This window comes from Haliotis rubra, unplaced genomic scaffold (genome assembly GCF_003918875.1).
Source record: "Haliotis rubra isolate DU_JTF1 unplaced genomic scaffold, ASM391887v1 Scf112, whole genome shotgun sequence".
NCBI classification, from domain to species: Eukaryota; Metazoa; Mollusca; class Gastropoda; order Lepetellida; family Haliotidae; genus Haliotis; species Haliotis rubra.
Window position 1 is genome coordinate 2,043,379 of NW_025765026.1, and position 144,179 is coordinate 2,187,557.

The following is a 144,179-nucleotide window of genomic DNA, read 5'->3' on the forward strand; positions in this document are numbered from 1 at the left end:
GGAGGAGAGTGAAGAGGTCGAATAAAGTCCCTGTTGTATCACCTGTCAAAGACAAGGGCTCTCGCGCTCCAGATCTATACGAGCACGAACACGACTAATTAATACTTGTAAATTATGCTTGCGAACTGGGAATTGTATTTTTCATACTTTCAGTCAATGGTGAGTCGAACCTTGACATGAAACAATCCCGTGGAAACAGTTGTATTGGAATGAATGATGTAGCACATTTGTACATTTCATACACCTGATATCGAGATTATTAAAGGTCACATGCAACGTAACAGACAACTTTGCAGATTCTGATACCTTTCGGTATGGACTTACAGATACAAGTCATCAAAAATGCAATTTCAAATTATAAAGTTGAAAAATATCGCGATGAAAAACCCCGCGAAATCGGAGTTCAAACGATTCACTAAATTCACCCCAGCGCTTGGGGTGAAAAGTGGTTTCAACAGCTGTACTGCGCTGCGCTGGACTGCGCTCATAGCACACGCGCAGTGAAATAGGTTCACGCAACTTGGAAGCGGGATGTCCGGATTATAAGGTCGTGAGCAGGAGTAGTCTAATCAAAACAAATTATAGTAAATAATCTACTCATTGCATAAAAGAACCTTGTTAGGATCTAGATCTACTCAGCTATGTGTCAACCAGTGAGGCGTTCGACATTTCAAGACGGAAAACCTTCGCTGGCGGTGAATACTCGGTGAAGGCTTTGATGTGAGCTATTTTTCTAATGTTTTGTTGATATTTCACAGGCGCGAGCTTTTTATATATTATAACTGTAGATTACCGATTTAACTGTTTATATAATTTCATTTGACTATTTCACCACACGTTCTTCTTACCGAGTCACTTTCTCAGTTCGATACTTAAAAGCAACGTCATTATTTAGCGTTGACAGAATTTCTAACTGTGATATAGATATGTCGTTGTCACAGACAAAACTCAATGTCTGTTTTATTGACACCTATGTGTTTGCCTGCCTGTCTGCTAATGACAATATTCAATACACAACTTCGATTACTGACCACGTGCAATTTGAACTTAACACATACCAGGCTATACACCATAAACAAAACGCATTGATTTATGGCCTGAGTTCGGTCTCTGTCACATTATGTAATTTACAAAGACAGGCAGGTGTGATACTTGTACACATGACATGTTATGATGTCTGTTGATTGCAAAATGTTATACACAAAAATGAGCATGTATTTACAAAACCCAACATCTCTATATATATATACACACACACACACAATGAGCCGTGGGGCATCGGTAAATGAACCACTTGAGTGAGTGTATGGAGTTTTGCGAAAGTAGTTCGTGGATTGACGTAATTTGCATATTAGTTATCAGATTTGGATACCAAGTTTATCAGATTGCTTTATTGCACCGATAACACCCGTCACTGACAAAACGGCTTATTTTGACATTTAAGAAAACGATTTGATGATACCAGAGTGTAATTGACTTCATTAAATAACAACGATGTGCGTCCATGGCGAGGCAAAGAGCGTTGTTCAGCGGAAACACAGGAACTGTGAAAATAGGGACGTGCATGGGAATACTCTGTCAATAATAGATTCTGATATATTGATAGTTTTAACTTTTAAAATCCAAACAAGGTCTGGTGTCTTTATTATGCAACATTTTAACTTAATGCGTTGGTGTTGCGGTTACCAGTTGTCCCACTGTTTGTTTTGTATGCTGCAATAAATGGGGTCCTTGAGAGACCTTGCTTGAACAGCTGATCAACCTGTGTTTGTCGTAAAAGGCCACCATCAAGGATCAGCTATGTTGACATGGTTAATAGTCATTGGGTCGTTGTTCAAAATACCAATCACTAGATTGTCTGGTACGAACTGGATTATTTACAAGACGCGGTCATACGGTTTAAGTCTTGTGGAGTGCATCTATGTCAATGTTCACATATTGTGGTTTGTGTTTATTCACCTTCTTGGCATCAAAATATTTTACTGACCAGAAACAACTTTCCTCGATATTATCGTCCGAGTTCTGCTTTGCAGAACAGAACAGAATTTTATTCTCGTAAATCATACAGAATGATATAGAGAACATACAATCGTTTAAAATACAATAACATATGAGTAGATATATTGATTTAGAAATGACTAAGAACAGTTTTAGCAAAAGGTGATAGTTTCAATCGGAGTGGGGTATAATCTGATTTCATAAGTGAGATAAATGTGTCCATATTTGGATTATTACAGCAATAAGAGGGAAGTATCTCCTTACGTTCAACACTAAGCTGTGTACATGATAAAATAACATGATACTCGTCACAAATATCATTATTTTCACAAATTGTACATTTTCTGTTTTCTAGATTAATATTAAACCATCGTCCCGTTTCAGTGGGTAATCTATGATTAGAAGTTCTTAATTTTGTTAACAAGATACAAAATTTTGATGGTAGATCTAAACGATAAGGTTCTAAAGTGAGTGAGGTTTTATATAGAAGATAATATTTTCCTTTAGATGAATTTTGGGCATAGGCATACCATGATTGTTTGAACTGGTTAATTAATGAATTGTTGACATGATGTTTCAACCAGTCGATGCTAGGGAACTTTTGAGATTGCCAAATATAGGACAGCCCGACATTTTGAAGAATATTTTTGACTGCTTTTAGTTGGTCGAAATCAGCATTCTGGAGAGATGATCTCAATTTCATAATGTTATAAAGAATGTGGGGAAATTTACTAGTTTCAGTTGTAACTTTACACCAGTAGCTGATGATTTTTACATGTATATGAACATCAATAAGATATCTGCCCAATTCACCATAAACCATAACATTTGGGGTAGATTGTTTTACTTTAAGAATATATTTACAAAACTTTAAGTGCGTTCTTCCCAAGATGATTGAATTTTCATAGCCCCACACTTCCGAACTGTAAAGTAGGATTGGTAAGAGGCATTGATCAAAAAGATTTAGTTGACAATCGATTGGTATTTGTAGTTTTCGGATAATTTTAAAGATGGAAAACATGGCCCTCGATGCTTGTTCCGAAAGTCTCTTAATTGGCTTTGAGAATTTACCATTAGCATTAAATAATATTCCCAAATATAGATATTCTCGAACAACCTCAATTTCATTAGTGAGACATCATCTGCAATATCATCTGTATTCAAGAACACTCTCTGAAGCAGAGGCCACAGAGGCGTAGGCTATTAGTGGCGCCGCCTTGACAGCCACAGCCGTCGTTGACTAAGACGGAGCCTCTGAAAGTAAACTTATTGGTTTCTCAACTAACATCGATTATTTAGAGCTGTTAACGGTGTCACACTCATGTCTCATGTCAACTGAAAATGATAAATAAAAATTAATATTTGGTGGAGTTAAATGTTAAAGACACGTCTACTCCAAACGTTACTTTGTAAGTATAATGACACCTGCAACCAGATTTAATGTTTCTAATTGGTTCTGACGTTGAATTTCGGATGAGTAATACCAGGGAATAAGATGACAGGGTTTGAAATGGAAATTATATCCAGGTAATGTTACCCAATACATATAAACGCCCGTTGACTACAGACTGCACAAATCTCAACCATACCGTAAACAGTATATATATGTAGTTCCAATGATCAGTCGTTGATATGTGGGGCACGGAAGTAATTTTGCTTTCGTGAAGTAAATTAACTCTGTTTGCAGGCAGGAAAAACAAAAGAACCAACAGAAAAACAACACATTCTGACTCCCTAGAAAATGTCATTTTGAAAGTCAGGCCTTTGATATCAGTGATTATGGGAAGTCAAACACAAGTGCCATGCCGTGTTCTTTTGATGGCTTTCGTGTGATTCAAAGATTCAAAATTGAAAGCGAACCTCTTTTTTTAGATTACTTTGCTTAGCTGTTAGAAGACGATGGGCACCTTTCATCCTAATATTACTTCAGAGGAGTCTCCAATAGGTGGCTTGTCTTCAGCTAATCAAAATTACAATCCTGCATGGCAACTGAAGAAAAGATTCAAATGTTTGCTTCAACGGATTACATGCAATTCAATTGCGTCACTCCTACACACATTAGCGATTGGCCTCGAGTGGCAATGCTGATATGCATACACTGTAACAGCAATATCTACCGCTGAACGTGTTTCATTATACATATCTATGGATATATTGGTATATAACTGGTATATTGCTGTCTGCAGGTGCAAAGACTTGAAAATTCATCCTTTTCATGATTATGTCGTTCTCTCTGTGTCGATATCTTGAAATAGCTAGTGAGGAACTAATTTGTTTCATACAAAGTTCCCAGGCTTCATCTCAAAGAATATTCAATGGCTGCTCTTTTATGAGTAAATTGTAGCCACAGATGGTAACAAATGCTCATTCGATGGTGGTATATTTGATATGAACCAAGTATCCGGTGTCTACATGGTCACTGACAAGATATTGAAATACTTACTGAAGTCTTTAGTGTTGTAACCCTAAACAAAAAGTTAGTTAGAGAGTATGCTGATTTGTACCTTACAACAATGGGGAATGTAGGCACAAAGCCTAGATATGCTACAATAATGGGATACATCTTCCCTAAAGCTCACCCCATGGCAGAATCATCGATCACAAGCAGAACATGGTAGCTGAAAGAACCCTTTCAGGTTGTACCAACATCTGTCTTGACGCACTGTGTGCCATCGTGCTCCTGACCGTCATGCTACCATCAGTTTACCTGCCCCATACACAACTGAAAAAGGATTATAACAAACAAATTCCAAGCTGGATTAGCTACTTCTTCAAACGACATTCTTAAAATTCGGTTATGTCATACCCATTGCATTCTCACTCTACCATTTGCGCCCTCGTCTTTTACACCCTAATTTTTCATGACAAAAATTAAGTTGCAGTTTTTAATCCTCTCGACCTGTTGAATGTGCTAACACAGCTGACTCTACAAATGCTATTTGATATGAATTTATACCAGGTTTGCATAGCATAGGCTGTAATGAAACTTTTATGGGACAATATCAAGAACGCAACTGGAAAGAGCTACAATATACACCAGATGAATTGATTTATGTAATGTAAAAGTATGATATTCACGAGACGTCTTAACTTAAAGATATCAGGTATGGTATATAGAAGTCGGTTTCATTTCATTCATGGATTCGAATATCCTATATCACCATACATTACATTAAACCAGGTCGACCGGACCCACCGTCGACATCGTGTGTCTGTGGATGCTGTAGTTATGGCTAGCCGTCGCTCTATGCATGACCTTTCACTCGCAAAACTCGCTTCTGTTCCACACGTCAGTAAGCGTATTCAAGATTTGGACGATAACTCTGGTTTGTATTTCCGATCGTTTTGATTAAGTGACCATCCATTTTGCCCTTTCGGTGTCTGCATCGTCCGTTGCAGCAGCATCAAGATCTGCTTAAGAGATTAGATTCTGCAATTGCAGCAGACGAAAGAAAAGACACGTTTAATATTCAGCACGACGCAACATGACAAGAACATCAAGGCATGTTCAGCTCTTCAGGTCTGGAGGAAACGATGTCTCTTCCTTTTATGAAAACTAGGTTGTGTTCCAGTCATTTTCTATTACAAGGTCAAGGACTGCGTTTCTTTTGTTATTGCAGACAAGAGAATTAACACTACGCTACAAGCTATTTGCAAAACGTATATTCGACATTAAAAGCGAACTATTAAATGGCTATTAAATACACACGTCAGACATTCTGGCAAACACACACAGACACGAGCACACCGGGCTGTACAATCGCGCTCGATGTGAGGTACAGGGGCACTATTAGAGTCATAGCCTGGAATCTACGGGGCAGTCAGTCATTTAATAAGAAAGTGGAAATACTTGGACATACAAATATTTGAATTCAAGCACACAAACACTGCACACAAGCTCACAAACACTGAGTCATGAACAAACGTATATCAATTCATCATCCATGCAATTTCAGCAAAGTACCATAATCATCTACATAACTATTTCAGATCCGTTTTCAAATCATCCTTCCTCAGGTGTGTGATGTACAAGGGCATATAAATCAATTTGATTCTACGCTATTGATTGGAACCTGCCAGGACCCAGAGCAGAACATGACATTTATTGGAAACATCCAACCAGTGACGTGAGTGAGAGGATTACATCATGCCAGGAACATATCGACATTTTCATCTAAGTGTATCCGACCTTTGCGTCTTAACAGATTTTAATGTCAAGTGACAATGAGAACATTTTCTGAAGCTCCCGTTGCCATTCTGTGTTCAACGTAACGAGTTATGTATGGTTTTCATACGAACAGATGACACTATGTTTGTTTGAGAAGCGTGTTTGGAATCTTCACAGCAAAACAATCACTAGCTTCTAGTTAGTCCTTACCAGAAAACTATCTTAACGTTTCAAAAAGTTCATGTAAGCTGTTCATCTGATCTGTATCAATGTATGTCAAGAAGATGAACGGTCGTATTTTCCTACATTATATTACAACATGTGGCCCCATAATTACATGGTATTTAATTTCAAATGGTTTACGAACTGCAACAGAGATGCATTGTCTTGAAAAAATACGAACGTGCGGCTGCCAAATTAATGCAGGGCCACAAAGGTACCATTCTTCATTCTGAAAGTGTATTACAATTTCCAGGATTTGGACCGACATTGAAGAGCGTGCCCATTATGCTGTTCGCTGTGATGAATGCCGTGACCCCAGGGTAAATCACTGATACAACCAGGACTTATCCTGAGTCATTTCAAGCAGTTAGTTATGATTTATAAGTGGTTTCAATATATTGAAAGCAAAACATATTTCAATGATCATTGGCGAACTTTGAGATCAATGTCTGTAGCTTGCTTGGTTATGTTTAAGAAGGACACTGATCACGAAGGATGATATTAAATCAACGGAATTACAACAGAAACATTTGGTTTTGATGGGACGGACGTTCCTGATGGCACAGGCGTTTCTAATGGGTCAGGCGTTTCGGTTATTCTGATGTAAATATCATTGATTTGCTGTGGTCCCTTTGCCGCTAGGTATATTACAAAAGAAAATAAAACCACCGTAACGTGGGCATCGTTACGTGTTTGCTGTGCATAAAATATCTTTTTATGTTGAAGAATTCATACCGAAACCTACTGTGTATTCTTCGTGCGACGGCCACCTTTGAGCTCTAAGCCCTTCTGTTTTTATGATTCACCAGATATGTCTGATGTTGGAACATTGTGCATTCAAATGACCATTATGGGCACCTACCAAGAGACGAAGGTGAAAGCGGATTAGGGTTGCCATGGTTACAAGATCCCAGGTAGCAATATAAATGTACTTGTAACGAAACGAGGTCACAAACAAGCTTACGAACGTGTCGTACTACCAAGGCTTTTCTTGAATAATGATTTTGTTGACAGGAGCGACCAATACCTTTCATTATGTGTCCGCTAAAGCATTGAGGCATGTTTGTAGAAGGTTTGTATAAGGTTGACTACAGAGGCTCTTGGTATTGGTAAGGACAATCCCAACATCCCTCGTATATTAGTTAGAGATGTTCAGCAGGTATACATCAGGATTTCCTTTAAAATAACACGCCCAAAGGTTCTCGCCATGCTTGAACAACCTTGAACATTCCTTTAACTTATAGCTTTTGATTCCGAAAATGAGGAAAAAGATGAGAGTCATGGGTACGATGGAGCCTTGTACGAGACACAGACATGATATTTGGACGAGACACAAAGATCAGAGACACATGTTCAACGATGTGTTGTTTTTGCATATACAAACTGGTGCTTGTACTCGCATATTCATAGTTAAATACCCAGTGGGTGGATGTTACAATTGACATTGTGCTACTTTGAAACATTCTTGTCGATATCAGGTATGAGATTTCACAAGACAATTTTCACTTGGTCTGGTTTTGTATCAATGGCTTCATTGTTCAAGACAAGTATAACTTTTCCCCATTGATTAATATGTTGGTGTTGTGGTTGCTATTTGCCCCAATGTTATGTTATTTTGTTGCATTGGGACCTTAATGAGCTCCGTGAGAGCCCTGGTTTGAAGAGCTCATCAACCTATGTTATTCGTAAAAGGTCTTTGTCATCGGGAGGTCAGTTATGTTGACTACTTTGATAGCCTGTAACTGGATCGTTGTTGAAAATATCAATCACTTGGTTATCTGGTCCGGAATCGACGGGGTCATATAATTGTAATATTGTGGAGTGCGGTAAAGTCAATTTTCATATATTGTGGTCTGGTTTTGTCCGGCTTCTTGCCATTGAAATATCCACTTATAGCTGATGTAAAATATACTCATGCCAATAATTGTTGTCAAACCACACACCCAACCACACACCCACCACACACCCACCTCACATCCCAACCCCACACACCCTCTCCAATTAAAAAAATTGAAGGGGGTGACAACCATTATTGGCATGAGTATATATCATTTCTTCTGATCAGAAAGAACTTCTGTTTGTGGATGTTGGTGTCCGAGACCTGTAGGCGAGACATCCATCTGCAGCATAAGCAGAGGTAACAGTGGGCCTACTTCAACCATTGGCGCCGCCTGTTGTCAAAGATGGAGCCTCCTGAAAGCAGCCTTATTTCTTTCTCTACTAACATCGATGATGCCAAGAATGGAAGTGTGAACCGATAAGGATTTATCTGGTGCTCTGTGTCACTGCTGGATTGATATATATTGCTTACATCATTTTCTCCTTCTAGGAAGTATTAAATCATCAAACCACAGACGGATTGATTTCTGCTGAAGGTGGCATGTGAGGAAGTTGGAAGAATATTTGCCCATGATGATATCTATTATGTCTTTAAACACCAATCTAAATTCCCGGGCATATCTGACCCATCAGAAAGTGTGAATGCTCTTCACCACAGCCATCGCAGTTCAATCTCCTTATCTCCCGTTATTTCTTTTTATTTCGCCTATAGTTAGGTGTGTGCTGGTGGAAGCGCAGAGACGTCAGCGACTTGCAATGTTTACGTTGATCATATTCTTTCCGTGTAACTGGATGTATGGGGAAGTGACTTTTTCAACATGTTTTTATTCTGTGTTTTCGATGTAACCAACAGAATATTTTTTGCATTCACAAAACATTAAGAGTCCTTCTTGATCCAGCAATTCATGTTCTCCCTACCAAATATGGGTGATTATATATCTCATCCTGGTCTGGGTATATATTTCTGAAATTCGAAAGTGAGGTGTATTATGTATTCAATTCCACTTTCCATGTACCAATAAACCTCTCATTCTATCATATCAACACTCACCTGTATTTCCGACATAATACATATGTACATATATCTAACGAAGTCATCCAGCATGCATCTGACCTAGCCGCGTGGTTTGAGCGCTTCACTCATCACATCGAAGCTCCGGGTTTGATTCCCTACACGGGTATAATATGTGAAACAGATGTCTGAGGTCGCCGTGATATTGATGGAGCATTGATAAAAGCAGTTTAATTAACTATCCATATATCTACATGTACATAATTATCCATGCCTAGCTATTATTCTTTTTACATGTCATCGATATATCTACAATCATGTTTTCTATCTATCTATTGTTTTTCTTTCCACCACTTCGTCTATCGGTTTCGAAAACACACACACGCACACACACACAGGCGCGCACACACACATTTGCAAACAGACAGATGATCCTCTGTAACATAGCCGAAACTCTTGTTAAAACTGACATAAATCTCATTTGCACATCATATTCATCTATAAGTGTGAGATTTAAACACACGTGTACTATCATAAACCATCGTCTGTTCATATATGCATTAAATTATACATTATTATCATCACATTACCAACACTTCTCAAACATACACATGTAATACTTACACACACTTGCTATAGAACTCTTCCGACACCGACAGGTTTATTCGATGAAAAGGTTCCACTTGCCTCAAATTACAATTCCCAATTCGAAAGCAGATTTTACGTGTAATAATTGGCCGTGTTTGTGCTTGTTTGGATCTGGAGCGCGGGGCTCTTGTCTTTGACAGGTGATAAAGTAGGGACTCAATTCAACCACTTCACTTTCCTCCCTCTGCAACAGTGAAGTATAGTGCGGAAAAGAAAGAATAGGAAACCGTGGTTTCAGCCGTTGAAGGCTAACATGATTTTGACATTTACAACTGACGTCATGGAAATGTAAATAACACAGCTAAATCTTTTAATTGCCCGGAAAGTCATATTAACTTCATAGATACTTATTTCAAATCATGGTCATGGTATCTTCCTACCATCGCAGCGGCTGAATATCCAGCTAGGGTCCATGCAGCCAAGTCCCTATGGTTCCTAGTATTATGATCTATCTTCAGTTGTTGGCGATCTACAGCCCGTGTTTTCTATTGTATTGTCTTCTTTAATTAAATTAATTTAAATTTAATTTAATTAGTATTACATGCTAGTTTTATATTCATGTCTGTGATACTCTAGTATATTTACTGTCCATCGTCGACAGGTTTTACTCTTCAAAATGTTTTCATTTTTTATTGTGTAAATTGTTTTCCTCGCGATATGGCTGAGATATTGCTGATGTGACGTTAAATATTAACTCACTCACTCACTCATGGTCAAGGCTTCATGTATGTGTGACCAACAGAGATAAAATGTAAAAGATTATGCAACAGACGTTAATGTAACGGTGAACATGTACGAAAGAATGCAATTGTAAACCAACCTCTTTAGGAGCAATGCTTCCGGTCTAGACGTTCAGTGAGTAGGGGTTTGCGCTGTTTCGGAGGGAGGACGTTAATGAATCAGCCGACATGATCAATACAACAGTCCATACTGTGACCAGGACAGCAAGGCCGTGTAAAGAGAGGCACCGGTCAATTCCATCCAGTTCATTAAATATGGTAAGGCGACCTAATTTGAGAACGAGTGCTTCCATGACGTGACCTGTGTCGGTTGTTCTTTATAATACCTCTATAATACAGTTGGTCCAGTCTTCTGAGGCGCCGATGCTCATGCTGCTGATCACTGGAGTGTCTGGTCCAGACTCGAATATCTACAGACCGCCGCCATATAGTTGGAATATTGCTGAGTGCGGGGTAAAACTAAACTAACTCACTCACTCAAACTTCTGAGGCACCGTTCAGCAGACCCTGGGCACGGTTCGAATCCCGGTTTGTTCCTATTATACATTACTTTGGGTTTCCCTGTCCCTTGAAGCTGACATGCCGGGTTTTTTTTAACTAGAATCACTCACTCATTGTCTTGTTCGCTCGTTCACTCTAAAAGATTATCTATCTATCTATCATACACTGTCTCATCCACCCCTCTACAAGGTATCCATGGCAGTGTTCTTATGTCGTGGCCGTGATATATTTTATGTACTACAATTCTCCATCAGCAGGAAACAGAAATGCTTAACGTTTTATCCTAACAAAAGTTTCTTTGATAAGCCTAAATGAAATGAGACAAACTGTATTAATATTGACGAACATTAAACCACAAACATGTCAACAAAGCAGTTACACTGACGTCCATCAAGACAATGTGAAATAAAATCGTTAAGGCTTCATTGAGTACATGACAAAGCTCTTATTTGTAGCAATGAAGATGAATTGCGCCACAAAACATAGGTGATTAACGTCAATACAGATGTTTCTGTTTCCTCAAAGAAGGCTGCGTGTCATGGTATGAGTTAGTGAGTGGTGTTTGGATGTGTTTGCGCTTCGAAATGATTCACAGCAGTGGTTGGGTTTTGAAAAATTTCTTTCGGTTTGAAATAGTAATTATTCTCATTTTTAGGAAGAAAAGTACCAGTCAATATTGGCCAGCATTTGTCGCTGTTCAGAGACATTTTCACTTGACAAAGTAGACACAGTTTATTCCTTCTTTACTGCACTATTTAAGCCATGTTTGAGACTAGGTTATGCCGTTATCAAACAAGACTGAAAAGTGCGGGGAAACCCATTCTTTATCTATTTGTCAATCCGTGGGAAACGAAAGAAAACATTTAACACAGATTTTACTATATTTAACCCAAAATGTATAAAGTGAATTTAGTAACGTGCAAATTGTCGAAACTTTTTTATCACTGTGCCATTACCTCTCTCATAATAAATGTTACCTAACTGAACCTATATACATGTTCAGCAAAGATGTTGTGTATACTGTATATGTTTAGTTTCTATATTTATGTGCACGGTTCTGTATCTCTCATGTCGCTGAGGGTGTAAATAAGATTTCTTGTCAGTGTTTGGTCCAGAACTACATATGGTCTGTGTAGAATTAGCGATAACAACATTTTTCATCCATGACTGAGATTAACGTAAGTTGGCTGAATAATGGCAGTGCATGGAGACGAGGATGTAAATGAAACAGTAATAAATAATGTTCAAATGGTATATCTGGTATCATTTTGTTACAGTATAATTATTAGTAACCAACTAGTAACTATCTCTATCTATGATATGTATTTTTTCTTGTTGATGTTAATCATTCACTTAGTACAAAAAATTGTGTTCAGTTATCACTTTATACGGTTTTGTTTGACAACAGTATAAGGATCTATACCGATGCATTTCTATGATAGCATATGAAAGATACTAACCACAAAATGTATCTGCTTTGTCAACGGTCAATATCTAAGAATACATACGTCAAACAATACATTCACACTTGTAGAAACAAAGTGGTCAATGACATCCGACACGCTGATCGTGCGTGGGAGGGAGACAAGCGGCGGTCATCTTTCTCCCGGAGTAATGTCTGAAGACCCTCTCTGACCTTCCCCCATCGATCTGGTAGTATACAACTGACCCACATCCACCCCTGCCCCTGCTGTGTCAGTTCCATTGTATACATCCTCAACTCATGTTGATTGTCCAGCTGGTCTAATCGTCCACTACTATCCCCTGAGAAGGTGCATATATGTGTATTGTCTGAACCTGATCTGGAGGACGACTATGCAAAAGTACGTGGTATTAGGATGTGAGTAATGGACAAAGTGTCTTATGTCTCTTTTTGGGATGGTCTGTATTGTAATTTCTTATTTTAGTTATCCCGCTAATATAGGAACACACTTTGATGTGTAGGTCTGCACAGAGAGGTAACTGACAGTGTGTTAAAGCAACAAAAGCCTTTCGCAGAAAGGTGAGCGTGTCCTGCCCCATCGGTGTCCCCTCACACATGCAGCGGCACCTCAATTCTTGCAGACAGGCATACTTTAAAGTAGAGAACAGATAAACAAGTGAGACATTAAATAAATTGGAGACAAATCGAAAGAGATATGAAGACAGGGAATCAGATACTAACAATACAAATATCAACAAACGAAAATAATAAATAGCAAAAGAAATAGTAAAAGAAACGGCGTTTCATTTCCTTCGCCGCCCCATGAAGCCTTTGTGTCAGGAGCTACAGATCGGTGAGATGCTGATTTGTCTTAACAGTCTCCACTGGTGATTGTCTGAAGCAGCTGTCTTCAAGTAGGATAACTGGTCAAAACAGACGGGGCGGTTTAAATGCCCACATTACCCAAAGTAAAACTAGCTGACATTTCTTATTTTATATTTTTCATTATCTTTATATTGTCTTTACGCCAACGCTAAAAGTGTAAATAATATCGACTGAGGTATAATTAGGATATTTCAGGAACCCATGATAGACTGTAGAGTTGCATCACAATACTTTAATGAATATGCGTGTATGTATTCAACAGCAACGTGTGTTGAGGATGAATGTAGCACTGTATTACATTAAACACTTATTATGTTTTATTATGTGGATTTCAGCATCTTTGGGCGTCTTTTCAACTGTTTCCTAAAAACTGTTTCAACTTGGGAATCGACACGTATCAACATGTTTCACTGTGGGGTTGGAACATCACCAAGAAGACACAACTCAACAAAGCCTGCTCTGGTCTGTGTTTTTTTTCGCTTTTCGGTCTATATTGAACACGTTACACTCACTCACTCACTGACCATCGTCGACAGGTTTTACTCTTCAAAAGATTTTCATCACTATTGCATAAATTGTTTTCGCCACGGTCACAGGGGCTTGTTTTTAGCGTTGGCAGTTTTTAGCGTTGCAAGCCCCTGTGGTCACGATGTAGCTGAGATTTTGCCGATGCGACGTTAAATATTAACTCACTAACTCATTGAACACGTTACATAGTATGCCTAACATAACACACCTTAATTTAGGCAAACAGAAACGTGGCGAACACTTCCGGATCACGATTGTAACCTGTTCCCGTTGTGTCATGTGATAGTCACGTGACCGGAACTAGTTCAAATATGGATTCCCATACCGCTGGTCAAGATGACCCTATTGAATTAGAAAGAATGACAAGAGTCGGTTTGTCACAAAGGTCAAGGTTCAGTTTAACAAGATTAAATTACGTTACCCCCAACAAAGCGTCTTTTGACGAAAGAGGAAGTTTGGCGTATAACATGGCGTATAATCACATTTCCTCCACCATGCGCGTGATGATATTTATTCAGTAGATCAATTCATCTCTCTTATCTGCATCTAAATAAATATCAGTGTACAAATTATATACTCAAGAAACTCACTTACATCAGGCTATTTGTGTTGAAGAATTCTTAACTTTTCAAATCGTCCTTCGGTAGTCCCTGAGGCTGTAATGTTCCGAACATTACATTTGCACAATTCTAAACGTGAGTATCTGTCTTGCTCAACCCTTCACCATTGATTGCGACGGTCTTCAAACATAATGAGTGTTTTCCATTGATCTAATGGCCGGGAGATCTAACCCCATGGACACACATTTGTACAGAGAACTTCCCATGATGATCACGGCAATAGTGAAATGGCTTACATACGAAAGTCACACTTTTATTGTCTCCAGATAATTTCATATGACAGGTATGTTTGTATAACTATTTGTAGATAGTACTGATCGACACGCTGAAGTAGTATTTTATGAGTACCTCAGATGGGGTACCGATTATCACGTACATATCTTCATTCCGTTTTGAAAAATACCCTGGAACTTTTTGCCACTCTACCGATTCGAATGGTACACTACGCATACTTAACATTACTCTCATGTGCAAACTCAGAGAAAGGAGCGATGGCGGTGGAGGCTTAACATGTGACACGAAGTTAAGAGTTATGAGGATATTTATCATTGTAGCAGGGGTGGTGGGGTAGCCTGGTGGTTAAAGCGTACGCTCGTCACGCAGAAGACCCGGGTTCGATTCCCAACAAGGGTACAATGTGTGAAACCCATTCATTCACTATCATGATAGCATGGAAACATACACTCTCGTTATTTGGGTATATCCTCCCTGTCAAATAGCGTTAAATTAGATATGTGTCTTTACCTGGGACAATGACAGATCATCTCATTAATATCGTACTTCCTGGATTCTCGTTAGCAGAGAACTAAAGCGGCCTTTGAACGATTTGACTCAAAGGACAGTCATTAGGCACTAGGCATTGAAGGACACTCGGACATATTGGTAGTCCGTGTCGGAAGTCGCGACACAGCTCCATAATTCCATAAGAGTATACATCGTTCTTAATTGTTGCATTATATGTCTTCTTTGCTGTTTGCTAGACACGGATATTCAATTCCCTAAATATGATTGATTTTTTTACATGGCACAAAGGGGTGCTTTTATTCCCGCGCCTACAAAAGAAGGCCTTATCAAAAGGGTTATCCTGTCATGAGTCCTTGGGTTCTTAAGCATCAGGCCATAACATACCACTTCAAGCAACATTTGACCTTTTCTTATACCTTGTACCATAAGCATGGTTAGCAGCAATTGTTCAGAAAGAAGAAACCCTTTGACACATTTCCAGTTTGAGTTTTAAATCGATATACACATGGGAGAGAAGTAGTTTTGAATACAGGGGTCATGCTGTGACTTGTAATTGGGCGTAGATTATTTTGAATAAATAATTACTTGATAACGGGGTTGATAACTGTTTGGATGAGGTGTTATGAAATGAAATAACAAGCAGTTCCTTTTGTTCATCGGGGTAAGAAAACTATGCATCCATCTGATTTATTTAAGATTCCGTGAACATTCACATTTCCTTGGAGATATGTTCATTATAAAAAGGAATGTCAACTTACAAATACTCTGAGCGACAGAGTTGTCACCTCGATGCCATCCTCATGCTGGACGAAAACCCAAAGTGATGCGGGTCTCCAACGTTTACCCTTTTGGTTAGCCCGGGCAAGGTGCTGACAAACCAAGAAATATAATCGGTGTGAACAGGGAATCGAAGAAACAAGCATCTGGCTTCGAAGGGATGATGTGTCCAAGGGAAGCAACTCTCCATAACCACCGGGTCTCGCACAGGAACACTGTGTTCCACATGGCTACCGGCTGCAGTAACATTAATGGAAAAGTTTGTCAGGGTCACCCTGGTGTTTCATCCACAGGCAAATTGTAGCGCAAATAGCGTTACGCAACAAAGAGAAAATTACCAGTTTTCCCATATGCGAGCGAAGCATATAAATTTAAATATGCTTTGATTTACCCCCTACGCCAGAAGTGTTTTTTATAGAATAAATGTTACGAAAATTCTAACAATAACGACGGCAGATAAGAAAAATAATCCCCAACAGTTTAACGGTAAAATTATGCAATATGATATTTGTGTTCAATTTCTGCTTATTCTTGTTCCTTCACTCCGATGAACCGGAAACTGGCAGGGGGGAAGAACGATTTGACATGCTACAAGTTGCGCTTAAAATGTTGAATTAAATATATTGTACGTGAGTAATTATTACATATGAGGTTGGGTGTCTACCTTTGATGATGGCGATATTTTACTTCGATATTAAACATATTTTTCGAACCGAAGCGAGGAAAGCACGTTGCCAACCTTAGGTCGCTTCGCTCGCATATGTGAAGACTGGTAATTTTCTCTTTGTTGCGCAACCCTATTTGCGACTACAATTTGCCTGTGTTTCATCACAGAATGTGTTGACAATGCTTCACCCATGAATCAAAAGTGCCCATTAAGCAGGACAGAGAGACTGATAGTTGAGTTGAGTTGGGTTTTACGTCACATCAGCATTATTCCAGCCATATAGTGACGAGATCAAGTTTGCATCATAAATATTTCAAGTACAAAGTCCAAATGTGGTTTTTTAAACCAAAACATGTATATTCCTTACATGATTATTTACAAACACAATGTCATGGCACCAATTAAGAAACAAGCAGTTATTTTGGAGACTGATAGAGAGACAGAGGCGGACACCCCAAAAGAAGAGTAAGAGAATGATTAAACACACGCATACACGCATACACGCACGCATTCTCAGACAAGGGATGTGTTCTCTTCACACGTACCAGGTATTCTATGCGCAAACTCACTTCGTCACTATAGGAAATGTAATTGAACACTTTGTTACAAAGCGATCGGATTGGGTGACGCGCCACAGCCTCAGCTTAAAACGCATCTATTTCCTCGGACATAGAACATATTTCATAGAAGTTCTATTTTCACAAGCGCATCATCTGGCTGTATGTGCCAGTCCAACCCACTGTCATTAAATCCCATCCGGACCAGCCTCATGTTCAGATGAAATTCAATTCCATTCAAACCTCTGCGAACGGGCTACGGTAACAAGAAAGAATCGGGTTTTTTCTTCAGACACGTCGTTCTGTAGTATGTTCCTTGCAGCAGCCTGACACGACATCAGGCATTGTGGGTTTCGGTTTCCAGTTGCAATACTTACAAGAGAGAAAAAACGTCTGTAGTATGATTCCATATTAATGTCATACTGGCCTAGCAGCATATATGTGACAAGCCGAGGAATAATCATATATGAAATATATACCCAGAGTTTTCATCAGGCATTGGTGGTATGACAATAATGTTTCCAGCCTGACACGCAATTGTGGGTTACAAATACTTAGAGAAAAAACGTTGAAACTTGTAGAGTGACATTTGTTAAAAGGTTCGATTCCATATTAATGTCATACTGGCCTAGTTGTCTGTAAACTGGGAGGGTATATATGTGACAAGCCGAGGAATAATCATATATGAAATATATACCCAGAGTTTTCATCAACAAAACAACACGTGTTATGACAATAATTATATATATTACGTGATTAATAAAGATTCATATATCGGTTAAATACTACAATAAGTCGTTCAATATGTTAATGCTTTTAGTCAGAGAACGCGAATGTTTCGCAAATGCAATAAACAATAAATGTGATCCCATATCTATGTATATACGGTACGAACATAGCTTATTTACAACAGCTGTTAAAGACTTAAAATGTTCGTAATGATATCTACTTGTTATACACCGGCAGTACTGAAACTAATGACGAATATACTGAATATAGTTGGATTAGTTATTCTCGTATCATACCAGGATTGCTCATAAATATAATAAAATGGCGAAAAATGATTTTTGAATAACTAAATCTGTGATGATTTAGTATATAACTGATCAAATAGGCCCTAAGAGGGTGAACTGTTACAGGTAATATTGTTTTCTTGGCAGGAAGAAAAGAAAATGGTCATTTAAACGTTCACTGCAAAGATGCCCCTTATTAAAGTTTGAGAGCTCAAGAGTACACTGTTTTGGGTTCATAATTTTCAAATAGGGCACTTGATAGGACACTTCGGAGGAATTATCTACACTTAAGGAAAAATATTTCTGATAATAACTATATCTCAGGAAAAAGGGAAAATAAATAGCAAAATTGGCCACCGGTTTATCATAACAAAACTCCAACAGGAAGAGCAATAAATACTCTATTTTTATTCTAAACAGGTCTGCAATTACGGGTGACTATTGGGAATGTTCCACTATTACAATAATATTGGAATGGTATAGCTACAACGGCAGTTCCGTTTCTGTTGGAATAGTAATGCAGTTCCTGAAATAAATAGTGATGAGACAATTATGAATGAATCCGTTTACCGTCCTACAATGTAGATCAACCAAGGATGATGAAGTCCAACGTGACGTCCATGTTCTCATATCCGCAGTTAAGTTAAAGGAGGTGCTTGAGGTGCTTGAGGTGCTTCTGATTGCTGCACATTGTTAATTTATTAACATTATGTCAATGATTTCCCAGGTGCTTCTTCAAACAAGTTTTTTTTTTCAATATTAAAAATAAAGGGAAAGTGCAATGAATTCGTTTCAGAACCCAGCACAACATAATTGTAGATCACAGAACGGTTAAAGAAAGCGAATTCCGGCACCTTAGACCACCCAGGATTGGATTTGAACCCAGGAAAGATGACATGTTACAGCTAAATGCCGCAACTCGTCGCCTTGATCCGCAAGGCCACCAGATTAGTGATCTGATCTTTTTGGTGTTGCTTGTTAAAAACACAATGAATTCATCTCAGACAAGCAAAGGAATAATATCTGCTAAGAGTTTATCTCTCAAATAACTTCAGTACTCAAGAAAGATGTTTATCAAGTGACCAGCTTATGCTACTAAAACCAATATCACATCTACTGTTTCAACACACTCATTCACAGAGCATGGTTACATCTAAAACATGGATCGGCTCAGGTGGAACTTGGTGTCTGTTAATCCTTATAATAGAAGAGTGAGAATACTGGACTTGAGGAGGCGTTGTCCCCACCACGGTGCTGTCGACAAGGGCTACAAAGTTTATCTCTGGAACATTGTCTGTCTGGGATTTAAACCTAGTTAATACACATCCAGATTGTGTGAGTATAGGTGAAGTCATATCGATACAAAGAGGCGATATACCGTAAATTGGGGTTATATACATACTGGTCAGATTGTGTGGGTATGGATTTTTGCTTTCATTCATACCACACACTTAATGAATCATTCTTACCTGCGGGATGCTTACTGCAGGTGTTTATACAAAGGTACATTAGTCCCAATAATGTATGTCTGGTACAGATGTTCCTTACTGAGGACAAAGCAGGACGACACCAAGCCCGCGTGTTGAATAAATAACCAGCGGGAACAAGTACCCTGACAATAAAGAAACGCAACTCAGTGAACAACCCGGGTACAGAGAGTGAGTGAGTGAGTGAGTGAGTACTGTTGTATGCCACTTTTAGCAATATTCTAGCAATATCACGGGACACCAGAAATGGGCTTCACACACTGTACCCATGTGGGGAATCGAACCTGGACCTTTGGCGAAAGAGCCGAGGTAGCCGTTGTAGTAGTAGTTTGTTGTTTTACGCCGCACTCAGCAATATTCCAGCTATATGACGGAGTAGTAGTAGTTGTAGTAGTAGTGAGTGAGTAAGTTTAGTTTTACGCCGCACTCAGCAATATTCCAGCTATATGGCGGTGGTCTGTAAATAATCGAATCTGGACCAGACAATCCAGTGATCAACAGCATGAGCAACGATCTGCGCAATTGGGAACCGATGACATGTGTCAACCAAGCCAGCGAGCCCGACCACCCGATCCCGTTAGTCGCCTCTTACGACAAGCATTGGTTACTGAAGGTTCATTTTAACCCGGACCTTCACGGGTTGTAGTAGTAGTAGTAGTAGTAGTAGTAGCAGCAGCAGCAGCAGTAGCAGTAGCAGTAGCAGTAGCAGTAGTAGTAGTAGTAGTAGTAGTAGTAGTAGTAGCAGTAGCAGTAGTAGTAGTAATAGTAATAGCAGCAACAGTTGTAGAACTCTATATAATGGCCCATTTGTCACACAGATGCATATCTCAGAACCAATAGATTATGTGAGATTTGTTCTGAGGTCTTGTGTCGTCTGTTTAACTGTCTCCTAACGACTTGATCCTTGGCCTGCATCCTGAGTGACTTGCAAGAGTGTAATATGAAGCTCATTAATGACATGAAACGAATTATAACACGCGCCTCATCTGTCAGGACGTTTCCATGTAGCTTCCAGTTTAACATCCGATAATGGCAATATGAATCGAAAAGTGGCTTCATTTGACATATAGGTGTTTATCTATACCATGTTTCCATTAGTATACAGTGTGATTTACATCAATCACAAACACTACATTCACAGGTCTCAGTAAATCATTTATGTAGCAGTGTGAGTAACTTAAGCCGGGCAGTGATGCACGGATGGCTGTTGGCAGATACCGTATTCAAGTATGTGGGTCTACAGATGATTCATTGTCACGAAACTTCCGGTTCCAAAGAGAAAGCATGTATACCTTCCTTAAAACTAAAAGTCTCAATGTAGGGACGTCACAAGAAATTAATCAATACAGATTGTTTCAGGTAACACGAACATCAATAAATTTAGGAAAGCAGCATTATCTGTAGTCAAACAAAAGTTTGTCGGAACACATGAAGAAATATCCACTGATTCCCCTGCAGGGTCAATGTTGTCAGCGTGATGATCGGACTTGTAGACCGCAAAGCTGTATGTATAGTATGACCAGACATTATTGAGACTTTTAGGAATATGTTTAATTAGATTTCTAGTATAAACAACCTTGACCAGCTATGAAGTGCTTGGTTTCATTCAAGAGAGACAACTCCGTTAATCATTTTTCATTAGTTTGTGAAGAGTTATCCCCCTTTGTTTACTTGCTAGCAGACGACATTTTCAGTGATCCTCAGTATGGATGATTTAGAGAAGAGGAAGTTGATTTTAGAGTATTATAACAAGGACATCAGATCAGCTAAAGTGATTTCAAGTAGAACAGCCATCCCTTTGTCCACTGTTTATCGTGTTTTGAAAATAATTGCAAGGACATCAAATCAGCTAAAGTGATTTCAAGTAGAACAGCCATCCCTTTGTCCACTGTTTATCGTGTTTTGAAAATAATTGCAAATGGATATGGCATTGAGCACCAGGGAGGCGCAGGTAGGCCCAGAAAATTGACTGTCGGTGACAGGAGGCGGCTTGGTATTCTTGTTTTAAAAAAAAAAACAACGAAGGAGTTTAGAAAACGTAAGGCTGGATATGATTGATAGAGGAACTGTGGCTGTCTGTAATGAAACAATTAGAACTGAGCTGCATGCAATGGGTTGGCAGAAAAGTCGAGTAATTCCATCACCGATCATGAAACCTGAACAGAAGGAGCGAAGGTTGAACTGGTGCTTACAGCATAGCAATTTTAACTGGGACAATGTGATTTTCTCAGATGAAAGTTCTGTGTCGCTGTTTCCTAATCCACTGAAATTCTGGAACAAACAAACTGAAAAACCTTTGTATCAGCGCCCAAAGTACAGTCCGAAATTTAACGTGTGGGGTGGCATATATGTGTTAGGGGCAACGACCCTCTGTGTATTTGAAGGGAATATGACCAGTGAGCGGTACACAGATATTCTCGAGGGACATTTACTTCCATCTGCTCACGTGTTCTATGGAAATTTTTGGATTTTCCAGTAGGACAACGACCCAAAACATCGTTCAAAGCATGCACAGGCCTGGTTTCGGATCCAAAATATGACATTATTAGATTGGCCAAGCTATAATCCTGACCTCAATCCAATAGGAAATGTTTGGGGACTTATGAAGGAAAGTGTCAACAAGAAAAATCAGAGGTGGTCCGATATTAGGACAGCATGGACCACGACTTTCTAACTTCTTTGATCAGTAGTATGCCCTGCCGCATTGAAGCCTGCATTGCTGCCCATGGTGACTTGACAAAATACTAACCATTCACCTGTCTTTGAATCTGGAGTTATGTTCTGCTAATATTCACATTTAATACGTGAGTAATGAGTGAAAAAAACAAAATATTACAATCTTAAATTCTCACTAATTTCTGGTTGTACTGTATGTGTAGTTTTGACACCATTACACACCAAACACTGGTCGCCACCACCAGTATAACACGGACTCTAGTGATCCCGAATCATACAATACCAGGTCCAAGCTACCATTGGGGTTCCGATGTATGTTACCTCAAAACCTAAGTTCCGATGTATGTAGTCACGCGAGCGGTGTATCAAGATTAATGTAAAACCCATGTTATACACTACTTCCCCCGCCCTCATTGTCCAGTGCAATACATTTCCCTGTCCCGAGGGAGCCAGTAACTCTCTGCAGTGGCGTCTCTGTAACCCCAACGACACAGCAATTTTCCACCTCGTTACATTCCCTAAGTGGGCAATCTGTTAGCCTTCACATTCCAACGTTTCTATTATCTGCCTGGTCCATTCATACTTGAGGCTTTACTCCATCTTAGTACCAGATATGATCATGTTAAAAGCACCGACAAAGCGAATGTCTTTCAATGGATATTATGTAGTTTTTTTCTATTCAGTGACTGTGTGTCGTGTTCCCAAGAGGTGGTAAAAACAAAGTCTTCAAAGCAAGAACGTTTTGTAGAATGCATAAAAGTTATTGGTCTCCCATTAAGTTGTGTATTACGATTTTACATGAAGATTAGAGACTTCTTCAACCGCACTCCCCTCCTGCGCCTCCTTTACAGGGAAGACGTGTTAACCACAGAAGACGTGTTAGCCACAGAAGACGTGTTAACCACAGAAGACGTGTTAACCACAGAAGACGTGTTAACCACAGAAGACGTGTTAACCACAGAAGACGTGTTAACCACAGAACCACAGAAGACGTGTTAACCACAGAAGACGTGTTAACCACAGAAGACGTGTTAACCACAGAAGACGTGTTAACCACAGAAGACGTGTGAACCACAGAAGACGTGTTAACCACAGAAGACGTGTTAACCACACGTGTTAACCACAGAAGACGTGTTAACCACAGAAGACGTGTTAACCACAGAAGACGTGTTAACCACAGAAGACGTGTTAACCACAGAAGACGTGTTAACCACAGAAGACGTGTTAACCACAGAAGACGTGTTAACCACAGAAGACGTGTTAGCCACAGAAGACGTGTTAACCACAGAAGACGTGTTAACCACAGAAGACGTGTTAACCACAGAAGACGTGTTAGCCACAGACATGTAACAGTTCAGCATCGTTCTCGCCATTGCTTCATCATAGAGAGGAAACACATTATGAGAAACTATGGACAGACAAGGAACGACTTGGTGGATTGACCACTGACTAAACAAAGCTCTTTGACAAGCAATGCCTTTTCTTGCATAATGACAAGATTTACGCCAGTGTCTTATTCCTGGCTTGTGATCAATATGTGGAAGTGATTTACTCCAGAATGTCAGTTTAGGGGAAGATGTCAATACAAGGTTTCGAATCTAAATCTGAAGGGAATTAACACACAGCCGTCGTACACAAGTTCCAGATCAACCAGCACGGGTCTTTCAGTAACGTAGACTTTACTGGGATGAGGCGTCTTCATCTTTGTCGTAAATCTGTACTGAGCCGTCGGCTTTTAGGCAAATACTGAGACTCCGGGGATCTACATCCATCAAAATCATTGTCCAACAGCTGTCAGCTCGGGGTGAAAACTGGGGCTGTTATGAGACACCTCCATTCAGTATGAACAGGGACACCAGCTGGACAATGAAGTACGTTGAATCTGATTTATGTTCGACATTACTCGTAACGTGTTTGGGACTAAACAAATCCATAACCAGTTGATCCATAATGTCATTCCCTTCATATGACATTACATGTATATCATTGTCGATATATATTTATTATCCATACACCAATCCGCCAAATCTCTTTCCCTTTGCAGTCCCCATCTATCTATCTATCCATCAATCTATCTATCCATCCACCCATCCATCCATCCATCCATGCATCCATCTATCCATCTTTCTAACTAAGCTATTCTTCCATCTTGGGAGGTGGGTTAGCCTAGTTGTGTTAGTATTCGATCTTTTCGCCAAAGGTCCGGGTTCGATTCCCCACGTGGGTACAATATCGGAAGACCAATGTATCTAACAAGATTAACCATCCACATATCCAGTGCAATGTCGATAATTTTAGGACCTGTGAATAATCACTGCTGCGACTTATTTGACTCACTGCGTTGACTTTACCCTTTGTAAACTTCAAATTAAGTGTTCAAAATAATTGGCTGATAATCGTGACCTGTTGTGACGCCACATGACGTGATAATCATGTGGTGACGCCACAATATAACTATGTATGTACCGAAGGCTTGGTTAACCTTTGCGCATCAAAATGCATCACCTCAAAATACTTTCTACTCTCAATCCCAACATTTGTTTCATGGACCGTCCACAAACAAATCCGGCTATCAAACATGATGTTACGGTAACGGAAGGTAACTCCATACCATGATAGCCAGTCCTTTGAAGTTCACTAAACCAGCGTTAAAATACCTGCTGTCGGGGCCTTTGATCTTGGAACTGAAAAATATGCATTATCAATTCAAAAGTACCTCAAAGACAGTTTGGTGTACGCAACGGAACGATACCCTTTGGTATTTGAAATTTCTTCGACGTATTTACAGTTTCATATTTCTGCTATTTCTAACTATTCAAAGTTTCAGCTAGATAGCTGAGGCTCCGCCCAGGTTTCGAAATTCGTTAGTTTAAATAGTCTGAAGTGCGTCAAAAACCCAGTCGTATGTTATCAGGTGTCCCGACCTAACAGTTTTAATTTGACCGCCTGGACGTAATCACACAACACATTTGGTGCAGGCCATAGTGTCCATTTTTTGCTAGCCAGTCTTGCTAGCTGTGCCTCAAAGTTACTAACCCACAAAATAATTCACTAGCAAGAAATTTAATCATTAAGCTGCTAATATGATGAACATGTTTATCAGGCCATAATCTTGCATGATTTAAAAGTGTATTATAACTTAACAAGTCGGAGAGAGTGATATATTTACAAATAGATGACCCCATGAAAATTCACCAGCCAGTCGTGCCAGTGACTGTGGAGATTTACTGGCCCAACTGGACTTTTAACAGCCACGGGCTAGCGGACTAGTGGCTATTTCGCACACTGGGTGCAAGCTTTACACACACACCAGTGCAACACCCTACTCCAACAAACTAATTTGGATATCACGTGAGTATACCATATCCAACCCCACCCCCATCTCTAGCGGTCCGTCCGTGCTATGCAACTATTGTAAACAAAAGCGAAATACGCGAATCAAATGTCAACCATTTCGTGACGTATGTTTATGTCTCTCCCCTTCACTCACTCACTCACTTACTCACTCTGCCGCCACATAGCTGGAATGTTGCTGAGTGCGGCGTAAAACTATACTCACTAAAACTCACACTCACTAACTCACCCACTCATTCACTCAATCACTCACACAACCACTCAACCACCCACCCACTCACTCACTCACTCACTCGAAAGGGGGGGACCCGAACTGCAACCTAAATCCGGTCACACTCATGCGGTATGTTGCGGCGCTAATACAGACCGAATTATCTCCCTTGAACACGATTCGACACAGGTAACGTCCATTATGATGGGTCTCGCACATATACTCGTTTTCCTATTTTGCAGATCTTGTACTGATTTATTGTGCATGTATCTTTAGTATTATAACCTAGTACTGGTCAAATTCGATTAAGACCACACACATATTTTATTTACAAATAGTTCTTGGCAATGGGTTCTGTTTAATACCCCTCTGCAAAAGAACTCTCTAAATCTCTTTACATAGATTCATGATAGATATCCCTGTAAGGACATGGTTTAATATTTGGCCATAAAATCAAAATCACTCATGTTTAAATGCAGTTATCTATCCATACATGTTTGCGGCATGTTATATACAAAACAAAACAAAAAATTCAATGTCATAAATATGAAGTTCACAATGACGATATTTCCGTTATCCAGTCATAAATCTGAAGTTTACTAGGGCCAAAACCCACGTCCTGTACACTTCGAGAAGACCTGGCCCAAAGTGGCATATAGTTGTAATGGACGATTACGTGAGTGAGTGAGTTTAGTTTTACGCAGCACTCAGCAGTATTCCAGCTACGTGGCGGCGGTCTGTAAACAATCGAGTCTGGACCAGACAATCCAGTGATCAACAGCATGAGCATCGATCTGCGCAATTGGGATACGATGACATGTGTCAACCAAGTCAGCGAGCCTGACCACCCGATACCGCCCGTCACAAAGGCATGTAAAGGCGGCGGTCTGTAAATAATCGAGTCTGGGCCAGACAATCCAGTGATCAACAGCATGAGTATCGATCTGCGCAATTGGGATACGATGACATGTGTCAACCAAATCAGCGAGGCTGATCACCTGATCCCGTTAGTCGCCTCTTACAAGCATGGGTTGCTGAAGATCAGTTCTAACCCGGATCTACACAGGTCGGGCGATTAGTGAGTGAGTTTAGTTTTACACCGCACTCAGCAATATTCCAGCTCTATGACGGTGGTCTGTAAATAATCGAGTCTGGACCAGACAATCCAGTGATCAACATCACGAGCATCGATTTAAGCAATTGGTCGGACGATTAAGTGGATCGGGTGGTTAGTAACGGTGACTTGGCTGGTTATGTTATTGTACCCCGATGTGTGAGACATTGCTCGTAAATAACAGCGCCATGTTCCTTTTCACGTGCTATCTACTATAAGCAGACCCATTGTACGATTGTGACAATATCGCGAGCATCTGCTTATGAAAACTCAGTAGTGATAATACCAGATAATGAGTGAATCAGTTATATCAATCACAAAAATACAACAAAATATGAAACTACGCCCTAAACCTTTATCAGAAATTATTGATTATGGATGCTTCGGCGTATTTTTCAATTTCAATTATTATTTCCTGATTTTTCCTGCACATTACTTTTTTGTATCACTGCTTTTTAGTCAACGAAGCGTCCAGCAATAGTCCGCCTCGTATATACTAGGGGTGGGTATTACAGAGAATTTTCGTATTGCGATATATTGCGATGCAAAAGCATATATTGCGATATGTATTGCAATATATATTGCAAGAAGTTTTTTTAAACAAAAAAAAGGACTTACAATCGAGTTGATGCTTGATTTATAAGCAAAAACACAACAAAATCACTATGCTTGATTTAGCTTTAATAAAAACTTTCAGTCATGACAAAATAAAAATGTAAATAATATTTTGCACAAATGAAACGGAAATACAAATGAAACAATTTATAAAACGGAAATATCCGAAGATTTCCGAGTGTTACGAAGTTTTCCGAATGCATGTCAAAATACCGGTTTTCGATCAGCGTATGGCATTTATACGTATCGTTTTCATGTCTGAACCGATAAATACCGGTAAAACGGTTATATTGCCCTAGTATATACCATCACTGTGGTGTATAATCAATCAAGCGGCTGACACCATGAGCATCTGTGACATCAACGATTCCTTTAGCGGTTGCTGAAGACCATTCCTAACCCAGACTGAGCTGGGCTCATCACTCCCTCAAGTGTAGTTGATAATACTTACATACATACATGTATATAAATAATGCAAATCTACAACTGTGAGAGGTAGGAAACTTACTGTAATTATGCCCCAGATTCATTATCTCAATAAAAGTGTCATAAATGGTAGGTAGGAGTACATATATTGCTTTTTGAGAGCGAAGTAGGATATTGTAAAGTGTCCTAGATACATTATGATACACAATGCCATTTTAGAAAGTGGTCAAATGTAACATATGTTATATTTGGGATTACACTTTCTTTGTAAAGTACAGATTCTAGTACTTTTGGGGTTGAGTCCCATCCGGGATTCGAACCCACACCCTCAGAGTCAGGCACCTAATCGCCAGCACACAAAGTCAGACGCCTAGACCGCTCTAGACTAAGGCTTAGTCTCTGAATATATATAATTTTGATAGTAACAAACAAGCCCATTTAAATTGAAAAGGAGCCCTAGGGAGACCAGAGCTTCGTTTAGGGCTTTAGCACTACAGGGAAGGCTAGGCTGTAGGGAAAATAATGTGGTTCAGGGACTGTGAGACAGACTAAGACCGCTCAGGCACCGCGACTTCCACAAAAATGGAAGTCGGACAACTGGTAGTCTAGACTGCGGACTTTGTGTACCCCTCGGATAAGTGTTAATTGGCACGGCTCCCACGGCCGAAAGCTATGAAATACACAATCCCATTTTAGAAAGTGGTCAAATGTAACATATGTTATATTTGGGATTACACTTTGTATTATCATTTGGATGTTCATTATCAATTCCGACTGCACGCCATTAAAGATAATTATTTGGTTTAATAGCGGAAATTCTATACATGGACATGATTGCCTCTAACACGACGAATGCATGTGGTAATGATGTAAAAATAAATGTTTCCATTATATACACAATGATTCTGTTGCCATACATTATACACAACCGCAGTTCGTCCTTCAGTACCAGTTTTGCTTCCTGAATTACAAATTTCTGACATGCAATTTGATACATAAACTAACACTACCATATAAGATATAATCACTATATTTATACATCCCATTCCCAAATCCACCAAACAAACTTCTATACGATTTTTGACGCACCCGACAAAAGAGGCGTTATAGAAATGTAAAGCTGTGGTTACCCTGACCTCGTTATAACGAGTTAATCTGTGACACTGGTGTACAAAGCCCAGGGCTGCAAGCTTATGCTGTGTTTATTGTGACCAGCCCCTCAACGCTGTACGCCGTGTAAATCTGAGGTAAGTGACAACTATACCTTGATGCATTAAACACGAGTACGCAAATATACAGACTTCCAAGTAAGGACTAATATCAGATAAAACCCAAACATTTATCTGCTCTATTTTAGTGTGTAACCTTTCACTTCCCTTCGCCGAAGCTAAACTTGATTCAGTGTTCCAAACTGGGTCAGTAAAACAGGCTTAACCAGGTTTTTTGTATGTTTTTTTTCACTTGCAAAAATGATTAGGATACATTCTTTGGGATATGACAACATCAATAGAACTCTATCCATGCATATCTGAAACTAGTCCTTACAGCAACTGTACACCACCAACGGAATGCGGATCCAGAGCAGAGGGGTGGGGCTGGGTGTGTACAGGGGTGCGCAAACCCCATTTTGTCCTGAAAGTTTATTAAATGACTATAAACGCTCGTGAAAACGGGTGAAAATGTACTGTGCACCCCACTTTCTGAAAAAGCTGTATCCGCCCCTGGAGTCTAGCAGGTTTATAGGTATCCGTGTCCGTTTCGCTCCTATGCACAGCCAGTCATAACCACACAATACCATATACATGCGATCAATGTCGATAAAGACTCTGTGGTCGTCTAGTCCTTACTAGTGTCACGTGAATATAAACTATTCAACCTCTCTGAGGCTTTGTAGGTCAGGTGGTGCTTATCCGCATCCCAGCCCCCAACACACACACACCCTCCCTCGCCGCCCCCCCGTCCTCTATGTGCGTACGTTGGGTCGCGTATATAGAAGTAGTGCACGAAGTAGCAGTAGCTGTAATATGTGGTAGTTGTGGTAGTAACAGTAGTAGTAGACGAAGTGGAAGAAGTAGGAAGAGCAGTTGTTGTAGTAGGGATTCTAGTAGTAGTAGTAGCTGTAGTAGTAGTAGTAGTAGTAGTAGTAGTAGTAGTAGTAGTAGTAGTAGTAGTAGTAGTAGTAGTAGTAAAAGAAGTTGAAACAGAAGTAGTGCTAGCTAAGTTGTAGTAGTGTGATACACCTGCTGATGGGGGTAGTTTTGATACACCAGTTGATGGTGATGTTGTGATACACCTGTTGATGGACCAGGTGATGTTGTGATACGCCTGTTGTTGATGGTGATGTTGTGATACACCTGTTGATGGTGATGTTGTGATACCACCTGTTGATGGTGATGTTGTGATATACCTGTTGATGGACCAGGTGATGTTGTGATACGCCTGTTGTTGATGGTGATGTTGTGATACACCTGTTGATGGTGATGTTGTGATACACCTGTTGATGGTGATGTTGTGATATACCTGTTGATGGTGATGTTGTGATATACCTGTTGATGGACCAGGTGATGTTGTGATACGCCTGTTGTTGATGGTGATGTTGTGATACACCTGTTGATGGTGATGTTGTGATACACCTGTTGATGGTGATGTTGTGATACACCTGTTGATGGTGATGTTGTGATACACCTGTTGATGGACCAGGTGATGTTGTGATACGCCTGTTGTTGATGGTGATGTTGTGATACACCAGTTGTTGATGGTGGTGGTTGTAATTAGGGAAGGGGATAATTGTGATACGGCAAAGAAAGTGCACACATGAAAACTGGATTTGAAAATTGGAAAAATTCTCTAAACGTTACTTGGCTGAAAGAAGTCGACGAAAAGATAAACTTGAGGCCCGCGACCCATGACACCTGTGTCAAACACAGTATCAGCGAATAAAGCTTTCTTGTTTGTTTTATGTCTAGCCACCATCAGACGTGGGTTTATGCTTTGTTTAGACCAAAATTTCATATGCATCAATCTCAAAATAGAATCTTATTTGTCGGATTCAGTTCGTGCACATAATGTCAATGAATCTTCATTCATCCAGGATCACCTTCAGATCTTTCAGGTGCATTAACCATTGTCTCTTGTCGTACTCAGCATATCCATGTTACTCCGGATTTGCAACACGCGAAATATCTTATCTCACTATCTCAGTCATTCACGTACCTCGACGGTCATCCAAGACGATCCACGTGTTACGTTTGTTTATCATATCCCACCTCATACAGCAAGAACGCGGGCGGGCGAAAAATAATCATTCAAGTTTTTTTAAATAAATAGATTTTCGCAAATTGGCTGACGTACGTTGTGCCATTTTTTAAGTTAAACACACTAAGTCTTGTTACGAGTATTATATTTAATGTGTGAGTGAGTGAGTAAATCTTGCTTATTTCCTAAGGTTGCATCAGCAATTTTTCGGTTTTTCGCAGCGAAATAAATTTTGACGTGGACTTGGTCGCTAAGCTTCAGAAACGAAAATTGTAAGAAATATAGCAGAATAAAAGTAACGCTGGCCTTTCTACGAAGCAATATTTGTGCTAAGGTGATCGTGACTTCCATACTTAACATAGACTTACGATAGTAGTAGCTGAGGTAGCCTTGTACAACGGCCACTGACGTACATGGTAGGAGCGTGTTTCTATCACATGGAGGTATAGATTGTCAGACTCAGGGAACAACAAGGAAAAGTTGTCTTTGTTATTTCCACGGTAGAATGGATATTCAGGGTCGACTGGAGATACGGGTGTCCTCCCATTACGCAGACAGCCAGTTCGCAGACACCTTAAAACAACAACTTTTACGGTTCAGTGAACAAATTATCTACTACCTGTTACCTACACATTATAATGGAATAGTCCAAATAAAAACACAGGAACAAACTGAAGCTATATTATTTATTTTGAAAGATGGACGAAAAGACAGTAATTTGAATTTTATTGCTGCAGTTTATTTTCATAAACATTTCGGTTTAACCTTCTAGTCTAACGGGAGTTGGCATCATCATATTGAAAACATTAGCTTAGCTATTAGAAATTGCGACACTGTTGTATCTTATAAATCAAATAAAGACAAATGTGAACCTAAATATTATTCATATGGAATAAAGAAGTTATATGTTTTGCACACAATATTAAGATATATGATCAGTACACTTAATTACGATTTATTTTGAATAAATATGTTTCCGGCCCACCCTGCTCTACTCACTAGACAGTGGACTGTTCCATTATACTCGTAGGTGCTACCCTAATAAACCTTCTTGTTCAGTGTCTGTCAATTGGGTGTCTGTCAAATGGGTGTCTGTCAAATGGGAGATAACAGCCTAATTACGATGTGTTGCGTGATCCCATCCACGATATGCTTCAATCACCAGCTTAACATTATGTAAAGAGCTTAAGAGTCTAAACCTGATACCTGTTTACAGTTCGAGCATACTGACCTGTGGAGCATTCAACGTCATTACCGTAACGTCAGTCCTCAGATAGCACGGTAAGGGTAATCGTCAGAGACGGGGTCTAAGCCAGTGAGATATGCAGTGTTTACTCGGGTCTTTCCAAATGCAGGCAGACTAATGCACCCTCACACATTTAAAATGTCGTTGTTGTTGAACGTGTAGGGTCCATTAACATAAACGTAATTTAGATGTACGACTATAACCTCGTTGGAATTCTGGGTTAGAACGTGTCCCCAGTAACGTATGCTGGTTGTAAGGCGACCGAATGGACTGGACTGAGTGGTCAGGCGATATGACTTTTTGGTGACGTGTCATCGTTCATCCAACGGCGTAGATCGTTTTTCACTCTTCCAGCCACTAGATTTTTAATCCAGGCTTGAGTATTTACAGTCCGCTCGTCATACGGAATAGCTTTAAGTTATCACAACATTCTCAAATGTCAACCCGTAAAACATCCTTTCTCTACGTTTCCCCTCAAGAGCGATATCGAATGTTTGACTGCAGGGCCCGCTTCGTAAAGTGTGAGTGTGGCGTTAAATATCACACAAACTTCACGATAAATTTTGAAACCTTCCACCGAACTGTTTTCTTTATACATACTCTGATCTGTATTTTCTTTGAGCTGACGCTTAATGGTTTTCAAGAGGTAACCTAAACACATGAAGACATCTTTAAGACATATTGGTACTGCTTTTGTCCACATTGAATATCCTTTGTTTTTCTTGATAATGTGGTGTAATTCTATATAATCCAGTCCATTGACATGAATAATTTAACAAAATTACATTTTCAAAAGTGCCGACCAGGAAGGACAAATATGTGTCTTGTTTCAGCAACTGTGTTGTCACGGAAGGACATTAATATGTTCTTCCGTGAAGACACAGTCGCTGAAACAAAGAATTTGAAACCTCTTCTTAACCAATCAGATTCGAGCTTTATACAAATTCAAAGAAAACTCAGCATTTCATTCAACGTACTTGAAGAAAGAAATGTGTCGTATTGTTAATGGATTCAAATCTGATAGCAAACATACGGGATCAGTGTACATGGTTCATGCATCATCGATGGGAAGGATCCGGAGCGGAAGAGCAGCAGGATCTGATATCTACAACGTAGCGGATCTGTGCGTCATCGTATCCCGACTGTTTACTTTGCCAGCCAGGCCAGACTCGGTTATTCACGAGCTGACATAAGATGGCAAGCTGACATGGTACCGTCCAACTGGTTCAAGGGATGGTACTCTAGGGTATGGTTATGAAATGATGTGTTTTGACATACCATCAGCATCATGGGATTCATTCTGTCCTTATAGGGAGGTAGCCTTGTATTTTAGCATTGTCCTGTTACAGCGGAGGCCCGGATTTCCCAACAGTAACAAAGTGTGGAATGTGACAACACCATTCATCTCTTTTCACTTCTTGTGCTCCAGGTTTCTAGGACTTGAAGATGATCCTGATTGTCTTGGGCACAGTCCTTGCGACAGTGGCCGCCGTAGTTGCTGTCGTGATGTTCACGTGTCCTTGGGTGAAGTATGATTTTCAATATATCAAGAAAGGACTCAAGATACTCAAAATGGTAAAGAAGAAGGTGCAGACGCGAGAGTACGCTGTGGACTCGCTGGAGAGGCAGGTGCGTGAACGGCCCAAACAGACGTTCATCATCTACCAAGACAACAACTACACCTACGAGTTCGTGGACCAGAAAGCGAATCAGATAGCTCGGGCTGCCCTCAAGCTGGGACTCAAGGCTAAAGATGTTGCTGCAATCATGATGCTCAATGAACCAGCGTTTCTGTGGACGTATTTTGGTAGGTAGTATTTACTAAAAATTGTGCATAGTTTATCATGACAGATTTCTATATTGTTGCTCACAAAAATGGAGTTAAAAAACAACGCGGTTATTAAAGTACATGGCCGAACATTCTGCTATACTATCGCAGGTATCACATATATGCACGTGCGTTTGACGAAAGAAAGGCAATGCACGTTAAACATGGCATTAAGTTAGGAGTGCGTCTTGTGAAGGGCACCTAAATCGTAAAACTGGATGAATATTATATATTCAGTTTTTTCATTGGTAGGCGTGATATGTGTTTGAAAGGCTTGACATAGCCTAGTAATTGATGTGAAGTTTCTTTGTCACTTTCGATTCTTCTTCCCTTTTAGATGTATAATAATATTTCCACTGTATAGAAACTCTGTATTTCTCACTATTTGTTTAAGGTCTGCAGAAGATCGGCGTGTCCGTGTCCCTCATCAACTATCACCTCCGCCACAAGGCTCTCGCCCACTCCATCACCAGCTGCAAGCCTAAGATACTCATCGTAGGTCAAGGTCAGTACACCACTGTCACCCCACCAAAGGTCAGTGTCGGCAGAGTTTGGTTCTTATTAAACTTTTCAAACATTTGCATGCGTCGTTTCTTCTTTTGTCTCACTTAATCGTTAGCAGGATTCTTCTTTCATGTTCTTTCAAACAAGGTGAGGAATTGTCGTCTGCTCTGAAAGAAATTCAAGACGACCTCGGTGAAATCCGCATCCTGACCCATGACGCACACGTTCCCGGCCTGAAGTTCGAGTCTCTCGGCAAACTGACTGAGGGTGAGTCGGAGGCAACAGTCGACTACAAGCACAGAGCGGAAGTGACCCTCACGGACGTGGCATCTTTCATTTTCACTTCCGGTACAACAGGTAAGGCCATTTCGCTGGTTCACTGTCTAATTTGAACCCAAGGAAGTACGGACATCCACTTTTTAGTGTGCGCATGCTTTTGTTACGTCAGAGATGCTGCCATATCCATTCTTTGGATTAAGGGGTGTAATTGAGCCACATTAAGTATCTATTGGAAGCAGACCCGGTTTTACTGCAAAGAAGGAAATATCAAATATTGATTCAATTTCGGAAAGAAAACCGCTTGCTGTTTTACGAAGCCACAGCCCGTTTTCGTTTTGGAAAACAGAATCATTTGCTCAATGGATCATACGGGGATGATATTCGATTCTAATGATGTTCATCCATCTTCCAAAATTCAGCCAAAATGCATTAGCTTCAGCCGATGCAATTTGTCATCTTAGCTTCTTAGGCCAGTGTGTAACGTATTCCATCCTGTTATGTTGAAGCTGGTTAAAAACTACGAAAGTTTTTATTTCTACCATATCACACATCCGTTTTAGTCTTATCTGACTGGTTCATCAGGCTTGGAGGTGAGAAGATCCGGGATCCGCTTTTGTCTATTTGCTTGTTCAGTTTGTTATTTAGAAGGTTTTAATTCCTCGTCGGAATTAAAAGGTTGGTAACATTTCAGTTATTGCTAAGACGGCTGTTTATTATAAAGTATCACTCACATTGTGGCTTCAGTGTTCTTTCTTTTCTGGGTCGGTGGGGTAGCCTACTGGTTAAAGCGTTCGCTCGTCACGCCGAAGAGCCGGGTTCGATTCCCCACATGTGTGAAGCCCATTTCTGGTGTCAAGTATATTACTAAAAGCGGCGTCAAACCAAAGTCACTCAATCAGTCACTCTTTCTTTTCTCAAGGTCTACCGAAACCAGCAATCGTTTCTCACAAGAAAACAGTCATGGCCTTGGCCGCGTTTGAGGTGTTTGACTTCAATGAGAATGATGTGCTGTACGAGGTGCTGCCGCTGTATCACTCCGCCGGCCTCAACCTCGGCGTCTTCTCCGTCCTGAACGCAGGTTGGTACTTGGTCCCCACCGGGACAGTCTGCATCACTGATCATTGCAGCCTGAGGTTGAGAGACGAAGGGGGCGGTGGAATAGCCTAGTGGTTAAAGCGTTCGCTCGTTACAAGGAAGACCCGGGTTCGCTCCCGATATGGGTACAAAGTGTGAAGCCCATTTCTGGTGTTCCCCAATGTGATATTGCCGGAATATAGCTAAAAAGCAGCGAAAAAACTAAACTCACTGAGATACTGAGTGGTTTGGATTTCAAGTTCCATACATACCATTTACTAACTCTTTCTACTGCCCTACATTGCAGTTACATTCACAATGTGATCCAGATCCAGATTACTGATATTCAGCATGGTATGCTTATCCTAAGGTGCGACTATATAGATCAGGTGGTCCGGCCTGTTGACTAGGTTGATGCATGTCAGTGTAGCCCTATTGCGTTGACCGATGCTCATGATGTCACTCACTGGACGCACTGGTCTAAACCGATTATTTACTGACCACCGTCATCTAGGTGAATTGTTGCTGAGTGGAGATAAACAACATACAATGTTCACAAAGAGTGAAGATAAAACATACAATGTTCACAAAGAGTGAAGATAAACAACATACACTGTTCACAAAGAGTGAAGATAAACAACATAAAGTTCATAAGATAAACAACATATTCACAAAGAGTTAAAGTCATATTCAATTCACGAGCTTTTCTCGACTGTGTAAATTAGGAATATGAGTGTAAAATCATCAGCAGAGTGTATACCTGACTATACTTAGTCATATTTCGTCTATGCATCTGAGGGCGGTGGGGTAGCCCAGTGGTTAAAGCGTTCGCTCGTCACGTTGAAGACCCGGGTTCGATTCCCCACATGGGTGCAAAGTGTCCTCGGCCGTGATATTAATGGAATATTGCTAAAAGCGCCGTAAAGCTAAATTCACTCCCCCATTATGCACCTGACTGCTAGCTGGCTCATCTGAAAATTATTCAGTGTAAAATTCAGAAACTGATGTCCACTGGCAGTAACTTGCACAAAATCTACCTGATGATCCATTAGGACCAACTATTTAAAAAGTCACGTGTCTTCTTGTGTATCACACTTACTTCTATTTCATTGAGACTATGCTTTATCCTAGTAGTTACAGTATTAGCTTCTGACTCCGGGTTTGGTTAGTAATATAATACTCACAAAATGCAATGTTTGAAGCCCATTTTTGGTGTCCCGCGCCGGTAATGAGCAAGGCGCGAAACCATTCCTCAATCATTCACTCATCCTTGCAGTAGGGGTGTGGATACTGTTACAGCGGCTTTACAACCATCTCACGTTTTCACGTACTCTGCTGCAGGTGCTGTCATGGTTTTACGGACCAAGTTTTCCGCCAGCAACTTCTGGTACGACTGTCGCAAGCACAGCGTCACTGTGGTGCACTACATCGGGGAAATGTGCCGGTACCTCGTCAACAGGCCAACGGTAATGTGAACGTCGGATTTTTCAGGTTAAAGAAATCACTGCACAAAAACTGACAGGATCAGGAATAAACAGGTGATCGATATCATGAACAACGGCCCACATAGTCGGGGTGACACACGATCAACCACTTCCCCACATCTATCCACCCGATCCATTTCGTTGCCTTGTAAGACGAGTAACATAGAGGAAAACTATATCACAAAAGTGAAGATATTTTTCACAGTACGATTTCATTCAAAACATATCGATACATTTTACTGTCAATTGACAGAACTCGTAAAGATCCGGGGGGAAAACTTGATCTTCAGCAACCCATGCTTGTCGTAAGAGGCGACATTCGGGATCAGGTGGTCAGGCTCGCTGACTTAGCTGACACATGTTATCGTATCCTTATTGCGTAGATCGATGCTCATATTGTTGATGACTGGATTGCCTGGTCCAGATTCGATTATTTACAGACCTCTGTATATAGCTGGAATATTGCTGAGGGCGGCATAAAACAATAAATAAACAAGCAAACAATCAATTGACAAAATATCAAACACACGTCATATAAGCTACGAATATGCGTGAGGAAAAGAAAGTACAAGCGATAAATGTTGTCCTTGATGAACTACATTCATTTTTCATATTCCACCATGAGTTCCATATTTTGCATAGACCCAGGAAGATGGGATCCACACTATCCGGGCTGCTGTGGGCAATGGGTTGCGCAAAGACATCTGGAAGGAGTTTGCAACAAGGTTTAGGATACCCCAGATTCTGGAGTTCTACGCTGCGACAGAGTCACCAATAGGCTTTACCAATATCTACAACAAAGTTGGAAGCGTTGGGAGAGCCTCACCTCTGACGGTAAGACATTTAGTGATACAGGCACATTCAAGTGGGCGAGGTGAGGCGTAATGGGTTTTAACGTCGAGGTCATGATTTCTGGGGTTTGACTTATTAATTTTTGTACTTGCATAGTATGTTAACTGCGTGCATGCGCATCTGTCAGTGTGCCAGCTTGTCGGTCTGCCTGTCTGTGTGTGTGGGCGTCCGTATTTGTATGGACACATGTTGATATCATAGTGCTAGATAACATCACGCTTTAAAAATAACGCTGATACTCCACTCAGACACAGTAGACTGAATGAACCGACCAGACCATGTTAATCCTCTTCAAGCCGAGCCTAAGGCAGAGTGACATCTCTGATGACCTTTCCACGCAGCAGGCGATCGAACCTCCCACCTTCCGCTCTCAACATATATGCTCTATCCATTACACCCCAGAAACGGACCCAAAACCAAATAGCAAGGAGACAAATTAAATTTCATCTCAGAATTTGCGGGCATGTAGTATGTAGAGAAACACGTAATAAAATTCAGCTGTCTACGAGACCAGATTGGCCTGGAGGTTACTGCGTTAGCTAGTCACACTGGAACCCAGTTTCGAGTCCTAACTCTGGTGTCTCTGTTGTGTGGATTAATTATATTTTTTTAATTAAATAATTTCAAAAAGTTTCAATGTAAGGAATCGTGTTTATCAGCATTGCAATGGCGACTTGAAAATTTATCCAATCCTTGGTCGTTGCGTCTCGTGCGAACTCGCACGACTTCAGCTAAAGTGTCACCTACTGTTTTGTTTACTTTGCAGAATTTACTTTTCCCGGCTGCCTTCGTTGAGTTTGATGAGGCTACACAGACCGCAAGGAGAGATGCAGAGGGGCATTGCACCAGGGTGGGGAAAGGCAAGAAAGACATATTCATACTTAAAATATACGGATATCTTTACGTTAATATTATAACAGTAGCTATATGTCAACTTAATATTAATAATCATCATAATGATTTTGATTGAGGATTGCAACTCTGAAAACTGAGAAGCAACCTGTTGTGGACCTGGTTAGCTTGAGGCATTTCTAATATTAGTTTTATGTTCAATTTTTTTAGAACTGTAATTTGTCACAATAATTTGTGCAATCGACGTCTCTAGGATGCCATGAGGTTCAGTTGCAACCCTTATTGCGACTTCTGTGCTACTAAAACTCGCAGTTACTTCAGCCTTTTGAGTATTATATGCGATATAAATCTATATGTTATGATGGCATGTGTACTTGGGAGATTGAGTCACATAAGGGTGCATCCGATAGAATATTCAAATACAGTTTTACTTTTGACATACGTGTGCAATATTTTTTACTTCGACTCATGTTTGTCTTTTTCAATTCAGATCGCGTGGGGCTCCTGATTTCGCCTCTAGATAAGATAAGGACATTTGACGGCTACCATAATCGCCCGGTGGACAACGAGAAGAAGTTGCTCCGCGACGTCTTCAAATCTGGCGACGTCTACTTCAACACGGGTGACCTCTTCTACGTGGACAACGAATACTTCATTTACTTCCAGGACCGCACCGGAGATACGTATAGGTCAGTCGTATCCTCATAGTAGGTACAAGACAGTGAGCCTGAGCGGGTTATCATGTTTTGCATAGTTTATAGATGGGCCCTTTTCCTACATTTTGGATTATTCATAAACGGATGAGCTTCGGAACCTATATGTATGGTTGTGGTTTTTATTTTGTTGTTCAGAAATGTAAATGGAATCTAACTCTGTGTACAGGTGGAAGGGGGAGAATGTGTCGACAAATGAAGTATCCAATGTGCTGTCCACAGTCGACTTCGTCCATGATGCCAACGTTTACGGCGTCACTGTCCCAGGTATGACCTGATATAGAGCAGCAATATCTCGGCTTGTTTGAGATGCTTAAGTTCACATGAACATAGCTAATGATATAATAGTAACGCTGTCCACAGCAGTAGTACAGCAGGATGAGGTGGCGGGCGTGTGTAATCGAGTCTGAAACAGAAACTAGTGACCGACATTCTGAGCATCGATCTACGTATTTCATGGCCAGAGAGCTAACCACCCGATACCATTAGTCGCCTATTTCGATATGCATGAACTATGGAAAACAAGGATCTTCACCTGGATCAGTATCTATTGTACTCAGTATATGTTTATGGTCAACACCTTTAAGTCGATATGTTGACGTAATGGTTGGTGATAATTCTTATCGATGCAGCATGAAAGTGTGCAGGTACTGGCGGCGAATGACAGACCTTTGTCCATAATTTAGCACAATGTTGAAAATCTCGCCTCAAACTACAGATAATTCGATCTGTTAAGACATTGACTTCGAGTTATCGGGTTTCACTGTTGTATCCATCTCCTTCAGGTTGTGAGGGAAGGGCTGGAATGGCGGCTATTCACCTGAAGCAAGACGTCCAACTGGACTCTAAAGGCCTGAAAGATATCAGTGAGCATTGTGCGCAGGAACTTCCGGCCTATGCTCGACCCAAATTTCTACGCGTTCAACGGCAGATGAGTCTGACAAGCACCTTCAAGCAGCAGAAAGTAGACCTGGTTAATGAAGCGTTTAACCCTTCAAGCGTTGACGAGCCTCTGTACTATTTTGACAGTAAAAGGAATGCGTTTGAAGCAATCAGTGAAGATATATACGAAGACATTGCAAATGGTCGGATAACGTTGTGATAAGACTTTCTGAGATCTTGATAAAGTCAGGAGTTTTTGGACTATGAGCATCCAGGAACTCATAGGATCTCGTAACGCCTCGCGATCTAACCAAGGTTATTTGTCATTTGCATGGAATGGATGATCAAACCATGCCAGGACTCAACATGCACCGCCTATGTGAAATCAACCATTTCCACACGTGGTATCAGATGTAGTAGAAGTTGAGCGTCCACATCTTCCGCTTTAAGTCCACGTCAGTTGGTGCGATGAAAGGATGAAAGCCTACTGAGAAATACCGCAGCATCTTTGCATATAACCGACCACAGTTACAGCAACAAAGTCTTCAAACTGTAACTGTTTGTTATTATTAAGTGAGTGTAGTTTTACGCCGTTTTTAGCAATATTCCAGCAATATCACACAAGAAATGGGCTTCACACGTTGTTCTCATGTGGGGAATCGAGCCTGGGTCGCGTGACGAGCGAACGCTTTAACTACTAGGCTACCCCGCCGCCTATATTATGAAGTACTAAAAGAACAAAATGGTTGAAAAGGATCGGGAATCACCGAATCATATTATCTACAGTGCCTGTGAACTGCGTGTCAGTGAAATATAATACTTGTCTGTCTGTATTCGTGTATCGTATTGGTGTACAAGGGTAGTGCCATATACAGAGATAGGGCTGATAAATACAACGCACAATAGCAATTACTATCTTATGTCGACACCTCATATATGGCGTTTATTGCAGCACGGTTTTGTAAGAATCTGGAAGCAATAAAAAAATATTTTCTTATTAATGTGTAGTGTTGTTCTTTGTACTGAAGGTCTTCTTGGTGCAGAGGAAGGGATGATCGGGTATAATTACAGTGGAATAAAGGATGAGTTATTTGGCAGAGTGTTTTCTGCTTTGTGTGTGTTTGCGTGCATGTGTATATGTGAGAGAGAGGAAGGGAGAGGGTATAATTACAGTGGACCCAGCTTGGTGCAGAGGAAGGGATGATCAAATCCATTGAGTCTATAAGGGCGAACATCGGCGAAGGGATGATATTTTCTGGCTTCTTGGAATCTCCATGGTGGTGAACATGGTGGTGACACTCGAGGAATAGTAAATACACATGCATTGTGAATATGTTATCATTTGAAGATGTATTTCAGATCAAACAATTCTGTTATTTCTGAACAAACGTGAATTTGTATACGGAGAGAGACCCAGCGTGGCCACCAAATTGACCAGCTTAACAAATGTTCTATTGTCTACATTGATATTTCTAAACAATTCTGGAAATACATGTGAGCAGCTTAATATAAAAACTGTATAGCCCCTGCAGTTATAAAGAATTCCAAGAGACATATTAGTTCGCCATACGCATTTAGACTAGAATATGCAGAAAGTGACTAGGACATAATATAGATCGCTACATCCATCAGTTCGTTATAAGGGTGTCCGTTATAAAAGTAGTTGCCTGTATTATAGATGCATTATTGTGTTAAAGTTGACCAGCTGGTCGATTCCTCAAGAACATACACCGACAAGGTAACACACTGTACTGGAGACGAATATACACGGAAGCCAATACACTGAGCCAACACGTGGCGTCCACAGCTTGCAATAGGTGCTCTACCCACCTTCATCAGCAGCTTCTCAAGCAACACCTTCTTTAGTGGGCATCGATTCTGGTTACAGCAAGCGCACAACGGTTACCGTGGTAATCGGGTGACATATTCCTCTCATTACAAAATACCGCACATTACAATGGCTTCTACACACGTTTGTAGACCCCGTTCGTGGTCCAGTGCATACACCGTCTGCCCAAAGAGAGAAGATTGGGCTTCGATCCCCCGCCTACGTCATATCCAATCAGACTCTTCCACCTTCTCAAGACCAAGGTTCAACAGGCGCTCACCCGACCCCTAGCTCCATCTGAGATCCAGACAGACTTTGAACTTGCTGCCATTCAAGCTGCTGAGAATGTGTTTCCACAAACTGAAGTAAAAGGGTGTCTGTTCCATTTCTGACATTGTGTTGAGGAAGACTGTGACAGATGAACTAAGAATGATTGATGAAATTTCATTTGTTACAGCTTTTAAATATTATTGATTAAATAAATATTGATGAAATAAATGATCCACTTGCTACTTTGTCAAAACTCGTTACATGGGTGATACCATATTTCTTAATCAAGGGTACAGCCTACTAATCACGGATGCAACCAACCACAACAAGTGTTGTTTTAACAGGTCTGCTTTTTGGGAGGATACCACACAGGATGATACAAGATGACGGCATTAAAATGATTAGACAAGATCTTGTTGTCTGGAAGTCAGCATGCTGCGTATGAGTGTAATACCAATGTTAAGCTGCACGGTATCGCATTAGATGACCCTGTAAAATCACCACTTGTCTGGACTCTTACAAGTAAACTGGCTTGGAAAGGCGGATAGGGTACGTACTATAGGTATACCATGCTTATTGTACCACTCGGGCAATGGATTTGCATCGTGACACGACACTGTGGATTGTCTTCACGGTAACCACTAGTTTGCTCTGGAATGATCGTATACTGTCTGTGATGGTATAGCTGGTATATTGCCGACTGGTGAGTCGGAACCTGGAACCGCTGTTCACAAGTTCAGGGAGTGTGGTCACTTTTCTATATGCAGGTGATTGATCGTTGGTACCTATACTGTATACTTGTCAGATAATGTATACGGAACTTGCATCATACATAAAAAGGATCACAACCCGAGTACATCATGCAGGTACACAAGCTAGGTTGTGCACCCTTGAGGGGGCCAGGATGTGATGAAATAATATCTACGTATATATAGCTAAATTGATATCACTTGGACAGTGAGATTTTCTTATTTCTCAATTTCTCGGAACGTTTATTGATCAGATTTTAATTACCCCGTAGAGTGACTACCCTTGGTCCGGAACAGACAAAGCAGTGGTTTATTGACAGTAACACATCAACCACCCAGTGCATGAGGGGACCAGTTCGGCCCTGGAAATCCATAAGATCTTCTTGAGAGTAAAGGATTGTAGCTGCGTGTATTCTACAAGCACTTGTACTTAGTCGGTCAACCGGTTTTGAAAAGGAATTTCCGGATACACTTCACGCTTGATTTCTACTTCCGTTGAGAAATAACTTTTGGAGGCTAGGTATTGTCCTAGCTCTCTCACGTCATCCCAATATTGAGGACTACCCAACATGCCCCCTAGACAGTGATCTTCCCATTAACGATGTCTGTATACACACTCCGTGTGAGGGCTTTGTACTGGTTTGAGACAGAGTCAAAATAATACAGGGGGTCGTCTATGCTGGATGGATCAAATCCGTCATTCACGAGCCGGACCTTCTGGTGCTTGAAGGTGCTTGTCAGGTTCACTTCACGCTGAAAGCGTAGGAATCTCGGGCGTGCATAAGCCGGAAGTTGTTCCGCGCAGTGGGCGCTAATTTGTTGAAGATTCTTGGAATCTATTGAAGTGTTGTCTTTTAGGCGAATAGCGACCATGCCGGCTTTTCCTTCGCACCCTAGTAAGAAAATATATATGGATTTGTTAGCTTTGAAATGAATTATTATCATTTTAGCGATATGATCATAAATGTCACCTCAACTATATAAACACTATTCGTAAAATATACCAACAACATTCACCAAATGTCATCAAGCACAAAAGAAAAGAGTTTATTCATACGTCACGTTCTACTTTATCTATAATCGTTTGCATTTTAAATAGCGTCAATATCCAATTATCATTATAAGACATAGCGTATATAGCGTGTAGATGCCTCAGCGAGACTCCTGGACATATCCTGCTGAATGAGAAATAAATTGTCCCGTGAAGAACCGCGTTAGAAACGAGAAATGAAACCTTAGACTAACATTAGTGTAGTGCAAACACACGAACCTGGAACAGCAACACCATACACGTTGGCGTCGTAGAGGAAGTCTATGGCAGACAGCACGTTGGATACTTCATGCGTGGAGACATTTTCTCCCTTCCATCTAGAAACGAAATGAGATAGGGATATGACACTTTGTGTGGCATTGGAGGTTGGTGTAATGGACAATGAGGATAGTTCTATGGGTATGCAACTTCTTTATCTTGCCTGATAACTGTGTTAGCATCTACACAGTAATAAACTATCCCCATCGTTGTCACAGTTTCAAACTCCCCCGTGGGGATTCATGTTAGAATGTATTACCAGCCACTTATACTCGTCGTAAGGGGTGAAATGGATCGGATGACCGGTCTGGAAGTTGAGAGCCAGTTGTCGTACCCCACGGCGTGGGTGACGATCACTATATAGATCACTGGTGTGTCTTGAGAAGGTTCGATCGCTGCACTTAGAGGCCGCTTTCATATAGCTATATCAACTAAGTGCAGCGTTTAACCGCTAACAAACAATAAAACATTTTATATATCATTCGGGAAGATCATTTGGTCTGGCCACTTTCCCTCAAGTTGAAATGTTATCGCTGCCCAGTCTGCGTATATCGAGTGATCTTAACACTGAGATACACTTGTATAAACTCCTTTGTCCTTGAGTATACCTGGTCTAATCAGCAGTTTGTGTGGGTGCATATATAAACTGACCGGCAAAAGAAAGTACATGTGTATACAAGGTTTTCAATAGGTCATTACTATTCACCTAGACTATCTAGACACACAAAACATAATGCAGTGGTGTTAACAACATCTGTACTCAACCTGAACTAAACATCACACGCATACTACAGAAACACGTGGAGACAGACATGCGCAAGTTCACTGGGGGTCCTGAAAACCAGTGTTCAATCACATGGAGGATAAGCAGGTACTGAGTTACACACAATACATGTTCACTACCATCACTTTAGTATCCTGTATGTCCACCCCTTGCATCAGTACAGGCACGCAGCCTAATTCTAGCCGAAGACGTCAGACGTCGGACAAGGTCACGTGGTATGTGACGCCATTCGTCCTGGAGGGCTTGTGCAAGTTGCTGCCCATTCTGTGGTGGGTTAGGGCGTTTCGGGCCCAACGCAATATGTGACGTCTGTGTTCAGGGGTCAACATATGTCCTTTGAAGTCTCTGATACCTGCTGTCCAAAGACGTCTAGCCACCGTGTATCGACTGACACGGTGATCAAGGGAATTCGCCGCTGATGACGTTACCGTCAGAAAACGGTTTCTCGGGTGTAACGTCCGCAAATGCCGGTCTTCAGCTGGTGTTGTTACTCGCGGTCTCCCACTTCTTGGTCTGTCCTGTGTCTGGCCTGTCTGCCTGTAACGTTACAGCAGTCTAGAGACGGCTACACGGGTGCAGCCGAAGGTTCTTGCAACGTTGGCGTGTGTTGACCCCATCTGGAGCATGCCTATAGCCCTCTCACGTTCTACTGCTGATAGTCGTGGCATATCTGTGGTGGTCGTTTTTAAACTGCATGTGTACCCTGTCAGCACACTTTATACCCTTAGTGCATGTGGAACTCTGACTGAGGCCCAAAATCATGGTTTATACAATTTACCACTTCGACGTTCTATTCACGATGTGCACGTGAATTTCACTGCTGGTATCAAGTTGCTACGTTGGGGCGATGTGTTTCAGTGTATAATTTACCTACAAAAATATTTCTTTAAAATTTGAGAAATGGTAACCTCTTGGTATAATTTCTTTTGCCGGTCAGTTTATATGTCGCCCTTACTGGAAAAATGTTACAGTAGTATAAGCATGAATTACCTGTATGTATCTCCTGTGCGGTCTTGAAAGGACACAAAGTATTCGTTGTCTAGGTAGAAGAGGTCGCCCGTGTTGAAGTAGACGTCGCCAGGCTTGAAGACGTCATATAGAAGTTTCTTTTCATTCTCAGCCGGGCGGTCAAAATAACCCTCGAATGTCCTCCGTTCGTTGACGGGAGCGATGAGAAGACCCACACTGTCTGTAAGCAATGAGAAGACCCACACTGTCTGTAAGCAATGAGAAGACCTAAGCAATGAGAAGACCCACACTGAAGACCCACACTGTCTGTAAGCAATGAGAAGACCCACACTGTCTGTAAGCAATGAGAAGACCCACACTGTCTGTAAGCAATGAGAAGACCCACACTGTCTGTAAGCAATGAGAAGACCCACACTGTCTGTAAGCAATGAGAAGACCCACACTGTCTGTAAGCAATGAGAAGACCCACACTGTCTGTAAGCAATGAGAAGACCCACACACTGTCTGTAAGCAATGAGAAGACCTACACTGTCTGTAAGCAATGAGAAGACCTACACTGTCTGTAAGCAATGAGAAGACCTACACTGTCTGTAAGCAATGAGAAGACCCACACTGTCTGTAAGCAATGAGAAGACCCACACTGTCTGTAAGCAATGAGAAGACCTACACTGTCTGTAAGCAATGAGAAGATCCACTGTCTGTAAGCAATGAGAAGACCTACACTGTCTGTAAGCAATGAGAAGACCTACACTGTCTGTAAGCAATGAGAAGACCTACACTGTCTGTAAGCAATGAGAGACCCACACTGTCTGTAAGCAATGAGAAGACCTACACTGTCTGTAAGCAATGAGAAGATCCACTGTCTGTAAGCAATGAGAAGACCTACACTGTCTGTAAGCAATGAGAAGACCCACACTGTCTGTAAGCAATGAGAAGACCCACACTGTCTGTAAGCAATGAGAAGACCCACACTGTCTGTAAGCAATGAGAAGACCTACACTGTCTGTAAGCAATGAGAAGATCCACTGTCTGTAAGCAATGAGAAGACCTACACTGTCTGTAAGCAATGAGAAGACCCACACTGTCTGTAAGCAATGAGAAGACCCACACTGTCTGTAAGCAATGAGAAGACCCACACTGTCTGTAAGCAATGAGAAGACCCACACTGTCTGTAAGCAATGAGAAGACCCACACTGTCTGTAAGCAATGAGAAGACCCACACTGTCTGTAAGCAATGAGAAGACCCACACTGTCTGTAAGCAATGAGAAGACCCACACTGTCTGTAAGCAATGAGAAGACCCACACTGTCTGTAAGCAATGAGAAGACCCACACTGTCTGTAAGCAATGAGAAGACCCACACTGTCTGTAAGCAATGAGAACACCCACACTGTCTGTAAGCAATGAGAAGACCCACACTGTCTGTAAGCAATGAGAAGACCCACACTGTCTGTAAGCAATGAGAAGACCCACACTGTCTGTAAGCAATGAGTGAATGTTGTTTAATGCCGTGTCAGTAATACCCCAGCTGCATAACGGACGCATGCTACAAGTCGGCCGCATGTTACATGTCAAACCAATGTCTGAAAGCATGAGCAACGATCTACGATGACGTAATCAGGCATGATAAAATTGGTTAACCCGGATACCAAGTAGATGCCTCAATCCCCAGACATGCATGTAAAATATACATATATTCAATCATGAAAGCATCGTGCACATGAACATTTAGCAATATATATAAACATACATACCAGTAAAAACTCATCATAAACACACTCACAATTATGTCAACATCAACACACATAATTTGTTTGTTTAACGCCGCACACACACACACACACACACACACACACACACACACACACACACACACACACACACACACACACACACACACACACACACACACACACACACACACACACACACACACACACACACACACACACACACACCGCCTTTCTCAAAAAGCTGTATCCGCCCCTGATATACAACGCCTAATTTTAACTTCAACAGTATGTAAATGTCAGTTATGTTCTTTTGTGTAATCAGGTTATGAAGCTTATGAAAACTGATTAATACAATGGCTAATGTCCATCGATGTTACCTTTCGCTATCTCTATACATCTGCCATCGGCATCTCTTTTGGCACTTTCAGTCACGTGATCAAACTGGACCAATATGGCCGGGGCAAGAATCCTCTGAATAGAAAGAACATTTGAGGAACACACGTTAAAGTTAGTACATTAAGCTCGGTTAAATCATTTTATATCTTTCACTGAAGAAAAGGAAACAAGCTCTACAAATAACGAAAGCGTGGGTCAACAGGCCAGTAATGAATATAAATCAAAACACCCGACTTAGCTTGATAATAATCAGTTAATATTGCTAGTGTACCTTTGGATACATACTACCTTTGTACGCCCTGCCATAATACAAGTTACATAGTTCTAAACAAAATCTAAGGTAACTGCTACAAAAAAGCTGCGGTCAAATAGTCTCAGCAGTGATAGTCCGACTCATTAAATCATCTTTTAATCCTATAATCCAACTCCTTGCTGCGATCTGAGGATATATTCTGGCAATGGGCTATGGTATCGGTCAAAGAGATGTACCTTTAATGATGCCGACGCGACAGTACTGTAGGTAAACGTGTTAGCGTATACGGGTAGGTCATAGATGCTCAGATACAGACATCAGGTGTTTGAAAAAGGTAATTCAAGAATAACCAGCGAGCAGCTACGTCGAATTATATGTACATGGTTGCGTGTTGGTGTGGAAAATTGGAATACCAGGAGAGGGTATAGCAATAGACATGTAGGACACAGGTGGTGACAGAATACGTCAGTTACGTTGTTAATGGTTTAACTGGGTCAGAGGCATGTTGTGGTAGTTTGGGTGGTTGTTTGTTTTGTTTCTTTCAGTACTCGTTAAGACTACGAGGGGATATGTTTTGAGCCTGACATATGTAGGTTTTCGTGCTGACATGTGACATATATTAGGATTGACCTGTTTTGTTTGTTTGTTGTTTAACGCCGCACTCAGAATATTCCACCTATATGACGACGGTTTGTAAATAATCGAGTCTACACAAAACAACCCAGTGATCAACGTCATGAACATCGATCTACGCAATTGGAATACGATGCCATGTGTTAATCAAGTGAGCAAACCTGACCACCCGATCCCGTTAGTCGCATCTTACGCCAGGCTACTGAAGACCAATTCTAACCCGGATCTTCACGGGTGCTTGTTTGGGTGTACGACGGACTCCTGGAGCTGTTTTCGGTGAGTCGTGGCGTATAACTTTTGAAATAATGATCCGATTGTGACCATTTATAGCTCATTTGTGTTATCTCGCTTTCCACGGATACGCTGATTGAGGAGGAGGGTGGTTCCGTCGTTAATCCCTTTCCTTTTATAGAAGGGTCTATAAGTCTTTCTAACGCTGTTTCTAAGCGTGACACGCCCCTGTGCTGAAGGCAAGCAAGAAATAAGAAAGCGAGTTAACTGCTGCTAACCAGGGTGGTATATAGACTTAAGAAAGTCCCTGTCGAAATTCTTTCTTCAAATTGCTGCTTCATTCTGACTCGTGTGTGCGTGCCTGCATGCGTGGCTGTTGGTCTTATGGTGTTGTGGTTTGTAGGTCACTGGGGTACGAAGTCGCATTCGTAGTATCCATACAGATTTGTGGAAGGACACTACAAGTATGGAACTCACCGTCAGCGGAGAAGACCTCCCAACCTTTCCCACTTTGTCGAATATATTTGCAAATCCTATAACTGACTCGGTCGCAGAATAGAACTCCACTACCCGCGGGATCCGAAACCTCCTTGTGAAGGATTCCCAGATGCCCTTTCGGAGGCCGTTTCCCACTGCGACCCGGATGTTGTGACGTGCTTCATCCGGGACCTGCGGAAGATTTGGCTGGATTTAGGATCACTATGGAGGGTTTATGGCGCCTTCGTGCATGCATTATCTCAAGGCCTACACGTATGTTTCCTATACACATATGGCATCTTTGATGATTCTCGCTGATGAATATACCCTTTGATTACAAAACCCGAGTGTATTTTATACACCCACGGTCATGAGTGGTACGCTTTATATACACTTACGCCCCATCAGTCCATCTTTCATGCAGATAGTCACGATATGGCTGAAATATTGCCGATGTGACTTAAAATCTTAACTCACTCACTCACTCTTTCATGCAGGGTTGTATCAAGAATGGAACTCAGGTGATAACATGCTTATTTTAGGTCCAACGACGCACTCAGCATTATTCCAGCTGTCTGGTGGCAGTCTGTGAATTATTCGAGTCTGAATCAGATAACCCAGTGATCGATGTTGTGAGCACTTAAACTCACTCACTCAGTTTACCCATCCTTCCCTAAGAACTTGAAATTGTAAATTACCAAAGTGTCTTCAGTTTTAATGTTCTCATGAACATGCTTATTTTCTGCATGTATTGTTCAATCCTTCCTGTGATATTCTAAACACCTCCAGTGTGTATATACTGTTTTAACTAAGTCTTACAAGCCACAAGCGTTACGGTTTCTCTTGATCATTCCTTACCACTGGTTTTTGGACGAGATACCTGCACATTTCCCCGATGTAGTGCACCACTGTGACGTTGTGTTTACGACAGTCGTTCCAGAAATTGCTGGCGGAAAATTTGTTCCGTAAAACTATGACAGCGCCTGTAGCAGAAACAGTGAAACGCTTTGAACATGAACATCTAGTGACATTATGGAATACACCCCTACTCGGGGAACTTAAAGACCAATAATACAGAGGCGTTCTGCGTCATCTCTCAGCTACCTACTACCAGACGTTACGAACGTGTGAAGACACATATATCGCAGCTTATATACCAACTCGCTGACCTGAGATCCGGGATAGAATTGGTCTTCAGTAGTAAGTTAAGTTTAACGCAGCACACAGCAATATTCAAGCTATATGGCGGCGGTCTGTACATAATCGAGTCTGGACCAGACAATCCAGTGATCAACAGCATCAATATCGATCTACGATGACATGTATCAACCAAATCAGCGAGCCTGGCCACCCGATCCCGTTAGTCGCCTCTTACAAGCATGGGTTACTGAAGATCAATTCTAACCCGGATCTTCACGGGTAGCAACAGTCAAGAGACAATGAAACGAAAATGAAAGCATTCTCGCCTTTGGACTATTTTTGTCATCTTTGGGGGAACTATATACATGTAGTATCACTCACCTGCATGAACAACAGAGAACACACCGATAACGAGGCCCGCGGAGTGATACAGAGGAAGGGTTTCGTACAGAATGTCATGCTCATTGAAGTCAAAGGACGAGAATATGGCAGTGGCAAGAACTGTCCGCCTGTGAGTGATGATTGCAGGTTTCGGTAAACCTGGGAAAATATAGAAACTGGCATTTAAAACTGATAATAGTTACCCATGTTTTAATAGCATATTACTGAACATGAACACAGAATATATACTGAGGGAAAAAGATAAGGGATCACATGAAAGTACAAGTGTTCCTTTATTTTTTTCCAGGTTTCTTCACAAGCTATGCCATACAAAGCTTGTGAAGTAACCTTGGAAAAAAATAAAGGAACACTTGTGCTTTCATGTGACCCCTTATTTTTTCCCCTCAGTATATATATATTGACTTAGAAATTGGAATATAGACTGAAATCCCAAATACTGGCTTCCGTTTCTTGGATTTCAAGATGTCCTGAATTAATCGCCAACTCTTAAACTTAATAATATTTCGTGAAAACATTTACAAAAATTATCTGACGTCTCATTTACATGCAATATCCCGTCGTGACAAAACACTTCTTTTCCATCCACGATGCACTTTGAACTGGTTTCTTGTAGACTCCTATATTTAATCTATGTATAAATTCCAGCTACGGTGTCTAAGCAAGAGGACACACACCTGTTGTACCGGAAGTGAAAATGAAGGAGGCTGCGTCTGTTGCTGCTATGTCCTCTCTGTAGCTTTGGTCAACAGAGTCTGTCGACTCGCGCCCTGCAATCTGTGACAGTGAATCCACGTTGAGTCTTGAGGCTGCCGGACCATGTACCACTACCTGCATGTGTTTCACATCATCCCATATTGCGTGTACGGCATCAGTAAGTTCGTCATCTAGAACGTAACATAAGCAACTCAAAGCTGACTGAAAACATCATTTTGTATCGCAGGGTAACTACGTTGTTTCCGGACTGTCCCGTTCCCCAATATCCACACAAGTACACTTCGTGATAAATATCATATCCGCTTCACTTCTTCTTGTCTTAACATCCACTTACCTCCATCTTCCCCAACCCCACCTAACTAAATCTTTCCGAAACTTCCACCTAACTCCATCTCGTAGAAACCCCCACTTAACCCCATCTGGTAGAAACCCCAAGTTAACCCCATCTTGTCCATACCCTTCTTCACCCCATCTTGTCCATATAATCATTGAACGCCGAGTCTTGTCCAAACATCCACTTAACCCCATCTTTCCTAACATTCGCTTAACCCCATCTTTCCTAACATTCGCTTAACCCCATCTTTTCCTAACATTCACTTAACTCCATCTTGTCCAGACATCCACTTAAATCCACTTAAATGATTGTTAGGACAAGATGAAGTTAAATGTCCCCGCCGTCAGGTTGAATTGTCCTAACAATCATATAATTCCATCTTGTCTTAACATCCACTATCCCCTCCCCTCACTTAAGTCCAACTTGTCCTAACATTCAGTTAACCCCGTCTTGTCCTAACATCCAGTTAACCCCTCTTGTCCTAACATCCAGTTAACCCCGTCTTGTCCTAACATCCAGTTAACCCCGTCTTGTCCTAACATCCAGTTAACCCCGTCTTGTCCTAACATCCAGTTAACCCCGTCTTGTCCTAACATCCAGTTAACCCCGTCTTGTCCTAACATCCAGTTAACCCTGTCTTGTCCTAACATCCAGTTAACCCCGTCTTGTCTAACATCCAGTTAACCCCGTCTTGTCTAACATCCAGTTAACCCGTCTTGTCTAACCCCTCTTGTCCTAACATCCAGTTAACCCCATCTTGTCCTGAGCATCTAGTTAACCCCATCTCTTGTCCTAAGCAAGTTAACCCCGTCTTTGTCCACGCACTTACTCCTGTTTTCATCCAGTTAACCTCATCTTGTCCTAACATCCAAGCAATTACTTTCCTCATCTTGTCCAAGCAATCATCGAGCAATTACTTTCCTCTTGTCTTGTCCAAGCATCCATCTTAACCACGCAATTACTCTTGTCCTGACATCAATTACTTTCCTCTTGTCTAGTACAAGTCCAAAATTACTTTCCTCCTCATCTTTCCTCATCTTGTCCAAAGCAATTACTTTCCTCATCTACCTTATCTTGTCCAAGCAATTACTTTCCTCATTTTGTCCAAGCAATTACATTCCTCATCTTGTCCAAGCAATTATCAAGGAAGATGCCTTTCAAAGACCTGAAGCAATTATTCACAACACCTTTTCTGACACCCACTTACCGAACTGACATACTTATCCGATCTTGTTCGAACACCCATTTATCTAGTCCAACAACAACCACATTTGTCCGAACACACACCAACTCCATCTTGTCCGATCACCCCTGTCACCTGTTCTTGATACTCCAATACACAAACTCATGTATTATTTATCATAACTGGTATATTACTTTCCCCATGCATAACCCAACAGAACGCTATCGCTGTTCAGAATCTTGATGGATAGATGTATTGTACAAATACGTAACGCGTGCTGTTTGATTTGTACTGACCTTGACCTACGATGAGTATCTTAGGCTTGCAGCTGGTGATGGAGTGGGCGAGAGCCTTGTGGCGGAGGTGATAGTTGATGAGGGAGACGGACACGCCGATCTTCTGCAGACCTTAAAGAAACAGCGAAAATGTAGAATAACATACTGAGCATTCAGCAAAATATTAAACTAGTAGTTATGTAACAGTGGTAGTAGTAAGTAGTAGTAGTAGTAGTAGTAGTAGTAGTAGTAATAGCAGCAGCAGCAGCAGCATAACCTTTGTTGCCTTTCTTTCGTCACACACACGTGCACATATTTTATACCTGCGAGTATATAGTAAGATGTTCAGCCATGAACTTTAAGAAGGGTTATTTATTAACTCCAATTTTGTGAGTCTGACAACACAAAAATCTGCCTAATAAGCTAACGCTACCATGCACTATTTTCATGTATTTCGTAAATCATACCTACCGAAATATGTCCAGATAAACGCTGGTTCATTGGTCATCATGATTGCAGCAACATCTTTAGGCTTCAGTCCCAGTTTGAGGGCAGCCCGAGCTATCTGATTCGCTTTCTGGTCCACGAACTCGTAGGTGTAGTTGTTGTCTTGGTAGATGATGAACGTCTGTTTGGGCCGTTCACGCACCTGCCTCTCCAGAGAGTCTACGGCGAAGTCGCGTTTGGCGGTTCTCCTCTGTATATACCGGATTAACTTCAACGCTGTTCTCAGATACTGCAGGTCGTATTTAATCCAGGGGAATGCGAATACTGCCAGCACACACATGGTAACAACAGTAGCCGCAAACGTACTTAATACCGTCAGCAACATCACGGCGTTGCCAACGCTGTTACACGAACTTACCTTTATCTCAAACCTTTTTAGATCAAAATAGTTGTCATAAGTCTTAACACCGACTTTCAACGCTCGGAAATATAAACGGAAGTATCGGTCTTCTCACAATATGCACGCAAACATTTTACAATCAGATTATAAACGTTACGTATCCTTCTTGCACATTCTGTGACGCTGTTTTCAGTGTCAAGTAGTTTATAGCATCGTGTGTGAAGGGAAATGACCTGCTCGCTTATGGCCCGTTCTGCAAAATTCGTCCTTGAATATAAGAAGCCACACGTGTTATCCCGTCCAGCAATTTGATATGATGTTTATTGGATGCCACATGGTGTGATATACATTTCATATCAAGCATAAAAAGGAAAATTATTCATTTAGGTGTATGTATAAATTAGTTTGCCTGTTTATTGATTAACCAACAGCCTTCACATCAATAGTTAAGACATCAAGAGTGAGTGAGTCACATTTTACGCCACGTTCAATAGTATTCCAGCTATGCCATGGCGTGTCAATCTAATGTGGAAGGACCCCCAAAATATTGCAGGTCTCAGATGCGTATCACTTTTATGAAACTCAGGAGCACTAGTTGAAAACCCTCAACATAATCGGGGTGAACCAAACAGCGACTCGAACTTGAGATCATAGGTTTCTGGAGTGCCTAAGGGACGCAACTCTGCACAGCGAATTACGGCTCATTAGTCGGGTCCCCAAGACGTTAATAAAGAAATCAGAACTAAAAGTGAAAACTGTTTCAATGAAACGAAGAACTTGAATTGTCCATTGTGTACCTCAGTGTAAACTGACACCTGTCAAAAACAATGGGTTTTTTATCGCGGACTTCACAAGGGGACGATTTTCTCCCGATATCTTCCGAGTGTTTGATCACGTGACTTTTGACGCCATTTTGCGAGGGCGACGACCGTATGAGAAATGACACGCTACAAAGATGGTAAGACCAAAGGTCCTCATGGGTTTTAGTGATTTCGTCTTTCAACAGGATTCCGTAATACTTCTTCCCACACCTCAACTTGTTTTGACTCCTTGAATCTATGATATCTTGATATATTCATTGCAGAGAAAGCATATTTGAACGTGGTTGTATGCATGGATCTTTAGTTGAGAAGAGTAAATGCTGGATCTATTCATTAATGATCAATCAGGGTCTCAGCGTGTGTTAATAATTTTGTCATTTGTGGGTTGAATAACTCAGATGATATACGATAGGGTTATGGTACTGCCTAATTGGGAAGACCTCTGACACTAAGGCTAATCATCGACCATTACAAACTCGAACGGTACGGGAGCTAACTCTTGAAGTGTGTGTTAGAGTTGTTTCCCTCTAATGATTAAGCACATGTTTAGTGGAATCTACTCAGTTCTTATCTATATCGAATGTATGTCAACGCACAGGAATACATACCGTTGGCCAAACATTTTTCTCGACATGTACTAAATCATTCTGATGAGTTTTTCAGGACTGTGTCTACATTTACGACTCTATCATGTTTTCACTAGGTGCAAGTGATCTCCTGTTTACATCATGAAGTACTGAAGAGAACTGTATTTCCTATCCGATTATGGTTCCAAACATGTCACCCCAAATGCCCACCATTTCTCAGCACATGTTATGTTTATTTAAAATGTCAATGTAAATAATGAACATTAACATTTTTACTTTTTTCTTAAAATTCAGACATGGGAACTGCCAGGATGACCAGCAGGCAGGTTGCCCCATTCCAAGCTTTAATGAACATGATCAAAGTTAATTACTTTGCAAAGTCGGAGGTATTCAGAGCTTTGATAGCTGTGCTGTGTGACTATGACATTACCTGCCCAGAAAGTTTCAGAAAGGTATGTTTGCAGTTGAAGGTGTTCTAACAGTAACAACAATTTAAGACTCTTTTCATGCATGACTTATTTTAAACCCTTTACTTAAAAATACTTGTGTGGGTTCATCTGGTTAATCCTATTGAAACTTAGAAGGGAGAAAACACTATCATATACTACTTTCTGTTTCAAATTTCTATCCATTTTAACTTCATAGTGACTTGACTATATATTATTATGTTTATCAAGGGTCACATAAGCCCACCAATCTGAAGCACAGTAATTTCTGTAATATGTATCTATTTCTCTCCCATACACAAAAGTACTTTTATTCCAGACCTCGCGCTACATCAGTGTACTTCTAGGAGATAGCCAAGACCTCGCTGATTGCCTCATCACCTTCTTGCCTCATCCCTCTCCTCCGCCTCCACCTCTGCTGGAAGTTCCGACACCTTCCTGGCACCCACCTATGGTCAAGACCGGGTTGGTGCCATCACATCCAGCCCAGGGTACTTTCCTTCCTCAAGCAGGAGATGCTGCTTCAAAATCAAACCTCAACATTCAGGATCTGACTGCAACATTCAGATTACAGGAAGGGACCTGTAGATGGTAATATCAGTATGGAAATAATTCATTCTTCTCAGCAAAGCCTCATTTGAATGTCCACAGTAAACTTAAGCTTGTTTTAAGAGTTGATCAAAATGGATCTGATTTTGAGATGTGATCTGTTGATTGTCCTTGTATCCCACAGCAAATGGGTCATGATAACAGATTGGATTATTAACAGCTACAGTCATATGGCTGAAACATTGCTGATTTCTGTGTTGATTACATTAACTCACCTCAGTGCCTTATATTCATAGCAGTGTGTATGATTTCCATTGACTATGGAGATCTGTGCTAAATGCACCTAGATAAACATTATATCAATGTGGATTATGACTGGATTTCTTCTGGTTACACACACAAGTGCCACATCAAACATACAGTATCAAAGCACCCTATTTCATCAGATATAACTTGTGTGATGATCTACAAAGCACATTGTTCATAAAATGATAGGAGTGTTTAATTTGCATGCCCATCTTATGTTAACCATGAAATTAAAGTGCTTGGTAAGTGGGAAAATATTGTCTACTTTAAATCTGGCATTTACAAAATGACAGTATCAACTTTCCATTTGAAGAGTCTTTCAATGACAGTATTAAAGCAGAAACACCTGAAAATGTAAATGGTAACCCCAAAACACAAGTTGTGACTGACTGACTGAGTGAGTTTGGTTTTACGCCTCTTTTAGCAATATTCCAGCAACATCACGGCGGAGGACACCAGAAATGGGCTTCACACATTGTACCCATGTGGGGATTTGAACCCGGGTCTTCGGCGTGACGAGCCAACGCTTTAACCATTAGGCTACCCCACCGCCCCACAAGTTGTTAAGGACAAAATGCACCATTCTATCACGCTCGCTGACTTGGTTGACACATGTCATCGGTTCCCAATTGCGCAGATCGATGCTCATGCTGTTGATCACTGGATTGTCTGGTCCAGACTCGATTATTTACAGACCGCTGCCATATAGCTGGAATATTGCTGAATGCAGCGTAAAACTACTCGCTCACTCACATGCTAAATAGATTTGTCTGGGAGATATTCATTTGTAGTCATTACAGATTTCACTAGTTTCAGACTAACCACAAATTTTTGTGTTGACATTGTAGGTGTGCACCAATGAAGAATGAGAATGTCGGTATTCCTGGTTTAGTCCGGCCAAACTTCTCCGCCACTATGCAGAACATGAAGACAGTTGCAACAGCAAAGTTCAGCTTCGATAGGGTTACCCCTCTTCATCCCTTTATGTTGCCTCATCAAGGAAGGGATACCAGTCAAGGACCAGGGATTCAGTCAACACTGGAGGCAGCTTCAGTCAGGCATCTTCTGGGTGGTACTAACCCATCAGCATTTCGTCGTCCTTTAGGGTTGGGCCATCTTCCGGCTGAACCCCATCAGCTGGATCAAAGACCTCTGGATCTGTCTAAAGGTGATATTAGAAGTCTCAAAGACTCAGCATCTCATCTGTTGGATCAGGTCCGTCCTCTGCCAAATCCTGTTGGTAGTGGCCTCAATATAAATCCAACAATGAAAACTGAACCAAATGGTGTTCCACCACATAAGACACTTAAAAACAATGTTTCTTCACCTAAGTCTTCGGGAATCAAGTGTATTCCACCTGGCAACACTCCACTTTCCCACCTCCTAAATATGACTGCTGCGCATGGAAAAGGGCACTCTCTGCACACTTTGACCCAAGGAAAACATTCAACTGACAGTCTAGAGCTGTCAACTTCTACGAAGAAGGTAAATCGATTGAAGTCAAAGCCTGGCCGAGAACTGGAGTCCCTGAAGGAACTGACCGGAAAGCTCAAGCTAGCGGAGAAGAAAATAAAGTTGTCACAGCAATATGCCAAACTCTTTCATCCCACAAGTCCAGGTCCAGTAGGATTCACATCAACAGGAATCCCATTCCAGGTTGTGGACTCCAAGATGCGGTATCCAATTCAAGAAACAGCAAAAAACTTGACTTCCTTCCCATACATTCAAAGGGTCATCTTGCCAGATGGAGAGATGCGAACTCTTAACTTTGACAACTCGTCTTTTAAGGATGAGGAAAGTCGTCAAGAGCAATGTGACGCTGAGATGCACACAAGTGCACCTAAATTGCCTTTTAAGCAAGAGACCAACGATAATAAACCCAGGAAGAAAAAGAGTAAGCACTTGAAGACCTAAATTGGGGTTTCGGAAATTTTGACGGAAAGCATGACCTCCAAGATTGTTCTGATTATACCAGTCGGGTACTTGAAGTTTATATGTTTATTTGTTATTGTTTCACTTAAATCATGTGCAACAAACACGATAATAACTCTTTTAAAATAAACTTTGTTCCAAAATGAACAGATTAGTTTTGCTTTAACTGATGATGTGGTTGGTTTCAAGAACATTGTCCTTTTTAACAAAGTAATTTAAGAATATTTGCCATTTAAATGAAGTTGCATGAGACCATACGTTACTAACCCATTAAGAGTCTCCTCAATTTAACCTGTGCCTTGCCATTTCTATCTACACTTACATTGCGAGGAGTCTGCAGTTAAGTAATCACGACATTTGGTTTTACATTTCTTAGAAACCTTAGAAACTAAAGTGAGATGTGTTTGTCCCCATTAGGTTGTGTAGTATAACATTACAGTTTCAAAGTTAAAACTTCATTTTTTTCTTGAAAATAAATGGGTAAATTCATAAAATATTTATAAATATTATGTTATGACATGAAACTTTGTGTGTAAAGGAATTTATGTTGCATCTACTTTGCAACATATGTTATATTTGGGATTACACTTTCTTAGTAAAGTACAGCTTCTAGTACTTTTTGGGTTGAGTCCCATCCGGGATTCGAACCCGCACCCTCAGAGTCAGGCACCTAATCGCCAGCACACAAAGTCAGACGCCTAGACCGCTCAGCCACCGCGGCATCCACAAAAATGGTAGTCGGACAACTGGTAGTCTAGACTGCGGACTATGTGTACCCCTCTGATAAGTGTTAATTGGCACAGCTCCCATGGCCGAAAGCTATGAAATACACAATGCCATTTTAGAAAGTGGTCAAATCTGTACTTTACTAAGAAAGTGTAATCCCAAATATAACAAATGTTACATTTGACCACTTTCTAAAATGGCATTGTGTATTTCATCTACTTTGCAGATAAATAACATTGCTGAAGTTAAAAACAGATGATTAATTTTGAACCAACAATGGAGAGAACCGTATAAAATACAAAGGCCAAAATACAAGAAATCCTTTATTGAGTTCAACCCTGCAGAACAGCTAATATACATTGACCCTGAAATCAGCATTTCAGTCGTCCATTCAAATTTTTTTAATTGGATGGTCCAATTAGATAAAAAACAAATCCTTACCTACCCACCCGAAAGATATTTTTTTTAATGACAACCCAACTTCCTGCTGTTATGCTCAGCTGATGACTATGTCAACTTAGGTCGACCTGTTGCTATTCTTTCATTATTGACATTGTCCCTGCTGGAAATGTGTCTCAAACTAATAGGCCACAACACCTGCTGAATAATCAGGCTACAGCTGTCAGTTGGGTCACGGTAACATTCTTGTGATGGTGCTGCAAATCAGGCTGGGTGAAGTGTTGTTCAAGAGATCACAATTGCATCAGTGGTACAGAAAACTACTGACATGTATGTATAGAAATATCAAGGGTTTTCATATTCTAAACTTGTGTTTTCCGTTTTCTCGTTGAATTTCATCACATCTGTGGTACAGCATACACAGTGGTTATTGAGCATTCACTTGCTTGGAAATTTTACCATTTTGAAACCTCTGGGTATCAGCTCCAAATGAAATTTCGTTCTGTGGAACATTCACAAATCAGAAAATACATTTATCTCCTGAATAAATACTACTTTTTGATAGCTGCCATTGTGGCCATCTCATTCACATTTGAAACTACAATCTCTCACTGACAGTAATATATTAGTCTGATTGAGTAGTTCAAAACATTTATATTGATCAAGGAACTTTGTTACTTAAAATTTTGGGATTAACAGGTATACAAGTTTTCTATTTCCACTGATTAGCTTTTCACTATATTTAGTCTTCAGTTGTTATATTTAAGAACAGCTGTGTCATATTACCACATAATCAAAGCAGAATTCATTTTAGCAAAATTTCTTTTTGTGCATATCAGTGTGTTAACAATCAGGTTTTGAGCTGGGGAGAATCTCCGTGTGAGAAATTATGTTTTGTGTGACCTTTTCAGCTGCTTCCTTACCTATCAAACATGTTACATGGCAAAAGTATATAATTCTACCTATTCATAATCATTTTCCACATGCAAACTAATTACATCAAGAAAACACAAAAGTGAGTGAGTGAGTTTAGTTTTACGCCGCACTCAGCAATATTCCATATATATGGCGGTGGTCTGTAAATAATCAAGTCTGGACCAGACAATCCAGTGATCAACTGCATGAGTATCGATCTGCGCAATTGGGAACCGATGACATGGCAAACAAGTCAGCAAACCTTACCACCCGATCCCGTTAGTCACCTCTTATGACAAGCATGGGTTACTGAAGATCAATATTCTAACCCGGACCTTCACGGGTAAAAAACACACAAGTGATAAGTCTTATCAATGTTTATTTACAAAATAGTCCATTTTTCATATATTTTTTTTACAAAGACACGTCACAATAAACTGGTCCGTCAATACACATGCTACATAATGGATGAGCACATGGTCATGTGTTTACTAGGTGAACACAAACAAAATGCCGAATGTGGATTCTATGAAAGTGATATAAAGTGTACAGCATTCCTGCCAGATGTTTTCCTTAAACTCAATCCACTTTCAAATTTTCATGCTTTTTCACGCTCACTCTAACAATCCCTAATATGGATCTACCCAAAATCTAAGAGTTTTGATCGAGTCAAGAGACTAATCTCACCTCCTATGACAGGTGACCAGTCTCTACTCACTATATTCTTGTCCTTGTCTGAATGATATACCAAGGGTATTTGTTTTATGGGAACAATTAAAGACACTATCAGTCACACAACCAGAGGCTTAAATATTGGTATCAATATCTTCACTGCTTGTTATATAATATTGAATTATAAATTGAATATATTTCATTAATAAAAGTATTTACTTTGATCATTATTTCAGTTTTATCTCAATTGCCAACTTGCAAGGTGGTGAATGTATACCACTTTCATGAAATTTCAGTTTTACCAAAGGCAGGCTGAAAGATACAGCTTTTGAGAAAGGGCAAGGGCTTACATTTTGAGAGTTTCAATGGTCATTTCTAGGACAAAAGAGGGGGTGCATTTTTGGCTTTCACCTCTGTGATCCGCCTATGAAAGGTATTGTGCAGGCAACCCCAGAAACAATCAGGGTAAACATGGATCTGACACCAAGACCATAGTTTTCTTGTATGCATAGGGCTGTACATTGTGTCGACCCCAAGGCAAGCACCACCCTACAGTTAGTGAATGCTCTCTTGTAGCGCAGTGGTCTGATTCTACCACTACGACAGTGTTAGGCATATTATCAAATTTGGACCACACAAACCAATGATAATGATGGAGGTCATATGTCTGCAGTAAATATATCAGCAGAGTGTATTTATACAACATAATTGCTATCTTTAGACAGCTTCTTCCACAGGCTTTGAGAACCACCGCCAGTCTTTGAGAACCACCGCCAGTTACCTAACTATTTTACCTTGGACTACATCAGGGTAATGCTTAATATGTACATATATTACATGTGTGGTTTCTGGGGCAAGATATCAACTTAGAGGCAATATGGCAAAAATTAAATAATTATAAAAAAAAAAAAATAGAGGAAATATGTCCTGAACAACGTGCACAGCTGGACAAACATTTGCATTAAGCACATCATATTATAGAAACTGCATGTTTTCAATATCATTTTCATTTGCATGTGTGCATGTAAGAGACAAGATAATGATTTGGTCGATATTTACTGGGAAAGGAGGAGCTGAACAAATATAAAATATTTAAAAACACAATTATGCCTGTCCATCCAGCAAATAATTAGAGGACTTTGTGTCCACCCACTTCTGGACCAAAGTATTTGGGTATTTAAAATCCCCTTCCCCACCCATCCACTCCATATCCAATATAGATGTCTGTTAGATTTGCACCAAGCAACAAGCATTTGCTGTCATACCTCACATATTGCAGCAAGCCATTTGGTTTCACACAAAATACTCATTGAATATATCTAAACTACTTTCTCCTAACCACCCTTCTAAAGATTGATACACTTCGAGATATACCAGTAAGTATGTCTGTGACTATATTGCCTGGGAGTATCCTAATCTAGGCCCTGTACCATAAAGCTTTCACAGCACTTCCAACAGTCGTAGAGATGGAATGATCTTAATTCATTCATTTTAACGCAGACTTAAACAGTTGTAGCACCAGCATGATCGTAATTCCTTCAATTGTACATAGACTTCCAACAGTCTAAGCGATGAGATGATTGTAATTCCCTTCTTTTTACATAGACGTCTGACAGTCTGGAGCTAAGATGATCATAATTCCCACACTTTTACAGAGACTTCTTAGAGTCCAAGTGCTAATATCACTATAATTTCCATACTTTTAGAAAGACTTAAGACAGTTGTAGTGCTAGGATTGCTTTGTGGAATGGAGCTCTAACACTGATACAGTTAACGAAACATATAACATGGCTGGTGTTATCACAATCTACAAAATGTCAACACCCGGAAACAATCACATCAATCTGGAAGCCATAGACAGCAATCAGTATCTCAATATTGAATACATCATGTACACACTTGCATACAAAACATCTCATTCACAATCAACTGCAGTGAGTGAAGAAATTAAATAAAAGTTAATATGTGTGACTATGTACATTGTGCGGGTAGTTAGAAATAAGACTAGAACATATAAAACAAGAAATCTAAGAATTTTTGTTAGATTGAATACATTTCAAGTGACTCTTTTCCCGAAGCAATTCCAAAATAGTCCATTCGTCCCTGTGTTATATATGTTCTGGTCACAACAACAGATGACCACACAAGGACACAAGTTCCCATAGTTACACCACCACACTTTCAAGATGGAGTTGCACGTAGAGCTTGCAAATCAAGAAAGGATTAATGGATGTCTGCTGGTCAGCATTCACTGGTAATAACGTATTGATAAACATTTTTTTAAGAGAAATATTCTTAATATCTGCATATTACAACCTGCCAAAACAAGGTTATTGATCAGTTGTGCCTGTAATATTGTGCGAGGTGTACTTTCCCTGCCGTCCTCAATACCACACGCCCAAGCCAAATAATTCATATCTCTTTTATTTTGATCACAGATGTTTGCATTCTGCACTTCACTTCATTTGATTACTGCATCAAAACAGTACTTAAACATCATCACATAATTACAACGTATACATTGGTGTGATAACTTTAGTCTTAGGCCTTAATCCTGTTTACACTGACACAGACAACCCAAAATTATTGGAACTAGACCTCAAAAATTAATTCTGAAATTTTAAATTGGCCAACTGTGTTTTACAGTTAGGAGAAAATTGATTCAAACCCAGAGATTTTATGACCACAGTTCCTGAGCATTGGTGAATAATAAGAATCTTTATTGTAACAAACAACACAATCAAATATCTCTCAATATATGGCCTAATACATCCTGCATTTATCACATCCCTAGCAGCAGTACTAATCTGGAAAATAGTTTTATCTTTAAAACCTGGTTTAAGGATCAATAATTGCCTGTGGACTGATTGTAAATAAGTAACTTAAGCATGTCAATAAATGACAGCATTGTCCGACAGACAAGTGAAAACTAGCAGATATCTCCCCCACAACTATTGCCGATGGTGGACTTTTAAACATATCTGAACACAACATTCCTTCTATAATTGAAAATGGCCCCCTGTCACCATGCACTTAGTTGGCTTCACATGCAACAGCTGATCACAGCAATATTGACTACACCCAATGTGGTCAATACATCACTACACAGACATACAGCTGGTTATGTAGCACCTTGTCAGTTGAGGTTGTAGTGCAATTTACAATCAATTCAGTGAAGGTTATTACTTGAAGACTAAGTGTTATACTACCGGTAATCAATTAGTTTGGACCAAAATACAAATGCTGGTTCACACTCTGTTTTGATCACATGAACATCCAGTCCCAATATTACCTTTCTATTAACGTGATTAATAGTTAAGGTGGCAGTGCTGAGAGATGAATGTCAAGAGGTCTTTGATGCTGTTTAGCATATAACTTAAAAAATATACTGTTGACTTGAGTCAAATTTAAATCGTAAAAGACTAACATAAAATGTCCATAAAAAATGCTTAGTGTAACATATTGACTGATTACTGTAATCTCGTAAAAGTCAGTATTTGGTATTTGCAAAATGCACGAAATGCACAAACAAAACAAAAGCAGAACCAGTAGTCACCATGTTTCCATACAGACATGGGATATAATTTCACATTTTATGAGCTTGTCTGCTATTTGCACTGTTCTAAGCAACGCACAAATTCACTGCGTCCAGAGGGACACACAATATTATTCATTGTACCCACAACACATCTCTGACTTTGCTAAATGTTTGGTTGTTTCTTTCAGAGCAGTTACGTGCATCATTTCATCCATCAGTCCACATGATCAATGATTCATTCCAGGCCCTAAAGAAATGATCAAAACACACAGTTCTTGAGACTGTTACTTCAGAAGACCCTCATATTGCCTGCAAGGACCTTTAAAAGTAATAACTGAGGGTCCCTGGGACACCCATGTCTGTGAGTAGAGGTAAAACCCTGTATTTGTGTGCTGTTTTTCAGGAAGTTTATAAAATATTGACTACTGACTGAAGATCCATTTACTGACTAATGACACCATCAGTTCTTGGGTTCTCTCCTTCATTGTTGGTCATGTTAATGATCTACAGTTATAGCAACTATTTTGCAAAAAAAAGAAAGAAATATGAATATAATATTTTTATAAGAAATTAATCTCATCAGCCATGTATACTTTGTTTCTGCCTCTAGGACCATTGGCTTCCTCCTATTGTCACTACATTATTACCACCGTGCCTTGTTGTTAATCCCCTTGATTCATACCTACATGTTGTTATTACTTAATCCCTGTTCATGTATATAAGTCTGTTCTGTGCTGTAGTACTTCACTCTTGCTTGACAACGGTATAAGAATCCATACCGAAACGTTGCATCATATATAATAAAAGAAGTTGTTATCCATAAACAATCTTACTTTCTTATTAGTCACCAACTTCTAAATGCCAATCAAACAGATCGTAATATTTTTATGTCTATATTTCATGTATTGGTCATAAACCAATCTGAACTTACTTTTCTCATTTGATAATACATTGCACACAACCGATATAATTATGTATGGTATATTGTGAGGAAGATCTGTACATATATATCACTGTATGTCATCGTATATGACACTATATTGTTCACTTCATATAGACTTCACTGTGAATGGTTCTTCAAAGGTGATGGTGTGCATGTCATTGGTGACAGCAGCCACATTGTCCAGCGATGCCCCCAACCCAGACAGGTGATGGAAGAACGATTCCTTCTCTACCTGAACAGTGAGATTGGTAATTCCCATTTCTCGGAAAAGTGACGTCACCTGCAAAGAAGATAAAGAGCATCATTGAGTGTAAAGAGCATGCTCTCTGTGTGACGTAACATAGATACACGCATTATTAAAAACAAGCAAAGTCAATGAACTGCCTAAGAAATAAGGTGAATATTATTCATATACTTGCGATATGGATCTTTTGACATCCAGTTGGACACTTGAGATACTCAACTGAAGCTAGTGATGAGGTATCCTAGCGATTAAAGCAATTGCTCATCACTTCAAAACAGGCTCAATTTGTATATCACTCAAGCTAACATATCCAGTATAAGGTAAGACGTTTTCCTACAACACATGTCTGTTACCAAACAACAGGCCCGTGAAGATCCGGGGTAGAATAGGTCTTCAGCAACCCATTCTTGGAATATAGCTGGAATATTGCTGAGTGCGGCGTAAAACTAAACTCACTCACTCACTCACCAAACAACATATCAACAACTTAGTCTTAATCTTAGCAGATAATCCTTTTCGAATGCATGTAACACTTATTCAGCATAAAGATATAATGGGTGTTGTCATGTCAGCTGCATTTTCCCTAGTTAACCTTGCTCATACCAACAAGTCCATTTTCATAATGAGGATGGGGTAGTGGACACAGGAGAGACCATTCCCAACTTCCTCTCCCAACATGTTTACAGAGGGTGAAGTGGTGTGGTCAGCTTATATGTCAAATCAGTGTAAGGCTCCACCTACCTGTGTAATTATCTTCTGTTCACTCTTGTCAGGGGCCACCTGAACATGCAGCATACCGATCACCTTTGATGATGTGTGCCACCAGAAGTATGGGCGTCGGTATGATATAACACCATCTATCGTCAAAATCTGTAAAACAAAATACAACAAACATAACATTCCATACAGAGATGTAGTGATATCTTAATGAATCCTTTATAATCATGTGTACATCCTGTATAAAGAGATGAGAGCTTTATTTATTTGCCCTGGGCAATGAAATAGGTGACCGTCTCAAATACTGGAAATCAATAATCAAATTTAAACTGAGTGTGCTGGTTTTGTAACAGTATTCAGGGTTTTACATGACAATGATTCCTGCGTATTTGATGCAACAATTTTGTGTAAACGACTCTCAAAATATAATTATACGAGTCAAGCTTGACGCTTTTATCGGTGGCCCTCACAATTTAGTTCAATAAAATCAATTTGATAAGGAAACAATGACATTGTTCGATCATAGTTTGACTTTTACAGAGCTGTCAGATTGTTCCAGAGAACTCAAGGCAGACAGTAATCCTGGCTGTTTGCATTGAACAATGCTGTAGTTTCATTTGGTGACTCCACCTGTGACATACACAGTTACATACTGAGAATCATTAACACAAAGAAATTTTAAATTTTCATGGCTCCCAAATATTGAAAATGAGTCCCAAAAATAAATATTGTGAGTCACCACCATTTTCAAAAGTCTGTGTAAAAGCCTGAGTATTCCAATGATATTACACTACTTAAATATTATCTGAAAGGAAAGCTTTGAGTCATGCAGGTCTTGGACATTTACCATTTTATTGAAACTTATGAACACTGGTATGTTGCTGACAAAATTAGAAACATAATTTAGGCGAACCAGGATTCAAGCCAACGATCATGATTCTGGCATGTCCAAGGACTGCAGCTTTGTACAGCTAATAGCAGTGAGTTAGATGGCTGCGCCACCCCTGTACCCTCTTAATCAGAGTGAGTGAGCATGGTTTTACACAGCAGAGAGTAATATTCAGCAATATCACGGAAAGGGACACCAGAAATGGACTTCACATATTGTACCCATGTGGGGAATCGAACCCGGGTCTTTGTGGTGACAAACAAATGCTTAACCATTAGGGATAAGGAACCATTATGACTTTCATGATGTTCATTTATCAATTCATACAAATACACTTGCAGTTAACTAATTGAGGAAGTATTTAGTTCTTGTGGTGATCGTGATAATGGTCTTTGTATGATTGTCTTACCTTTTGTAAAATATGTGTCAGATCTTTTTCCATATCGGTTGGAGTTCTTAGAAGTAAAACTGTTGTTGTATCTTTCAGTAAAGGCAAGACGCTCAATAATATCAGTGTAGCAATAAATAGTGAACAAATAGGGTCGGCCACATTCCAGCCAAAGTTCTCTATAATCAGCGTTGATATAATGACGCCAACACTTCCCATGGTGTCGGCCAACACATGCAGAAACACTCCTGAAACACAACATAAACAATGTCACCAAAATGATTTCATTACACAAGTACGTAACAAACATTCTCAAGTACAAGAGGCCTAAATATTGAGATGAGCGTATATCTCCAGTTTATTGTGTCAATCCTTCCTGAGATGTAGCATTGATTTCTGGTGTTTAGGGTGCAATAAACATGATAAACATGACAAATCTATAGGGCAGAGCCTGCAGGTGTCATTACTTCTACATATTCTTCTTTTTCATATTATTTTTCTCACCATATTTGGTGCCTGAATTACCAAACCTTCTGCTCACATCCATTGCAGATAACATACCCAGTTTTCAAAATCTACCTTGGTTGTGAAAGAAACTAGCTGTGTCAAGGGATTAACAAGTGATGAAATTCTGTTGTCAAAGAGGAAGCAATCCTGAATCCATCATTGGATGACATCCTTATGAAATCACACCAACATGATCTCAACACATAGCAATAATCCAGCAATATCACGGCAGGGAACACCAGAAATGGCCTTCACACATTGTACCCTTGTGGGGAATCAAACCTGGGTCTTCGGCGTGATGACCGAACGCTTTAACCACTAGGCTACCCCACCGCCCGGCCTTGGTGAGAACACAGTGTGTTAGTGAGTGGGTCATAATCAACCATCACAGCAGCAGTATTTCATATCATACATCATGTCAAATCATGACATTTGCCTTACATTTCCCTGATAATCTGAAATGTCTGCAAATCGTGTGATATATGTTACTTACCCTGCATGTTTGTATTACCCCCAAAGTGGGAGTGACCATGAGAGGTATGAGCCGGACTTCCATGGCTGTGTCCATGATCTCCCCATAAAGAATGGCTTTGTTCACATGGACTTGAACTTCCATGTGCATGGCCATGACTTCCATGATTGTGACCTTGACCCCCATGAGAATGACCATGACCTCCCCCATGTGCATGACCTCCACTGTGTGCATGACCTCCCCCTTGAGAGTGGCCATGACCTCCATGCCCATGACCATGGGAACTACTGAAGGCGAATATACCTATAAGATTTACTGCTAAACCAAGAACAGAAACTGTCTGCAAAACAAAAGAAAGGTATTTTATGGAAGGGTTATTCAAATATCAAACACCATACAATGGCTTAAATGCAGAATATTACAACTGTGTTACAGTTCTCATTAACTGGTACTTAGGATGAGCATGTGGACCAATTCTCAAATAGTGAAGCGGTTAAGGTCAAGTTTCCATTAAACATGTGTTTTTAATTACAAAAGCACAAAAGTTGGTCATCATTTCTGAAATAATTTCAGATATGGAGGTACATATTTTTATGTCCGTGTGCGCATGTGCAGTAGACAAAAACTGTTGTGCTGTTTTCAATGTTTCCTCTTACATTGTCAGCATACGCAATCATTACAAAACAATAATTTCACAATTAATTGCTTACAGGTACAGGAACAGAAGAGAAATACTTGATTTACATTAATTAAAAACATGCCCAAAATAAAATGCTCCTTCCATCAAAATTGGCAGGTAGCAGACAGCTTTTCGAATATGGAGTGCCATGACAAAAGAAGTATCTGACTGAAAATGCACATACTATTTTGCAAAAGTATTCCAGGACAATAATTCATAACTTTTTTGATATTTTTAACAATAAAATCTTTAAGTTATTAGACTCAAGGGCAAGTGTGGCAGATAATCCAGATTTGTCTTTCACAAGGGAGTAGTCATTATTTTATCTTTATTTTATTCCAGTAAACATCACTAAACCGCACTTTTATTATTTAATATTGTTTAAAAATCAATTAAATCATTCCAACTCCGTGACAAATTTGCCTAGTTCGAATTTACAAATGTCAAATAAAATATTTTCTGTACGTTTCCTTTAGAAATTACCATTTGAGCATAATTAAGTTTTGATGTTTTAGTTTTCAAGATGGTTGATGATAATACACTAAGTTTATGTTCATAAAATATTTTGTTAGAAATTGAAAACTCATGGTGACACATTAATCGTCTTCGCTTACAGACCCAAGGCAGTTATACTACAAATGACAAGTTACGATATTGAATATGGATTTCAAGCTCAAGGCCATAATGAAATATATCCATGAGCATTAATCGTGCAATAACCAACTTTTTTAAGATGAGAACAAAGACATATTTTGGTGCATATGCTTTGAAAACCAAACTTACACGGATTAAAATGGTAACTGTAACACATTTTACTCTGATTTCAACAAAATCAAAACTGAAATTGAAACATGATAACACATTACTGCAATCTGAGAAGAATACACAAAAACGTGAACATCAACAATGCTGGAAAGTATGGTTACAGAATTCGTACAGTTTTTAGACAATGGTTGTTGTGATTGTATGAACCACCACAGATTACCACACCAGTAGCCATTCCTCAGACTTATAACATCTGCCAGTCTCCTCCTCATACTGCCAATCAAGCATTGTATTTTTAGTATCTGATTCCTCTGCCATTCCCGATACAGTGTATGCCTCAATTCCTCACTTTGAACAGGATAAGATCCAGCTCGAAACATGGCATCTAACATAGTCCGAAAGATGTTCAATGAGGTATATATCAGGACTCCTTGTGGGCCATGGTAATGTTTCGATGGAATTGCTCTCTAACAGAACGATGACGGCACGAGACGGACTAGGGTTGGCATCCATGAATATATATGACGATAGGCAAAGTTAACAAAATGAGGCCCCATGGCTGTATCAGTACTTCCTGTAGAAAACATTGACCCTTGTGTTTCCCCAGTACTATCATGAGATCCAACTGTCAGCCATGCGGAACGCAACCCCACACCATTACTGATGGGTTCAGCTGCATAGATCATCTCTTGGTGATACGACGTCTGTATAGTGACAATGGTAGTGGGCAACGTGTAGACTGACTGACTGACTGAGTTTGGTTTTACGCCGCTTTTAGCAATATTCCAGCAACATCACGGCAGGGGACACCAGAAATGGGCTTCACACATTGTACCCATGTGGGGATTCGAACCTGGGTCTTCGGCGTGACGAGCCAACACTTTAACCATTAGGCTACCCCACCGCCCCACAACATGTAGAAGAAAGCAACATTCATGAGACCAATGAACCCTATGCCATTTCCTCAAGTTGCACTTCTGGAGTTTGCACCACACCAGGCGTCTCTGAATGTTCCAATCTGTGAGGAAGGGACGTCTGATCGAATGTACCCCAGACATCGCAGCCTCCTTCTGTTGGTAATGATGGATTGTGTGACTCCCACTCCCCATTGTAGTTCTGCGGCATGATTTATCATACTGATGTCTTGCCAGACGAATTTACACCCGTTCATCATGGTCATTGGTGTTCCTCAGTCTGCCGGTGGCCACGTGGTTCCTCGTAGGCCACAGGATTCTTTGTAAGTGGACTAACAGCCATGTGGTTAAAGCACCAATGTTACGACAGGACATCCCTGCATCATGCAATCCAATAACTTGCCATCATGTATTTTCAGAACGTCTGTGTCTTGCCTTGTCAAGTACTGCCGTCTCTTAAATCATTTCAGGAAATTGTAGCACATACTGCAATTTTGAAATGTATACACCACTTTGCTCGGGACCATCGCATCATGGGAAAATGGGACCCAGAGGAAAAGAGCAGTTTGAGACCTTTACAAAGGAAAGTCTGTGGACAGAACAAAGCCGAGTAACAGTTTGTGTCTTTTACCTATTATTTCAACTTTGATTGATTAAAAAAGCCGTAAAAAGGGTAAAGAAGAGCTGGAAAAAATAAAGAGTGACATGGAACTCTTATCAGAGTGTACATTAGTAAATTTAGAGTGTACATTAGTAGGTCGATGCCCATGCTGTTGATCACTTGATTGTCTGGTCCCGAGTCGATTATTTACACACCGCTTCCACATAACAGCAGGAAGCAGAAATATTGCTGTTTGTTAACAACAAACAAACCTTCTGCGCATGTGCAAAACGAAGTTATTTTGAGTGCCTCCATATCTGAAAATGTTCACTATGCATCAGTCAACAAATGTGCAAAGTTTTTATGCTTTTATCATTAAATGCACAATTCGTCCTCTTTAGCCGCTCCACTAAAAGGGAAGCAAATACTGTATCCACAAAAATTCACGTACAGACCTTCCACACAGTCTTCAGTCCACACTTTTATTTCACTGACAAACACACATAATGAACCTCTAGGTAACCACACAGCCCAGAGCCTTACCAATAATCTTGCTGTTTTGATCTCTGGTGGCTCAAATAGTCTTGTGACAGCCTCAGCAAATACAAATATAGAAATGATCACAAGGAAGAGGCCATTTATAAAACCAGACAGCACTTCCACCCGATCATATCTGAAATGAATAAAATAGAATGAATAAAAGTGCAAGTACACAATGTAAAACATAACACACTTCAAGTCCTTATTAGGGAATTACCTCCTCAAAATTTACAAATAATCACTAATATTATTTATTAGGTCAGTATGTGTTTATCGACTGTAAATCTCACCCGTATGAAAATATTCTCGTTGCCTTCCACCTGGACATGATGGCAGCATACAACCCCATGACAAGGGCCGAGCAGTCAAACAGCATATGGAAGCCATCAGATATTAGACCGAGACTGTTGGTCCACACGCCGTACAACAGCTCCACAAACGTGAACATCTGCAACACACCATCAGAAAACCACATACAGCACAAGCAAATACAACTGTAGCAACTACAAGAGAATGAATGTTTTACTCCATAGTTCACAATATGTTAGTGTGAAGACCATTCCTGGTGTCCCCCGCCGTGATATTGGTGAAATATTGCTAAAAATGGCATAAAACCATACTCACTCACTCACAATATGTTAAGTGTGATAATGATGATCATATAGTATCCCAACTGTGTACAGTGCACTCTGTCTGTAGACAGTAGTCCGAGGTACACAGATTTTAATGGAGTTATCTCCCTTTGACGAGCATACGATTGTGCATGAAACACATATTACATGAATAATGCATTATAAAGATCTCGAAACACTTACTGACAAAGTACATAACTACATTTGTACTCATTGAATCATTGATTATATTTATCGAGTTGGTTACAAGTGCCAATTCAGTACATTTGTATTCATTGAATGTTTTTTATCTTGGTCACTCAGACATTTTGACCTGATTTGATATCACACTGTGTCTGAAGGCCTCTTAAATGCATAGTGACATTGACACTGAGTTTACATGATCATCTCAATTATAGTTTACAAATTAGTGTTAATGGCATCAAAGGTAAATAAGCGTTCACCGCTAGACCAAGCGGTCTTGGCCAAACAGACTTCCTGCTCAGTAAATAAGACAAAATACACAAACCAATCAACGGATTGTTTATTCAAGGTTTATTGCCCAAGCGGACTTCCTGCTCAGTCCGGATTATAAAGCAATGTTTTTATGTGTAACTACCTTTTCGGGCTGACACTTTGGTCCGAAATCCGAAATAATGAGAGTCCGAGATACAGAGCTTTTTCATTATGACAACAAAGAAGGATTACGTCGGGACCGTAAGTTCAGTCCTGTTAATACAGCAATCCGAGAAAGACAGAGTCCGAGTTTGACAGAGTGCACTGTAGATGGATGCTCTGGATGTCCATCACTGGATTGTCTCAACTACTTACAAGGCAGGGCCATACAGCTGGACTATTAATATTGCGTGTGGTGTTAAACAACAGACCAACATATCATGGCTGCCCGTAATGGACAGACAGACCAGTGGTTGAAAGCATGATCACTTATCCATGTGGTGGCGTGTGGTCCTGTGCAAAGAGCTCAGGTTACAAACAGTTAAGCAACGTTGGTTTGACAAGGAAACAGTCTTTTTTTAACTGGATGGGTGACCAAACTCAAATTGTGTTTGGCACGTGACTTCCTGGCATTTCCCTGTTTTCTCAAATTTCAGATTTCAAAACTCCTGCCCCACAACAAGCACATGTGATACATGTGGTCTCACCTGAGACGAGCAGGTGAGTTTGTTCAATGAGTTTGTTCAAAATTGCCTCTGTTCACCCAGCAGAAAAAATGGGTGAAATATGTCGTGAGACTATTATCCTTCTAGCACCTAACAGGCAGCTTGGGTTATCCGAGGTAATAATGATCAGATTGTGCGCTTTGAGCAGGATATCTAGCCTGGAAAAGGTGTTATAAATATTCTCATTATTACTACATGAGGACACAGTTACAGCCTTCGAAGTTCTCCCTAGTCTGACTATTACATTGGGTATAATGGTACATCCTCTGTTTTCTGTGACTAATAACATTTTATCATTCTGAGCCAGTTCTCAGTGTTTCCCTTCTGCTATAAGTTGAATGAGTGAGTATGGTTTTACGCGTTTTTAGCAATATTCCAGCAGTATCACAGCTGGGGACACCAGAAAATGGCTTCACACATTGTACCCATTTGGGGAATGGAACCCAACTCATCAGCGTGATGAGCGAATTCTTCAACACCTAGGCTACCCCACCGCCCCCTACAAGTTGGAACGAAATAAAACAGGAAATGTAAACATAGTAAATGTTTTTCTCAATTTTGAAGAACTGACTGTAAACTCTGAGGACTTGTCAAATAATGTTAACACTCGTCCTTATGACCAGTCTAAACCGATGTTTCTACAATGACACAATCAGGTAGGCTGCACATCACTGGAACTCTCCAGTCTTCATCAGTGGTAAAGTCATGCAAACTGGGGATCAAGCTGAACTCCAGTGGAGAGCAAATAATCAACACCAGATGTAAGGCAGTGCTATATTCTGAACCTATACCATCTTTCCATACAACATTTAAGCATTAACCTAACACCTTAACCCCTCAGGCATAGCAAGGTTATTGTAACTTCTTTACTTTAACATGGAGATTAACAACAAATCAAACATTATAAAATACTTTGCACAAAATAGCAACAGGTATCAAAAACTAAATACAATTCAAAGTGATCTTTTCAACATATTACAGTGGTCACATATGAAACAAAACTGCTTGTTAAAGAATAATGTATAATAAACAATAAGCATGCTTCCTCTTTGACTGCAACCCACCAAGTTAATGCACAAAAAGTAGAAGATCTTGCGGGAGTTGGACTCCTCCAGAATCTGTCGAAGGCCATTTTTGAGAATGATGAAAACTGATTGTGACGTGCGATGGATGGCTTCCCCAGCAAAACTGTACAATGGAAGTCCGGATGGGGAATAACCAATGAAGTTGCCCTTGGCACTGCGGCTTGGAGACACCAGCAGCCATGTACCTGGTGGAACAACAGTAGAATCATCAGATCAAGTAAAATATGCCCAAATTTGTATTGTGTTTGTATAATTTGTATTGTTAATAGATCTTTTCTTAAACTCTAAAGCTGGTTTAGTGTTGGATGTCACTCCTATGCCAGCTCACACAGTCAGCTATATAGGTATACAGTATATATGTGATGGAAGACACCAAAGATGTGAGGACATCCCATTACATCACAAGCTTTTCAAGGATGAATGAAAAGAAAACACATTCAAACCTTGCACTTCAACAATTTTGTAAGCAATGCTCTTTACAAACATGGCAAATGAAATATTTTTCTCACTTGACCTCTAAGGGGACATTCCTAGATCTTTGTGTAGCAGTGGTGAGCACAAGATCTGATTTGAATGAGATTGGGTGAGAAAAGCCCAGACAAGTATCAACAGTCCTTGAGAATGCCAATGGGTGTTTTTCCCTCAACCCGCAACCTCAAACCAATCAGATTAAACACATACATATATCTGATAAACAATAAGTCAAAGTCCTTATTCACTAGAATGACATTAGCAAAGACATTAAATAACCACTTGCACACTTCTGGTAGAGTGACAAAGTTGTCCACAACAGGCAAGAGCTTAGCGTACAATCTGTAGTCCAGTGGCTATCATATATTGGTCAAGATCTCACTTAGGATGAGAGCCATGAGGCTGAAGACGACTCCCCCTGAGAGAACATGGTCCTCAGTGATGACTTCCTTCAGCTTGTGCATGGTGGTGATCTGGGCCATGTAGGGGTGGTTCCAGGTGGAACTGAGGAACAGCGCCCCCAGGGAGATGGCTGCAACACCATACAGAGCTGTCTTCTGTGGCTGCAGGTGGTTGATGGATACTGCCTCGATGTAGAAGTCAATCAGGAAGACGAACATGATCACCAGCAGTAGAGGAAATAACAGGTAGAGCCATGACTGTATGTCACTCTGGAAGTAGCATACAAACACAATATATCATGTTTTCAGACATGACTGTATGTCACTCTGGAAGTAGCATACAAACACAATATACTGCAGGTAGTCATGACTGTATGTCACTCTGGAAGTAGCATACAAACACAATATACTGCAGGTAGAGTCATGACTGTATGTCACTCTGGAAGTAGCATACAAACACTATATACTGCAGGTAGAGCCATGACTGTATGTCACTCTGGAAGTAGCATACAAACACAATATACTGCAGGTAGAGTCATGACTGTATGTCACTCTGGAAGTAGCATACAAACACTATATACTGCAGGTAGAGCCATGACTGTTTGTCACTCTGGAAGTAGCATACAAACACAATATACTGCAGGTAGAGCCATGACTGTATGTCACTCTGGAAGTAGCATACAAACACAATATACTGCAGGTAGAGTCATGACTGTATGTCACTCTGGAAGTAGCATACAAACACAATATACTGCAGGTAGAGCCATGACTGTATGTCACTCTGGAAGTAGCATACAAACACAATATACTGCAGGTAGAGTCATGACTGTATGTCACTCTGGAAGTAGCATACAAACACAATATACTGCAGGTAGAGCCATGACTGTATGTCACTCTGGAAGTAGCATACAAACACAATATACTGCAGGTAGAGCCATGACTGTATGTCACTCTAGAAGTAGCATACAAACACAATATACTGCAGGTAGAGCCATGACTGTATGTCACTCTAGAAGTAGCATACAAACACAATATACTGCAGGTAGAGCCATGACTGTATGTCACTCTGGAAGTAGCATACAAACACAATATACTGCAGGTAGAGCCATGACTGTATGTCACTCTGGAAGTAGCATACAAACACAATATACTGCAGGTAGAGCCATGACTGTATGTCACTCTAGAAGTAGCATACAAACACAATATACTGCAGGTAGAGCCATGACTGTATGTCACTCTAGAAGTAGCATACAAACACAATATACTGCAGGTAGAGCCATGACTGTATGTCACTCTGGAAGTAGCATACAAACACAATATACTGCAGGTAGAGCCATGACTGTATGTCACTCTAGAAGTAGCATACAAACACTATATACTGCAGGTAGAGCCATGACTGTATGTCACTCTGGAAGTAGCATACAAACACTATATACTGCAGGTAGTCACTGCATGTCACACTGGAAGTAACATACAAACACAATATACTGCAGGTAGAGCCATGACTGTATGTCACTCTGGAAGTAGCATACAAACACAATATACTGCAGGTAGAGCCATGACTGTATGTCACTCTGGAAGTAGCATACAAACATTATACATACAACAGGAAAACCCACGACTGTGTCTCATTCAAGTCTAGCTTTCCTTACACCTCTACTGTCCACTCTAACAGATACCCACCTCTCTTGTGAGGTATATGAAGGCTGCCCAGGGCCACAGCAGACCAGCTGATGCAAAGGTTGACAGAGCATGAAGACGTTTTGCACCACCCACTTCCACTGACAGTTTTTTTGCAGCTGCATTGTAGCCAACGTGAAGACACAACGTGATGAACAACAGCACCACTCCACCCTGTAACAAACCATAGTCTTGCACTGATGCATATAAGTTTGGGGCAACAAAGACATATATTTGTTTCTTTCAAACACTATATACTGCAGGTATATAGTGAACCAAGCCAGTGAATCTACTGCTGTCATTTGTAGCACTGTAAATATATCACCATCAAAGAAATGTACATCAACTGTGGTAAATTTTGTACCTAACTATTAAAAGACAAACAGCATATAATAACAATAACTCAATTATTAGATATATTTACAAAAGACAGGAAGATCTGGGTTACAATTGGTCTTCAACAACCCATGCTTGTAGTAAGAGGTGACTAATGGGATCAGGTGGTCAGGCCTGCTGACTTGTTTCATACAAGTCTTCGTATCCCAGTTGTACAGGTCGATGCTCATGATATCAGTCACTGGATTGTCTGGTCCAGTCATTATGTAGCTGGAACATTGCTGAGGGCAGCACTAGACAACAAACTTATAAGAAATGGCGTCAAAACTTTGGAAATGACAAACAGGAAGGGACTGACTTACTTTGTGATCTGACCATCCAACCAGATTTACAATGTGATAGAACACATGAGATATGAACGTCCCATGGATGTCTTCATGGTTGGCTGCAAGTACAACATGTCAGGAAATAACAAGTGGACAGTTTAAACAGTATCCCAGTTGCATCATCATTCATCATTAATATGACAGGAAAAAATGACATGAAGCAAATATTTACATCCTTGATAAGACACAAACACAAGATTTGTCTCAACAGACAAAGCATCAAAATGAGGACACAATGGGTATTGGAATGAGTTAACAGCAGAATCTTGTGTGACAAAGGGAGGCAACTCTGCAAACGCAACAACTAAGGTGAGATGAAATTGGATTTAATGTTGCATTTAAAAATATTTCGGTCATATGACGCCATGCATGGGTGTATGTGTGGTTGCTTGTACTAGCCCAGACTTAAGCTGGTTTTATAGTGCTAGCTCACTGAGATACCATGCCGCAGTGAAGCATGAATACCCCACTCAGACACATTATACTGACTCCGACCCGACCAGTCCTTGTTGTATCCATTAATACCGAGCGCTAGGCAGGGACCATCAAGAACCATATTTAACGTCTTTTGGTATGACGCGACCGTGGATCAAACCCGTGCAAACCACTACACCTTGGAGGTTGTCCACAACTAAGACTGATAAAGGTGACAGTAGTGTGTCAGTAAGGAACTCATGTGAGGTGAAAGGCCATAGATCATATTGTAAGGTGATATATTTTACACTAAACATATTGATGCTTATAACCCGCCATAAAGAAAACACAGGGGACGAATGAGACACATCAACAACACTGATTTCAGTATCATGTAGCACTACGTCATAACTAATTGTTATGTAATGATTGCATTAATTAAATGTAGGATAGATACATAATTAAGCTTGCACAGATTGAAACATACTTCAACGGTGACTATTAAGTATTAACATGACCTTACCATCATGTTCAGACATCATGTCAAGTTTTTCATCATGATCAAACAACAGAAGTGTAACCACGGCAACCAAGAAGAAAACAGCACCACGGGACTGAAACAGGAAAAACAGGAAGTTAAAAACTGACCCATATGATTGTGTATATTAGAAATATGCATGTGTAAATGAATTACACTGGTATTATTGTGGACATACAAGACATAACTTTTATTAAGTAGTGATGCAGCATGTTTTCATTTCCCTTGAATACTCCCCCCTCCCCCATATATCTCCCTCCCTCCCACCTACATGGAATCTCCAATAATTTATGTCAAGGGTCCTTACAAGAAATATTACGGTCCTGTAAAGAACTGTAGTGTACAATACTGTAAAATTGAATTACCATATTAATTACAGGACTTATATATTTGTTTCCAATAATTTGGTGCACTGATTTTTGTGCATTCTTCTTATTATAGTGTAATGGATGCACATTTCTGTATCTCGAAAGACCCTGCATCATAGTAAGGCAAATATTATCAGGTTTGTACTTGTCAACCGTAACAAACTTATCATACTAAACGTTACTATCTCATCTTTTTTCCATGCACGCAAATACCAAACGATGTCTGTAATTTGATACACCGCCACATCTGCATTCCTAGTCACATTCTTGTTGTTTTATTATACTTGTCAAAGATCATTCAGACATGCTAGAGGAATGCAAAGTACCAGGTATATATTTGTCAGTGTTAATGAACATCATCATGTACTCAAGTAACCATGGTAACAGTGAGCATTACAGCATCCCTCTTAGTTTTGCATCAAGTAACAAGAAAAGTGACAAACTTAAAGACCTCTTAATTTCACTCAAAATCTGTTTGCAACACAAATACTAGCCCAAAGCAAGCAGTAAATATAATGGAGTTAAGCTGTGTCTTTCAATCATGTACATATGTAACTCGTGTCTATTGTTACTGTGGACATTCCATCACCTTAGCAGGCCCTCCTCCATTGTTTGTGAAGAGAGCTGTAAACCCTGCGATGATCACAACATCACTGTGCTCGAACAGTAAGATGGTTCTGAAGCAGAGACACATACATTATAGTGAGTAAATGTGAGTCTAGCAGTATCATGACAGGGGGACACAAGAAAAATGTTTCAAATATTGTATCCTTAGGGGAACTTGAACTCAGCATGTCATCAACATGACATGAACACATTTACCACTGGGCTACCCAACATACAATATAAAGTAAGGGAAAATCTAGTCAGTGAGTCTATTTATAGACCCAGTGTGCTCGCATTTAAATTTAGTCATCTACAATGTTCACCTGAATTCTTATTTTGCAGGGTTACATGCTTATAAATATATAGTTGAAGATTGTCTCTTAAATATTTGATAAAATATCATCCATTTTTTATCATATTTTTTCAAATTCAGTTTACGTCAAGGACATTGTATTCACAGTTTACAACTAAAAAACAGATTTTCTTCATTTTAAACTTGTTTTCTAAGTGCCATTAAGTACCGGTATGTATGATGACGATTTGTTAGATTGCACTTGAACTTACATTACTAGAATGCTTCATAAATAATTGTAGTCTACGACTATAATAAATACTGTAATATTGTCTCACCTGAGTGGACCACACAAGGTGAGACCAAACATCCACAAGAAACCGATAAGACTGCCAACAAATGCATGTCTCACTATCCGGAAGAGCTGTAACAGTAAAAGGGTTCGAAGTGTACCACTTTAGAAGATGATGATGACAAGAGAAACTCTTGTCAATTTAAACCATTCTACTAACTGAAGGCTTTGTAAACCTTTCAAACCTACATGAATATCTAAATGGTTTGCATTATTTGTTGTTTAACACCACACTCAACAATATTTCAGCTTTGTACCATGCCCCGACTGCGGTCCTTTGATCTCAGCCGTGGTGTATTGTATAGTTACACCACGGGTTTGAGCGGCCTTCGACAGCAACTCTCTGATTGGTTCTTTACAATTTTAGCCAAGCCTTTGGGCTGCGCATATCCACGTCATACGTGGTTAGAACCTGCGTGAGAGTGCAGTTTGACAGTTCAGGACATGTTGCACATTAGTACGTCTTCAATACTGATAACTGGGTCAATCCCACTAACATGGTAGATTCAGTTTCGTAAATTATTTGTGACAGTATGCCCTCAACAATTCATCAACCAATCACCAGCAACCAGGCTATGGTGTATTTGGACCAAGCTCTTGTATTGTATTAGAATGAAGTACCTACTACATAGGATGGCAGTCAGTAAATAAGCAAATGGACCACACAATCCAATGATCAACATGATGAGCATTGATCTACGCAGTTGTTGGGATACAATCACATGTGTCAACCAAGTTATTTGCTGCTTATGATATGCATAGGTTGCTGAAGACCAATTTTAACTCGGATATTCACTGGTCGTATATTTAAATGTGTGAGAGCTTGTAGAAATGTAGAATGTGTTCATGTCAAGCAAGTAATATATAACTTCATTATTTCATACTCCTGATGTTATTTCTCTTTGTCACAATGTTCTCGTGGTTACCTGATTTTTTGTCAGTCTCCTGCCAGTGCTCAATGGCTTCTGAAGAAATAGCAGTGGTAAAGCAGTCCTGAAACAAATATGTAGACCAACTTAAGCTGGCGCCTATCAAGAAGACAGAACTGTTGTATGTACAATTATCATTAAACAGTGCAATACCTACAGACTCTATCCTGAAAATCTTCTATTAAAATTTCAGTTTTTTCTACGTATTGTAGCATGACAATATTATGTTTCATGGACCAAGAAACTGGTACTGATCTTGGCACTGGCTTAGCATGGTCAGTTTCTTGGATTCCAAAACATGATATTGGCTAAATTGTGGTCAATAATAATGTGATTATACATTAAAAACAAAACAAACCATTTCAATTTGAGTTTTTAATAACTGCTGCACCAAATGCTTTGCATTATACTGTTGCTGACAGAAAGAATTTGGCTTTTCATTCTGCACCAGGGTTTTTTCATGCAGGACCACTTTGGACTGCTGCATGGTGGGCAATACTGTGTTTTGAGGAAAGTCAAATGACTGTTTCTCAACCAATGAAAATACCTCATACCTCCCATTCATTGGTACTATAGACAATAACAGATAATAAGGATTATAAACGTGTTAACCATGTGTTTACCGTGCGTGTGCATTATGTTATACCCACTGCCCTCATCATGCTCATTGCCCAAGCTATGACTAGCGTCACCATTAAACTGAGCTATGACATCACATGATATACATAGAGAATACTACACAAGGTCTCATTACATATGAATTATATGAAACATGTGTCCTTCCTATGGTATCTGACCGAGTAAAAGCGAGGTCAGAAACCATAGGAAGGTCACGAATAATTCAGATTATTCTCACCCTTGTCACCGAAATCTTGGTATTTTAATTTATTACCCATGATGGTTTCATGTATTAAATTGACAAAATAGTGTATATTTTGTTATTGTTATGATTTCAAAACAATTCTTCAAAGAGGTTGGCGGAAGAATGTTGTATTTACCGTACACTCCTTGGTTGTCACACTTTAATGGCGTCGACTATTTTGTTTTGCCTCCTTGGTAACCGGCGTCACGATGCATGTCAGTTGTCATCGCCTCATTTGGAGATTTCGACTCATTAAACTACTCCGTAGCACCCCGTTTCGAAGTTTGCAGATGCTTCACTCGGCTACCATCACTGGTGGAAACTTTGCGTTTATGTTTTTCGACGCATATAATGTCTCAGTTCGACTCACAATTAAACAGCGATATGGCAACGTTCGCAATGATTACATTCCCACAATGAGCAATGAGTTGTAGAATGAATGAATTCACGTGTTTGTTATGACCGAAAAAGTAGTTCCGTCACAACATGACCTAAATGAGAGGTCATCGGTTATCCAATCAATCGTTAGAATCTCAGGTCAAGTCGTTACGACACAGGTCAACGTGATACGACACTCGTGAAATACTAGCTGAGTATGCAACTACCCATACGTTGACCACGTGGGTAATAAAGTCCTGGACTCCATAGTGTCTGAAAATTTACCACTACATTTGTGATCAATAATAGATAGTAACAAACTGACATTATTGCCTGGCCACTTGTTGTATATGTGGTTGAAATGTTTACAACCAAAGAAGTTCACTTTTTGGGTACTAGAATTAGTGGTCCCTTTATGCTTGTAATAACTGTAGTTTATAGTATTTATACTTACAAAATATTTGGGTACAGTAGAGTGAGAATTATATAATAACGGTACACAGAATATGTAGAATAAACACAAATAATATGATTAAGAAATTTACCATGTTTGCTGTCTAAAACATTAGCCACTAGTCTGCTGCCCAAGTCACATAAAATTCAGTTCAGTTATCTGACTTAATAACATAAAGAAATATCCACAAACGTAAACTGATCTTGTGTACTGAAAACCGTACCAAAATATACATACTATCCTTATCAAGCTTTCTGACATGGCTGAAGTGAAAATGATTATCCTGTTCAAGGAAGCAAAAACGGAATCTCCAGGAGTTGAACTTACCCCGCTTTCACAATGAAGAGGAACTGAACCACTGGAATCAGCTTCAGCAGATCATATGCCAGGAAGAGACCAACTGCACGTAGGAATTTGGAAAAGGCTAACAAGCCTACATACAGGGTTAAGCTGCAAACAAACACAGACTCATCATCATTCAGTCACATAAAGAATATCAGAAGACAAAACACTTCATATTTATATAATGTCGACTGATGATTTTCATGACTTGACTTACCAAAAGTATAAATACCACTAGCCAATACATGTTTGTAATAGTTCACATGGTAAAAGACAAAGAAAATAATTATCATTATAGGATATTTATCATGTTTATACAGCCCACATATCCACACAACTAGTACATGCTCAAGGCACTGGAGTGTTCCCTTGATCAACGGATGTCTTTTTTTCTGGCATTGTTTTAACCAACTGATGCAGCTTGTTATTGTTAAACGCAGCGAGTTATCACACAGACTCATCCTCACAAGGTACCCATTTGCAGCTGGGTGAACTGGGACACATAGTCACAGTATTTTGTCAAATGACACTGCACATTATTATACCTGCAACTAGGTGTCTGCACACGTGTTCGTGTGTTCATCTGGTCAATTACCAACGGATAAGTGGGTTCTTTTAAGTGTACAGGGTTGTGTACTGCATAGTGGGGGTTGTGACAACACTGAAAGAGCCTGCAAGTAATGGTAGCTCCAAGGTTTTTACACTCGGTCACATGTGGGTATCGATCCAAGCACCTTTCGCTTACTGGCACAGCACCTTAGACAGCTCGCCCACCTTGCCCCCGCTCGCCCATCTTGCCCCAAATAATAAGCATGATAGCATCATTACAAGCTGACCATAGTTGACATAGGCATTATTTATGACAGTTCAAAACCACAAATCATAAAAATGACGAACATACATTTTACAGTGATATTGTGACTATTACAGTACAGAAAAGAATAAATTATATTGAGGCCATTGTTGTGCTAATCAGGTTAATTATGTTCATATTGCACTGATTTGGTTATATTTTTTTTTATAATGCTGAAGTGCTACCCACTTCCAAATGCCTGTTACAATAATTATCATGGTTAGCGGTGTTAATGCCAGTGAACATGGTGAAGAATAACTAAGGAAACAACAATGTTTGAACATGTCAGTGTTCACATATACAAGATACTTTGTTGACAGACTATCATCAGTGTAGCCATAAGTTGTATATTTGATAATGTCATAGTAGAATGGAGAAATTAGATCTAATTATACCAGTTAAATATCTGAAGGCACCTCCATAAAACGTGGGCCATGTCAGATGAACCTTGAGCAGCCTGTGTCAGGCCACTCCAGTACTACAGGCTGCATCTAAACAACTTCCAGGTTTCTAAAATTAATCAGCTTCATTTAATTGCCATCTGTATTTACAAATTTCTACTGGTACAAATAAGAGCAACATAAAAGAGGATATTACAGTGGGAGGCGGTGTTTTCGTAGGCTGAACCAGTTCGTAGACGTGGTGGATTCATAGCCCAGACTGGTTCTTAGATGGTGATTTCGTAGACGTGTAGAATTGAATAATAGTATTTTGTGTTTGTACATGTAATCTTTGTCGGCGGATAGGACAAAATTAGTCTACTCATCATTATATTCCGATAAGAAGAAAATAATGAAATTGTTGAACAGTTTTCACTGTCATTTAGGTTGTCGGTGGATTAAAATAAATTAGTCTACTCATCGAAAACAGGTTACACTGAGTTGTTGTGAATGTTAATTAGGAAGTGGTGAGTTGTTTTGATATTTACAATACTGTGTGTATATTGAAGTGTTTTGTTAATTACTTTGTCGGTGACCCACCTTATCCTTCTTCTCTACTGCTACTTCCCTGCTGATCATGCGTAGTTGAATGTTGATAATTGATGTTTTTTTCATCACTGATCATACTTACCTGATATATTTTTTTTTTATTTCACAAAACTCAATTTAATATATTAGCGGCCTGGAAGTTGTCCTAAAGGCAGAAGAAATTGTCGGACCTGGCCCGCTGCGAAGCATGTTTTTTTTCATCACTGATCATACTTACCTAATATATTTTTTTTATTTCACATAACTCAAACACTCTTGGTTTACACTAAAGTCATAATATCGATTTTCATCATCAATGATGTTGAAGTTCACCCATTTTACTAACGTCTACGAATCCACCGCTCAATATGCCTACGAATCCACCGGATTTCCACGTCTACGAACCAGTCTGGTCTACGAATTCACCTACAGCCATTACAGTGATGGTACTGACTTTTGGATGCAGATTATCATAAGTGATGCCACAGCACTGAGCAGAAAGGCCTAGAAATGACAGATAGATCAAACTTTCTCAACAATACAATGGTGCAACTGTATTTTTGCAACTGGTTAGTTCCACTGATATATCAGGTTTGAATTTAAAAGCTTTGACATTGATTGGAAAATTCACCTGACATGATCCACTACTGACCTATGGAGGTGTCCACACGTTCATATACAGATTTAACGTATCTGAGTGAAAATCTGATTTTAATTAGATATACATATCTGTTACAAACATAGGTGAGGTGAGGTGAAATTGGGTTTTAAGTCGTGCTTGAGAATATTTCGCTCATATGACGACGTGCATGCGTGTGTGTGTATGTGCGGCTGCTTGTACTAGCCCAGACTGAAGCTGGTTTTATAGTGCTAGCCCACTGAGATACCATGCCGCAGTGAATCATTAATACCCCACTGAGACACATTATACTGACTCCGAGCCGACCAGTCCTTGTTGTACCCATTAATGCCGAGCGCCAGACAGGGACCAACAAGTACCACATTTTAACGTCTTTTGGTATGACGTGGTCGGGGATCGAACCCGCGACCTTCCGCTCTCCGGTGTTACAAACGTAGAGCTAGGTTACCTGTAGATCAACTACTCCTAGTTTAAAATTAGGAGACACATCTTCTGTGTTTCTATATTAAACATATTAAACCTAAAGGTGATATGATTTTTCTTCATCACAGCCTGCCACAGTGTGACAATGACTGAGAGCAGCTTGTAAATAATGAAAATCTAAGACAGCAATGTGATAATCTAATTCATTCAATACGAAAATAATACTTATGACAAACTTACCTTGAAGTGGAACTGTATATAGCTCGCCCTGACAGCATGTTTGACAATCAAATGACTCCTTGCTTACTCCTGAAAATGTTTTTCTACACAGATCGTTGAAGCTTTCACTTTATAGTTTTCTTAAGCTCTTTTGTGGTAATGGCATCGTTAGATGTTCTGCGTATGGTTTGTTTATTGTACTAAACAAACAAAATAGTCGACTCGCACAAATCTAAACATTACAATCAGTGCCACTGTCAATAACTCTGACAACAGCCGGCACTAAGGCCTCGCAGTAGCATCCCGGTAGTCTGTTTGAAAAATTAAGTTCGCGTTGTAAGTGCACGCATATCCATCCATGAAAATTATTTCAGTGAAGTTTCTTAAATCAATTACGCATCATACGTGTAAAACAAAAACTTCTTCGAAAGCCAGGCTGGCACTTTCATGCACCGGAAGGAAGCAGCAGACGGGATTCGGAGTCTGCGCAATTGAGTATGATTTATTCAAAAGTTAGAACTCCTCGCCGAAAAATGATTTTACTCACGAAACGACATTTATGTGCTCACATGATTTTGACGCAATTCCTGGCCGTGACATCTTTCATGTCGTTTCGCTTAAAGATGAATTTCTCTAGTTGAACTTGATTTGAAATTCGTTGACCAAATAAAACACGAACACGCAAACATATAAGATGCTCTTCTCTGTTCAATTTACCTGCAATAATGACACATTTCGTGGATAACAACTTCTTTTATTTCGTAAATGCGACGTTTCGATACAGATTCTAGTACAGTTAACGTCTCACGTATGAAAGTTCTTATCCATAAATTTATTATATTTCCCAACTTCTAAAATGCTAATATTCGATTAACCTATTGGGTACAATTTGTGAATCCCACAACAAAGTCCTTTAAAATGCACACAGTACAGCAAAATCTAATTGGTGAAATTAAAGTCATTCCTGTGCTTATACAACAGTCACCTTGATTACTATAGGCTACATAATGTCGGGGTATCTCCCATGTAGTAGAATATTCATATCGCACTCGTCAATCATCAGTCGCGGAGGAAAACGTAATAACTGATTACCATTAGATCCAGTGCCTCGGAAAATCCAACCACAAAAAAGCAAGTGGTGTGAAAAAAAAAAAGCCATGTCGAGTCCCAGAACAAGAGTCCCATGGAAACAAACATGCGACTGAAGTAATCGAAGCAGTCATAAAATATATGACGTGCACGCGTCAGATGACTATTCGGCAATGTATATTCATTTTTACGTGTATAAGCATTAAACCAACAATTAATGTTAGTGATTGTAATCATTACAATTGGACAGCTCATCTGTCACAAGAAGTAAGACTAATGCATGCGATTATCGAATGAAGGCATGCATAAACACAGGCCCTCGTATTTTTGTGAGGATTGACGATTAAAAAAATGAGATGAGCCCCGACTCGAAATGCTTCACATTACAATAAATCATGATTAAAGGGAACTTAAATGACCATTGACACTCTCGTGAAACGGGTAAAATTGCCCAACTTTCATAGCAAATATCACGTGTAAGCCAGGGCTTTTTTTTGTTAATGGTAGCTACGCCCCTGTCAGTTGTCTGCGGTTGGTTCAACGCCACACTCAGCAATATTTCAGCTATATTACGGCGGTCTGTAAATGATCGAGTCTGGACCACACAATCCAGTGACCAACATTAGTGAATCAAAACAACTAAGCAGCTTCCTTTAGTTCATAAAAGAATTCTGAAACTTTTCTAAAATTCCCTTTATCCCCTTAGGCTCTACCGCTTTCATTCCTAATCTTGACCATATAATTGGTCATTTGGATGCGTTCATTATGCCAGACGGGTAAATGCCGTGTGCTGTTTTAACTATTTGTAGGGTAACTAATTGTAGGGGGACTAGGGTGTATTTGAGTGTGTGTGTGTGTGTGTGTGTGTGTGTGTGTGTGTGTGTGTGTGTGTGTGTGTGTGTGTGTGTGTGTGTGTGTGTGTGTGTGTGTGTGTGTGTGTGTGTGTGTGTGTGTGTGTGTGTGTGTGTGTAACCACGTGAGAGATTCAGGCTGCTGAAAAACTAAAACGAAAAAACACACCACTGAACTGTCCCAGCTAACACCCCCACAACGGCAGCGGGCCCTGGGAATAATGCAGTCGACAGACAGTGCCCAGACTCCCCAAACCGTTGGTGTAGCAAATCGGTGACGTAGGTGAAACACCCGGATGAATCGGTCCTGAGCAGGAGTGGTCACTCTTGGTCTTCCACTTCCGGGACTATCTTACGCGTCGCCGATATAACTAAATTTGCGGCTATATAACCACCGGTATAGGTCCCCGATTCGTCAAACACAGTACAGTTATCACCTAACTGAAACTGATCTCTTAGGTCGTTTATAATCCCACAGAACCCACTAGAGCGAACATAAAAAAATGTACACAAACAAAACCTTACTGTGTGCACATTGAGCATGCATTGCGCATGGAAAGGCGCCTTATAAATGGACTATTATTATTATTATTATAGATAGAAACCAAACCATCCCGTAGTTCATCCCAACAATGTACCATATTTTATTTGTTACTTTGATGTAAAGTAAAACCACGCTATGTGATTATCTTTTGGTGTGCACGATACTGGTACAGAAAGCTTTTATGATGAGAGAGCTGGGAGGCACAGACTGGCGGTCGCATGATCACTTAAGTGAATAAGATTGCACTTTTAGCTAAGACTATTGAGGTGACCCTGTTCACTTCGGTTCAGCCTCATGAACAACAAGAAAAACGACACAAACATTACCCTAGGTTTTATGGAAACCACGTACGTCTGATGTTTACGACATGCATAATAACCGATAATTTGGAAAAGGCTGAGAAATAGGCCAAATGACAGTTCACATACCTCTGCTATAAGGGGTTTAAAATAAGATAGTAATTGTGTAGGTAATTTATTTATCGAAACGCACAAATGCCTTGATTCAAATCTTCAGCACCGAGGTCTTACAGGGGATACTAAAAACATTTGAATGTTCACCATGGATAGATAGATTGCCCTTTTAACATTGTCATTCATATATGACAAAATCACTCTTATAAATCATGATCGAAAGATTAACGAAAATGACATTGAAAATTGACAGGAATTGAAAACACTTCTTCACTAAATTATTGATAAAGTAAGCGAAATCAGCCTATTATCACACCGAGACGCATAAAAAATATAATCTACGTGTACATGTATATCGCAGGAAAACGCTAGCTGTAAATGTCGTCCGTTTGGTAAGTTGATATTGGGCATCGAGTGTTCCGGGTCCCATAATTTCTTCCGGAAATAATCCACTGATAAACGATGGGGAACGGCTAACTTGCTTTTTACTTGCGCATTGGCTAGACCCATGATGCGGTTCTTACTAAAGGCATCTATGCTTGCTAAACTATACTACTCAAAAAAAGAGAAGAAACGCATAGCCAGTATTTTTCCATGTAATGTTTCAAAAATGAATCATAAGTGTGTGTCTAATCGGTATGTCTATGCTGAACGTTCCCTCCAACCATTTCCGAGTTTGAATCCATGGCCACTGAAAACCTGTAGCCAAAACGCAAGCAAATATGTTTTTCTCAATAAAGGCAAGAAAGCATGAGTGCGATTTTTGCGCTTTCTTTTGCAATAAAAACCAGGAGGTCTGATTCTTTTAGCGACAGTTGACACATGTCATTTGTTACGTCCCACCTCTACTTCCAATGGAAAATACGTGTTCAACAGTGTTTTCTTGGGTGCATAAATATATGTCCATTTCAGCTATGCGTTTCTGTTTTTGAGTAGTATATTTTAGCCGTGCCTTATAGGTATTCTCTTCGTCGTTATATTTCTGGGTTTCTCGGACAGACAAGTCAGGTCTGGTCATAGGTCATACATAAAAAACAAGGTTTCCTAATGCATTAACACGTCTGCCTGTGTCTAGATTAACGAATATGCGTGTACTGAATAGCTTATGCGTGTACTGAATAGCCCTGTATTCCAATCGTTATCCTATATCCAGCATGTATGTATTCTAAATATTTGCGGGCGGTGGGGTAGCCTAGTGGTTAAAGCGTTGGCTCGTCACGCCGAAGACCCGGGTTCGAATCCCCACATGGGTACAATGTGTGAAGCCCATTTCTGGTGTCCCCGCCGTGATGTTGTCGGAATATTGCTAAAAGCGGCGTAAACCAAAACTCAGTCAGGCAGTCTAAATATTTGCACTATGTTGTATTATGGGCCAATGGCCTACATTACTGAAATAAAATGTCTGTCTGTCTGAATAGCTTATTGTGATTACATGCAATTCGATGATAGGTAGTTCAGTTTTTTACAGTTCCCACTGTAAGATACATCTAACCTATCATGAATTTAAGCATTGTGACTTACCTCCACTCAAATGCGGGCTTCAAAACCATCAGGCTACATATAGATATCTCAAAGGTTACATGATAGACGCGTATATATCCGGGTTTGACTTGGTCTTCACCAATCCATGATTGTTGTTAAAGGGGACGTACATTATCAGGTGGTCAGACTCATTAACCCTGTTCACACATGTCATCGTATCCCATTTGTCAAATGCGATGCCCATGGTGTAAATCTCTATATTGTCTGTTCGAGACTCCATTATTTACATACCGCCGTATGTACATACACTCTTCAAAAGAAGAAACTCACAGGTTATTTTCAGAATATTGGACTCATGTAGATGCGGCAAAAACAATACAAGTATACTATTTTTTTCCAAAACGTCATCTTTGTGTGATTATAAACAGATTCAGCGCCAAAATACAGCAATTTTAATATTTTCCCTTGTTTTAGAAGCGTTTGAAGAAATAGTCACCTGGTTTGAGAAGAATTTCCGACCAAACTATCAAGAATCGATTGCGTGAAGTGGGGATTTGACCAAGGAGCCCAGTTGTTGCCCCTCTTTTGAGAGACTTCCGGTGTCGTAGGGTAGGAACTGGAAATTCCGAAATTGGAGGCGTTTTGCCCCTAATTGCATTCGACAGCTCGACAGATTCGGGGAGCCAGAGTCATGGTGTGGGGTGCGATATTCAGCACACACACATCTGATTTAGTGATGGTTCAGGGAAATTTGACAGCAAATCGGTACATCAATGAAGTCCTTGCACGTCACATGCCTTGCACGTCACTTCCGATTATGGACCAACAGGGGGAGTTGTTCCAGCATGACAACGCTACTTCACATACAGCACGTGTCACGGTCCGCTACCTTGCCAATTCTAACGTCAATGTCTTGCCATGGCCTTCCCGATCACCAGATCTTAACCCGATAGAAAATCTATGGGATGAACTCGATCGACGGGTAGGTCAACGTCAAAACACGCCTCAGACACTTCCACAACTGGCCATCGCATTGCATGAAGAGTCGGGAAGAATTCCGCAAAAGATCCAGTCCGTGCCGAGCAAAGTACTGACTTTGACGCCGTATTGTGGACTCAAGTAAACAGGAACACAACAATAAGGGCTGCTGTTGTGTAGGCGCATTCTTTGTCTACATACGTGTGAATTTTCACATTTTTACCATTGAAATTAAATGAAATAATTGTTCTTAAACTAACGGAATAAATTCTTCTAAAATGGCTTATGCGTTTCTGGGTGAGGAGAATCTTGAAGCTGATGCGTTGTTTGGAGAGACTGAAGAACTGGGGAGATATGGTCAGATCGTTTCGTTCTTGAGGTGAGTCATGCTGCTGCATTTTGAATTCACTGTAGTTTTGACATGAGTGAGGCTGAGATGTTGAAACTGAGAGCGTTGGAATAGTCAAGAAAAGTGCAAGAGTTTGCATCATGAGTTTAGTTGCGGCTGTGTCTGGAAGATATCGTACCTTGCTGCTGTTGCCAATTTGGAAGAATCAGTCCTTTGAGAGTTGGATGACAGGCTGTCCCATGGACATGTTGCTCTGGAATGGTACCCCTAGGTTTCTGGCACTGGCTGACACCAGTACTTCACTGTCGCCGATTCTGACGCTGAGTGATGGTTGGAGTTTTTGAAGCTGCTTGTTTGATCCGAGAGTTAAGAATTAGCTTTTGCTGTCGTTCAACTTAAAGGTAGTTGAGCCATCCATGCTCTTATATCGGCAATACAAGCTTCCAGTTGTGTGACACCATGGTGGGCACGGACTGGTTCAATTCATGCGTATAGTTGGTTGTCATCCGCTTACAAGTGGAACTGGAAGACATAAATTCTTATGATGTCTCCCATCGGCAGAATGTAGACACTGAAAAAGAGCGGGGCCAGAACAGATCCTTGAGGTACTCCAGCAGACAGAGAACTTGCATCTGAAGCTGCAGAACCAACAGTCACATACTGTGTTTGATCTTGAAGATAACGGGGCTGCGGGGTAGCCTAGTGGTTAAAGCGTTCGCTCGTCACAACGAAGACCCGGGTTCGATTCCCCACATGGGTACAATGTGTGAAGCCCATTCCTGGTGTCCCCTGTCGTGATATTGCTGGAATATTGCTAAATGCGGCGTAAAACCATACTCACTCACTCACTCTTGAAGATAACTCTTGATCCATGAGAGTGCTGATCCAGTGATGCCGAGTCTGATCTCAAGTCTTGTGAATAGTATGGCTTGATCTACTGTGTCAAATGCAGACGAGAGATCTAGGTGCACAAACAGTGTTATGTTTTGGCAATCCATTGTTCTCAAAATGTCATTGTGGGTCCTCACTAGTGCTGTCTCAGGGCTGTTTAACTTCTATACGCTGACTGAAATGGTTCGGGTGAGTTGTTCTCATCAAAGTGTTGAATGAGCTGCTAAGATACTTTCCTCGATAGTTTCTGAGGTCAAGCTTAGATTGGAAACAGGCCTTTATCTTTTTTAGAATATTCCTATCCAAGTTAGGCTTTTTCAGCAGTGGTGTGTCTGCGGCTTTCTTGAAAGAGTCGGGCAGAGTACCAGATTCCAGAGAGGAGTTCTCAATATCCAAGAGTGGTTCTAGGGTACTATCCATGATTGACTTCAGCAGCCAAGTTTGAATGGTATTAAGAGAAGAGGATTTGTCTTAGACTTCTGAATCACATCCTTGAGATGATTCGAGCAAGTTGCCGTGAAGATGTTAAAAGGGTACCATAAAAAGGTCTTTCCACAAACTTATGTTCAAACTGAGCACGATTTATTTCAGGATGTCATGAATTTTCTCATAAAAGTAGCCAGAGAACTGTTGAGCCAGTTCCTTTAAGTCATTGTTCAGCTCTTCCAATATATCTACCATATCTAATGAATCTGCCTTTTCCAATAGCATCCGTTTGTTGACAAATCAATGTTTAGAACGGAAACAAAATTAAAATTTACAATTCAAATGTAAGAAATGAAACAATTCCCTTAAAGGACAGAAAGCAAGAGGAAATGATTCCATTATAGTTTGTACGCAAGTTTGGCATGTATAAGAAAAGATTGACACCTATAAGTTTGAAGTATTCATGAAGTATTCCAGGGCCATATACAGACACCATGATCAGCGTCCATTGAAACCAAATGAAATACACTGCAAATTTAAGATGTTCACAAATACTATAAATCCAAGTAAAACTGTGTGGGGATTGAAATAAGTGTTTCAGAACTTATATGTGTTGACCAGACATGGGGTAATTGTAATTTGTAATTGTAATTGCATGTAATTTGTAATTGAATGTTTAAAATGTAATTTGTAATTGTAATTTAATTAATTAATATCTCAATGTAATTGAATGTTTCAATTACTTTTTCAATTACATCAAATTACATCTCACTTTTATATTTTGGTGGTCATTAGGCAACCCTTGCAATTATATTCTGTACAATAAGGAGGACAAAGCAGTGTTTTTCAATAAGATGCTTGTTGTCGGTATATACTCTAGCAGGTGTTAAGTTTTGAAAGAGATTTGAATGTCTAAGCCTTTGTAACTATCACCATCTGCACATTTGTGAAACAAAGGGAATCAGTAACGCATGACTGAATGTAGGTTGGTATTTGAGGAAATGGGGGATTAACAGTACTATTAGTCAAGTTCCTATCAAAATGGCCTCTTTGTTTATTTCTCATAGGATATGATATTCATACACTTACTGAACTGTAGTCCTATTTTTATAATCATAAAGGTTAATAAGCCATAAATCCAAGTTGACAAATCCTTTAGTATGTTAATGTGGATTATGTCAGATAGAGAGACCGGCTGATTATATATTGTAATGTAGGCCTGTAATGATGTCATGATACAGTACACCTAAGGTAACAGTGGTGGACAAAGTGTTTTTTGCAACAAGAGATGATAGAGGTGTGTATTTGATAATAAGCCCAAAGAAATATGCAAAATACAAATTGGATCAAATAGGGTACATTGTAGATATAATCTAATTTTGCATTTCACTTTTTGATGACAAAAATATGAATAGGATTTAGTGACCACTGTTTACCAACATCGATATCTTGTTGATTAAAGGAATACAGAAATATATTTGTTTTGTTTTGGTTTTTTGTTTTTAACAAAGTAATTTGTAATGTAATTAATTACATTGGTAATGTAATTGTAATTTAATTAATTACATTTTAATTTAAGGTGTAATTGTATTTGTAATTGTAATTGAGGAAAATCAAAGTAATTGTAATTTAATTAATTACATTTCAAAGTAATTGAACCCATGTCTGGTGTTGACCAACTTTTGGATGCACCAAGCAACTTCAGTCCATGGCAGAAAGTATACATGAATTCACTGGATTGAGAAGACCAATGCGCAGTATCTCTAAGTCGGCATCATTGTGTTTCAGAGCAATGCTCCTGAGCCTGGGGTGATAATATAAACATAAAGACAATGACGTAAAAGTTCACATTTGTATGATGATTAGTTCACGGGAGGCAACGTAAAGTGGTCGAACCCGATTGCCACATGCTCTGAATTGAATAAGCAGTGAATATGTAAGCGTGTTAATTGAGCAAGTGTATACTTTGAACGACAGTTAGAAGCGCTGAACAAGAGTCAAAGATTTCTTAAATATCAACTTCTATATTTCTTAAACACGTCCTCCGACTTAATTCTCATTCTATCTTCACATGGAGGAGTAGGAATTAACTCCGAAACGTCATGTTTTACAAAACGAAAATTTAATTCCAACAAATCTTTGTGCATTGTACACTAGATGTGACATCAAATGGATGTTATTTCCAAAGTGTGTACATCTTCACGTTTTGAAAACATTGCAGGTGATATTTCACTAGATAGAATTTTACTACTCATGATTGTTACACAAAAACAAAAATAAAAAAAGATAGTGTATCAATGTATCAGTTCTTGACTTGTATCTGTAAACATACAAGAAAGCAGGGCTGACACATCTTCAATCAGTAAATAGTTTCCCGTTGAGAGGTTCCAGGACTGCACTAAAATCAGAAGAAGTAAAATCGATCACACGCATGCCGGAGATGGACTCGCGTTTTTCAATGATTCCCTTAAATATGTCCCGTATGTGCAGCATGTGGCAGAGAGTGTAGACACGTCTTGGTATCTGTATCCGGAGAATATGCTGGGATTTCGGATTTTCTCGTTCATTGCTCTCGTCAAGCTTCAAGATGTCATCCACCTGGCTACATCTGATGCCACCACTGACATACAAGGCACAATGAAGAGCAAAGGCGGGATACTGGCAAGTTGGGATATGTGGAAGACATTTTGCTCCATTTATGTATATTCCACATCCTATTGGGTCGATGACATGGACGCCGGCCTTCTTCAGAATATCTCCAAACATGCGAGAGTGCTTTCAACTCTATACTGTAGAAACTTATCATCAATGCCCTCCAGTAGGCCAATCGCCATGGCCTCCATTTCCCTCCCGGACAACCCACCATAGGTCTTGTATCCTTCTGTATAAAACATCCTGACTGATGCTTTGTTATAAACATCCTCCTTGTTTGTGGCAAGAAACCCTCCTGTGTTACACAGTCCATCCTTCTTGGCTGACACATAGACATGATCGAAATAGGAGAACATCTTCAGAGCGATGTCTTTACAGGGCATGTTCTTGTATTCCTTGTCACGTTTTTTGATGAAGTAAGCATTTTCTGCATAGCGACACCCATCCATGATCAATGGGACATCAAAGCTGTGACAAATCGTGGACAGGTCTTGAATATTTGCCATTGAGACTGGTTGGCCTGCCGGACTTGTACTGGCGACGACCAACACAACCATTGCACCTTCTGGACCCACTTTCTCCAGTTCCACCTTGAGCCTCTCACAGTCAATGTTCCCATTGAAGGATCTATCTGGACTTCCCTGGCATGGAAGATCAACAACATGTAAACCAGCAAGGTCAGCATTTCCACGTGTTGTAAGAAAAAGATTGTTGCTGAACACTGTCATTCCAGGCTTTGACAGAATGGACAATAACAGATGCTCCACCGCCCTTCCCTGGTGAGCGGGAAGCATGAACTGAAATCCCGTTAGCGATTTCACGCAGTCCTCTAACTTCTTGAAGCTGCGCGAGGAAAAGTAACCCTCGTCTGCCTGCATCATCGCTGCCCACTGATCTTGACTCAAGGCGCCGGTACCAGAATCAGTAGGTAAATCAAAGGTGACATGACGTCCTTCAACTTGGAATGGATTCCAACCACAGTCTTCCAATATTTTGATCCGCTCTTCCATAGTGAGTAATGTGAGGGGCTCTACCATCTTAATGCGGAACGGTTCCATGAAAGACATCTGTAATTACAAAATGTAATACTTTACTAACATAATAATGTCAAGAGCGACAACATAGCATTAGTACTTATCCATTGTAATGTTTTTTTAAGAAATAATAACCAGCGTAGAAATTCACTCACTGCTCATAGTACACCGGTTTGTATACATGGAAATGTATGAAGCGCCAGATTAGGATAAATCTGAGATATTCTTATACCACCCAAATTGTCCATGAGACAGAGCGTACAGTTTGCTCTGATTTGTCAAACTGTATCTTTATTGGTAAATATTTATGGCTATGATTGAGTTTGGACTGGATGTTCACGTATGGTTCCTGGATATATCGTTGGTCTCATATTTGAGGGGCAGTGAATAATTTAAAAACAAAGAAGCATCCAGGGATTTGACCCTTGGCAATGCAAATTACAGTCTATTTGCGAAAGGGATCACAACTGTGACACGCAGTGACCACTCCTGTTTCATGATTGGCTTGGCCTTTGGGTTGACCATTTTGAAGGTCCATGAGTTGGTCACTGAAGTACAAAGAAACAACATTTAGGCACTGCAGCCTTATAATCGTGAGCTTTTCTTGCCACATTAAATTTCCTTTTAGTGGTGCAGATCAGATCTTCCGTACTAAGGTTTCGTCAAAACACGAACGTTGGACAGTTTCTAAGACAGTCTTCTTTTTGACCTAAGGAGTGATCCTTTTTCGGCATGGTTGGAAACTGGGCTTTCATCATGTAATTCCTTGCCTCTAAAAATGACCAATTATCCAACTCCAGCTATGAAGTATGTGGTTAGTATACGAGTATATGGTGTGTATTTTTTCGCAGCGTCAACTTTGTTCGTATATCTTCACTGAGTGGTCTCTGGACAACCATGTATTACTATCAATGTTTGAGTCAGTTCATCACTATAACTGATACTAATGTCCGCATGACGTTAACAGTCATAACTAGACCACTGACGCCAGTAGCAAAGGTTGTGGTCAGAGGTGATTGAATGAGGCTATTTTCATGCTGTATGCGTGCGATCTTCACAGCAATTGCTTTCATACTATCTTATCTGTCATGCTTTAACATATGCTTTAACACGTGGGCGTGATGGGCGAGCTGGCTAAGGCGCCAGGCTAATAATCCAGCGAGCTTGAGGTGCCAGGATCGAGCCCACCTGTGACCGGGTGTAAAAACCTTGGAGTCAACTTTGTGTGCAGACTCTTTCAGTGTTGTCACAACTCCTAGTGTACAGTACACAACCCTTTGCACTTAAAAACTCACGAATCCGTTGGTATATGACTAGATGGTGGCCACACGAATACGTGCAAACACCTAGTTGCGGGTACAGCAACGTGCAGTGAACTTGGACAAAGTACTGTGGCTATGTGTCCCAGTCAACCCAGCTGTGAATGGTTACCTCGTAAGGATGGGAAAGCCACATTAACTCGGTGCGCCTTGTGGTGTATGCTCCCCCAAGGAGTTGAGATTGATAATAAGTGCCGTTGAGACTGACATCCTATGATCGAGGGAAAAACAAAGCGCCTGTGAGCAGCCTAGCTGGAACTCGGCGCTATATAAACAGATTATAATATAATAATTATAATAAATATACATAGCGCTGATATCACTTTTTGGAACCTGACGCTGGACTGATAGTTTGACCAGCCACATCGGGGCACACATGCGTCCATGTGCTTTAACTATAATAGTTGAGAGGAAAAACTATACTTTATTGTGCTACCCATGGTATGAAAAATATATTTTCGACTGTAGAAGTATTCATTTTCCGTAAGTATGTAGACAAATATAGACAAAATAAAACCAAATATAGATTGCAGTAACCCCAGAACTGTACGTGTACATTAACTGCCATTAATCTTCACGGTGAGTTTTCATTGAATATATTCCAGCGTGAGAGAAATTATGCTGACTCAGCTGGTTCTCCTGGTTTTCTATGCTTGCTCCTCGCTGTCCTGGGACCCGGATGCTGAATGAGTTGTTTCTTTCACCAAGCATGCTCAAGGCACTAACACATTATTACCCCGGAAAACCCAAGCTGCCTGTTTGGCGCTAGAAGGTTAACAGTCATATGACCTATTTCACCAGATACCCATTTTCTGCTGGGTGAACAGAGGAAATTTTGAACAAACTTACATGTATCATATGTCATATGGGGCAGGCCTGAAGTCCAAGAAACTCTCAGGACTCAAGCTGCCAACACGGTCACCCATCCGAGGACTCCCCACGCCCAACGTGGCTTAACTTCAACTGTTGTGACCTGAGCTCTATGCACAGGACCACACACCACCAGCATCTGCAGGGTCGTCAAGCGTGTCTTCAGCAACAGATGCTGACTGGAAGACGGTCTTCAAAGCTGGCGTCAGTAATGGAAAAGCTGAACTTCATATAAAATTGAACAAGGTGACACCTCTGACATTTGTAACCTTGCAAGGTAATTCCCACAGACCCACAACTGAATAAGGCACCTGTACTTGGTATTTCCCTCAACTCGAGTACGTATCTCTTGAGGAACTAGGAACTCTTGGTCATCAAGGGTGTGTCAGTCGTCTGGTGATAGACCTTGACTCAGTGAAGACGCTTGGGTCAATCAGAGTTCGATCCTGGCCAGGAGAAGAAACATACTACTCCAGGTTGATGACGTCTCTTGACATGAAAACCTAGCACACCATCAGCGATATTGACCCTAAACTCGTTAATGCTCAATAATACAGGATATATCCACCAGTGCAGGGTTGGTACGTTGCCGTTGAACACGACATCCAGGATAAAGATTGGGTTAAAAAAATTTGTCTGGGAACTTGATGCATTTGGCACTGATGGCAGCTGGGGTTCTTCTCCAGCACCTAAGCCGAATCCTGACGGATTCCATCAGATGTTTGGTGTTAATGGAATTTGGAGCTGGGGTCTTAAAAGACAGGTTCTACATCCAGGACAGGGGGCCTTTCTATACAACCAGGTTGCCTCTCGTGCCAGGAACTACTATCACATAGGGTGGGACATTGCGCTTCTTAGGGACAGTGTGGGTATGGCAACATGACACAAGGACATGAGACCAGTGCTAAGCCCTGGGTGAACGTGGACATGAAGTATGGTATTTGGGTAAAGGATAACTTGTCAATCGACGTCTCCATACTGTTTAAGGCTGATAAGTACCCGCCAAACTGATGAACCAACCCGGGGCAAGAGGCATATCAGTTTGGTAAGGATCTTGCTGCTCACTTCGGACCTAAGGGAAATGGTCTTGTCGCAGCAGCAGAAGTGGGAAATGAGACGTGGATTATCTCCACGATTTCTACGCAACCATTATTGAAGGAATGGCTGACGGTCTCAAAGATGGAGACCCAGGGATCACGGTCCTTCCTGTCGCACTTCAGTCATTTGACAAAACTGCTGAACACCCTCTATGGCATGCGAACTACATCGGAACAAGAGTGACGGAGGCAATCGCTCCCTATATTGATGTCCTGAATCAACATGTGTACAGCTTTGTAACGCTGTCAAATGGTACACGTATTATGTCCTACCCTGAAGATCATATGAGTGAGTTCAACGGCATGAAAAGCATGGTGCGATGGCCAGACGTGAACATGGCCCTGGGATTGCCCTGGAGCCGGCGAAACTTGTACCTACTCCAAGTGTGTGTCATCTGAGCGGGCGGCAAATGTGTACGGCGTCCGGGCTTTCTTGATCATGGCTAGAATGGGTCGGTACACGAAGGCTGTAGATATTGAAGTGTCTTGTTGACCTTTCCATTTGATATTATTGAGACTAAATGTTTGTGTATATATGTATATAAATATATATATATATACACACACACTCCCAATCAAAAGGTTCGACTCACTAGTGTAAATGTAGCCACTTACTTAGTTCAATAAATGATGAAACTCAGTGAAAATAGGTAATTTCTTAACTAAACTTCACACCAAAACGCAGCTGTTCACATGCACGAAATTTGCGCATGCTTTTCAGCAATTTGAAGCATGATGCAATTAATCTGTTTAAGGTCTGTAGTTGGTTCCCCCAAGTTAGTGGACAAATACATCTTCGACGTAACCAAATATATATACATACCATATAGTGAGTGCTTTAAGTGAGTCGAAACTTTTGATGGGGTAGTATACGTTGTGAAAACGTCCATTGTGTATTTGTGCATTACGGTATCACCTATATTAATGGCTGAATGAGTGAAATGTTACGCCGCTTTTAGCAATATTCCAGCAGTACCACGGCGAGGGACACCAGAAATGGGCTTAACACTTTGTACTCATCAGCCCAGGTCTTCGACGCTTTAACTACTAGGTGACCTCCCGCTTCCATTAAATAATGATAACCTGGTATTCGGGTACTTCTTGCTCCACAGATTCTGCTGTAATAGCTATTATAACTGAATCAGTCATTCAATATCTTGTGCACCCTCCTCGCGCGTCCAAGACAGAGGTGCACCTTGTTCTCATGCTCCCTATCAAGTTCATAAATCGCATTCCATTCCTCTACTAGAGCCCTGCGGAGTCCTGGGAGATCCACTGGTGCTGGGTGACGTGTGTACAAACGTCGATTGAATCCATCCCAGGCATGCTCCATTGGGTTGAGGTCTGGAGAGCATGCTGACCATTCCACCCTCTCTACACCTGGAGAGCATGCTGGCCATTCCATCCTCTCTACACCTGGAAAGCATGCTGACCATTCCATCCTCTCTACACCTGGAGAGCATGCTGGCGATTCCTACCTCTCTACACCTGGAGCGCATGCTGACCATTCCATCCTCTCTACACCTGGAGAGCATGCTGGCCATTCCATCCTCTCTACACCCGGAGAGCATGCTGGCCATTCCATCCTCTCTACACCTGGAGAGCATGCTGACCATTCCATCCTCTCTACACCTGGAAAGCATGCTGGCCATTCCATCCGCTCTACACCTGGAGAGCATGCTGGCCATTCCATCCGCTCTACACCTGGAGAGCATGCTGGCCATTCCATCCGCTCTACACCCTGCTGCCGAAGGAATTCCGTGACAATCCTGGCTCTATGAGGCCTAGAGTTGTCGTCTTGCAGTAAAGAGTGTCGACCATAAAGCCATGCGTAACTTGCAGGAATGGTACTGCTATAGGAGCCAGAATCTCGTCCCGATAACGCTGACCGGTAAGATTACCGTCGACCACGTGCAGTGGAGTATGTCCAGTTGGAGTTATCCTAAACCATGCCCGACCCCCCGCCAAATAGGTTATGCATGGCCACAGTTGCATCTGTAAATCCTCTGCAGACCATCATTGAATCTGTTTTCATCTGTGAAGAGCACACGAGACCATTGACGTTGATTCCAGCGGCCATGACGTCTACTCCATCTCAAACGCGCCTGCCTGTGACGTGGTGTTAGTGGTGGACGAACTGCAGATCCGGCTGCCCTTAAACGTCGACGAACGGTGCTCCTGGATACCCTTACATTGTTAAGATGGAAGTGTTCTATCTAAAGATCTGCTGCATTAAGGAATCTGTAACGTAAGGCAGTGTTAATAATTTTTTAAAGTAAAAATATGTGCCTATTATCTCGGACAGTTGTGACTCTGGGGCGGCCTGGTCGAAGTGCATATTTCGCGGATCCATTGGCTTGAAATCTCTGCCACAGTCTACCAATAGCACTCTGACACACCCTTTCAGCGAGTATCAAAAAACGTCTTCACACAGGTACCTGAACAGTGAACGACAGTGAAGAAGCATCAATGCATGTGTGTTGTCCTCCACTTTCCATGGATAGAGCGTCTTGCACGTGTAAATGATTGACATTAAGTGGCAGGTGGATTTTGAATAAAAAATGTGCCATTTGTAACAGATTATCTCGGACGTTAAAGAACGTAATAATGACATTTCAAGGGCCTGATGAGTATTTTCCATACTGTTGAGAAAGTTCGTAAAACATTCAGTTGGATATATGCCAAACAATATCGAAGATTTTACAACTTTTAAGAAATAGTGTTACCAATACCTTGATCCTTCATTAATGACTCCGAGTACAGAAGAAAAAGTAATATCGTAACTAAATACATGTCACAAATACAGAGTGGGGAAGGGATCAGACTACAAAAGAAAGTATTACTTACGTCTTCTATGGTGAAACAAACTTTTCGTGTCTTTCTTCCTGATGTAGTATTCAATCTCACGAGAGCGTATGTTTGTCTTCACAGCCAGAAGCTATCAGATGCCACCGCGCATGCGCTTGATTAGGAAATGAGATCATTCCCTGGTTTTTTTTCTTATTATTCTTTTTGAGAGGGACGTTGGTTACAGATGTTCTAGGTGGTTCAGCAATTTTGTACACGGTAATATTTTAAATTTATGCTGAAAAATACAGGAGGGGGGTGGCAATTATCTTTGTGTGTAAATTGTATCGGGCATTCACCTTGTACATGCTACTCCATAAAAATCATTACCCCCTACCAAAACCACCCCCCAACATCCACCCCCCAACCCATCCATAATTTATGAACGGTCCCTTATTGGTTGATGTGTACACATATTTAGAGTTTTAATGTGCCGCGTGGATCGCGTGTCCGTGAATAAATTTCTTTTCGACGCTATGAAACTGAATTGCACATTATATCTTTATGCTGATAGAACACTTTGTTTCTTCAAATTGAAACGCAAAGGTAAACCAAGAAAACTAAACTGTGAAGTCAACCAAGCAGTGAATGAGTAACAAAATATATCAGGCAAAGTCCATACAATTGATCACACAAATGTCGGTAGCAAGTTTGACGAATAATCATTACCATAAATGCCACAAACGCGCCACCCGTGAAGATCCGGGTTCGAATTGATCTTCAGCAGACCCGTGAGGGTCCGGTGAAGAATATTGATCTTCAGTAACCCATGCTTGTCGTAAGAGGCGACTAACGGGATCGGGTGGTCAGGCTCGCTGACTTGGTTGACACATGCCATCGGTTCCCAATTGCGCAGATCGATGCTCATGCTGTTGATCACAGGATTGTCTGGTCCAGACTCGATTATTTACAGACCGCCGCCATATAGCTGGAATATTGCTGAGTGCGGCAATATTCACAGTATTCACATTACATAGTTACAATTTATGCTACAGGTCAACTTCCCTCAGGTAGTTCACAATGAGATGCCCACTCACGCGGGAAAACAGATATTTCAGATTTCTCGCATCATAATGTGAATACCTTGCAGTCGAAAAGTCCACACAGTTAAGCAGAATATGCTTGATGGTGAACAATTCGTCGCAAGATACACATGGGAGGTCTACAGCATCCGTTTTCAGCAGACAGCCATGTGTAAACCGACAGTGGCCAATACGACATCGTCATCACGTCTTGACTGACAACCCAAGTACAGTCCCCCTCAGACTGATAACCAATTGTTGGCTTCAATTCATGAAGTTTATTTCTTCCTACTTGGGTGTCCTACCTTTTTTGCATGAGGTCCCGAGTATAACGTTTGATAGTGGGTGCGAAATTACTGTACGGGATCAGCAGTGGAGATAAGGCTTGTCGAGAGCTGCTTTAGCTGCAGGATCGGCCTTTGTGCTACCTGCTATGCCGACGTGACCCGGCAACCAGCAGAGGACGATGTCGCATTGGCCAGTAGAAAGATCGTTGTAAAGTTCTAAAATGTCTAGGATGAGAGGGTGACTTGAAGTAACATTTTGAAGTGCTTGAAGGCAAGACAGTGAATCTGTAAAAACGATGAAGTTTTTGGAATGGTTCTGTTGTTCAATATAGGTCAAAGCCGTGAAGATAGCTTTGGCCTCAGCAGTGACAAGGAACTATTGTCGGGAATCCTAGAGGAGACAGTCTTGAATCCAATGACTGTAGCACTTGCAACTTGGCCATCATCCTTGGATCTTTGAAAATGGATCTATGGGTGTTATACTTGGAACGTAACTGGCTTTATTCCTGTTGAAACACCAAAGGATTTGTTTCGGACTTTTTGAGTTTCGTGAGGGTAAGATCGACCTGTGGTTTCACCATCTGCCACGGTGGCGAAGACAGAAGCTGGTAAGGTGCTATGATATTAAGATCAATTTTAGCTGCAGATATGTGTGGTTGTATGCTGATTCCAAGTGGTGGAACCAGGCTTGGCAGATTATGAATTCAAACATGTTTTCATAGAGAGGGTTGAAAACACAATTGCATGCTGGATTGAACTCATTTGAACGTAATTTTGTGATTATTGCGGCGTTGTTCAAGGGAAGGTTCGTTAGCCTCCGCATACAGACTGTCTATCGGAGAGGTCCTAAAAGCTTCGAGAGAGAGCCTAAGGCTTTGGTGGTGAATACAATTTGTTTTGGATTTTGAAAACCTAAAGCCATTGTCATTGGCCCATTTTTGGATTTTGTTAAGGCAGAGTTGTAGCTGCCTTTCTATTGCATGCATTTTCTTACCACGGCATGGAATATTAAAATCATCCACGAAAAGGGACCCATCAACACAACTGTTCAAGACGTTAGTGAGGCTGTTAATTTTGAGGCTAAAAAGTGTGACAGACAGGATGCTACCTTGAGGGACGCCCTGGTTTTGGTGGAAATAAACATCAAATAATGTGGGACCCACCCGCACTTGAAATTGTCTGTTGTTAAAAAACTGAGATATGAATTGAGGTAATCTGCCCCTCAATCCAAATTCATGTAAATCTTTTAAGATACCATGTTTCCACGTTGTATCATCTGCTTTTTCTAAGTCGAAAAGATAGATACAGTATGTTGTTTGGTGACAATGGAATTTTTGATAAATGATTCCAGACGCACCAGATAGTCAATGGTACTTCGGTTATTTCGGAAACCACTTTGGAGGTCACTAAGGAGGTTATTGGTCTCCAAGTACCAGATTAGTCGATTGTTGACCATGCGCTCCATGGTTTTACAAACACAGCTAGTTAGTGATATAGGACGGTATTTTGAGGGATCCGTATGATCCCGGCCAGGCTTTGGTATAGGGATGATAATGGCATTATGCCATGAAGGAGGAAAGTTTCTGCTTGTCCAAATGTCATCAAATATACTCTCCCAAAAAAGAAACGCATATAGGAATTTCAACTGTATTGTTATGTTTATTTTGAAAGATTTTGTAGGCTTTATGAGTCAATGAAATATAGCGAAATTGCACACTGGGAATGCAGACTTATCCGTCTTTGGCAACAACTCGAGGAAAGTCAGTTTGAGTGTCACATGGAGACGTGTGGTGGCGCTGAAGTCAATACCTCGTGTGACCACCGTGGGCATCCAGAACCGCACGGCATCGCCTCGGCATCGAACGAATAAGTCTCAGAATCTCGTGTTGCCCAATCGCAGCCCACTCTGCCTGTAGTGCCTGTGCGTGTTGCTGAAGTGTCTGGGACTGAGGGTTACGGCGTCGCACCCGTCTGTCCAGGGCATCCCACAGATATTCGATCGGGTTTAAGTCTGGTGATCTTGAGGGCCAGGGGAGCACATTGATGTTGTGGTTCTGGAGGAAGTCTCTAGTGTGACGTGCTGTGTTGGGCCTGGCATTGTCCTGTTAAAACAACTCCCTCTGGCGATCAATGATTGGAAGGAGGTGTGGGCATAGGAATTCGTCACAGTACCGTTGAGCTGTCAGGTTGCCCTGGATCATCACCAAATCCCTTATCCTACGGCAGGTGATCGTTCCCCACATCATAACACTGTCCCGGCCGAATCTGTCCACCTGGGGAACGCAAGCGTCGGCGAAACGTTCACGTCGACGTCTGTACACCTGCATTCTTCAATCGCGTCGTTCCAATAGAAATCGTGATTCATCACTGAACCAGATTCTACGCCAATTCGGTAGGTTCCAGGCCTGAACGTTGGTGCACCATTGAACTCGATGTCGACGATGTTGTTGTCGTAGCACAGGGCCAAAATAAGGTCTTCTGGCACGTAAACCAGCCTCTCTCAACCTGTTCCTGACGGTCTGTGCAGAAAGCCTCCTCAATCCGGGTATTTGTCGAGCGGTACTGGTCGCCATAGCTGTTCGATGACGCAGGTGATGTACCCGGATGTAGCGATCCTGCGCCGCAGTGGTCGCTCGAGGTCGCCCACTACGAGGGGCATCTGCTACCGCATTCTGCCTGCGATATCTCTCCCAGAGCCGTGAAATGGTGCTTTGGTGAACATTCATGCGTCGGGCAACTGCACGTTGAGACTGGCCATCTTCAAGCAAACCAATGGCGATATGACGGTTGGCTTCACTTAGACGTGGCATTTTGTGTTCGTCAACAATCTTCCAAATACAGTGAATAATCGACAGACAGCGATCAACCTTTTATACCCATCATTGAGACTATCTGATCCCCAACTTTCACGTGCATTGCATGTGAATTGTGTATTCTGTGACACTACACGCCGAAATTGAAAATCATGCTGTTAAATACGGGTATTTTACTGATGGTGCGTTTGTTGTGATGTTTCAAAACATAAACACCATAGGACTCATAAACAGAGCAAAACCTTTTGTAAACTGAATCACGTTTTAATTCATTGCTACATGAAATTGCTATTTTCATGATGCGTTTCTTTTTGGGGAGAGTATATATTGAGTAGTGTTTCCAAACTTGAATCAGGTAGGTGTTTCAGAAGCTGACACTGAAGAGCATCAGCTTCTGCCGCAGTGTCGTAAACCTGCCCTAGGCCGGTACGTAGTTCATGGAGAGAAAACGTTTCATTGTAATCCTCACCATTCAGAGTTAAAATTGACTGAATTGTTTTCTTCTTTTTTTCTTTTCTTTTTTTGCGTGTATTTCTGGAACTGAAGGTTATAGTTTGATGATGAGGAGTGGTTTGCCAAAGTGTCGCCAAGTTTGTTTGCAGTTTTTCATTTTAACAACATTCAGTTTATGCACAGTAGGGTGTTTTCGGAAATATTTTCCTGCCTTCTTCCTATTTTTCTAGCTTGTTTACAGTTTGTATCAAACCATGGTTTGCGTATGTGCGGATTTGCAGAGGACTTAGGAATGGTTTTGTCTCCATTTGGCATTTAGGACGTCTGGAAATAGTTCCATGGGATCAGGAACATTCCTGAAATTGTCAGGTTTAAGTTTTTCAGAGCACAGGGTTTGCAAATATGGCCAGTTGGCCTTAATAAAATTCCACCTTGTTGAAGGTAAGAGTAAGAATTGTTCGGAAGTGGTCGCTTCCACAAAGGTCATCATGGACCAACCATTCAAACTCGTTTAAAAGATAAGATTCTGTAAGTGAAGGATCAAGAGCAGAGTATGTTCCAGTGGCAGGATGGAGATAAATATTTGATCCATCGTTGAAGAAGCATAGATCATTATTTGAGAGAAAATCTTCAAGGACCTTTCCCTTGTTGTTTGTATCAGTACTCCCCCATAGGGGGTTATGGCGGATGGTTTGAAGTCTGTATTTTCTGTTCTTTCCTATTTTGGCACACAGTTCTGTTTCTGACATTGGCATTGGTTCTGGTGATTCTGATTCAGAGGTTTTGACTTTTGGTTTTATAGATGAAGTGGCTGAGATGGGCTGTGAAGATTTGACCCATGTCAGATCGGTCTGACACGAGACAGTTGCAGTAGTGATAGAAGGACGGGAGACAGCAGAAGAGTAAGCGGAAAAGCATGCAGTATTGATCACTATAAAAAAGGCAAACATTGTTCGTAATTTTGTGATTCGATTTTGCCTGGAAAAGAGGAAATCATCATGCCACGACTGCATGCCACCAATGGAAACATCGCCATAGGCCGCCGAGAAGCTGGGGAGTCGCAGTCTGCAGCTGTCCAACATTGCAACGTTCATCAGAGCACCATATCAGACTGCACAATGCATTCCTTGGTTTGAGACTAATTTCCGACCAAACTGTCAGGAATCGATTGCGTTAAGTGAGGATTCGACCAAGAAGGCCCGTTATCGCTCCTGTTTTGAGAGATTTCCATCAGTGCAATCGTTGCGATGGTGTCGTAGAGTCCGGAACTGGAACCTTAGAAACTGGAGGCAAGCCTAGCTCAGTGATGAATCACGATTTCTTCTTTACCGGTGGGAGACATGGTGAAGATGTAAGACAGCGTGTTTACTGTTGGAGAAATGAACGTTTTGCCCCTAAGTGCATTAGACGGTTGGCAGATTCGAATGAAAGAGTGTCATTGTGTGGAGTGCGATATCCAGCACACACAGATCTGATTTTGTGGTGGTTCAGGGGGAATTTGACAGGAAATTGGTTCTCCTTTCTTCCATCCCATAATATTTTAAATTCAGTTATGAAATCGGTAATTGAACCCGGTTTGAAATCAGACCACTAGGCAATATCAGTGACATTCAAACAACATGTCGCAATGTGTTCAACGACTGATTTATTTTGTATTGTCATTGTTGCATTCTCTGTATAACCAAGCTTGACTTGAACCCTACCCTGCATGTTGGAGCCCATGTGAAACTGTAAACATGGTATGAAAAATATATAAAAAGTTATAAAAAAGCAATAATAAGATAATGAAGACATAAGCCTATTGCATAAACTCGACAAGTATATGTTTGACGAGTGGTCTTTGATTTCATGACCTGCTAAACAAATGCAAATTTGGAGGCTGATTGACACATAAATGTCAAACGTTGATCATATGGTCCTCGGATGATGCGTTTATTTCCTCACATAAATATAGGAAATACTGCCATGAATACAGCCCAAACTGTACAGGACTTTCTGAAAGTTTATAACGTCAACGTAGTGGCTTGGCCGGCACATTCCCCAGACATGTCGCCTCAGAACACCTCTGTGATGTCATGGATGGTTGTGTTCGACAGCGACCACATCCTTCCAAAGACAAGAACTGATTCAGGCCCTCCAAAACGAATAACTACTTCACAGTCGCTGATTCTGACACAGAATGATGGTTGAGTTTTTGTAAGCTGCTTGTTTGATCCGAGAGTTAAGAATTCAGTTTTGCTGTCGTTCAGCTTGAGGTAGTTAAGAGCCATCCATGCTGTTATATCGGCAATACGGCAATACAAGCTTCCAGTTGTGATCGATCTGGAAGATAACTCTTGATTCATGAGAGTGCTGATCCAGTGATTGCCGAGACTGATCTCAAGTTTTGTGAATAATATGGCTTGATCTACTGTGTCAAATGCAGACGAGAGATCTAGGTGCACAAACAGTGTTAGTTTTTTGGCAATCCATTGTTCTCAAAATGTCATTGTGGACTCTCACTAGTGCTGTCTCAGGGCTGTTTAACTTCTATACGCTGACTGAAAAGGTTCTGGTGGGTTGTTCTCATCCAAGTGTTGAATGAGCTGCTGAGATACAATCCTTTCTTGAGTTTTCGAGATAATGCTTAGATTGGAAACAGACCTATCATTTTTTGGAATATTCCTATCCAAGTTAAGCTTTTTCAGCAAAGGTGTGACTGCGGGTTTCATGAAACAGTTGGGCAAAATACCAGATTCCAGAGAGTAATTCCCAATATCCAAGAGTGGTTCTAGGTCACTGTCCATGATTGACTTCAGCAGCCACGTTGGAATGGCATCAAGAGAAGAGGATTTGTCTTAGACTTCTGAATCATATCCTTGAGATGATTCGAGCAAGTTGCCGTGAAAGATGTAAAAAAGCTACCATGAAAACATTTTTCCACAAACAATTGTTCAAACTAAGTACAATTTGTTTCAAGATCTTCCCTGATGTCATGAATCTTCTCATAAAAGTAGTCAGAAAACAGTTGAGCCAATTCCTTTAAGTCATTGTTCAACACCCCCCATATATCTACCATAACTAATGAATTTTACTTTTCCAATAACATCCATTTGTCGAACAAATCAAATTTCTAGAACGGACACAAATTTAGAATACCTTGGACAATTTACAATTCAAACGTTAGAAATGAAACATTTTCCTTAAAGAACAAAAGGCAACAGGACATTTTTCGATTTCAATTTTTACGCAAGTTCAGCATATATAAGAAAATATTGACACTTATATGTTTGAAGGATATACAAATAGATAATGAAAATACAATACGAATCCTTGCTCTGTGTGTAATTTCATTTCCTTCCATGGCCATATACAGATATCAGCGTCCATTGAACTGTGTATTGCAGAGGTTAAAACATAGTCGGGCCTTTATCTTGAACACGCGCGTTTCTTGGATTATTGTCCGCAGACTCTTTACAAGACGCTGCAGCGTAGGTAGAATCGAACTTGATACGGTTCAAACTGTATTAATAAAACAAACAATTATTAAAATACAGCTGAACAATTTCCAATGCTAAATCAATATCTTGACTACTCAGATAAATGCAATGTATCTGTAAATATAACGAAAGTATGAAACACGAACCCACGTGCCTGACATGACAACACTGAAATTATTCTAAACTCATATAAGTTCATCACCCTTTACAGGCTTTGTGACCCTATCAACAATGTTCATCAATATAAATAATAATGATCAACTACTTTAAAATTTTCTTGGCCCCTTGCCCCTCTACAAAAATGAATCACCGCAGTGACACCAGCCACGTGCTCTAGTCGACCTCAGTCGCCCGGATCAAAACTACCGGCCGGGACCACTTAAAATCCGGAACCTTACCCGCGGCAACGAAAATAAAGCCCGGATCAGTTTACCGGTAAAAAACAAATTAATTTTTATCCTGAACACTGTGTGACAGGGCAATGCTCCTGAGACCGGGGTGATAATATAAACAAAAAGACAATGACATAAAAGTTCACATTTGTATGATAATTAGTTTACGGGAGGCAACGTAAAGTGGTCGAACCTGAATGCCACAGGCGGTGTTCTCTGAACCGAATAAGCAGGGGATATGCAAGCTTGTTAATAAAGCAAATGTATACTTTGAAGTACATTTAGAAGTGATGAACAAGAATCTAAGATCTTTCAGCTATCAACTTCTTTATTTGTTAAACACTTCTTCAGAGTTAATTCTCATTCTATCTTCACATGGAGGAGTAAGGGTTAACTCCAAAACGTCATGTATTACAAAATGAAAACTTAAATTCCAACAAAACTTTGACTTAACACTATATGTGACATCAAATGTATGCTATTTTCAAAGTGTGTACATCTTCAGGTGATATTTCATTAGATACAGTTTTACTACACATACTACACAAAAGCAAAAATAAAAAAAGAATAGTATTTCAATGAATCAGTTCTTGATTTAGACAGGTAAACCAAGAAACAAGAAACCAGGGCTGACACGTCTTCAATCAGAAAATAGTTTCCCGTTGAGAGGTTCCAGGACTGCACTAAAATCAGAAGAAGTAAAATCGATCACACGCATGCCAGAGATGGACTCGCGTTTTTCAATGATTCCCTTAAATATGTCCCGTATGTGCAGCATGTGGTCGAGAGTGTACACACGTCTTGGTATCTGTATCCGGAGAATATGCTGGGATTTCGGATTTTCTCGTTCATTGCTCTCGTCAAGCTTCAAGATGTCATCCACCTGGCTACATATGATGCCACCAATGACATACAAGGCACAGTGGAGAGCAAAGGCGGGATACTGGCAAGTTGGGATATGTGGAAGACATTTTGCTCCATTTATGTATATTCCACATCCTATTGGGTCGATGACATGGACGCCGGCTTTCTTCAGAATGTCTCCAAACATGCGAGAGCCTTCAACTCTATACTGTAGAAACTTGTCATCAATGCCCTCCAGTAGGCCAATCGTCATGGCCTCCATATCCCTCCCAGTCAGTCCACCATAGGTCTTGTTTCCTTCTGTATTAAACATCCTGACTGATGCTTTGTTGTAAACATGCTCCTTTTATGTGGCAAGAAACCCTCCTGTGTTGCTAAGACCATCCTTCTTGGCTGACACACAGACATGATCGAAATAGCAGAACATCTTCAGAGCGATGTCTTTACAGGGCATGTTCTTGTATTCCTTGTCACGAGTTTTGATGAAGTAAGCATTTTCTGCATAGCGACACCCATCCATGATCAATGGGACATCAAAGCTGCGACAAATCGTGGACACAACCATTGCACCTTCTGGACCCACTTTCTCCAGTTCCACCTTGAGCCTCTGACAGTCAAGGAGCTATCTGAACTTCCCTGGCATGGAAGATCAACAACATGTAAACCAGCAAGGTCAGCATTTCCACGTGTTGTAAGGTAAATAGAGTTGCTGAACACTGTCATTCCAGGCTTTGACAGAATGGACAATAACAGATGCTCCACCGCCCTTCCCTGGTGAGCGGGAAGCATGAAGTGAAATCCTGTTAGCGATTTCACGTAGTCCTCTAACTTCTTGAAGCTCCGCGAGGAAAAGTAACCCTCATCTGCCTGCATCATTGCTGCCCACTGACCTTGACTCATGGCGCCGGTACCAGAATCATTAGCTAAATCAAAGGTGACGTGACGACCTTCAACTTGGAGTGGAGTCCAACCACAGTCTTCCAATATTTTGATCCGCTCTTCTATAGTGAGTAATTTGAAGGGCTCTACCATCTTAATGCGGAACGGTTCCATGAAAGACATCTGCAACAAAAAATATAATACTTTAATAACATAATAATGTCAAGAGCGACAACATAACATCTGCACTTATGCTTTGTAATGTATTTAATATAACAACAAGCGTATAAACGAGACATGTCTTTATGTAAAGAGATCAAACGTTAATAGCTTGTACCAATCTTGTAAGTCTGAAAGTATAAGTCGGGGTAGTCAGACTTAATGGTTTGGTTGAATTATACTCCAACGGCGTAAGCCATTGCTCCAATCTCTGGTTTGTTTTTTACACACTCGATTATTTCCGTCTAACAGAGAAGTGGTGCAAAACCAATAAAAATGGTAAATCTTTCAATGTTCTTCCTGATACAAATTTAGGTAGGACTGATGGCTCTGTATTTATATACTTATTAATGTTCTCACGCAGTTATATGTTTTATTTGTCTGGGGAGTATATTAGTATGACTTATCCACTCCATTCACTTTTCGACCGACCTTGGTATTGATGTGTAGCTAACCTAGGAAATCTAACATCATGATTTCATTGACGGGTAGTTTGTGTCTTGCGTCTGAATTGTGTAAAGGTAAGTAACTCTGGCACACATATCAGGTATCAGGGGATGGTGGGATAAGCGAGTGGTTAAAGCGTTCGCTCGTCAGACCGAAGGCCCACGTTCGAATTCCCAAAATACAATTCAATATGTGAAGTCTATTTGTGGTGTACCATGTGTAAAATTGCTGGAATATTACTACAATCGGGGTAAATTCACTCATTACTCATGGTACCATAGTTTGTATACATTGAAATGTATGTAGATTAGGATAAATCATACCACCCAAATTGTCCACGAGACAGAGCGTACAGTTTGCTCTGATTGGTGAAACTGTATCTTTATTGGTAAATACTCATGGCTAAGAGTTTGGATTGAATGTTCATGTGTTGTTCCAGAATATATAATTTCTCTCATAGTGACTATGATAAAGGCATGTTTGAAGGAATGTGAACACCCGGCCACGTGTGATTTGTGGGACACTAAGGAAATGTGCAACCATATAGTAAGTGTCAATGCAATAACGTAGTACAATTGGACATTGCATCTACATAATTGGACATTTAGGCACTGGGACATGCAGGGTTAGCGAGTGATTTAACCACCATGGTGGAACAGTGAAATGACCAAACATGGTCTCTGGTGTGCCGAAAAGAGGCACTGCACCTTGGACGACTGGGCCACCCGTTCTTCCGGATTTTGTTTTATACTATGATGATGTTGATTTGGCTATGCATAGACTCGTTAGTCCAGCAAAAAAAGTAAGCCGCCTTGTTTGGTACGCCTGGAACTGAAACTTTCATCAGTTATCTCCTTGCCTCTAAAAATTACCAACTCCCCACCTCCAACTCCCACCCCCGGCCAACCCGTGAACCGCCATATAGTTGGAATGTTTCTGAGTGCGGCGTAACACGACAAAGAGATACGTTTGTTTTAAGGAGTAATGCTGGAGTATTGTCAATCGACGTCTCCATAAACCGTAAACTCTCCTCACTGATGTATAATTTTATCTCTGTTAATAACTTTGGTTGTCAACTCCTATGGATATCTTTTGTTACAAGAATACTTAATACCTGCGGTTTATCAGAGGTTTTCTCAAACCCCCCACAATGTCACCACGTCATGGCTGGTCCTAAAAGTTGAAGCTACTCTAAAAGATCAGTTTTTACAACATTGGCGTAGCTCCATAGAAACTAGTTCTAAAGGTCAATTTTATAAATGTTTTAAAGATAAACTATGTTTTGAAAACTACTTATACTTATCCAGGGATATATATTTTCCTATATTAATACTAAGAACTTGCAACAATAACCTACCAATTGAAACCGGCCGATGGCATTCTATTCAAAAAGAGGAAAGAATATGTAAGCTGTGTAACGCTAACGTTGTTGGGGATGAGTTTCACTATCTCTTAGGTGTGAAACCCTTCTCCAACAGCGAAATACCTATCTCGCAACATATATGTGTGATCTTCAAAAACATTCAATGTTAAAGAAATTATTATGTAATAAAACTACTAAACATCTAAAGAACTTAAAGTCATTTCTGAATGTATTGTTTAAATCGCTTACTAAGTAATATTAAAATGATCATGTCCAGCCACTTGCCATGTATATATTTGTTTACCTATGTATTTATATATTCTCCTGTACCACCGTTGGTTGGTTGAGAAATAAACTTCTCTGTCTGTCTGTCTGTCTGTCACACAGTTTAAAGCTGATAAGTACCCACCAAACCTTATGCCCAACCCGAAGCAAGTGGCATATCAGTTTGGTCCAGAAGTTTGCTGCTCACAACGGACCTACAAAGGGACACCAGAAATGGACTTCTCCACGTTGTATTCATGTGAGGAATCGATTCACCCAACCCGGGTCTTCGACGCCACAAGGTAAGCCCCACATGATGAATGTGAAATTTGTGGACAAAATGTCTGTATGAATGTTTTAATGTATACTGTTGCTGTTACTACTTGCTCCACCAACTCTACAGCAACAGCGATTATTTAAAAGTCAAACTGAAGTATTTGGGTACTCAATTTCTTTTCAGTAAATGAACAGAATGAGATACACAAACTTGGACTTGCTTTAGATGTCGCTGTTAGGCACCACAACTTGCTGTACAGAGTTATGTCCCATTTTTGTCAGGACCTACTGATCATTGGCTTGAACCTAAGAGTATTCTCAATGATAATAAACCCTTTACAAAGCTGTTCACCCAAATGTTACAACGTCTATACCTGCCCTCATTATAACATGCCAGATATGGCAGTCTTGCAAGCAACGTTTTATATGCCTGCCCGTTCTCTCTGCGCCCAGAATCAAGATCTTATCTCAGTTCCCCCAAGTTCATCTCAAACACTTTTGGCATAGATCATTCAAATTTGCAGCACCAACCCTGTGGAACGGTCTTCCCTCTTCCATCAAAAATACTTCATCCTTATTCCAAAGAGGCTTACAAGCTTAATTTTCTATGACGCTCTGGACATATTCTGGACGCTTAAAATAGCTGTGGAATTCCTTGCTTTAATCACGAGTCTTGACATGCATCATCAGAGGACCATCCGATACATACATATGTGCAAATGTACACAAGAAGTACTGTCACGAAGAGCCTCCACATTAATCAATCCCCGACCTCCCGAATTGATTGTCATATCTAAACGATTGAGAGAGGAACGAGGGTTGTGGGCTCTGTTATCAGACATGAATGGTCAGGCGGTCAAGACTTTGTCTTTTTTCGCCCAATCAATTACTCAATCAATCAATTACTACAAGCGTAATTGTCCAGTATTGTTTTAGCTAACCCCATAAATTCATAAAAATATGTCACAATAATGACACACTAAACCAGTGTGTACATGAGGAATGCTGCACATGCTGCATCTTGCCTGGGACATGTTTTTCATATGAATGTGTCAGTGTTGATATATTACATTCTGAGTAAACTTTTGTGGCATTTTAATATTTTAACAGTTAAACAATTGTTTACAATATGTCGCAGGTAGTCTCTTTCATCTCAGATTTATATTTGTTCAGTTTTAGTTTTTAAAACACCGCTACATATGTCTTTTGTTGGAAAATTTACTGCAATCAGTTGATGCAATTGCGTTGGACAATTTGGACATGTTTTCTATTGTACATTTATTTATTTTATCCTTTTAATGAAGACATGATACCATGTTGATACCTCGTATCAACGTTTTCTTATATTCATAATTTATAAACATCCCGTTGTCAGAGGTCGCTGCTTCGTTTCAACCACGGCCTAGGTGTGAACCACTCCATGAATGGGGCCAATGTGTTCTCCGCCAGTGATCTAGCTACGGCTTCTGTTGTAAGCGAGACATTACAAAGAAAGACTGGGCACTGATGGGCTTTTCATAAGTTTAGTGGGAGCGTCTCCGCAGGTCTACTCAATCTGTGTCCAACATTGGTTATTGACCAGGGATGGATTAGGCTATAGTGTTTAGGAAACATTCTTCAGCTAACATAACTAGTTTGTCAACACGGAGACCTTTGAATACGGTTTTGTTTGTTTTGTTTGCTGTTCAACGCGGCACTCGGCAATATTCAAGCTATATGGCGGTGGTCTGTAAATACGCGAGTCTGGACCAGACAATTCAGTACAAACAGACAAACAGCATGAACATCAAACTACGCAACTGGGATACGATGACATGTGTCAACCAAGTCTGCGAGCCTGACCACAGGTTGCTGAAGACCAATTTTAACCCGGATCTTCACGGGTCTATTAAATACTGATGTAAAATAAGTAGTAATCCTGTTCACCAGCAGTGAATGGGTACCCGGTGAGATAAGAAGGTCATATGACTGTTAACGTTCTAGCGCCTCACAGGCAGCTTGGGAAACCGGGGTAAAATATGTAAGCTTTATGCATAATTTGTCCTAGCGCCACTGAACAACTTTGAGACAGTGGGAACACACGGAAGACCAATCAGTACTGATACAGTACGCCGATGTCTTAACAGCGCGAACCTCCATTGCCGTAGACCTTACCGTGGACCCATCCTGACCCCTCGTCATCGGCGTGAACGTCAACAGTTTGCCCAACAACACCAAAACTGGCGATACAGGCAATGGAGAACTGAACTGTTCTGTTCACAGATGAGAGTCGGTACTGCGTATCGGTACTGCAGATGGCAGAACAAGATTATGGCGACGACGCGGCCAGCCTTACTCAGACCAATGTGTCATGGAAAGAGACTCATGGGATGGTGCTAGCATCATGGTATGGGGTGGAATAGGCCTGAACCAGAGAGTGATTCCTGTGGTGTCCAGAACCTTGGTCCAGGGAGAGGAGGCGGCATCACAGTGGGGCGCTACATCGACTAAGCTCTCAGACCCAAAGTCATACCACATTTCGCACGTCACCGGAACAACATTTTCCAGCATGATAACGCCCGGGCCCATACTGCCAGAGCTACACGGGACTTCCTACAGCAGAACGGTGTCAACCTTATGCATTGGCCAGCCCATAGTCCTGATTTAAACCTAATTGAACATCTTTGGGATGAAATTCAGAGGAAAATAATGTCATACCAAGGCCGAACACAGCCGATTTATTGCGCCAGGCCTTTCTCAGAGTGTGGTTCCAGGTGCCAATGGCCTTCTTCAATCGATTGGCGCACTCCATGCATAGACGCTGTGCTGCAGTTATTGCCGCTCGTGGTGGTCACTCTAGATACTGAAGTCAAGGGTCTGAATGGACTGCAAACGTTCACGTAATGTCTTGGAATTGTGCTGAGTTATTCATCGATGTGTCAAAATATTGTACACAAAAAATGTTTTGATCCGCTTATTATGTCCATTTCTATAATGATCTCATTACTGTGCCTATATAATTTTGAATTGTACTGACGTGGGTTTTTTTGTGCTGCTGAGTATCACGTTTAAGGAAGAGAATTTTATGGACTTCTTAATTATGAGGAACACAGCGTTTCGTAGTATATATACAAAACGTTGTGTTCCTCAAAATAAAGAAGTTGACATCCATCAAAATTATCTTCCTTATGTGTATCACTTCTAAATGCCATTCAAATACCTTATCACGTTTAGTTCCTTGTTTAGGCCAAAGGTAAGTTTCAAAATTTTAGTTGGTTAGGTTTTCAGTTACATTGTATAGCTCTGCACCACTGTTTATTTCGACTGTGCAATAATCAATGACGGGTATTATAGACAGTAACCTCTGCGCATCACAGGCGGGTAGTCACGCCTCTCGACTCTGAGATATGCGAATATGTCCACAACTCCTCACGAAAATAGCCAAAGTTTAGCCGAAACCTACATGCTTTTGTCGTCATTTACATCCTACTCTTTTGTTAGGCTGAAATCAATATGCACAGAGAGCGTTTAAAAATGTACCAGTACACGTATCATGATTTACAGTGACGTAACCATAATGCTGTGTGATCAACGGGGCCTAAACATTGCCCAAAATAGACAATTGACTACAAACCTTACTTTTTGTTATTTGTAAGAATTTGCAAAAGGATGTTTGGTGGGGACCCCGAATATCTCTTTCTCAGAAATATCCATCATTTAGCACTAAATAAAAGAGGATGTTAGAAGGGAATATGTAATATTGTCTGACAGTAGACAGGGTTTGTGACACCAGGCGTGACCATGTACACAATGACAGGATCACATCAGAGTTTGTGACTTTGATCACTGCCCACTGAGGATGTTTGGAACTGGACCATAAGAATACCACTTGCAACTCTTTACAATTAGAGAAAAATAAAACATGAAAGTGAATGGTTACTACCATGGATTTTAATCTACACTCAGGCTGCACAACTGGGAGATGGACACTACATATATAGATTGTCATCGCCACAAATATAGAAAAAAGGAAAGTCAGATACTAAATACTTGTCAAAAAAAAAAAAAGTATTGCTTACCGTTTCTGTGGAGTCATTAACCTTTTGTATCAATTTCCCGATTTAGTGTTCACAGTCTGGTGAGAGTGTATGTTTGTCTTCACAGCCAGAAGCTATCAGATGCTACCGCGCATGCGCGTGAATAGGAAATGAGATCAAATGGGATTCGCCGAGAACCCATTCCCTCTTTATAAACTAATGCCTTCATTCATCATGCAAACGTATTTGTGAAGTATAATTACGTTTATGTCAAATTCTTAGAATTAGTATTTCTTTCCTAGGACCAGGTCATTATTCTCTAATCTTACCTTAATAGGTCTTACATCTTGGGGGCGGTGGGGTAGCCTAGTGGTTAAAACGTTCGCTCACAACGCTGAAGATCCGGTTTCGATTCCCCACATGCGCACAATGTGTGAAGCCCATTTCTGGTGTCCCCCGCCGTAATATTGCTGGAATATTGCTAAAAGCGGCGTGAAACTAAACTCACTCGCTCACTCACTCACTAACTCACTCACATACATCTCGGATGAACGTTATTGGTTGATGTGTACACATATTGACAGTTTTAATCCGACGTCTCAACTGAAATCATGCGCATGCGCAACAGCCATATAGAAACCTATGGAGTGAGTGAGTGAGTGAGTTAATATTTAAGGTCACATCGGCAATATTTCAGCCATATCGTGACGAGAACATTTGATATTGGAATGAAATATATGTAAATTATAAAAATCTGCCGACGAAGGGCAGTAAAACAACTAGAATATCACAGATATACATGTAAAACTAGTAATAGAGTCTAAAACATTTTAACCATAGGGGACAACACAATATAAAAATAGGCTATAGATCACCGACAACTGAAAGTAGGTCACCATACTAGGGTCCATGGGGACTTACAGTACCTTTGCTACCTGCATGAACCCTAGTTGGATTTACACCATCCCTTCAGCCGCTGGTGATTGTAGGATAATTTAGCCGAAATCTAAATGAACAAAAATACTACGTTTAAAAACTTGGAATGTGAAAATTCTACTTTGAAAGTTTTGGGACTTACGTACCCTCTCAGGAGGACAATAATTTTACACTACTTCAACCCCCTTTGAGGGTACAGCCACTAACAATCTAAGTTACTAATCTAAACTACCAATCATTAAAATACATCTATCTACAGAACATGTTAATCAGAATTCATCAATGAAGTCAATTTCTTTTAAAAAACCAATAATTAAATGAGAATTAACAGTAGTAAAAAGATCCTTAAGTGTTTTCACACTGAAATATTTATCCCTTATGATGGAGAATTCAACACAGTCAAGCAGGATATGCTTGACCGCAACTCTCTCATCACAAGGGATACAAAACGGAGGATCTTCACCTTTTAGCAAGTATTTATGAGTATAACGCGTATGGCCAATGCGACATCGTCGCATAATGACCTCTTGAAATCTGGACTGGCAACCCAAGTAGGTGTAACCGATGGTTGGTTTAATTGCATGTAATTTATTGATACCTACTTGGGTGTCCCACTTCTTCTGCATCAGATAGCGGATGTAAGTTCTAATGCTAGCTTTATAATCAGAGTATGGAATTAGAAGTGGTGTCACAGATTTGTTGAGTGCTGCCTTGGCAGCAAGATCGGCCATGGTATTCCCAGAAATGCCAACATGGCTGGGTAACCAACAAAAGACGATGTCGCACTGGCCAGTAGCAAGCTCATTATACAATTCAATAATTTCTAATAAAAGTGGATGTTTACAAGAAATATTTTTAATAGCCTGAAGACATGAAAGGGAATCGGAAAAGATTATGTACTGTTTATGTTTAGGATGTCGTTGAATATGTAAAAGAGCCGTTAATATGGCGTTTGCTTCTGCTGTAAAAATGGAGCTGTTATCTGGTATTCTAGAAGATATTGTTCGGGATCCAATGACAGTGGCACATGCCACTGCGCCACCGTCCTTGGACCCATCTGTAAATAAGGATTTGTATGTATTATATTTATTTCTTAATTGACTAAATTCCTGTTTATACTGTAATTCATTTGTTTCTGATTTTTTAAATGTAGTTAATGTTTAGGTCAACCTGTGGCCTAACCAATTGCCAAGGCGGAGAAGAAAGAAGACGGGTAGGAGATATAGTTTCAAGAGCAATGCCGGCAGCAAAAATAAACGGTTGAATTCTGTGCCCAAGAGGCGGAACAAGAGAAGGTTTCCTATTGTATAGATCCTCATAGAGGGGATCGCAGACACAAGTAAATGCAGGGTTAGATTTGTTAGAGCATAGTTTTGTAGTATATTGTAAAGATAATTTTATACGTCGTTGTGTAAGAGATGGCTCATCTGCTTCGACGTAGAGACTGTCAACAGGAGAAGTTCTAAAGATCCCAGACAAAGTCTGAGACCTTGGTGATGGATAGAATCTAATATTTTAAGGTTGCTTTTACAGGCTCCTCCATATACAATGGAGCCATAATCAAGTTTGGAGCGAATGAGTGATCTGTATAAGTGAAGTAGGGTAGTTTGATCCCTCCCCATTTTGAATTGGAAACAACTTTAACAAGTCGAGGGCCTTCAGATATTTAGCCTTTAGTGATTTAATATGCGGCAAAAACGTCAAGTGGGAATCAAAAAATAAGACCCAGAAACTTAGCCTCCTTTACAACTTTGATAGATGTGCCGTTTACAAATAGTTCAGGGTCTTTATGTGGTTTGTATTTACGGCAAAAATGTATGCAATTAGTTTTGGACTTAGAAAATTTAAACCCATTCTCTAGACACCATTTATTTATTTTGTTTAGACATAACTGCATTTGCCGTTCAATAGTATGCATATTTTTGCCACGACAAGAAATATTAAAATCATCCACAAAAAGAGATCCATCAATTGAATCATTTAAAACCTTTGACAAACTGTTGATTTTGACACTAAATAAAGTCACAGACAAAATACTACCTTGTGGGACACCTTGATCCTGATTGTAATGATCAGACAGGGTAGAACCTACCCGGACTTGAAATTGCCTGTCAGTTAAAAAGTTGGATATAAATTGAGGCAAACGGCCTCTCAATCCAAAATCGTGTAAATCTCTTAAAATACCATGTTTCAATGTTGTGTCATATGCTTTTTCTAAATCGAAAAAGATCGACACTGCATGTTGTTTTTGAATAATGGCATTTTTGACAAAGGACTCTAAACGCACTAAATGATCGATGGTACTTCTGTTTTTTACGGAAACCACATTGAATATCTGTTAGAAAGTTATTAGTTTCCAAGTACCACACAAGTCGATTATTTATTATGCGTTCCATGGTTTTGCAAACGCAGCTAGTTAATGAGATCGGTCGATAATTCGAAGGATCAGTATGATCACGCCCAGGTTTAGGGATGGGTACAATGATAGCATCGCGCCATGAAGAAGGAAACTCTCCAGATGTCCAAATATCATCGAAAATATTCAAAAGGGTCTCTAAACATGATTCTGGTAAATGCTTCAGAAGTTGATAATGGATGTTATCAGCTCCTGTAGCAGTATCGTGGGCCTGGTCAAGAGCAGTATGGAGCTCATGAGTCGAAAATAACTCGTTGTAATCTTCCCCATTATCTGAAGTAAAATTGATAGATTTCTTTTCTTGCTGTTTTTGATACTTTTGGAATTGGGGTGCATAATTTGAGGAAGAGGAATGTTGTGCCAGTGTTTCGCCAAGTTTATTAGCAAAATCGGATTTATTAGTTAATAACTGGTTTCCGTCTTTGAGATGGTGAATGCTAGATCTAGAGCCCTTACCTTTTATTTTCTGGATCATATTCCATACCTTAGAAATAGGCGTTCGGGAATGGATATTAGATACATAGTTTTGCCAAGATTGGCGTTTATTTTGTTTGAATGTACGCCGTGCTTTAGCATTTAAGATTTTAAATTTGTTCAAATTGTGGACCATAGGATGATGACGGAAATAATCTTCATTTGAACCCTTAGCGAGTCTATCGCTTTGGTTGAGTCTATTTAATTTGGGGTTTCCTTTCACAGTTTGTTTAACCAGAGGTTCTTTTACAGGTTTTGATGGACATGAATCTTGTCTGGGTTTGGGACTGTAGGACCGTCTTGTGTCTGGTTGTGTCTTTGGACATGCGGGACCTTTTGGGAAGAAGAGATATATTTAGATGAGGTCACTGTAGCTGGTAACACGTCAGCAGTCTGTGTAGCAGATTCTCCTCGCACTGACAGTTCTTGACTTGGGACAAGTACAGGAGATGTAGAAGTAATCCATGTCAGCTCTGTCTGACATTCGACTGAAACTGTGGTCGTGGATGGTCTTTTAGTAATTAAAGCATAAGATTCACCTGGGTGGACAGTTGGTACAAGTTTCTTAGCTTCAGCATAACTGATGTTTTGACTGTGTTTTATCTTATTCACCTCCATTTCCCTCTTCCAAACTGGGCAATCTTTTGACGACGAGGAATGCTTACCCGAACAGTTAACGCATTGTTTAAAGTTGTTGGTACAGTCTTCTGTGACGTGTGATTGCTCCCCACAATGAGCGCAAGTTATTGGGTTTGTACATGAATTTATCCCATGACCACATTTTTGGCATTTAAAACACCTCAACGGATTAGAAATATACAGTTCAACTTGAAGATTACAATATCCTGCTTTTATTGATCTTGGTGCCGATGGAGACACAAATGAGAACAAGTACGTGTTGGTTGGTACCACTTCTGAGTTCTGACGCCTTGTAAATCGTTTCACGTACGTGACGCCTTGATCTTTGAGTTCTAGCATGATATCAAGTTCTGTCATGTCCTCTAAAAGATGATCTCTATCTCTGACAATGCCTTTACTAGAATTGAGGGTCCGATAGATTGACATTGAAACAGGGAATCCAGCCAAGTTATCAATTGACAGCAGGTTAGACGCTTGATGTCGTTTGCTACATTCTATGAGTAACGATCCAGATCTCATTCGTTTGATATTTTTGACGTCACCTGCTATACCGTACACTGCTTTAGAAACAGCAAACGGGTTGAGTTTAATTGGTTTCTTATCTGGAGATTCTATCACTAGAAATCTTGGCCAGTATTCTACTTGCTTAGATGGTCTACAACTATCAGGTGTACTTTCATCAGTATCAAGCTGACGTGTTTTTTTCAAGGGGTTTCAGGATTCATGTTAAAGTATATAAGATTCATCATCCCAGCTCCCCACCCACCACGGAGTATCACAAGGACAATGCTAAAAACAAGCGGACCTCCTACTTGCAGCACCAAGGATACTGGGATGATATACTCAAGCAGAATAATAGAAAGTAATTATTCTACCAGATTGGCCCATGAGCCACCGCCTTCTGGGCATACGACTCTAGGCAAAGTACAGACTTGAGGTTTTTGAAATTCAAACAGAATAATCTCAAGCCAATGCATCTAACAGAAATTTTACAGAGTTTATTGCATTTGTGCAGCAAAATAGACATGCACAGGGCTTGGCATGACCAGCCGATTGGTTGAACCGGGCCCATTCAACCACCCGTCTAGGTGAAGTCAGGGGCGAAGTGGTGTGTTGGGCAAAGGAACACTGTTCCTGGAACCAGTGCCCCAACCACCAGACTCCCTTCCTCCACCGACACAGGGGCGCAACCCACGGCAAACGGGTTGGTGGACCAAATATCCCCCCGGGTCCACAACGGGGGGTCGAAGGGCACTTAGCGTTACCCAGCACCCACCACGAGGAGGTGGCCCTTCACGGGTGCCAGAAACCTATGGAAGGCACAATACTTTTGAGTAAGTGAGTTTTGTTTTACGCCGCACTCAGCAATATTTCCGCTATATGGCGGCGGTCTGTAAATAATCGAGTCTGGACCAGACAATCCAGTGATCAACGTCATGAGCATCGATCTGCGCAAAGGGGAACCGATGACATGTGTCAACCAAGACCACCCGAATATTCTAACCCCGGACCTTCACGGGTCCCAATACATTTGAAATAGGGCTTTATTCAGCACGTTACATACCTTAGATAAAACACTGGTTCATTAACCTCTCTGACCTGTGACCTGTGACGTTATGCAGCCATTTACCTATTCATGATTTTTCCTGCAGATTCATCTCCCTGCTGCAAATAATTCACTATCAGAAAAAGAACTTCTACATATACTGCGGCTCTGGTCACGTGATGATACACTCGTGACGTGGTAGACGTGTTAAAACATGTCTCAAGACATATGGTACGAGTCTGATCACGTTGTCTATAGGTGAAAGTGATTTCGTCATAGCTACGATTCATTAACCTTGCTGATCTGTGACATCATGCATTCGTTTGCTTTTTCATGAGTTATCTTGTCTTATTATGATCACGTGACTTGGATGAGCTTGTCAACATCTGATCCCCCTGATCCGGCTGTATCCGGCAAATGCAGGTCCGTCTCCCACCCTATAAGATATATCTTGATCCATGACAGTGCTGATCCAGTCATGCCGAGTCTGGTCTCAAGTTTTGTGAATAGTATGGCATGATCTTTTGTGTCAAATGCAGACGAGAAATCTAAGAGCACAAGCAGTGTTATTTGTTGGCAATCCATTGTTCTCATTCAAGTGTTGAATGAGCTGCTGAGATACAATCCTCTCAAGAGTTTTCGAGATGAAGCTTAGATTGGAAACAGGCCTATAATGTTTTAGAATATTCCTATCCATGTTAGGCTTTTTCAGCAGTGGTGTGACTTTTGCTTTCTTGATTCCAGAGAGGTGTTCATAATATCCAAGAGTGGTTTTACGGTACTGTCCATGATTGACCTCAGCAGCCAAGTTTGATTGGCATTAAGAGAAGTGGATTTGTGTCGGACTTCTGAATCACCTCCTTGAGATGACTGGAGCTAATGGCCGTGAAAGATGTCAAAAGGTCAGCATGAAAAGATTTTTTCACAAACACTTGTTCAAACTGAGTACGATTTGTTTCAAGATCTTCCCTGGTGTCATGAATTTTCTGATAAAGGTATTCAGATCTCTCCCATATATCTACCATATCTAATAGATCTGTATTTTCCAATAGTATCCATTTGTTGAACAATCAAATTTCTAGAACGGACATAAATTTGAATTCCTTGGACAATTTACAATTCAAACGGAAGAAGTACAAAAATAATTAGGAAATGAGTCGATTGTACGAGGGATGATCAAAACGTTCTCAGCCTAACTATATTCTCGAGGTCCAATATTTGAAAAGCTTCCATTGGAAGGAATCATTAGCAAACCATATCCAAAATTTCACATATGTGGATTATTTGGTTAACGAGATATTATAGTCAACACAACACATTGGGGTATGATATTTATTTAACAATTGCAGAAAACGAAAGACAATCTGTCATTTGGTACCTCTTGGATAATGGTATGCCCTCATTTAATATCATATAAAATATGTTCAGTATGGTATTGGAAGACGTCCTGTCATAATCAACATTTCAAAGATTTGGATTGCTTGATTTATGTTTAGACGGGGGCTGTTTGTTAAGGACACCCCCATTTTAATATTTCAAAAATATTGTGTCCAGATATTCAAGCTGACACTGGTTACAATACATTGAGAGCTGACACTTGTGTGATCATTCAGTATTAAGTTTGAACCCTTGGCATTATGTATGAATAGTGAAAATAGTGGGTTAAGTGAATAAGTTAACTACTTACGTTGACATCATCTGAAAGGAGGTGTGTGTTGGGGAGGGGGGGGGTGTTTAGTGTCTCCAAAACAAGGTCTTTCAGTAAACATGAAAGGTGAGTCACTTTAAGAAGCGATTGTAGTTTCAAATTGCCTTTTTATGCACTTTAATATATGTGTTTGAATCTAACGAGCTTCTACCTATCTCAAGCACACACAATGTTTCTTGTATATTTTGTTTCCTGAAGTTTGGGATGCATTTATTGCAGATCTTATTGAAGATGTCATAACTGTATGACAGGACAATGCTCCTGAGGCTTGGGTGATAATATAAACATAAAGACAATGAAATAATCGTTCACATTTGTATGATAATTAGCTGGATAAAGTTCACGGGAGGAAACGTAAAGTGTTCGAACCTAAATGCCACAGACAATGCTCTGAATGGAATAAGCAGTGAATATGCAAGGTTTTTAACTGAGCAAATGTATACCTTGAAGGACATTTAGAACTGATTAACAAGAGTTTAAAATGTTTTAGATATCAACTTTTTTATTTCTTAAACACGTCTTCAGATTAAGTAAGAATTAACTCCAAAACGCCATGTTTAACAAAATGAAAACTTAATTAACAACAATTGTATACTAGATGTCACATCATATGATTGCAACTTTTAATGGGTGTATATCTTCACGTTTTGAAAACATTGCAGGTGATATATCACTAGATAGAATTCTACTACAGATAACAACTTTAGCTTTTTCATTGATGATAGTTTCTTAAACAACTTTTATGGTGGAGTCCGGAAAATTTTCAAATATAAGAAAGCTGTTGTGATTAGTAAATGATAAACATGTGTACTATTTATATTTCTGTGGCAATTTTGTACAATGATCAAATTTGCAATTTATCGGTCCGTTTCTGACTCAAACGGACTGTAAACGAATAGAAGCGACAAGACCCTTTCCACATTTATAAGAAATCTCTACCCAAAGAAGAGTCTATTGTACAACTGTGACTATACCATGAGCAGAAAACAAAAAAAGAGTGAGATAGTGTATCAGTGTATCAGTTCTTGACCTGGACAGGTAAACGTACAAGAAACCAGGGCTGACACGTCTTCAATCAGAAAATAGTTTCCTGTTGAGAGGTTCCAGGACTGCACTTAAATCAGAAGAAGTAAAGTCGATCACACGCATGCCGGAGATGGACTCGCGTTTTTCAATGATTCCCTTAAATATGTCCCGTATGTGCAGCATGTGGCCGAGAGTGTAGACACGTCTTGGTATCTGTATCCGGAGAATATGCTGGGATTTCGGATTTTCTCGTTCATTGCTCTCGTCAAGTTTCAAGATGTCATCCACCTGGCTACATCTGATGCCACCACTGACATACAAGGCACAATGAAGAGCAAAGGCGGGATACTGGCAAGTTGGGATATGTGGAAGACATTTTGCTCCATTTATGTATATTCCACATCCTATTGGGTCGATGACATGGACGCCGGCCTTCTTCAGAATGTCTCCAAACATGCGAGTGCTTTCAACTCTATACTGTAGAAACTTGTCATCAATACCCTCCCGTAGGCCAATCGTCATAGACTCCATATCCCTCCCGGTCAGTCCACCATAGGTCTTGTATCCTTCTGTATAAAACATCCTGACTGATGCTTTGTTGTAAACATCCTCCTTGTTTGTGGCAAGAAACCCTCCTGTGTTACACAGTCCATCCTTCTTGGCTGACACATAGACATGATCGAAATAGGAGAACATCTTCAGGGCGATGTCTTTACAAGGCATGTTCTTGTATTCATTGTCACGTGTTTTGATGAAGTAAGCATTTTCTGCATAGCGACACCCATCCATGATCAATGGGACATCAAAGCTGCGACAAATCGTGGACAGGTCTTGAATATTTGCCATTGAGACTGGTTGGCCCGCTGGGCTTGTACTGGCGACGACCAACACAACCATTGCACGTTCTGGACCCACTTTCTCCAGTTCCACCTTGAGCCTCTCACAGTCAATGTCCCCATTGAAGGAGCTATCTGGACTTCCCTGGCATGGAACATCAACAACATGTAAACCAGCAAGGTCAGCATTTCCACGTGTTGTAAGAAAAAGATTGTTGCTGAACACTGTCATTCCAGGCTTTGACAGAATGGAAAGTAACAGATGCTCCACCGCCCTTCCCTGGTGAGCGGGAAGCATGAAGTGAAATCCTGTTAGCGATTTCACGCAGTCCTCCAACTTCTTGAAGCTTCGCGATGAAAAGTAACCCTCGTCTGCCTGCATCATCGCTGCCCACTGATCTTGACTCATGGCGCCGGTACCAGAATCAGTAGCTAAATCAAAGGTGACGTGACGACCTTCAACTTGGAATGGATTCCAACCACAGTCTTCCAATATTTTGATCCGCTCTTCCATAGTGAGTAATGCAAGGGGCTCTACCATCTTAATGCGGAACGGTTCCATGAAAGACATCTGTAATTACAAAATGTAATACTTTAATAACATAATAATGTCAAGAGCGCCAACATAGCATTTGTACTTATCCATTGTAATTTTTAAAGAAATAATAACAAGCGTAGAAAAGTTTATGGCTTATAACAATTTTGTAAGTCTGAAAGTATGAATCGTGGTAGTCAGACTTCATTGTTTGGTTGAATTTGTGACATTATACTCCAATGGCGTTGGACATTGCTCCAATCTCTGGTTTGTTTTTTACACACTCGATTATTTCCGTCTAACAGAGAGTGCAGTGTTGCAAAACAAGTAAAAATGGTAAATCTTTCAATGTTCGTCCTGATACAAATTTAGGTAGGACTGGTGGCTCTGTATTATATACTTATTAATGTTTTTTACGCAGCTATATGTAATGTTTGTCTTGGGAGGATATAAGTATGACCCACCCACTTTATCCACTTTTCACCGACCTTTGTATTGAAGTGTAGCTAATCTAAGAAGTCTAACACCATGGTTAAAGCGTTTGCTCGTCAGACCAAGGGCTCAGGTTCGAATCACCACAGTACAATACAATATGTGAAGTCTATTTCTGGTGTCCCTAGTGTAATATTGCTGGAATATTATTATAATCGGGGTACACTCACTCACTGTCCATGAGACGCTCTGTCAGTTTGCTCTGATTTGTCAAACTGTATCTTTATTGGTAAATATTTATGGATATGATTGAGTTTGGACTGGATGTTCACGTATGGTTCCTGGATATATCGTTGGTCTCATATTTGAGGGGCAGTGAATACTTTAAAAACAAAGAAGCATCCAGGGATTTGACCCTTGGCAATGCAAATTACAGTCTATTTGCGAAAGGGATCACAACTGTGACACGCAGTGACCACTCCTGTTTCATGATTGGCTTGGCCTTTGGGTTGACCATTTTGAAGGTCCATGAGTTGGTCACTGAAGTACAAAGAAACAACATTTAGGCACTGCAGCCTTATATTCGTGAGCTTTTCTTGCCACATTAAATTTCCTTTTAGTGGTGCAGATCAGATCTTCCGTACTAAGGTTTCGCCAAAACACGAACGTTGAAAAGTTTCTAAGACAGTCTTCTTTTTTACCTTAGGAGTGATCCTTTTTCGGCAAGGTTGGAAACTGGGCTTTCAATGTTTAATTCCTTGCCTCTAAAAGTGACCAATTATCAAACTCCAGCTATGAAGTGTGTGGTTAGTATACGAGTATATGGTGTGTATTTTGTCACAGCGTCAACTTTGTTCGTATATCTACACTGAGTGGTCTCTTGACAACCATGTATTACTATCAATATTTGAGTCAGTTCATCACTATAACTGATACTAATGTCCGCATGACGTTAACAGTCATAACTAGACTACTGAAGCCAGTAGCAAAGGTTGTGGTCAGAGGTGATTGAATGAGGCTATTTTCATGCTGTATGCGTGCGATCTTCACTTGCTTTCATACTATCTTATCTGTCATGCTTTAACATATGCTTTAACACGTGGGCGTGATGGGCCAGCTGGCTAAAGCGCCAGGCTAGTAATCCAGCGTGCTTGAAGTGCCGGGATTGACCCCACCTGTGACCGGGTGTAAAAACCTTGGAGTCAACTTTCTGTGCAGAATCTTTCCGTGTTGTCACAACTCCCATTGTACAGTACACAACCCACGAATCCGTTGGTATATGACCAGATGGTGGCCACATGAATACGTGCAAACACCTAGTTGCCGGTACAGCAACGTGCAGTAACTTGGACAAAGTACTATGACTATGTGTCCCAGTCCACCCAGCTGTGAATGGTTACCTCGTAAGAATGGGAAAGCCACATTTACTCGGTGCGCCTTGTGGTGTATGCTCCCCGAGGGAGTTGAGATTGATAATAAGTGCCGTTGAGACTGACATCCTATGATCGAGGGAAAAACAAAGCGCCTGTGAGCAGCCTAGCTGGAACTCGGCGCTATATAAACAGATTATAATATAATATAATAAATATACATAGCGCTGGTATCACTTCTTGGAACCTGACGCTGGACTGATAGTTTGACCAGCCACATCGGGGCACACATGCGTCCATGTGCTTTAACTATAATAGTTGAGAGAGCAACTATACTTTATTGTGCTATTCAACCAGGTTGCCTCTCGTGCCAGGAACTACTATCACATAGGGTGGGACATTGCGCTTCTTGGGAACAGTGTGGGTATGGCAACATGACACAAGGACATGAGACCAGTGCTAAGCCCTGGGTGAACTTGGACATGAAGTATGGTATTTGGGTAAAGGATAACTTGTCAATCGACGTCTCCATACTGTTTAAGGCTGATAAGTACCCACCAAACCGATGAACCAACCCGAGGCAAGAGGCATATCAGTTTGGTAAGGATCTTGCTGCTCACTTCGGACCTAAGGGAAATGGTCTTGTCGCAGCAGCAGAAGTGGGAAATGAGACGTGGATTATCTCCACGATTTCTACGTAACCATTCTTGAAGGAATGGCTGACGATCTCAAAGATGGAGACCCAGGGATCACAGTCCTTCTAGTCGCACTTCAGTCATTTGACAAAACTGCTGAACACCCTCCATGGCATGCGAACTACATCGGGACAAGGGTGACGGAGGTAATCGCTCCTGACATTGATGTCCTGAATGAACATGTGTACAGCTTTGTAACGCTGTCAAATGGGACACGTATTTTGTCCTACCCTGAAGATCATATGAGTGAGTTCAACGGCATGAAAAGCATGGTGCGATTGCGAGACATAAACATGGCCCTGGGATTGCCCTGGAGCCGGCCAAACTTGTACCTACTCCAAGTGTGTGTCATCTGAGCGGGCGGCAACTGTGTACGGCATCCGGGCTTTCTTGATCATGGCTCCCAATGAAAAGGTTCGACTCACTAGTGTAAATGTAGCCACTTACTTAGTTCAATAAATGATGAAACTCAGTGAAAATAGGTAATTTCTTAACAAGACTTCACACCAAAACGCAGCTGTTCACATGCACGATATTTGCACATGCTTTTCAGCAATTTGATACATGATCCTCGTGCAATTAATCTGCATAAGGTCTGTAGTTGGTTCCCCCCAAGTTAGTGGACAAATACATCTTCGACGTAACCAAATATATATACATACCATATAGTGAGTGCTTTAAGTGAGTCGAAACTTTTGATGGGGTAGTATACGTTGTGAAAACGTCCATTGTGGATTTGTGCATTACGGTATCACCTATATTAATGACTGAATGAGTGAAATGTTACGCCGCTTTTAGCAATATTCCAGCAGTACCACGGCGAGGGACACCAGAAATGGGCTTAACACTTTGTACTCATCAGCCCAGGTCTTCGACGCTTTAACTACTAGGTGACCACCCACTTCCATTAAATAAGGATAACCTGGTATTCGGGTACTTCTTGCTCCACATATTCTGTTGTAATAGCTATTATAACTGCATCAGTTGGGAGCATAATTATTCAAGTAAATAAACAGAGGGAGAGACAAAAACTTCGTTTCGAGTTATGTCCCAATTTTGCCAGGATCTGCACAACGAACAAGTGGCACAACTGGTACCTGCAAATGTGTTGTACAAATCATGAGTCTTGTCTGTAATTTCATTGTGAACATTTCAGTTTTGACAAATACTACCAATGTCTTTAACGTGCTTTTTTGGTTAAGTTTTACTGACATCATTCTGACATACCTCCCCTGATTAGCTATTTCGATGTTCATGAGATGTATGTGGTCCATCATCACGCTGACTTTCCTAAGGCAGACTGCTATAGTCTCAGTATACATGGTGTGAATTTAGAACGCCTGGTTCCTTTCCGGGACATGGTGAAGAAAGAATACAAATCCCCCATTCCACACTTACCATCGACATACTTCACATAGAAAAAGAAAATCGTATGGCACAAAATAATGTATCATCAAAAGGTGAATTTTCCTCCACTGTTAGCAATTATGACTAGACAGAATTCCCTCATTGTTTATATGTATTTGATCCATTCACTGTGTTAGCGCTTTGAGCATGTGCCTAGTACATGGAAAACGCACATTATAAATTCACATTTATAATTTTACAGATTAAAAATTATATGCATACTAACATAGTCTCAGTATACATGGTTAGACTTTAGAATTGATAGTTCTTTTCTGGGGCATAGGGAAGAAAGAATACAAATCCCCAATTCCACACATACCATCGACATATTTTATAGAGAAAAAGAGTATCTATTGCAAAGAATATTTCCAAGCAGGATCAAAATATGTATATGGCACACTGTAAGCAATAATGGTGTATTCGGCACTCGGTGTGATGCAAGCATCCTGGATAAAACCTTGTGAAATGATAGTGACAGGCAGTGAGGCTTCAGGTATTTATACCATTGCACCTTTGAACAGGCGCATAATACATCTTGTAAAGAATGCTTGCATACTGGTACATTTGTGAACACAATGCCATTTATGCCACAGTGGAAGTCGCGGTTGCTGAGTGGGTTAGAGGGCTGACTTTGTGCGCTGGCGATTAGGTACCTGCCTCTGAGTGTGTGGGTTCGAATCCCGGATGGGACTCAACCTAACAAAAGCACTAAAAGCTATACTTTACTGAGAAAGTGTTATCAAATTGTATTCTTTTTAATCACTTTCATTAAATGTAAATGTTAAGCCTATCGAACAGCTTTGTGTACATTTAGACACAGCAATCATGGTTCATGAACGGTGAAAATATACCATCTTCATGAAGGTTGTCCTGGGTGATTCCTTATTGTTTGAAGGAGTTGTTACTTACAAGGTCAATGTCAAGGTCAAGATGCCCGAAAGTATGACAAAGGTCCGGGCCTAACGGTCAGCGAGCCTGACCACCCGATCCCATTAGTCGCCTCTTACGACAAGCACAGGTTGCTGAAGACCAATTCTAACACGGATCTTCACGGGTCTATTAAATACTGATGTAAATAAGTAGTATTCCTGTTCACTAGCAGTGAATGGGTACCCGGTGAGATAAGATGGGCATATGACTGTTAACGTGCAAATGCCTCACAGGCAGCTTGGGAAACCGGGATAAAATATCTAAACTTTATACATAATTTGTCCTAGCGCCATTGAACATCTTTAAGGTGGATATTAGGCACTCTACAGTATGCATTATAATTATGTCCAGTGTATTAGTTTTAGATTTTGAGAATGGTAAGACCAACAATGTATGTCAATGTACCAGTGTTTGGATAGCGTTACTCTCTCAAGCAACAGTGTGAAATTGTAGAATGGGTAGTCACGCCTCTCGACTCAGATGCGAATATGTCCGCACCCCCTCACGACAACAGCCGAAACTCAAAGCAAAAGCTACATGCTTTTGTCATCGATAACATCCTGCTCTTTTCTGAGGCTGAACTCAATATTCACAGAGAGCGTTTTAATATATACCAGTACACTTATCATGGTTTACAGTGACCAAACCACAATACTATATGTGATTAACGGGGCCTCAACATTGCCCCAAATGGACAATTCCCAACAAATCTTACTTTCTGTATTTGTAAGAATTTGCAAGAGGACGTTTGGTGGGATACCGAATATCTTTTCATAAGTTTCCATCATTTACCATTAACTATGAGAGAGTGTTAGAAAGGAATATGGACTTGTGACTTTGACCACTGCCCACTAAGGATGTTTAGAACTGGACCATGGGGATACCACTTGCAACTGTTTACAACACATGAGAGAGAATGATAACTACCATGGATTCTAATCTACACTCACTCAGGCTGCACAACTGGGAGATGGACACTACATATATATTTGGATTGTCATCACCACAAATGTTTCCTAGGCGTCATTAATAAAGGGCCAACTGATATATAGCACATGTAAAGAAAGGTTTCTCAGAAATAATAGAACTAAGAGTGTCATCATAATGTTTAATGTGTTGACAAACGTGACACATCGTGACATACAGATAAAAAGTTAAAACAGCACGAGCAAGCATTGTGTTGTATCGGCCAACTCCCCAAAATGTAAGTGACAAACATGAAGCACTCGGTCATTCAATATCTTGTGCACCCTCCTCGCGCGTCCAAGACACAGGTGCACCTTGTTCTCATGCTCCCTATCAAGTTCATAAATCGCATTCCATTCCTCTACTAGAGCCCTGCGGAGTCCTTGGAGATCCACTGGTGCTGGGTGACGTGTGTACACACGTCGATTGAATCCATCCCAGGCATGCTCAATAAGGTTGAGGTCTGGAGAGCATGCTGACCATTCCATCCTCTCTACACCCTGCTGCCGAAGGAATTCCGTGACAATCCTGGCTCTATGAGGCCTAGAGTTGTCGTCTTGCAGTAAAGAGTGTCGACCATACAGCCATGCGTTACTTGCAGGAATGGTACTGCTATAGGAGCCAGAATCTCGTCCCGATAACGCTGACCGGTAAGATTACCGTCGACCAATTGCAGTGGAGTATGTCCAGTAGGAGTTATCCTAAACCATGCTCCGACCCCCCGCCAAATAGGTAATGCATGGCCACAGTTGCATCTGTGATTCGCTCTCCATTGCGACGATAAATCCTCTGCCGACCATCATTGAATCTGTTTTCATCTGTGAAGAGCACACGAGACCATTGACGTTGATTCCAGCGGCAATGACGTCTACTCCATCTCAAACGCGCCTGCTTGTGACGTTGTGTTAGTGGTGGACGAATTGCAGATCCAGCTGCCCTTAAACGTCGACGAACGGTGCTCCTGGATACCCTTACATTGTTAAGATGGAAGTGTTATATCTAAAGATCTGCTGCATTAAGGAATCTGTAACGTAAGGCAGTGTTAATATTTTTTTAAGTAAAAAAATGTGCCTATTATCTCGGACTGTTGTGACTCTGGGGCGACCTGGTCGAAGTGCATATTTCGCGGATCCATTGGCTTGAAATCTCTGCCACAATAGCACTCTGACTCACCCTTTCAGTGAGTATCAAAAAACGTCTTCACACAGGTATCTGAACAGTGAACGACAGTGAAGAAGCATCAATGCATGTGTGTTGTCCTCCACTTTCCATGGATAGAGCGTCTTGCACGTGTAAATGATTGACATTAAGTGGCAGGTGGATTTCCACATTGACAATTTGAATAAAAAATGTGCCATTTGTAACAGATTATCTCGGACGTTAAAGAACGTAATAATGACATTTCAAGGGCCTGATGTGTATTTTCCATACTGTTGAGAAAGTTCGTAAAACATTCAGTTGGATATATGCCAAACAATATCGAAGATTTTACAACTTTTAAGAAATAGTGTTACCAATACCTTGATCCTTCATTAATGACGCCGAGTACAGAAGAAAAAGCAATATCATAAACTAAATACATGTCAAAAATGTGGTGAAGGGATCAGACTACAAAAGAAATTATTACTTACGTCTTCTATGGTGAAATAAACTTTTCGTGTCTTTTTCCTGATGTAGTATTCAATCTCACGAGAGCGTATGTTCGTCTTCACAGCCAGAAGCTATCAGATGCCACCGCGCATGCGCTTGAATAGGAAATGAGATCATTCCCTGATTTTTTTTTTAAATTATTATTTTTTTTGGGGGGTGGGGTGGGGGCGTTGGTTACAGATGATCTAGGTGGGTCAGCAATTTTGTACACGGTAATATTTTAAATTTATGCTGAAAAATACAGGAGGGGTGGCAATTATCTTTGTGTGTAAAATGTATCGGGCATTCACTTTGTACATGCTTCTCCATAAAAATCATTATCCCCTACCAAACCACCCCCAACATCCACCCCCTCCCCAACCCCACCCCAGCCATCAATTATGAACGGTCCCTTATTGGTTGATGTGTACACATATTTAGAGTTTTAATGTGCCGCGTGGACCGCGTGTCCGTGAATAAATTTCTTTTCGACGCTATGAAACTGAATTGCACATTATATCTTTATGCTGATAGAACATTTTGTTTCTTCAAATTGAAACGCAAAGGTAAACCAAGAAAACTAAACTGTGAAGTCAACCAAGCAGTGAATGATTACCAAAATATATCAGGCAAAGTCCATACAATTGATCCCACAAATGTCAGTAGCAAGTACAACTAATAATCATTACCATAAATGTCACGAACGCGCCACCCGTGAAGATCCGGGTTCGAAATGATCTTCAGCAGACCAGTGAGGGTCCGGTGAAGAATATTGATCTTCAGTAACCCATGCTTGTCGTAAGAGGCGACTAACGGGATCGGGTGGTTAGGCTCGCTGACTTGGTTGACACATTCCATCGGTTCCCAATTGCGCAGATCGATGTTCATGCTGTTGATCACTGGATTGTCTGGTCCAGACTCGATTATTTACAGACCGCCGCCATATAGCTGGAATATTGCTGAGTGCGGCAATATTCACAGTATTCACATTACATAGTTACAATTTATGCTACAGGTCAACTTCCCTCAGGTAGTTCACAATGAGATGCCCACTCACGCGGGAAAACAGATATTTCAGATTTCTCGCATCATAATGTGAATACCTTGCAGTCGAAAAGTCCACACAGTCAAGCAGAATATGATGGATGGTGAACAATTCGTCGCAAGATACACATGGGAGGTCTACAGCATCCGTTTTCAGCAGACAGCCATGTGTAAACCGACAGTAACCAATACGACATCGTCATCACGTCTTGACTGACAACCCAAGTACAGTCCCCCCTCAGACTGATAACCAATTGTTGGCTTCAATTCATGAAGTTTATTTCTTCCTACTTGGGTGTCCTACCTTTTTTGCATGAGGTCCCGAGTATAACGTTTGATAGTGGGTGCGAAATTACTGTACGGGATCAGCAGTGGAGATAAGGCTTGTCAAGAGCTGCTTTAGCTGCAGGATCGGCCTTTGTGCTACCTGCTATGCCGACGTGACCCGGCAACCAGCAGAGGACGATGTCGCATTGGCCAGAAGAAAGATCGTTGTAAAGTTCTAAAATGTCTAGGATGAGAGGATGACTTGAAGTAACATTTTGAAGTGCTTGAAGGCAAGACAGTGAATCTGTAAAACGATGAAGTTTTTGGAATGGTTCTGTTGTTCAATATAGGTCAAAGCCGTGAAGATAGCTTTGGCCTCAGCAGTGACAAGGAACTATTGTCGGGAATCCTAGAGGAGACAGTCTTGGATCCAATGACTGTAGCACTTGCAACTTGGCCATCATCCTTGGATCTTTGAAAATGGATCTATGGGTGTTATACTTGGAACGTAACTGGCTTTATTCCTGTTGAAACACCAAAGGATTTGTTTCGGACGTTTTGAGTTTCGTGAGGGTAAGATCGACCTGTGGTTTCACCATCTGCCACGGTGGCGAAGACAGAAGCTGGTAAGGTGCTATGATATTAAGATCAATTTTAGCTGCAGATATGTGTGGTTGTATGCTGATTCCAAGTGGTGGAACCAGGCTTGGCAGATTATGAATTCAAACATGTTTTCATAGAGAGGGTTGAAAACACAATTGCATGCTGGATTGAACTCATTTGAATGTAATTTTGTGATTATTGCGGCGTTGTTCAAGGGAAGGTTTGTTAGCCTCCGCATACAGACTGTCTATCGGAGAGATCCTAAAAGCTTCGAGAGAGAGCCTAAGGCTTTGGTGGTGGACAGAATCTATTTTTTCTAAATTGCTTTTTTGCAGGCTCCACCATAGACAATGGAGCCGTAATCTAGTTTAGAGCGAACCAATGATCTGTACAAGTGAAGGAGGGTAGTCTGATCCCCTCCCCACTCTGTATTTGTATTAGCACTTCAAGAGCCTTCAAACACTTTGTTTTCAAATATTGTATGTGTGGTAAGAATGTCAAGTGACGGTCGAATATGAGTCCCAAGGATTTGGCCTCTTCTACTACCTTGATGGGAGTACCATCTAAAGATAGGTCTGGGTCCTTGTGAGGTTTGTATTTACCACAAAAGTGAATACAATTTGTTTTGGATTTTGAAAACCTAAAGCCATTGTCATTGGCCCATTTTTGGATTTTGTTAAGACAGTGTTGTAGCTTCCGTTCTATTGCATGCATTTTCTTACCAAGGCATGGAATATTGAAATCATCCACGAAAAGGGACCCATCAACACAACTGTTCAAGACGTTAGTGAGGCTGTTAATTTTGAGGCTAAAAAGTGTGACAGACAGGATGCTACCTTGAGGGACGCCCTGGTTTTGGTGGAAATAAACATCAAATAATGTGGGACCCACCCGCACTTGAAATTGTCTGTTGTTAAAAAACTGAGATATGAATTGAGGTAATCTGCCCCTCAATCCAAATTCATGTAAATCTTTTAAGATACCATGTTTCCACGTTGTATCATCTGCTTTTTCTAAGTCGAAAAGATAGATACAGTATGTTGTTTGGTGACAATGGAATTGTTGATAAATGATTCCAGACGCACCAGATGGTCAAAGGTCCTTCGGTTCTTTCGAAAACCACTTTGGAGGTCATTAAGGAGGTTATTGGTCTCCAAGTACCAGATTAGTCGATTGTTGACCATGCGCTCCATGGTTTTACAAACACAGCTAGTTAGTGATATAGGACGGTAATTTGAGGGATCCGTATGATCCCGGGCAGGCTTTGGTATGGGGATGATAATGGCATTATACCATGAAGGAGGAAAGTTTCTGCTTGTCCAAATGTCATCAAATATACTCTCCCAAAAAAGAAACGCATATAGGAATTTCAACTGTATTTTTATGTTTATTTTGAAACATCTTGTAGGCTTTATGAGTCAATGAAATATAGCGAAATTGCACACTGGGAATGCAGACTTATCCGTCTTTGGCACCAACTCGAGGAAAGTCAGTTTGAGTGTCACATGGAGACGTGTGGTGGCGCTGAAGTCAATACCTCGTGTGACCACCGTTGGCATCCAGAACCGCACGGCATCGCCTCGGCATCGAACGAATAAGTCTCAGAATCTCGTGTTGCCCAATCGCAGCCCACTCTGCCTGTAGTGCCTGTGCGAGTTGCTGAAGTGTCTGGGGCTGAGGGTTACGGCGTCGCACCCGTCTGTCCAGGGCATCCCATAGATATTCGATCGGGTTTAAGTCTGGTGATCTTGAGGGCCAGGGGAGCACATTGATGTTGTGGTTCTGGAGGAAGTCTCTAGTGTGACGTGCTGTGTGGGGCCTGGCATTGTCCTGTTTAAACAACTCCCTCTGGCGATCAATGATTGGAAGGCATAGGATTTCGTCACAGTACCGTTGAGCTGTCAGGTTGCCCTGGATCATCACCAAATCACTTATCCTACGGCAGGTGATCGCTCCCCACATTATAACACTGTCCCGACCGAATCTGTCCACCTGGGGAACGCAAGCGTCGGCGAAACGTTCACGTCGACGTCTGTACACCTGCA

The 144,179-nt window shown here is 40.6% G+C and overlaps 7 protein-coding genes across 7 annotated transcripts; 2 read left to right on the forward strand and 5 right to left on the reverse strand.

Annotated features, from left to right (window-relative positions):
- Positions 1-29,339: 29,339 nt before the first annotated feature.
- Positions 29,340-42,191, forward strand: LOC124289804 (very long-chain acyl-CoA synthetase-like). The gene is made up of 11 exons (XM_046726472.1): positions 29,340-29,472; positions 34,156-34,533; positions 34,949-35,059; positions 35,206-35,415; positions 36,257-36,415; positions 37,753-37,877; positions 38,538-38,729; positions 39,514-39,607; positions 40,090-40,288; positions 40,482-40,579; positions 41,098-42,191. Exons 2-11 carry the CDS (start codon positions 34,173-34,175, stop codon positions 41,412-41,414), a joined length of 1,866 nt encoding a protein of 621 aa, XP_046582428.1. The 5' UTR covers positions 29,340-29,472; positions 34,156-34,172; the 3' UTR covers positions 41,415-42,191.
- Positions 42,192-43,764: 1,573 nt separating this feature from the next.
- LOC124289995 (very long-chain acyl-CoA synthetase-like) lies at positions 43,765-55,660 on the reverse strand. The gene is made up of 10 exons (XM_046726658.1): positions 55,345-55,660; positions 54,895-55,005; positions 53,042-53,251; positions 52,347-52,505; positions 51,684-51,808; positions 50,826-51,017; positions 49,213-49,306; positions 47,125-47,323; positions 45,312-45,409; positions 43,765-44,934 (listed from the first exon to the last, which is right to left on the reverse strand). Exons 1-10 carry the CDS (start codon positions 55,658-55,660, stop codon positions 44,618-44,620), a joined length of 1,821 nt encoding a protein of 606 aa, XP_046582614.1. The 3' UTR covers positions 43,765-44,617.
- Positions 55,661-56,414: 754 nt separating this feature from the next.
- LOC124289819 lies at positions 56,415-60,454 on the forward strand. Its single transcript, XM_046726496.1, has 4 exons — positions 56,415-56,678; positions 57,423-57,580; positions 57,894-58,165; positions 59,278-60,454. Exons 1-4 carry the CDS (start codon positions 56,660-56,662, stop codon positions 60,341-60,343), a joined length of 1,515 nt encoding a protein of 504 aa, XP_046582452.1. The 5' UTR covers positions 56,415-56,659; the 3' UTR covers positions 60,344-60,454.
- Positions 60,455-67,405: 6,951 nt separating this feature from the next.
- LOC124289813 (zinc transporter 5-like) lies at positions 67,406-89,533 on the reverse strand. Its single transcript, XM_046726482.1, has 16 exons — positions 89,081-89,533; positions 85,942-86,064; positions 83,918-83,984; positions 82,978-83,063; positions 82,331-82,418; positions 81,359-81,449; positions 80,398-80,480; positions 79,703-79,873; positions 78,001-78,289; positions 77,127-77,332; positions 74,561-74,718; positions 74,274-74,403; positions 70,793-71,111; positions 69,814-70,040; positions 68,540-68,668; positions 67,406-67,834 (listed from the first exon to the last, which is right to left on the reverse strand). The coding sequence occupies exons 1-16, from the start codon at positions 89,116-89,118 to the stop codon at positions 67,661-67,663; spliced, it is 2,379 nt and encodes a 792-aa protein (XP_046582438.1). The 5' UTR covers positions 89,119-89,533; the 3' UTR covers positions 67,406-67,660.
- Positions 89,534-98,829: 9,296 nt separating this feature from the next.
- LOC124290000 (tryptophanase-like) lies at positions 98,830-99,801 on the reverse strand. The gene has a single exon (XM_046726674.1). It carries the CDS (start codon positions 99,799-99,801, stop codon positions 98,830-98,832), a length of 972 nt encoding a protein of 323 aa, XP_046582630.1.
- Positions 99,802-114,987: 15,186 nt separating this feature from the next.
- Positions 114,988-115,524, reverse strand: LOC124290007 (tryptophanase-like). The gene has a single exon (XM_046726687.1). It carries the CDS (start codon positions 115,522-115,524, stop codon positions 114,988-114,990), a length of 537 nt encoding a protein of 178 aa, XP_046582643.1.
- Positions 115,525-131,465: 15,941 nt separating this feature from the next.
- On the reverse strand, positions 131,466-132,827 carry LOC124290014 (tryptophanase-like). Its single transcript, XM_046726699.1, has one exon. The coding sequence runs from the start codon at positions 132,825-132,827 to the stop codon at positions 131,466-131,468; it is 1,362 nt and encodes a 453-aa protein (XP_046582655.1).
- Positions 132,828-144,179: the final 11,352 nt, after the last annotated feature.

Bases quoted from the DNA above. Each gene is read 5' to 3' on its own strand.
- LOC124289804 (XM_046726472.1), top strand. From the start codon at position 34,173: ATGATCCTGATTGTCTTGGGCACAGTCCTTGCGACAGTGGCCGCCGTA. The intron at 37,878-38,537 runs GTAATGTGAACG...TATTTTGCATAG, and splicing joins ACCTCGTCAACAGGCCAACG to ACCCAGGAAGATGGGATCCA. The intron at 39,608-40,089 runs GCAAGAAAGACA...TTTTCAATTCAG, and splicing joins TTGCACCAGGGTGGGGAAAG to ATCGCGTGGGGCTCCTGATT.
- LOC124289995 (XM_046726658.1), bottom strand. From the start codon at position 55,660: ATGTGTGTGCTGGCAGTATTCGCATTCCCCTGGATTAAATACGACCTG. The intron at 53,252-54,894 runs GTCAGTACAAAT...GTTACGTTCTAG, and splicing joins GATACTCATCGTAGGTCAAG to ATGACGAACTTACTGATGCC. The intron at 49,307-50,825 runs GTGAGTTCCATA...CTTTCTATTCAG, and splicing joins GGAGGTCTTCTCCGCTGACG to AGGATTCTTGCCCCGGCCAT.
- LOC124289819 (XM_046726496.1), top strand. The intron at 57,581-57,893 runs GTATGTTTGCAG...CTTTTATTCCAG, and splicing joins GCCCAGAAAGTTTCAGAAAG to ACCTCGCGCTACATCAGTGT. The intron at 58,166-59,277 runs GTAATATCAGTA...TTGACATTGTAG, and splicing joins CAGGAAGGGACCTGTAGATG to GTGTGCACCAATGAAGAATG.
- LOC124289813 (XM_046726482.1), bottom strand. From the start codon at position 89,118: ATGCTGTCAGGGCGAGCTATATACAGTTCCACTTCAAG. The intron at 80,481-81,358 runs GTAAGGTCATGT...TTGTACTTGCAG, and splicing joins CATGATGTCTGAACATGATG to CCAACCATGAAGACATCCAT. The intron at 71,112-74,273 runs GTAAGGCTCTGG...TTTGTTTTGCAG, and splicing joins TCAAAACAGCAAGATTATTG to ACAGTTTCTGTTCTTGGTTT.
- LOC124290000 (XM_046726674.1), bottom strand. From the start codon at position 99,801: ATGTCTTTCATGGAACCGTTCCGCATTAAGATGGTAGAGCCCCTCACA.
- LOC124290007 (XM_046726687.1), bottom strand. From the start codon at position 115,524: ATGTTTAATACAGAAGGAAACAAGACCTATGGTGGACTGACTGGGAGG.
- LOC124290014 (XM_046726699.1), bottom strand. From the start codon at position 132,827: ATGTCTTTCATGGAACCGTTCCGCATTAAGATGGTAGAGCCCCTTGCA.